Consider the following 120,084-nt stretch of genomic DNA (forward strand, 5'->3'; position numbering starts at 1 on the left):
TTGATTTCTTTGATGGATTTTGAATTCTTTGGAAAGTGCAATGAATTATTGTGAACGTGGAATCTCTAAATGGAATATCAATTAAAAAATGGCCCAATTCCATTCAATATACAACAACATCTAGTCGTTCTGGCAGGGAGAAAACGACGAGGTCCCGTGTCCCCGTCGGTAAGCGACATAAAAGAACGCCTGGCCGTTAATATTCCACAAAGAGTGTGCAGTCGCCCTGGTACAGGTACCAATTTTCCCCATAGCACACAGCATGCCATATGTCCGTCCCCATATGGTGGTTGAACGTCTGCTTCCACTGTAGGAAACCGCAATGGCTCAGTGATTAAGACGCTGGCTCACTAACAATTAGGTCTCGTGTTTGCTCCCGGGATTTTGCAAGACGCAGGGTTTGACAAGGACAGTGTCTAGTCGTTCAGAATGCGCGTAACACCAATATCCCGTGTACACATTAGCGTGCACGTAAAAGAACCCTTGACAATTAGAATTCAATATAAGAGTAGGCCGTAGATGTAGAGTCATTGCCAGGGCAAAATGTTTTCTCATAGCACATTGCATGGCGTATGCCCGTCTTCATTAGAAAAGTAGGACGTTAGACTCCTTTGAATTGCTTCCACAGACAACGTTTCCCTAAGAGAATGTTCCTTTAAATTATATTGAGCAAACGATCGATGAAAATATATCCTTATTATACGATAAACCACTTACCTATAATTACTTACCTGTTTATACAGGTATATTTATATACCATGGTTCAATAGATAATCAACAGCGTTCCGAATTAATTTTAACATCTAAACAAACACACATAGATTGTCCGGTCATTACCTCATGTCCACTTAACTGTCCGAGTTGCTTATCATCTAAATAAACTTCATGCGCACTTTTTACCGTCTAGTTATACTACATACGCACTTAGACTGTCCGAGTTCCTTACCATCTAAATAGATGCACTTAGATTGTCCGAGTTCCTTACCATCTAAGATTGTCCGAGTTCCTTACCATCTAAATAGGTGCATTTAGACTGTCCGAGTTCCTTACCATTTAAATGGTCGTACTTAGACTGTTTGAGTTCCTTGCCATTTAAATAGATTAGACTGCCAGAGTTCCTTACCATTTAAATAGATGCATTAAGATTGTCAGAGTTCCTTACCATTTAAATAGATGCATTTAGACTGCCCAAGTTCCTTACCATTTAAATAGATGCATTTAGACTGTCCGAGTTCCTTACCATTTAAATAGATATATCTAGACTGTCAGAGTTCCCTACCATCTAAATAGATGCATTTAGACCGCCCGCATTTATTACCATTTAAATAGATGCATTTGGACTGTCCGAGTCCCTTGCCATCTAAATAGACGCACTTAGACTGTCCGAGATACTTAACATCTAAATCGACACGCTTACCATCTAAATATTCGCACTTATACTGTCCGCGTTCCTTATCATCTAAATAGTCGCATTTTGACTGTCCAAGTCCCTTACCATCTAAATAGACGCACTTAGACTGCTCGAGTTCCTTACCATTTAAATGGCCGTACTTAGACTGCCCGAGTTCCTTACCATCCGTACTACGTTTAAAATTTTAGGTCAGGATATAGATTTAATGTTGAGATTTTTGTTCAACAGTCGACAGTACAGGCCAAAATTAGTAAACAAACTGACTTCCGCTTATTATTTCAACACAACAGTTATATTTGTGAACCTTATTGTCTTAAAAAAAATCAAAGCCTCGGGGAGAATGAGAGTAGGAAGGGGGAATGGGGGAGATCTCTTAACGAAATGGGTTGCGTTACGTGACGTGATCATTTGGGACAGCTAAGAGAATGGCGATGGATTTGGAGAGAGAGAGAGGGAGAGAGAGAATTGGCTGGGTAATCTTTGTGGTTTAAAATATTAAACAGACCAACTAATGATATTTTATACATCTGTCAACATAAAACAAGTGTAGCTGATAGTTTTATACTTATATATGTTATTTATATCATATAGCTGATAATCTTATCTGAACTTGGTATATATACTTGTTGATTCCCGTGGCTCAGGTGTTAACATATTCACACATAAAACATAATAAAATATATACCTGACTCAGAGAGAATATCACAGAGTGTACGTTTCTGTTTTTAGGATACCGTTACAGCGTTTTAAATATTATGTGCAATATAGCAATATAGGAGCTAAATCTGCATATTGCAAGCCTTTTTCTTTCTTTTCTTTTGGGGGGGGGGGGGCTTCAAATGTTGTAGGAGCCACGGTGGCTCAATGAGTAAGACGTTAGCTCGTTATAATCATGAGGTCCCATGTTCAATTCCAGTGTTGACCGAGAAGGTTTATAACGATTTTCTGGCGTGACTCCCCGTTGTCAGTTGTGCCAGGCGGTGAGCCTGGCGAGATACATCTTATAGTCGTTCGAATGGGACGAAAAACACATTGATGTGCACGTAAAAGAACTCCTGACAGTGAGAATTCTTAATTAGCCCAGTCGGTGCAGAATAGTAGGACGTTGAGCTTCCTTTTATTTAATTTTGATTTTAAATGTTAGATAAATTATGAAATAGGAATTTAATCCCATGACAAATTCATGATCAATCATCTTATCCATCGCATGGCCATGATTTTGAATGGATTAAACACAATCGCCATTTAATAATTTACTGCAAATTGGACAATCGAGACTTTCTTTATTATCGTAACAATGGTACTTGGCAATCGAGATTAAATTGTTACAACTGACATTTTCTATTTTTGAACAATTATATAGCAAAAATGACCATCAAAATTTTACATAATGCATCTTTTATTGACTTGTGATCGTGTTTCCATCTAAGCTGTGTGATTCGGTTAAACGGAATGTGAAGCATCCATTGCATTTAACTGTTCGAAATCAATCTTTTCCGGTTTCTTGACTCTATGGATTCAGACCACCATCCTATTCCCCTTATCTCGGTGCTCACGAATGTAGTTCCTTCTAATTATAATCTTAGTCTCGCTAAATCTTTTCCGCTTTTGCAAGTTTTTAGATTTTTTTGTAGACTCGAAGAAGATGGTTTGAATTTCCACTTTCTTTCAGTATTGATTTAATATTCATGATGTTGAGGCGGACGGATGAGATAGTTACATGTTTGGCAGTATGCTACATTCAATTTGTGTATCTTAATTTCCATGCAATCTTAGTTTGGAGCAAGGAATTGTCAAATCGGTGGTAGAACGCGTTCGTCCAGTCAAAGAAAAAGCTAGGGAAAAGTTAGAGCGGAAATGATTTTGCGGCGTGGCATGCCTCTTAATCTGGCTAGCGAGGATGGAAACCCTGTGAAATACGTACTTTGATATTACACTGATTAAAATATGAGATCGCCTACAATGAAATATAAGTATAGCCGTATTAACCCATTATTTTCTCAATTATATAGGCGCCAAAACCGTAGTTAGCGGGATTTATGAGCTCGTGCGAAATGGCGCCAAAACAGCAGCAGGAATACTGGATAAGTCTGACAGCAGACGACAGGCTATTGAGTTACCGGTGGGAGTTTTTGATATACATGTTTGTACCGGTTTTACTGTTTTTAATCTTCTATATGCCATAATATAGAATTGGAAAAATATATTTAGGATTTTTTTTTTGGGGGGGGGGGGGGGGGTTGTTTACAGACAGTTCGGTCCGGTTTCAGATCAGACTTAAAGGTATACGAGACTTTAAATATTTTAAAATTTTAAAAAATTGTAGTATATAATTAAATAAAACCAAATAAATTTTGCCTAGACACCGGCTTTTCCGCGTCTTTTCGATTTTGTCAATTGTTCTTTTACAAGTACGCCAAGGCGTTGGATTTCCCGTCCAATTTAGACAGAATGGAGCTCAAGAGTTCGATGGAGCTCAAGAGTTCGTCAACACAAACTTAAGAAAATAAGTCGATGGTGTTGGAAAGACAATAGTCAGTGAACTGTGAATTATTTCAAAACAATGACCGGTGAATTTGTTCAAGACAAATTAAAAATATCCCAGAATTTATAATTTTATCGTATTTCCCACTAACGAATATAACAAAAAATATTACGCATATACACGTACATGCGTCAAATCCGATCCCAGTTACATGTTGTAAAGTCTGTTGTTTGTCGTCTAATCTGATGATTTTAAAAACTTTTTAATCTCCGGCAATTTTCTTATCAAACACGCTATAAGACGATGATTAAAACTGACGGAGATTAGAGACGGATTACTGATAACCGTCATCGCTCGCGGTAATTCCCGCCATTTGTCTCTGCCACGCGCAACAAACATCTGCTTTTCAAAACGAGGATTAGCCAAGACTGCAATTACCTCTCGCTTAGCCACAAGAATAAAGAGATTTTGCGAGAAAAGCAATACGTTTCGTGAGAAGAACAAGATCTTTTGTGAGAAGGCAGCAAATGAAGGATTTTAGAGAGAAAAAAACAATATGGCGCTTACGTTTTAAAAATATGGTTTCTGAAGGAATAAGTAGGCGCTTACCTGGTTAATAACAGTTATTAGCGAGACAGGTGACTTTTCGGAAAACGCCGAAGGCAAAAATCGTATGTTCCGATTGATATAAAATGGTAACTGTAACATTAGCTGAAATTTTAACATTGGTTGCTTCAACTCGGAACAGGTGAGACCGTTTTTAAAAGGCATCCTGATTGATAGGTCAGTAATTTTGAAACAAAATCTGTTTAATTTATGAAATCCAAAATGAAAAGTTCAGATGAGCAGAATTTGCACAGGGGACGCGAAAGAAAGGCTACAACATTTGTGTTTTTATTAAATAAAATGGATTTGAGCTTCTCGTTTACAACACTGCGAGTTATTTTGGGACTAAACTATGGCCATTTTATTTTGATTATTTAGGATCATTCTGCCTTTATCCCAGTCTGATTAAAATACAGATCAATATTTCGTTTCATTTTTTTAATACTTTCGATGGCCTACTCTACATGAAGATCTGACCAGTTGTACTGGGAGGTCGTGTCAGTGGTCATACCGCGGCTTTTGACCCTATGACGTCAGAAATTTATTAATCAATCAGCGTTGACATTTCTATGGGGTCATACCAGCGGCGTTTGACCTTATGACGTCAGAAATTGATTAATCAACCAGCGTTGACTTTTCTAGTGGTTTACCCACAGTTCCGTGCATCGCACGGCAAGAAATCGCCGTAACAAATGGTTTCATTGGCTAATCCCTCACGCCATCAAGAACGCAGGTTATATAACAACTCTTCCAAATCCTAGTGTAGCACAGACAAATAAAACGAAATTTTGAACTATAAAAAAATGAAACGAAACAGGATCTGTGTTCTAATCAGATTGCTTTTATCCCAAAGGTTGTGTTGCACCCAAGATACACACCTTCCTTCCAGCCAGAAGGCTATTTCATCTCTTTATATGGCTAACACATTAGGGATAATTTTGGGAAATACTAAGATATGGAGATTTAGCTACAAATTGTGGTCGATTTCCTTGGAGAACACTAGATCTAGCACATTTACGCGATCTATGCATTTGGAGTTCTTTGCTTGACCGATTGTTAAAAATATAAAGACATTGACCGCGGTTTCGCCTTATAAAAACACCTTCGGCTAATTAATAAAACAATAGTTACCATTTGAAGAGTTCATACGATATATTTGCTTACTCTTTTTCTAGAACGCCTGACACCACTTCTCATTTAAGCTGATCACATAGAAACAAGCAATTAATTGTATGGGTAGATAGCAACCAACTGTTTAGGCTTCTATTCAGAGTATGGGACAAGGCATCGAGCATCGCGTCATGGCAGTCATATCTTGTCCCATTGAATGTAAGACGTTTCTGGGGGTAGATAGCAACTAACTGCTTAGGTTTATATTTAGGGTATGGGACCAGAAACCGAGCATGACGTCATGGCAGTCATGTAAAAACTTGAAGTGCGGTCAATCGATGCGCAATAATTATCGAAACAAAAACAATCATGCCAAGTTTCATGATCGAACTCGAATTGGCGGAACCTTGGCCTCTCTTTGAAAAGCGCCGCCCCAAAAGTAGAAGATTACCAAAGGTATGCCACTAGTTCCTGTTTCAAAAATCCTCTGTATCCGAAAAGCGGTGGCGGCCAAAATGTCGTTCTACCGTCCCAGCTCTCCACTCGTTACTAATTCTATACCTTTTTGTTTCGCGTGTGATTTCTCTTTTTCACGCCCGTTTACCGCCTAATTATTCTGCCTCAAAATCATGAATATTCATGATACATGGCAGATAATATAAAATCAGACACTCTTCTTTGATTCTAGAAGAAATAGTCATCTATAATTTCCACGCTTATTGGGGAGTGGAGGGGAAATGGAGACAGTTGCAGAAATATGCGTAATAATTATCTGTTCCAATCCACCCGTAATATATTTAGAGTTATCCGTCCATGATCTAATCGCGGTGACTGATTCAGATGAGTATATCCGATTTTCATTAGCTTTTAACGACGTTATCAATCTTTAATAATCAGAAGTAATCTATTTCAACACGAACAGGGGAGATTTATATCAGCATGATAAAAAAAGCTAAAATAAAACAAAACGAAACGAAATGCCATTCGACTCCTAAAGAGACCTTAATATGATTTGAACCCCAGAGCTGTAAAGACGTCTTGGTTGAAAGAACACAATTAGATGGAGATAGCGAGCTTGTTTCCATGCAACGAGACCCTTGACAACCGACAACAAAATGTCAGATAGATGTTATCGTCACTTTAACGAGTTAATGAAAAACTGGAATCGGAATTAATTTCCGGAAATCACGGATTAATATGAGAATTTCTCTCTAAGTTTGCTAAAAATGGCGCGATGAGAATAAGTTTGGTTATAATCTGATGCAATCTAGATGATAGCAGACGACTTCATCACCAGTCTATATCAGCTCATCGTAATCCCAACCAATTAATTATTCATATATATACACGTGATTAGCACGCGCTTAAATGTCAAGTAATCTGTTGAGTTTAGCACGTGAAACCAGGAATGGTGTTAAGATTAATTTCAGATTAAAGATAGCTTTTAAACAATACATCGGGGAAATATACTGACTGAGAACAAAGGCACCGGATAAATTCCAAACTTGATGATAATGATGAAAATATGTTTAGAAGGAGCTTGCAGAATAGGAAGGTTATAGTGGGGATGGAACTACGTATAATATGACGCCATTACAAATCAGGAATTACAATCCGTAATTACAATTCAAGCATATACAGACCCTGTTGAGCTGAATATTGAAATGAAATATAAATGGGGGTTTTATCGAACAACACCGGGTTAGATTCCGGAACTGCTGGTTAGTGAATCAATTGCATATCAACTGAGCCACCGTGGGACATCGAGCGATATTTTTTAAGTCATGGGGTTTGTTTTTAGTAATTCATCGGGATTTCCCGGGGTGGTTTCCCCCTGTCAGTTGTGCAGGAAGGAGTGTTTGACAGCTGTCTAGTTGTTCGAATGGGACGAAAAACGAGGTCCCGTGTATACATTGGCGTACACGTAAAAGATCCCTCGCAGTTGGAATTCTATATAAGAGTAGGCCGTAGTGCAGCTGTCCGCTCAAAATTTCCCTCATAGCGCACTGTATGCTGTATGCCGGTCTTCATTAGCCCAGTATAGGAGCAGAACAGTAGGACGTTAAACCCCATTTCATTTGTTTTTATTATGCAATACATGTACAATAAGTTCTATTGAGGTAGATTTGCACTCGAGAGTTCCCTGCAACCCATTTTTGACGTTTGGCTTTATTCTTTAAAAAGAATCGTAATGGTCCCATTATAAGCTATTAATCATAACGAGATGAAATCGTCAGCTCAATTTTACAAGTCAATTCGTCCAGAAATTTTTTTTTTCTGTTATATGAAGTATATTGAAGTTTATAACGATATGTCAGAAGAGTGGCGAAGCGCAGAAATTTCGTTGATATAATCATGATCTAAATCATTTCTGCATTGGTCTTTGTCCTGAACTTTCTGAGTGAATATCCTATGGAATGCTAATTGCTAAATTAAATACTCAATTCAACCCGAAAAAATATAGTTTGGTACAATAAATGTGTTTTTTTGTATTTTGTTTTTTGTTTATTTAAAACCCTGTGATCGAATTAATTTGTATTCCAGTCAATATGGTGTACATTCCATAATGGGATTTAAAATGTTGATAGAACGAATTTAAATGGTTACGTGTGCAACCCCAACTCCACATCTCGGGTCACGCAGTATTCCAACCCTGACCTTCTAGTCGATGGTCTTCCGTGGTCCGCTTCCACCTAGCGTTATATCGTAAGTGAGAGAGAGAGAGAGATGGGGGCAGAGAGAGGGGGGGGGGAGGTAACGTGCACTCGATACAAACTAGGTCATTTCGGAACTAACATGTGGTTCAAATTTATTTCAATAATTCGCTTGTGCATATTGGTCTTTAGCAGTGGGAGAAAACCGGGGGACCCGGTAAAAACCCACGAGTTGGACAGGCGACCCTACTCCTTGTCACGTACAACCGGGAAATCGAAACCACGCCAGTTGACTCAATGTTCGATCCGGGTGTTTCAGCGCGCTTCTGCCTTGTTCAGTGGTGCAGAGTGTGGTACCTGCCAAAACACAACGTCAAGTTGTTTGGATTAGAAACTACCACTTTCGTATGCATAATATATTACAACAATCTTTAGCGTGGTTAGTGCGAAAAAGTAGAAAATTTTATTATTTTAAAGATAAAACGAAACGAAATAAATATGTACTTTCAATTAGATTTCAACCATATCTATTTTCCTTTTATTATTTTAAAGACAAAACGAAACGAAATAAATATGCAATTTTAATTAGATTTCAACCATATATTTATCTATTTTCCTTTTATTATTTTAAAGACAAAATGAAACGAAATAAATATGTAATTTTAATTAGATTTTAGCCATATATTTATCTATTTTCCTTTCATTATTTTAAAGACAAATCGAAACGAAATAAATATGTAATTTTAATTAGATTTTAGCCATATATTTATCTATTTTCCTTTCATTATTTTAAAGACAAAACGAAACGAAATAAATATGCAATTTGAATTAGATTTCAACCATATATTTATCTATTTTCCTTTTATTATTTTAAAGACAAAACGAAACGAAATAAATATATAATTTCAATTAGATTCAACCATATACATGTATTTATCTATTTTCGTTTTATGAAATCAAAGAGAGAATTGGTGGAAATTAAATTACAACTCGGGATTACAAGATGCACGAATCGTGTCCAACCATATCAGTAATGTAATAGTGTAGTGTTTAAAAAACATTTAATATCAACTGGCAGTCATCTTCTAAACTTTCTGATCTCATTTTACCAAATCACATCAATTCGACTTCAGTTCAGACCTTCACTTTCGTTTGACAACACAAACACGGGATCTCGGATGTCGAATAATCGATTCAAATTATTAATTGTGTTGTGTTTCAGGATGGTTATCGATAATTTCCTCTACCGTTTGATTAAAACCAAGACGGGATTAACCTTGTGGAGACCCGAGACTAGCCAATGGGGAGAGGGAAGAGCTGCATTGAGAAAACAACTTAGGGTCCAGTTTTATGGTACAATTTTATTTCATTAATTTGATTGCGCGTAGGATCTTTAGCAGTGGGAAGAATTCGGAGAACCAAGAGACAATCCACGCGGTTGGACAGGTGACCCTACTCCATCACGTACAGCCGGGGGATCAAAACCATGCATCGACTCAGCCGATTGGGCTTATGGTGTTTAACGTAAATTCGGAACAACCTAGGTCATTTCGGGACTAACATTATTATTGTTCAGCTGTAATTGGTGGTCTGCTTCCATACGCATACCTGTGTTTAACTATGTTATCGTTCGTGTTTCAACTCATTAGAAGAGGAGGTAGAAATATCTCAGATATCGCGTTATTCGTTACAAGAGTAAATTACTTAAGTTTATATTTCAAACAAACGATAAATGAAGCCGATATAAAATTCACTGAACGGGTTAAAAATTCGCCATTTAATTAATCTCTGAGATATTTGTTTTCTGGTCGTTATCTTGGTTTTTAGATCTTTTTTTGTGGACACGAATCGCAAATGTCGGTTTATTATTTGAAGAGGTTTTTTATGTCTGAATTCCAATTAATGATTAGTTTATCTTTCTTTTGGTGTGAAAGAGATATCTGAAATGAAATGAAATGAAATGGAGTTTAACGTCCTACTGTTCTGCTCCTAACCTGGGCTAATGAAGACGGGCATACGCCATACAGTGTGCTATGAGGGAAATTTTGCCCGGACAGCGGCACTACGGCCTACTCTTATATCGAATTCCAACTACCAAGGGATCTTTTACGTGCACGCCAATGTGTACACGGGACCTCGGGTTTTCGTCCCATCTGAACGACTAGACAGGTTTCCTTGTCGGCCCCCCCCCCTCCTGCATCACTGACAAGGGAGAACCACGCCGGAGAAAGATATCTGGATTTCTCATTCCTTCATAGAGGTAAACCTAGTAGTATATGTTTTCGAGGTCCATTTAGTCAATTAATCCGATCCATTGCCAACGTGACTCCAGAATCGAACCAGTAACAGCTTTAGTTAACTCCAGCAAATGAAATGATAAATGAAATACGGTTTAACGTCCTATTTTTCTACACCAGTTGGATTAATCTGGGGAATATTGCTCAGACAGCGGCGCTGGGGCAGTCTAATCTTATATCTAATTCCAACTGTCAAGGGTTCTTTTACTTAGTCCATGCCAATGTATACACTGTACCTCGGGTTTTCGTCCCATCTGAATGACTAGACACTGTCTTTGCCACGCCTTCCCCCCTGCACCACTGACAAGGAGAAACCGCGGGACCAACCATAAGTGATTTAAGATTATAACCACTTGCCTTCCGCTCAAATTCACCAATTGATACTAATCTAGATACTAAAATTTGCACAAATTGCTGAAGTTATCATTTCTAGAACATCGGATATCACTAGACTGCATAGCCTACTCAAATACGTCATACTAGCGCCCTGGTGTCATTTAGAGCAAGTAATCCAGTCGATAATCGTTCCACCCCTCATGTAGCCAGCCTAATTTACAATTTAATAAAAAAAAAATATCACCGAATCTTTGATTTGTGTATCTTTCGTATCTCTCCAGCCTCATTGAAATATAAATTTTTATTTCGTTTCCGTTTTATAGATTTTACTTTATAAATATATTGCTAAAAATGGATATAAAACGAAAAACGAATTAAAATTATCGACTCTATACTATATTTTTTTATTTAAAGAAAATCCTTCTTCCGGAACTGTGAACCCGCCATGTGATAATACCAACAACGATAAAATTCACACCACACTCGAAATAAAGCCGTTGTGAATCCAAATCACGGCACAATAATAATAATAGGTTCCCTCACAAAACACGAAGATCACACTTGAGCGATATTTCTCATGATATAAATTTACCATGGATACAAAACTACGGAATAACTAACTATATATAATTGGTTCTCTCTCACAAAAACCATGGTATGATCGTCACATATGAATGATATTTCCCATGTTTTTTGGTTGGTGGCGTCAGGTTATCTCTAGTTATTGGTGGTCGAGGGTAGATGTTAATAATCCAATCGAGATCGTATCTCTTTTTTTTATCAACTAGTTGGTCTGTCTGTCTGTCTAGAGACCGTGATAATACAAACCTTATACATTTAAACTATTTATTTTTTGTTTGACTTTTAAACTGGTGTGAACGAGAATGAGGTAGGAATTCGGGTCATTTATACGCATTGTGTTTGGGGTTTTTTTTTTAAAATTAAACTAGTGTGAATGAAGAAGAAGCAGGAATTCGCGTCATTTTTATATTTTAAATTAGTGTAAACGAGGAAGAAGAAGAATTTTGGGTCCATTGATCGCCATTTTCAATATTTTGTTTCGGGCAAAATATCATTTTTCAACGCTACAATGTTTCCAAATTCATTCTAATAATAGTTATCATACTAATATTTACGACTGCCGTTTGTTTGTCTGTCTGTCTGTCTGTCTGTTCAGGGTTGGTAACATAGTCTTAGGGGCGTTGGACTACCGCTTCCGGTTTCGGAGTTATACTACTTCCCCCCCGTGCAGCGCCAGGTCATCCGCTATTTACATTTGGACTAAGACTAGTAATTATTTCCTACTATTTCATGATGGGACGAATGTAGTGCGTGTTATAAATAGACGGGGATCATGTGGCTAAGTGGGTAAGACGCTGGCTCGCTAGCCTGGAGGTCGGGTGTTCGATCCTTGCATTGGCCGAGAAAGTTCATCCAGATTTTCCGGCGTGGTTCCCCCTTGTCAGTGATGCAGGACCGAGGGCCTGACAAGGATAGCTGTCTAGTCCTTCGGATGAGACGAAAAACCGAGGTCCCGTGTATACATTGGAATGCACGTAAAAGATCCCTTGGCAGTTGGAATTCGATATAAGAGTAGGCGATAGTGCCGCTGCCCGGGCAAAATTTCCCTCATAGCACACTGTATGGCGTATGCCCGTCTCCATTAGCCCAGCATAGGAGCAGAACAGTAGGACGTTAAACCTTATTTCATTTTATAAACAGACAATTTTTCCCTAATTTTTTTCTCCCCTTTTTCTGCATTTTTCTGTTTGACATTTCGGTCTAGAATTGGAGAAAGGGGGTCAGATTTGCAATTTCATAGCAGTTTGTGGTAATACTGATGATATTACAGCGGATGAATATCGGGTGTAAAGTGTCTTTCTGCAGAGCAATCATTGTGTCGGAAGTGACATTTTGACCCCAGAACACGGGATCTTCTCCGCAGCTCGCCAGGGTTGAATGAGTAAACTTAGCTGCTGATCGTCATTTGCATTTTTGGGACAATATATATATATTATGTCATGACTTAATCAACGCTAAAATTTACCTGCATTGATTATTTTCATTTGATCAAACGATTCCTTGTGATTAATTAATCATTATTAGGTAAGTGGTAGTCGGAATTTGATCAAAATTGGATTGATAATTCCACTTTTAGGAAAAATTGCACCAAAAAGAAAACAAAATTGTCCAGAATGCCTAGTTACGAGCAATCTGATTAAAACACAGATCCTATTTCGTTTCGTTTTTATAGTTCAAAATTTCGATTTACTTATCTCCACAACACTAGTATCTGGAAGAGTTGTTATATAACACGCCTTCTTGTTGAAGTGAGGGATTAGCCAATGAAACGGTCTGTTACGGCGAGTTCTGGGTTTGCGATGTACGGAACTGTGGGGAAACCACTAGAAACGTCAACACTGATTGATTAATCAATGTCTGACGTCATAGGTCAAAAGTAACTGGTACGACCCCTGACGCGACTTCCACTAGAACCGGTCAGATCTTCATGTAATGTAGTGTAGGCCATCGAAAGTATAAAAAAAACGAAATGAAACATAGATCTGTAATTTAATCAGATTGAGTCATGGGTAATTTAGGATACCTGAAAATGGTTTTAACCAATTTATGGCATATGTTCTACTATTTTGTCTATTGCAGGCGGATATAAAATGAAGTTTGAAATGGTGTGATGGTCATTTAAGCAAAATCGTTTGATGATATTTGTGAATAAAGACTTGAGATGAGGAAGACCATTGAGCACGAAAATGAAAAAAAGTGCACTGCAATATTTATACGGGTTTATTCGCCTTGCTAGAACAAAGGTAGTTTATTGTCCATCCGGCCATACTTTAAGACAATCAGAATGGAGGAAATTTGAGTTCTTTTACGTACACATCGGATTTTCGTCCCATCCGTTGTCCTTTGCCAGGCCCTCCGTCCTCCACCACTGAAAAGGGGGACCACGCCGGGAAATCCCGATGAACTCTTTCGACCAATGCTGGGATCGGACACGGGGCCTCCTTTTAGACTCCAATATAGCTAAACAACGTTTTATTCACTTTGCCACCGCATCTCTGTCAAGGTAACAATACATCGGTGAGTCAGGTATAGATTATAAATACCTGTATATTTTTATGACTCGTTATAAACTTTATACTTATATTTGTGGGAGACTAAACCACGTGGGGTGTGATATTTAATGTGTGGGTTATGACAAAGGGGAGATAATTAACAATTTTTCTCTATACATCGAACCAATAAACAAATACCTCATACATCCTAGATAAGTTGTTAAGTGGATATTATAATTTTGTAAAAGAAATTAATAAGGTGTTCGCCTAAATGTATCGTATTACAGCCGTTCAAAGGTGGCATACTTTACACTCGGCCTGGTTAATGCTGCACATCACAGACTTTGTTCATGGTGTGTTTATGAACAAATTTCTAAAAGACTGGAAGACGGTGACTATTAACAAAGTGTCCCTGTGGTACTTCAAAACGTGATATAAGTTTATTAATAGGCAATAAACTTCTCACTGGTCTCCTACTTGATAAATACTTATGTGTATCTATATTCTAGTATATAGGTATACCACCCACGTGTCCACCGCGACCTGTACATATTTAAATACACTTTTATCACTTTATATCTGGCATCAGATGTTGGATACAATTCATTGCAGCAGATAACTGCATAATTTTAATATAAGAGAAATCGGTCAAATGTTGATTCAAGTATCAAAAACAAAAGAATACATATCAAAATCCTCTCCATCGGTCTAGTGCAGTGGTTCTCAACCTTTTTTTGCCAACGGCACCCATTCGAACACATGAAAAAAATAGCGGCACATCTGGCTAATTGCAGCACACCTGAATTTTGCAAAATAAAAACATGGTAAGTCAGACGGAATTCAACCGTACACAGAGACTAGTCATAGAAACAAAGAATGACTCAAACTAAATAAAGAAAAACACAGCTATGAACTTATCAGTAGACACCAGTGAATACTCAATTGGGATCACGTGGTTTTGCACATTTTCTTGGTGTGCCGTTCGAAATTTCGCGGCACACTTAGGAAGATCTCGCGGCACAACTGTGGTTGAGAATCACTGGTCTAGTGGGTGAAATACCGGGAAAGAAAATGGCAGACATCTTGGAAAATGACGGCCATATTGGAAATGCAAATGGCTAACAGGATTATCTTAAGGATGCATTATGTAAGAGCTAAATCTTCCTATTTTGGCTTCAAATGTTATATAAACTATTATTTACACACTTATTCATTTGGCAAGCCTGTGATCAACTCTCAGACCATCAGATGGCGGACATTTAAACGGAATAATTTAATTCAATTGAACAATGGCGGAGCGAGGCTATGTCTCGAATAACAAGTACCGTTAAAGCTACAAACAGTGATAAATTCGATCAGAATAAAGCAATTTGAATGAAATTTTCAGTATATTCATTTTGGATTTAACATTTTTTTTAACTATTATAGCATGAAAGTCCAGGTCTTTGTCTAAATCTTACGTATTACATCTTAAACAGACACCGATAGGGCCTACAAACAATTTAGTGCTTGTATCCAGATTTGAAAGGTTGTTACAATTATATTCCTCACAAATTATTCATATTTTTGTAAATACCGAGAGAGAGAGAGAGAGAGAGAGAGAGAGAGAGAGTGTGTGTTTAACGTCCTCTCGACGCAAACTAGGACATTTTGGGACTAACATATGGTTCAATTTTATTTCCATAATTTTCTAGCGCGTGTCTTTAGTAGTGGGTGGAAACCGGAGAAAACCCCCGAGGTTGTATAGGCGACCCTACTCCTGGTCACGTACAATCGGGGATTATAACACAGAATAACTAGAAAATATGTGTATCACAGGATTTTATTAAATTTGAATAATAATAATTAAACAACCGTTTTTATTTCAAATATAATATCAAAAGGCAGGCTTAGATCTACCGTACAAGAAAAATTATCCTAAAAAAGCAAGATCATGTTGGTTATTATTCCGACGAAATACTGGTCCGATTATTGCCTATTCCAATACCGCGCACTGTTCCGACAGGTTTCAAATGTAACTGGACATCCTATGAATGCCACGGTCACCATAATCATCGCCGTCTTCATCACACATAGGCATCATAATAATAAAAGTGTCATTTTACCGTAACGAGGTGTCGGTCGTTCTGCGGGGTATAACGGGGCAGGTCATTACAGTACATATAGCAACACGCATCAAACGGGGCAGGTCATTGCAGTACATATACCAACACGCATTAAACGAGACAGGTCATATACATATACTAACACGCACCCAATAGAGCAGGTTATTGTCATAGATATACCAACACGCACTGAACAAGACATTTACACTACAGTGCATGCGCCAACACGCACCGTGTATGGAGTACAGTACATTTACCAATATTTCGAATCTTGAAGCTAGAAACAACATTTCGAATCTTGAAGCTCGAAACTTAGTTTCAATTTTGAAGCTCTAAAGTTATTTTGAAACTCGAGTTTTCGAGTAGTAAATATAACGGGTAACGTTATTTCCAAGATAGTCGATACCAAAAGATTTGATAGTGTGTCTTGTATGACCATGGACCTTATAATGTCCACGGTATGATACCGTTGTGCGTATAAAGTCATCTATGTTCAGCCTACACTTTTTATGAAAACACAATTACGCAATTTCTTACTATGCAACGTTTCGACATGGATACCCCGTCTTTAGCAAGCAATTTCGAAGAGGATACTCTCGTCTTTATCAAGCAAATGGTTGATAAGGATGATAGCATCCTCGGCCAAACGTTGCATGTAATAAATCCAGTAATTTGTGTTAAATAATTTAAATGTTGTATTAAAACACAAAATGGAAGCGCATTTCAAACATAAAATACATTTTAAAACTGTGTGCGAACTCCATTCATTAAACGGCCTACAACAATATCTCTGTGCAGCATTTGTATTTTCGGAAAATAGGAAATATATACTACGCCTACGCTAAAATATACTCATATTCGTTATTTAAACAGGCATTATGTAACCGCTAAATCTGCCTACTGCAGGAATCAACTCTCGATGCCATCGGACGGCTCCGATTTTAAGTTGATTAGAACGGGACGGCCATTTAATGATTTAATTTAAAAATGGAGAAACGAGGCTAGACTCGAATGACCAGTACGGCCAAAATACACACAGCTTGTCAAAACTACGACCACTGATTACTTTGCTCAAAATAACGTAATTTGAATGAAATATTATAGCGAGAATGGCCAGGGCCCTTATTCACGAAAACTTAAACTAAGATACAATCGAACAATCGAAATTTTAAGAAATACTGCTCTTTATCTAAATCTTACATAATGCCTGTTTAACATTTAATTTGACAATCACCCGTTTATATCGTCTACAGTGGACGTCGAATGTTGACAGAATTTAAATTCATTACATCTTTCTAAATAATGAATGGAATTGAGCCACATTTGGACTGGCATTTCCTTACGAGATTCAGCTTTCACAAAATCCCTCAAATGACTTTATAACATAAATAAGAAAAATTAGACAAAAGAATCAGCTTATTATTTCATTGAAATTTAATTTACAAAAAAAATATTTTTGGTTTGGTTTTGTCTGTTCTTTTTAGTCTGGGTGTGCCATTTTGAAAATACCCCATGAGATGAGACTAAGAAATAGGCAGTTTGAAAAACAGACAGAGAAATGACATTATAACAAGAAAATAGAATATAGGTTGCCAGGCAATGTAATGACATAATAAAACATTATACATATTTATATACATTTTAAGAATATAAGTAAAATTGAAAAACAAATTGAAATCTATATACAATCAAAATAATAGGTAAGTTTATGTTTGTTCAACTTCTTAATAAATAAATTCAATATAGAATAATGACCATGACCTTTCTGTTGGTCTAAGTCTATTTTCTGGCTGGATGGTAAGTTCATAAAATTCCTACCACAATTAGACACAATAAGAATTAGGGTAGATGAATTTTTCATATGGAAATGGTATTCACAATTAGCCTAATGTCCTCCGGAATTGGCCATAACATATTTAACATAGTAGTTAGCGCTCCATATATTATGGGAAGCATGCTGGGTAACTATTGAATTAAACACTGAAGTTGGAAGTCGCCTAAATGTTTCCATAGATTTACATCACCAACTTTATCCAGATTAACTTTTTGATAAACAAGGACATGGAACGGACCATGACGTCATAGCAGCAAATATTGGAAATGTTATGTTATATCAAAAATACATAAATATGTTTCTATGATATCAAATTGCGAAGTGTGTCAACCGAGGCGCAATTGTCTAAAGTTTCATATGGATTGTAACTTGAATTGGCCACTCATAGATTTCTAATTTTATTGAATTGGCTGAGCCTAAGAATTTCTTTTTAAAGCATCTTCCTAAGAATATGAACATTACCTAGTTTCTGGTTAAATTTGACAATGGAAACCCAACATTGCAGATTATCAGTATAAAATTCAATGTTATAGTTACAATCAACTAATAAACAATGAAATAAATTTTTGTTGTATTTATTTAAACATACATTATGCAAGAGCTAAATCTGCCTATTGTAGGTCTTTCTTTAGGCCTGAAATGTTATCTAAATTATTAATTAGACATTCATTAACATATCCAGACCATAATCAACTCTCGATGTCAACGCTAGTCTGCGATAATTGTTGGATTATGATCTGATTTGCTGCATAACTTTCCTTCTCGATTTAACGATTAAATGGATAATCGAGACTATGATTTTTGTCGTACCGACTTTAGTAATGATGACCGAGGCTATGCAGAACTTTCGTTCGCTTATTTCTTGGTTCATAATGAATCAATTTGACTGAAATTTTCAGCAAATTGCCTTTACATTATCTAGTTTTAACTATTATAGTGAGAACTGCCAACTCGTTATATAATCTCCCATAATGTATCTTTAAGAAAGAACACATACCAGATTTATTTCTTGCAAATATTTTGTCATTTTTACATATTTTGTTGTCATTACGTTCAAGACAAATACCTAACCCTATTAATATTTTTTTTCACATATTATTATGTACAAGACACATAACTTTGTTAATAATGTGAACTCTTTGAAAGAGTAAGCAATACTATGTGAACTCTTCGAAAGAGAAGTAGCATCAGGTGTTCTAAGGGTAACCATGCTTTAAGAACTCTCAAATGAGAAGTGGTATGAGGTGTTCTATTAAGGGTAATCCTGCTATATGAAGTGGTACCAAGTGTTCAAGAAAGAGTAAGCATACTATGTGAACTATTCAAATGGTAAACATACTATGTGACCTATTCAAATGTTAAAAATACTATGTGAACTATTCAAATGGTAAACATACAGTGTGAACTATTCAAACGGTAAGCAAACTATGTGAACTATTCAAATGGTAAACATACTATGTGAATTATTCAAATGGTAAACATACTATATGAATTATTCAAATGGTAAACATACTTTGGAACTATTCAAAGAGAAGTGGTATCAGGTTTTCTAGAATAGTAAACATACTATGTGAACTATTCAAATGCAAAGTGGTATCAAGTATGGTGGACTATGGTATGCATATTTCAACCTTTTTCTCATATATAAATCTGAACTTCTATAGGCAATATAAAATATCAATGGCTAATAATTATGTAATGAATGTCATGAATTAAAATAGTTTAAAATAGTAAAATTGTGCATAACATATATTCTAATTGATTCAATCTTGTAATTATTGGTCTGTGACCCAAATTATTACTGCAATACATTCATTCTGATAAAATAGATTTTTAAAATTTTAGTATTTGAATTAAATAAAATATTTTTCTACAAAGAGTGGGCCAAACACTGGATTTTGTAAAAAGCCCACTAGTTTGAGAAGTGACTAAAACAAAGATGGCATCTAGACATGACTGAATCTCATGTCAGTCATGTCACCCAACTTGAGGTTGATTTTGTTAGGAATTGATGATGTGGTTATTACAATTCAACCAAGCTCGGATTTATGTGGAGACTGTCATTTCCACCTTTGATCCTCATCCGACGAGATCGGATCCTCCAACCGCACTGGAGAAGACGGAGTCATCGTTACCACGTGACGGTAGATTACTGCCACTAGATCCAGAACTGGTACTCAATGTTTCGTTACTACCATGGTGGAAAACATCTGAAAAATACAACAAATTATTTTATTTTGAACATTTTCATCTCTCTTCAAGACATGTTGGCAGGCAACGAGTCACCGGATCTATCCAGAAAGGTTCCCACAATATTAAATGTTTAACATCCTGTTCTGCTCCGGTTGGGATACAGTGCGTTATGAGGGAAATTTTGTCCGGAAAGCAGTGTTGAGACCTACTCTTATATTGAATTCCAACTGCCAATGGTTCGTTTCAATGGACGTCAATGTGTACATGGGATCTCAGATTTTTGTCCCATCCTAACGACTATACGTTGTCCCTTTCCAGGCCCCCTGTGCTGCACCAGTGACAAGGGGGAACCACTACAGAAAATCCTGATGAACTTTCTTGACCAACACCGGGATCGAACACGAGACCTTAAGATTAGCGAGGCCATATCTTACTCACCGAGTCATCACAGATCCCAATGTTAAATAAAAGGCAGTGGCTATTGTTACGACAAGTCGTAAAAATAGTCCTCAGGCTATTGTTACGACAATGTTTTCAGAGCCCTCCATTGGCGAAGTTAAAAACTGAATAGTCGTAAAAATAGTCCTAACCCTAACCCTTCCCATCTCTAAATTGCTGCCTTCAGTTCTGAAAACGTTGAAAATACTGCTCCTTTTTCAAAGCTGGTGTTGGGGAGATTGGCAGCCATTTTGGAATTTGTTCTAAACTTTGCCAATGCAGGGCTCTGAAAGCATTGTCGTAACAATAGCCTGAGGACTATTATTATGACTCGTCGTAACAATAGCCACTACCTAAATAAAATGTGGTTTAACAGCCTACATAGTAATAATCAACAACATCAAAAATTGTTCTAATTCACCATTGACTAATTTATTCCATTGTTTAATATTTCGTTTTTAAAAATGAGGACCTGAAGCACAATAAGATCCACCTCCATTTGAATCTGTACTGTTTATAAACTACAAACATCCTACGGTCTTTAAAAATGTGAAAGTTGTCAGCTTATCACTGGAGCAGAACAGAAATACAATGTAAATTATGTGAGCTAATATTTGTAGAATAGGGCAATAATTAAGAGAGTATAATCTGTACTAATTATGATATTTGTGATATTCTGTCACAGCATGTTTAACTCAGGTATCACCTGGGATCTCATTAATTGTGTATTTTGTTTTATAATCCCTGCATGGACATGCGTTATTACTAATAACATCAACTCGTCATAATAGCAGATTAATGAAAGGTTCAAGCGAATGGTTTCTCGCTCGATCAACATTTTATTTCATTTCATGAACTGAGGACGTCTTGATGTTTTTCTGCTCCATCTGGGCTACGAAAGAGCCACTACACCAGGCAGTATGAGTGAAATGTTGCCCCGGACAGTGGCGCTACAGTCTACTCTTATTTCTATAAATACTTTATAACCGAATGGAACGTTTTTTTAATTTATCCGAACACTTTATTTCTCAGTTAGAGGGGGGGAGTGTTTAATAAGTCCAATAATCTAATAACGTTCCAGGACTTAAAACAACACAATTTCGGTTTTTCCTTTCAAACTTGAGTCAATTAATAACGTTTCAGAATTTTAAAATGTACATTTGATTTTTAAAATATTTGTTCTTAAAGGTGGGTCAACCTATAACATTTCATGACCTCGTACAAATATTTGATTTTTATAATATTCGTTTCCAAACTTGACTCCACCCAAAACATTTTCAAGTCTTTAAGAAAAGGTAATATGAAAAGGTTAAAAAGGTCAAGAAATTAAAGATTCTTCTCACAGTTTAGAAGTATCAACAAATGAACTGAGAAAAACGGGGGGAGTGTAACTCGACTATACAACCAGCGATTACTATTCAATAAGTCGGATAATTTCTGACATCTTAATAAATCTTCAGAGACCTGGTGAATAATATCAAACTTCTAGATCTAACTTTATTTAAACTCTAATCACAGATAAATAACTTCCTGATTGTATAACAATGAAACTCTCGACTATAGAGTAGGCAGGGGGTAAAAGTCAGTGGGTTTTATGAAAGTTTTTGACACTTCGTTATTAGTGCCAGCGACAGAGAGAGAGAATATGACAGGATAATTCAGTATGGTGTTTGTAGAGATGATAAAATCTTCAACATATTTTCTATGTTTTGTCGATAAAAGGTAAAAGGTTATTCTAGTTGGATACGTTAGTACAACTGGTTGTTGACCTGCCCATTCTCTTCCACTAGGTGGAATATATTTACCGTAAAGTACTCGATATATCGACACACCATGGATAGAAAAGGAAATTAGAGAGAATAATAGGGTTTAATGTCCACTCGACACACACTTGGTCATTTTGGGACTAACATGGTTCAATTTTATTTTCATTATTAGCTTGCACGAAGGGGTCTTTAGCAGTGGGAGGAAACCAGAGGACCCGGAGAAAACCCATGAGGTTGGACAGGCGACCCTACTCCTTGTCACGTACAAACGGGGAATTAAAACCACACCAGTTGACTCAATGACAGATTTTATGATACAGTGCGCACATGCTAACCATTCAGCCATCCACCCCCACACACCCTCATGGATAGAAAAGTAAAGGAAATGAGAGAAAAATATGGTTTAATGTCCACTCGACACAAACTGCGTCAGGGTCTTTAGCAGTAGGAGGAAACCGGAGTGCCGGAGAAAACCCACGAGGTTGGACAAGCGACCCTACAACCGAAGTATTGTTTTGACAAAATATTAAACCCCATTAATTAATAACTCATAATTTAACATAAAAAAGGAGAGTTTGTTACTTTGTAGTAAAATATAATTTCCCTGGGTCTACTGTTTTCACAAAATATTAAGCCCCATTCAATTATTAACTCATATTTTAACATCAAAATAAAGAAATATTTCACTAAATAATTATGAAAGGGGCAAGTTTAGTCAAATATAATTTATTGGTGTGTGTTTATTAGAGTAACTACCACATTTAATAATAGTCTTTCTATTCCTAGAAATACAAAAAAACCTTTTCTATAGGGGTTAATCCCGTCCTTCTATCTAAACTAGACATGACTAGGTCAACCCATGTCCACAATCAAACATATTCTGTCCAAAAAATTATCACAGCAGGTGATCAGTTTTACTTTTTCTATATTATCAATAAAATCATTACTATTGACAATCCGACACCAAACTCGTCAACACTAATTACCTTACAAATCACTTCAAAATGTCCTCGCTTTTTACATGCTTCACTGAGTTGACTTCTATTTACATTGTATACATTAATAAAAGTAAATCAAATGGAATTTAAAGAAGCTAAATCTTTGGCAAAATGAAATGAAATGGGGTTTAACGTCCTACTGTTCTGCTCCAACTGGGCTAAGGAAGACGGGCATATGCCAGACAGTTTGCTATGAGGGAAATTTTGTCCGGACAGCAGCACTATGGCCTACTCTTATCTCGAATTTCAACTGCCAAGGGAACTTTACGTGCATGCCAATGTATACGAAGAACCTCGGTTTTTCGTCAAATCCGAACGACTAGACATATAATAATGTAATATGAATGTATATAAACTGATTTACATTCAATCATTTCTGTTTCTACTGTAATTTCTAATCAGTCCAAATTGAATGGCAGTCTTTGGTGTCTGGTTATTCCAGTCTACACCGGTAGTATTCTTTGGTGTTCATCAGGTGGTTTCATTACAAATGGTGCTTGAAAGGGGTATGCCAATTTTAAAATTTTCATTTTGTCTTAAATATTGGATATCAGAAGCCCATCTTTTCACGGTAAGGTAATAACATCAATGGCGAAGACTGTGGATGATATTGAGTTAGAGACTTGCCTCCTTTAATGTCCTACATTTCTATACAAACCCGGTTAATTTAGACGGACATATGCTACAAGTGAACTTTTTTTTACTGTAGACCGATATTGTCCGTGTAGTATTCACAAAAAAAATATTCATTTGCAGGGAGTCACACAAGGAAATTTAGAGAACGCTACTTTTCAAACAACTCTACCACTGACAATTTCTCACCATCTTAATTAACTGTTTCTATGTAGGGAAACTTGTTACCTTTTAAAATGAATAAAGTCACCTACACAAATCACCTGTAATTATCATTACATTCAACAGGTAAATTGTCGACAGGTAAACAATCAGATGACCACACCCACTCAGGTGTGACAGTCATACATAGATGGTTATTTCTATATAACATCTAAGACTTGACATTGTAAATGGTCAGAAATAAGATAATTTCACTTTTATGAATGGTATTTATTATGAATAGTATTATTATGGATGGTTTTATCTCTCAGACCATCTTGACTTTTTGTTGAAATAATTCTTAAAGTCGTTGTAAAGACATTTCAAACATCATTTTACACCTGACAGCCGTTCAGCTTGTCAACATCTATAGATGTCACAAGAAGCCATCAGTTAATAATAAAATTAATATCGCATAATTATTAAAATTCCCAACTACATGTTTGTATGGTGAAAGAGCTGGGGAGGGGAGGGGAGGGGAGGAGAGAGAGAGAGAGAGAGAGAGAGAGAGAGAGAGAGAGAGAGAGAGAGAGAGAGAGAGAGAGATTAATACCACTAAACTCTAACTAGGTCATTTCAAGACTAATACATATCTCAATATATTAGTTAGTATATGTGCAAGGGTTTTTAGCAGTGGGAGGAAACAGGACAAGCTACTTTTAGTTAGGCAACCCTCTGTTAGACCATATTGCCACCTTAACCCTCTGTAAGACTACTCTGCCACCCAAACTCTGTTAAACCAACCTGCCACCTAAACCCTTCTGTTAGACAACTCTGCCACTTAACCCTTCTGTTAGACAACTCTGCCACTTAAACCCAATGATAGACAACTTTGCCACCTAAACCAACTGTTAGACGGCCACAGATCACTAATAATTTCTCCATCTTGTCTCTTAGACCGGCTCTAACTTTTTCCAAAATTTTCGTTGGGTAGAATGCTTTCTACCACAGATGGAGCAACATGTGGCAAACTCTTGTCAAATAGCATGTATGAGGTTCACCCTGAAAAACTTGAGACACACAAGCTGGAAGTAGAGACAATTAAACATGCAATTTTCCACCCTACATTTCAACCTAACCAACCTCTCAACCCTTGTATCCTTCCGCCTCAAAATCATGAATATTCACCAAAACCTGGCAGAAAATGTATTTTCAAACCCTTTTCTTCGATTCTACATCAAAAAGTCAACAAAAATCGCCATGCAAAAGGGGGAAAAAGGGAACGGGACAGAAACTAAAAATAACTTTCGCCCTACGTTCGTGGGCGACGGCGTAGAAATATTTGGTCAGCTGTATCCTATATCAACTCTAACACCTAAACAGACTCAGTGGTTTTACTAGTATCTAACAAAATAACGGGTATTATTTAACTGCTACCTGCCATTTTGAATTTTGCTTCAGACATGTAAGAAAATAATCAATAAAAACGCTCAAAAAAAAAAAGAGAAACTACTGCCTGACAAAACCTGAATTTGTGCATGGAGTGTCTGTTATAGGTGGTCTGTTTTCAAGGCTTGGTTTTAAGATTTATTGGTCAGTATATGTGTTTAAATATTCTCTAACCACAATTAAACAAGTGATATTTTACCTTCTCTCATGATAATACTAGTTGGTCCACAATCTTTTAACGGAGATTCCACCATCGCATCAGCTAAAGTTTCTCTCAGTCGATCTTCTTCTTCTTCACTACTACGGGGCTGTCTTGACATACTAGACTCCGCCCAATCACATAACACATCATTCAGATTAGGTGACTGGTCGAAACTGCCTACAATATCAAGATAAGTAGCATTAAAGATACATTATCGAGGAGAAGATACAGAGCTGGCAGTTCTCACTATAATAGTTCAAAACTAGATAATGTAAAGGGTATTTGCAGAAAATTTCAGTAAAATTGATCCACACTGAACTGAGAATTTAGTGATTGAATTTTCGGCCTAGCCTCGATCATCATTACTAAAGTCGGTACATAAAAAACATAGTCTCGATTATCCATTTCATGATTTAATCATGAATGAAAGTTGAGCAGCAAATCAGATCCTAATCCAGTAAGGGAGAGAGGCTTGTGATAACATTGCGAGTTGATTATGGTCTGGATAAGTTAATTAATGTCCAATTAATCATTTATATAACATTTAAGGCCTAAAGAAAGACCTGCAGTAGGCCGATTTACCTCTTGCATAATGTATGTTTAATTTCATGGTGATCTGTAGGATTAAATCGTATTTGGGTTGTAGATCAAAAATCTAGTTATGGTCACAAAAATGTGTTTCTTGTCAAAATTTTTTATTATTTTCACACTGGTAAGGATTATATTATTTTAAATTTTGCAGATTATATTTTTTCGATTCACATTTACCTGTCGATATTTTACGATTAGAGTTACCTGTTAATATTCTACGACTTACCTGTCAAAATTTTATCAATTACCTGTTGATATTTTATGATTTACCTGGCAATATTTTATAATTTAAGATTTACCTGTCGATATTTTATAATTTTGATTTCCTTCCTCTTAATAGTTTACGATGAGATTTAAAGGTCAATATCATACAACTTCGATTTATCCGTTTATATTTTCTAAATTAGATTTACGCGTCGATATTTTAAGATTGATGATTTACCTGCTTCAATAAGTAGTGGAGAAACATGAGGATTAGGTGAATGAGCATATTCTGTAGCAGATGCTCTTCTATAGGCAGGACGAGCTGTTGGCATAGCAACAGGACTAGATCGTGTTGGTTGAAGCCTAAAATAGAAAGGAACATATTAGTCGAGTGAAATCTCGCTCAGAATGTCTCATGTTTCAAATCCTAGTGTGGGCTGAGTATAGTAGAACCCTCAGATTTTTTCAAGTGTTACTCTCATTCTGCACACAGAGAGCTATCTACTTTGAGAATAGATCTCTGCCCTAAATGGCCCCCATATCCAACAATTAATATACTGTTTTATAATGTGGTCCTACTCCTGTTTTATAATGTGGTCCTACTCCTGTTCACATCTGTCATATACACAAAGTCTACATAAACTGAGAGATGGAGAAATTGGGTTTAACATCTACTTGATACAAACTAGGTCATTTCAATTTTATTTCAATAATTTGATTATGCAGAGTGTTTTTTTGCAGTGGGAGGATACCAGATGAGCCAGAGAAAATCCACGAGGTTGGACAGACAACCCTACTCCTAGTTGAAATGAAATGAAATGAAATGAAATGGAGTTTAACGTCCTACTGTTCTGCTCCTATACTGGGCTAATGAAGACGGGCATACGCCATACAGTGTGCTATGAGGGAAATTTTGCCCGAGCAGCGGCACTATCGCCTACTCTTATATCGAATTCCAACTGCCAAGGGATCTTTTACGTGCATTCCAATGTATACACGGGACCTCGGTTTTTCGTCTCATCCGAAGGACTAGACAGCTGTCCTTGTCAGGCCCTCCGTCCTGCATCACTGACAAGGGGGAACCACGCCGGAAAATCTGGATGAACTTTCTCGGCCAATGCAGGGATCGAACACCCGACCTCCAGGCTAGTGAGCCAGCGTCTTAACCACCTAGCCACCGTGGCTCCCTACTCCTAGTTGAAACCACGCCACTTGATTTAAAAGGCCAACCCCTCCATGAGGAGATAGAGATGGGGTAAGAGAGTTGGAGAGAGAGAGAGAGAGAGAGAGAGAGAGAGAGAGAGAGTTTAAGTCCACTAGACAGGTCATTTCGGGACTAACATATGGTTCAATTTTATTTCAATAATTCGCTTGCAGTGGGAGGAAACATGAGGACTCGGAGAAAACCAACAAGGTTGGACAGGCAAATCGAAACCACGCCAGCTGACTCAATGACAGACCTTATGATACAGAGCGCACAGGCTAACCATTCGGCTATCCACCCACCCCACAGAGATCAAGGGGAGAGAGAGAGAGAAATGGGGTTTAACGTCCACTCGACACAAACTAGGTCATTTCGGGACTAACATATGGTTTAATTTTATTTACATAATTCGCTTGCGCGTAGGGGTCTTTAGCAGTGGGAGGAAACCGGAGGACCCGGAGAAAACCCACGAGGTTGGACAGGCGACCCTACTTCTTGCCACGTACAACCGGGGATTCGAAACCACGCCAGTCGACTCAATGACAGACTTTATGATACAGCGCGCGCACGCTAACCATTCAGCCATCCAACCCCCCCAGAGATCAAGGAACAAGATACATATTTATATATCACATACAGGTGTGTTAAACAGTCGGAGGAAAGTAAAGTGTATCAAAAAAAACGTTCATTTCGTACTTGAGACTCTCAAGATCACAATCATCAACAAACATATCCATTGGTGAGCTGTGGAGATCAGGACTGCCAGAAAATAAAGACGATGATGTCGATGACACAACAGTCGTATTCTGAGCATTTTGGATAGTTTTGAACGAGAATTGTGGACCCATCCACAACCTCCGATGAGGTCCCACATGTGTGATTATCTCAACCTGTAAAATAAAGAAGTCAACAATTGTGCATTTAAATAGTATGGAACCTATATGCATTATTATTGATTCCTTCTATGGTAATATAGTAAGGCCTCCAGCACAAAACTAATACAGTAAGACCTACAGCCCCCAACTAATACAGTAACACTTACAGCCCCAAAACTAATATGCTAAGGCCTACAGTTGGGTTCAATAAAATTAATACCAAGACCTATAGCCCCCAAACTAATATAGCAAGGCCTATAGCCCCCAAACTAATACAGTAAGACCTACAGGCCCCAAACTAAAACAATAAGACCTACAGCCCCCAAACTAATACAGTAAGACCTACAGCTCCCAAACTAATACAGCAAGACCTATAGAACCCAAACATATATAGTAAGACCTACAGTTGTGTTCAATAATAGACCTAGAGGCCCCAAACTAATAATAGTAAGACCTACAGTTGGGTTCAATAAAGGACCTACAGACCAAACTATTAGAGTTGTGTTGAATAAAATGAACGATTTACCTGTGATAACCATTGGGTATCGAGATCATCTTTACTCGTACTACTATGATCTGATGATAAACTATCTTTAGATCCATGACGAGATACTGGGGCTAATTCATCTATAAAATACAAACGTAATTCATTTATAAGATACAAACGTAATTCATCTATAAAATACAAATATAATTCATCTATAAGATACAAACGTAATTCATCTATAAGATACAAACGTAATTCATCTATAAAATACAAACATAATTCATCTATAAGATATAAACATAATTCACTAGAAATTAACTCAATTCATTGTTAACTCACTGAGCCACCGCAGCTCCTGCATGACCATTAACTATTCGAGTTAACCATTCGGCCACGCACCCCCCCCCATCATAGCATGCTATATGCCTGTCTCCATCAGCCTCGTTGGTGCAGAAAAGTAGGACATTAAATGCCATTTCATTCCATCATTGCATCGAAAATAAACAAAGGATGTTATTTTAAAAGGATAAAAATATTGGACTAACCTGGTGAAAGTGTTGGTTGCTGTGTCATCACAGCATCAGTTGCTAATAGTAACGGACTGTTGCTAGGTAATGGTGTTTTAACTTCCTGGGAATTTTTGGCTCTGAAAGGAAAAGTAGAGTTGTATATCTATTCTTTGAATGGCATTTAGTTTTTGGAATATAATCGAATAACACACAATTTATGGATAACAATTAGTATGATTTATTTCACTGCTAGATAACAACTTGTGAAATCTTGTTGAAACGTCGCCATGAAATAAACCATAGTAATTGTTATCCATAAATAGTGTGTTATTCCAGTTGTGTATCTAATGCTGAAATTAACCAATATAGCTCACTAAGCTTATTTCAAATTCAAAAGTAAATTTTTGCCTCGTACCTTTGTAACTGCCACTGTATAACTCCTGTACATGTGAGATCAAGGGGAGAGTCATCTGTCGGTTTCTCTGTCGTTAATTTAGGATGAGGTTCCAGGGAATATTCTATCAATGTTCCATTCTGACCAATCACAAACAATGAATCTACAACCTTTTTACCTTCTGCAATGAAGAATAATATAACGGGATTTATAAATATTCAAATAATATTTCAATGCTATTCAAATTAATTATTTGATAATTGTTATTTGATTTCTGTTAAATCAAATAAGTAATATTTAATATGAAATCAACGAATGTTCAGAAATAAACAGAAAATGAAAAAAGTTGATTTTAAAAGATTCAGAATATCTAGAAATCTGAAAATGCTGCAAAAATTTAACATAATGTGTAATCCAACACTTGAAAAACATTAAAAATATTGATTTCAAACATCAAAACAAGCATTTGGTGTGAAGAATAAAGGAAATATAATATAACACATTTGCCATTACTTTTTTTTTCTAGCTGGACTAATAACATATCACAAACATGGTATAGGGGAAGTAACTCCATTTTACAGCCCACTTATTTTGACTGACTTTTACAGACCTATATTTTTTTTTTATGGATGGCTGACTTATTTTTATACAGGATTTTTTAATGTTTCCCCAGGTACAATTTTTCACTGACAAATTTTATAATTCATATTTGTACTCACCTCTACGATCAACAGGTAAATTTGATGAGGCAACATAATGTCTTGATGGAGCAAAATATGCTGATACATTGAAGATATTCTCTGTACCCCCTGCTGAATGAGATGGACTCTGCTGTCTACTAGTTGTGCTCATACCACTTGTTAAAGCGGGGAGGGCCAGGTGCTGTTTAAGCTGGGCGAGAGGATATACGTTACTAGGATGTGGATAGGGTGGAAGTCGGGGATTACCCATGTTGTTATTTAGAGCGTTCTGCCGAATCAAACTGGGATAATGTTCGTGACCTGTACAAAATAAATATTACAAAATCACTTGCATTGAAAAAATTTACACATAACATACGAATGTCTACCCACAGTTCAGTGCACCGCACGCCAAGAACTCGCGACAACAGAAAATTTCATTGGCTTATCCCTCACATAAACCAGAATGCGAATTATATAACAAGTCTTCCAAATCCTAGTGTAGTGAAGTAAACAAAATTTTGATCTATAAAAAACGAAACGAAATAGGATCCGTGTTTTAATCAGATTGCATTGTGTTCAGCCTTGGTTTAGGTTGAGTGGATGCTAAACCCCATTTCTTTCTTCATACTCATTGTACAATCAACCCACTACTCACCTGATGAGCCTGGACTACCAGATAATACAGGGCTACGTCGACCAGCAGCACCATCTATGTCACCTAAACCAGCACTCTTCTGAAATCTACTCACACGATTTACTACACGGGGATGACAGTGAGTTCTTACACTTACTTGACCTGTTTACAAACAATTAAACAGTCATTTAAAAAAAAAAATTTATAAAGTATATATTAATCAAATAAGCAGGGTACAATGTGATTTTTATTGTTTTATTGACGTGTTTATAAATAGTTATCTAATAAATAAAACAAAATATGATAATGTCTATTAAAGGGGCATTATGGAAGATTACACAAAGAGTTGACTGTTCTCACTATAATAGTTACAAAATAGATAACGCAAATAGTGTATGTTGAAAATTTCATCATTACTGAAGTTGGTACGATAAAAAACAAAGTTTTCATTATCCATTTTTAATTTTAATTATTTTTCAATAAATGTATTCCAATCTGCTGAATATCGCAGGCTAGCAATGGCATCGATAGTTGATTTTGGTCTGGATAAGTTAATTAATGTCTAATTAATAATTTAGATAACATTTCAGGCCTAAAGAAAGACCTGCAATAGGCGGATATAGCTCTTGCATAAAATATGTTTATTTACATGAACTTCAAATTCAGTGTGATTTTCTTTGTTAGACTCAAGAGTTATGTTCCTTTAATAACATAAAACTGGTTTCAAGAAGCAGTGTGGCAGACAACTAAACATTTTCATGACTTAACTGATTTACCAAATTAAGAGTCTAAGACTTTGTTCATTATTATAACCAAACTTATATACCACCTTGGCCTCAAAGTTCCTGGACAGAAATATGTTTTCCTTCAATAGTAAACATATTGTTATAAGATAATTGTGAAACGGCAATTCGATTCCTACTCATAATTCCTGATTTTTAGTAATTTTTCTGTAAACACACTCACTTGAATTTAAATGATATTATAATAAGATGTACAAGTTTAATCGGTATATGTGTTTTAAATGATATTGTAAGGTTTATATGATATTGTAATACATGTTTTAAATGATATGTAGTATGTATAGAGAGAGAGAAATGGGGTTAAACATCCACTCGACACAAACTAGGTCTTTTTGGGACTAACATATGGTTAACTTTTATTTCCATAATTCGCTTGTGAGTAGGGGTCTTTAGTAGTGGGAGGAAACCGGAGGGCCCTATTCCTTGTCATGTACAACCGGGGAATCGAAACCCCGCCAGCGTGCATGTGCTAACCATTCAGCCATCCAACCCCCCATAGTATGTATAGGGTTTATGCGTTTCAAAATGATATTGTAGTATAAGATATATATGTTTTAAATGATATTGTAAATACATGTTTAAAATGATATTGTAAATACATGTTTAAAATGATATTGTAAATACATGTTTAAAATGATATTGTAAATACATGTTTAAAATGATATTGTAAATACATGTTTAAAATGATATTGTAAATACATGTTTAAAATGATATTGTAAATACATGTTTAAAATGATATTGTAAATACATGTTTAAAATGATATTGTAAATACATGTTTAAAATGATATTGTAAATACATGTTTAAAATGATATTGTAAATACATGTTTAAAATGATATTGTAAATACATGTTTAAAATGATATTGTAAATACATGTTTAAAATGATATTGTAAATACATGTTTAAAATGATATTGTAAATACATGTTTAAAATGATATTGTAAATACATGTTTAAAATGATATTGTAAATACATGTTTAAAATGATATTGTAAATACATGTTTAAAATGATATTGTAAATACATGTTTAAAATGATATTGTAAATACATGTTTAAAATGATATTGTAAATACATGTTTAAAATGATATTGTAAATACATGTTTAAAATGATATTGTAAATACATGTTTAAAATGATATTGTAAATACATGTTTAAAATGATATTGTAGGGTGTATAAGATATTTATATTTTAAATGATATCTGAGATATATTGAGATATACTAACCTCCGTAGGGTGTAATAGGGAACACATGAGTTGTACCTCTATGTGTACTAACAGCTAACCATCGACTATCTGTAGTAAACGTCATATCAACAACCTATAAAAATAATTACAACTAACCATGATACAGAAACAATGTTCCAAAAACATAAAATACTAATAGATAGCTTATTATCATTTACAGCCTCCGAGAGACTACCTGCCATTATCTGTGTTGACGATCGGTTACAAACCACTTTAATAACCAATCAATTACCACCTAACAAATAAAACAGAGCTATTTTTATTTTAAGAAAAAGTGTGTTTAACGTCTGCTTCCGCTGATGGTGATATCGCAGAAAATTCTTTTTTGTATTACCTTAGCGCACTCGCTGGGGGATTTCTGTGGGAGGAAACTGGTGTACCCGGAGTAAACCCACCAGATTGGGAAGCTGCCCATATTTCCAAGCCACATACATGTACGCTCACACCAGACATTGAAAAGAAGCGCGGCATTCTAGACCACTAGGCCATCCCAATCCCCCTTGAAATGGTTCTTGAACATCCTACTTTTATGCACTAAACACAATCTGTTTCACAGACCTATTGCAAAAACCTTCTTATATTTGCCTTATATATGTGACGTCATATCAAACGGTGTTGTAGTGTAAACTGGTGTGGGTAGAATGGTGCCTTTAAGTCATTTACATTAAATAGGAAATATTTTTTATCCAGGTATACCTCTATTTTTTTTCTAATACTTCAAAAAAATGTTCTAGAATTTAATTTGGAGATGGAAAAAAGTTAATATCGCAAGCTAATTCACTAGGGACCGGGTATCATTCAGATTTGATGAAAAAAGGAAAGAAACTGAGCTTACCATCTATAATCTAATACACATATTCAGTTAATAGATTGCTATGCAGAAAATATCAAATACCATCAAGATTCATCAAATAACGCCCAGTTGTGCTACCGTTTAGTTTAAGAAACACCATTTAGTTTTGACATCGGTCATCTAGTTTATGACCATTTAGTTTAGTTTTGATATTGGTCACCAGTTTATGACCATTTAGTTTCATAAACTAGACAACCGATGTCAAACTAAACGGTAGCACAAACTGGGCAGTTTTTGATGCATCTTGATGGTATTTAACACTTTCTGCATGGCAATCTATTAACTTAATATGTGTATTAGATTATAGATGGTAAGCTCAGTTTCTTTCCTTTTTTCATCAAATCTGAATGATACCCAGTCCCTAGTGCTTAACCCGCACTGATGTCATCCCTCTCAGTTATTGTTGCGGACTAGCAATTATTCACTGTTGATCAGTGTGCACCAAACGCTCTATTGAAATCATGTTGTGTGCTATGAGGAACATTTTGGCCAGATAAGGCTTTTCTTTCTACTCTTCGACAAAATTAGGACCTTGGTTTTCTGTATCAACCAAACAACACATGCTGTTCCTGCAGTGTTGAGAGAGAGAGAGAGAGAGAGAGAGAGGGTGTGGTTTAACGTCCACTCGACACAAACTAGGTCATTTCCGGACTAACGCATGGTTCAATTTTATTTCAATAATTCACTTGGGAAACCGGAGGATCTGGAGAAAACACACAAAGTTGGACAAGCGACCCTACTCCTTGTCACGTACAACCGGGGAATCGAAATCCTGCCAGTTGACTCAATGACAGACCGTATGATACAGTGCTCATGTGCCAACCATTCGGCCGTCCACACCCCCTGCAGTGAGGATTTATTAAGAAAAACACTATGAGAAATAGACTGTGACTTACTTTAGCCGTTGTCTCACCACGGTGTAGAGTGTACAGATGATGAACAGCTCCGAGAGATGAACTACAAGGATGAGCCATCAAACGGAACAGGTGAAAATTATGTCCCAATTTACAGGCAGTAATCAACAACGTTCCACTAGCATCAAATGCCATGGCTGCCAACGGCTCGTTAGCATGGGCGTGGAAATGAGCAATTAATCCATCACATTCTTGATCTTCAGTCACAGAAAACTGAAATAAAAAGTTTGAGTTATTGAGTGACATGTGTAATTAAGCCCTGTCATAGTTTTCCCACTCCAGAAAACAGACATGGTGTGAGCAGTTCGGTCATGCTTTATCACCTGTAATCGTTATGAGAATTCAGTTCCACAACGCTCAATTGAAGATCCTCAAATAAAGATCTAATTTTAACTTGATTGAGAGGTAATAATATACATGTACCGTATGGCTGTTACTTTAGCTAATTAATAAGTTATACATTAGCCAATTAATAAGTTATACATTTGCCAATAAGTTCATTTTATGCCATAGCTAACAAATCATAATTTAGCTAATTAGCTATACTATAGCTTATTAGCTATACTATAGCTTATTAGCTATACTTTAGCTTATTAGTTATATTTAAGAATATAAATCATATTTTAGCTTTTTAGTTATGCCATAGCTAACAAATTATACTTTAGCTTATACAGGGTTCCCGCGGCTTCGTCAAACATTTTTTCAAGGATATTCAAAGATAAATATACGTCAAATTCAAGGATTTTCAAGGACATTTTTTAGCCTAAAGTTACAATTTTTCATCTTAAAAATAACCAAAACATTACCAACTATCGTTATAATCTCATATTTAAAAGGAATTGAAGACATTTGAAACAAAATTAAGGATCTCAACTGAAATTCAAGGATATTTTCCTATTTCCGCGAAATTCAAGGATATTCAAGACCTTGAAAATGAAATTTTAAATTTAAGGATATTCAAGGATTTTCAAGGACTGCGGGAACCCTGTTATAAGTTTATAAAATTATAATTTGGCAATTTCATTTTTCAAATTTTAATGCATTATAGAGAAAATTATACTTTAGCTTATAAGTTATACTTACTTAGCAAATTATACTTTAGCTTATTATTTATTCTTTAGATTATAAATTGTACTTAGCTAGCAAATTATACTTAGCTAGCAAAGTTTTGCTTATAAGTTACACTTTCAATTATAAATCATATTATACTTAAACTTTAGCTTATAAATTATACTTTCAATTATAAATCTTATTATACTTTAGTTTATATTTAACTTATAATTTGACATATTTTTTTTGTATTCAATTAATGCATTATATAGAAATTAGCTGTTGGTAGTGAAATTCATCAAAATCTTCGATGAAAATTAATTTCCATTATTTTGATTTCATTTCCTTTTTAAGGTATTTTGGGGACAGTCTGACAAGCATAAGACACGATGTACCTGTTTATCTTTAATATTCGGTATATCTACAACCGACACGATACCAGGATGATTGCCGTTATCTAAGGGTTGGGTCATTTCCATACGTTTCGTTGGAGGAGATGGTTTGTTTCCTGTTACACTGCTAACCATAGCTTCACCAAACATCGTTAAACCTTTTATAGCTCCCTGAAATTAAAAAAATAACATAAAATTTTTAGAGAAATTATATTTTATTTCTATACTGACAGGTAAATCTGTCTGTCAGTCAATCAATTTTAGTGTCAATTAGTCAGGACTGACAAATACGATTGTAACAAGTGCCCTGAAAAATTCTGAGATAAGGGTTGAAAATTGTTCTGATGATTAAAGAGAGTGAGATAGAGATGGATTTAACATCTACTCGACCCAGCCTATGTCATTTTGGGACTAACAAATGTTAAATTTTATGGCAATAATTAGCTTGTGCATGGGAGGTAACTGGAGGACCCACAGAAAACCCACGAGGTTGAGCAGGGTAAACTGTTTAATGATTAAGTTCTTGAAGACTTTAAATCTTTGTTCCAGAATACGACACATGGCACAAAATAAGACAAATTGAACGCTGCACAATTAGAGCATTCTATATTCTAGCTAAGACCCTCCTCAGTTATAGTAACCAATCATGCATGTTACCATGTGTATATTGCATGTTACTGATTCAAAGTATATTATGATTAACACACAAAACAATGATTATGATTAATGATTACTTTTATCACTTAAACATACATTATGCAAGAGCTAAATCTGCCTATTGCAGGTCTTTCTTTAGGCCTGAAATGTTATATAAACTATTAATTAGACATTTATTAACATGACAAGTCCATAATAAACTCTCGATGGCATCGGATGCTTCCCATTTTCATTAGATTTGAATCCAATCTACCTGGATAATCAAGTCTTTTTTTATTTTTGTCACAACAGCAACAGGGACAATCAAGGCTACAAGGTTTTTAAAATGAGTATTCCTCGGCTTAGACTGGAGTAATTTTCAGAGTATTCCTGTTACATTATCTATCTTTCTAACTATTATAGCGAGAACTGTCAGCTCTTTATCTAATCTTCCATAATGTATCTTTAAGTTTAAGATGTATGCAGTCTATCTTCCAACTGTACAAGACAGTGACGGACTACACTTGCCTATCATTTGAGCAAATATTGAAAAATAAACATGGTTTTAGATAGTGTTATTTAATTACTACACATTTCTAGTTGATCACTGCAAACTTATTTTATACAAGGGTTGGAAAGGCAGAAATTATTGAGCAAGACATCTTAAAGTAGCAATGGGTCTTTGTATGCCAAAATTATTTGTGAGTTTGAAAAGTTTAAGCTTAGGTTGTTGGCTATAGTACATACACGAATAATACCCTGGTTTTGTTTATCATTTGATAACGTCACTTGACATAGGCAAAACTTTGTTTGTTAACTAATTTAAGACCAGGAGTTTTTAAATGTTGTATTTGAGAAATATTGAGGTATATAAGATTCACTATGTATTTAGATGACTATAAGATAAATTGTTTTAATTGAACTGTAATATACAAGTCACAATTCTATGGAATACAATTACTGCTTTCTAACTGAGTAACGTTTCAAATAGCCTTCTCGAGTCATTATCAAGCAATGATAAAATATGAAAATATAACAAGACAATATATACAGAACTCGAGATTTGATAAGTAGGTCCTCAGTTCTTTAATTATGTTAGGTTAAAATTGCAATTGCTACTTTAAATGTAGGAACTAAAACCTCCTTGATTTGGGTCAAACAAATAGAATTGTTAATAAAATATTGTGAAAGTTGAATCTCTTATGCTAGGTTCCGACTGTCCTGTGATGCGTTACGATAGGATTGTCCCAATTCGTCGCGTTTCTGGTGAACCAACGAGTCTGATATATTTAAGTATTGAGAATTATGTGTTTGAAATTTGTGTTCTGTTGTTATCTCTGTAGCCATCAAATAATAACATGTATGTAAATGGCATTCGGTGTCCTGATGTATATGTATGAAATATTAAATCACAAATAAATGTTATTATTTGATGGCTACAGATATAAAAACAGAACACAAATTTCAAACACATAATTCTCAATACTTAAATATATCAGATTCGTCGGTTCGCCAGAAGAGCGACTTATTGAGTCCCATTATAATTATGGTATGTGCAGATATGTTCAGGTATGTTTCGAAAGGATCAACACAATTGCTATGACTGACTATTACTGGGATATACTATATACCGGAAAACACTGGAAAAGACCAAAAAACACCGGAAAACACCCGGAAAACTACCAGAAAACACCATGTTATACTGAATACCGGAAAACACAGGAAAAACACTAAATACCGGAAAACACTAAATACCGGAAACCACCCTAAATAGGTAACCCGGAGAAGGGCTGTACTATAAACCGGAAACTAACCCTAACCCTAACCCAGGCTCCCGGTTACCTATTTAGGGTGCCAGTCTCCAGGTTACTAGTTAGGGTATTTTCCGGTATTTAGTGTGTTTTCCGGTATTTAGTGTTTTTCGGGTATTCAGTATAAAATGGTGTTTTCCGGTGTATTCAGGTAGTTTTCCGGTATATAGTATTGCCGCTATTATTCCACGATTAAAACCATGATTTCAATTGTAGCGCAAATTGTGATAGTGGAAACCTAGCATTAAATACCAGACAGAATAAACAAGACAAATGAGATCAACATTGTCACCCCACAAATTAAATTTAAAGACATTGATAATTTAATTTTTTGACCCATATCAAAAAAGGACTAGCCATTTTAATTTCAATGTCAAACCATAACACAACACAACAAAACAAAATCTCAAGAAGTTAAACAAAACAAACTAAATAATAGAAGATGTAGAAACACAAGTAAATGAGTGAAGTTTTAGCAACATGCTGAATGTTGTTTTTTAAAGGCAGAGACCATCATGTACCACTACTTGTAAATAAAAGATAGGTTGTCAGGCAATGAAACATACACCCACAGCAGCTTAGTCATCTCAACAGTCCACAAGGATTGTTACATATTTGTTATTTTATAGATGAGAAAAGTGATTAAGAAAGAGAGAGAGAGAAATGGGGTTTAACGTCCACTCAACACATACATGGTCATTTTAGGACTAATATGGTTCAATTCTATTTCAATAATTCGCTTGCACGTAGGCATTGTTAGCAGTGGAGAACCCCGAGTAAACCTACAAGGTTGGACGGGCGACCCTACTCCTTGTCACGTACAACCGGGGAATCGAAACCACGCCAGTTGACTCAATGACAGACTTTATGATTCAACGCACACATGCTAATCATTCGGCCACCCCCCACCCCCCGACAACTGATGAAGTAATCAGATATAATTAATGTTTGATTGGCTTCTACTCCTTCCTGTGCATAAATTTCAAATCAATCCGATGACAACTTTAACCTCTAGAGTGTCCACAAGTGATAAGACTGACCAATGGGGGGGGTTGACGACAATATATGATTTCATATTTATCCACGCCTAATGTTTCAAAATGACTAAGAAAATAGAAATGTAATTGAAATATTTAACAATTACGTTTCTATTTTCTTGACGTAAAAAACTTTTGGAAAATGGAAAACCTTTGTCTAAAATAACTTTAAGCTGGTCCTAGGTTATTTATATTTTATGTTATAAGGGAGACAATCAAATTCAGGGGCAAAGAACTCATTCAAAACCAGTTCTGACTCAGATTGTAAATAGTAATTACAATTAACACAAGTTCTATACATGTGCCTTGCCTATTTCTCTTTAATTTTCTCTAATATCAACACTGTTTAGCCATGTAACTTTGTTCCGAACGAATTTGATTACCTTCCTTAAACATACATTATGCAAGAGCTAAATCTGTCTATTTCAGGTCTTTCTTTAGGCCTGAAATGTTATCTAAATTATTAATTAGACATTGATTAACCTATCCAGGCCATAATCAACTCTAGATGGCAGCGCTAGCCTGCGATCTTTAGTGAATTGTAAGCCGATTTACTGCATAACTTTCCTTCTCTAGTAAACGATTAAATGGATAATCGAGACTATGCTGTTTATCGTACTGACTTTAGTAATGATGACCGAGGCTTATGGGAATTTCAGTCGCTTAGTTCTCGGTTCATAGTGGTTCAATCTGAATGAAATTTTCACCAAATTGCCTTTACATTATCTAGTTTTTAACTGTTATAGTGAGAACTGCCAACTCGTTACCGAATCTCCCATAATGTATCTTTAAGTTCCTTATATTGTTATGAACAGGTATAACACTCAGGCTCAGTTTAAAGTTACAATTTCATATTTTTAAGTTATATTTTTAAAATTTATTAAAATAAAGCCCTAAAATAGATGGTATCTATAAACAGTCCTACCTTGTTAAAGAATAATCCTATTAATCCTATAATTCACTATTGCCAGTTGAGAAATTGGCAAAAATATCATTTTCAACTTCAAATTCAAACGTTTGAAGATAGCTTTTTCCATGGGGGGAATAGGAAAACAAGGGAGGTAATTGTGTTATTGTTTCCTGTGTCAATGATTTTTAAGTGTGGGAAATAATGCCTATGATCGTATAATAGTGAGTTGATAACCTATTGAGCAAAAGACATAGAAATAATTATGTTTTGACTTTCTTAGAAAATATGAAATTCTCGCTTTAATGTTAGTTTTGAAAGATTTTCCATTTTCCAATACCTGTTGTTGAAAGCAATTCAGACATAACAATTTATTAGTCCAGTCAGAGCAGAACAGGACTTTAAACCCCTTTTCATTTACTGGTAAGACCAAATTTATTACTTTTTAGCAAGAGACCAATGGGCCTTAATTACCATTAGTAATGTTATAAGGTTATTCATCACAAAGCAAGTTAAGAATATCAATGGCTACTTTGTCCCCAATTTATGGAAATTTTTCATTTAGAACAAATCTAAATGGCAAACAGCTGCTACTGCCAACATATAGTTCCCAAATTTGGTTTAAACCACACTGTGTTTTTTAAGAGAGTGTCGAAAATATAGATTGTTTACGCCGAATGCTGACAAAAAACCCTTTGATTGGTTAAAAACAAAATAAGATCTCCACCTTTAAACGGATAACAAAATACTCACTCTATTCAAAACACCAAATTTCTAATAACACAAAAAAAAGGACAATCAAGATTGATAAAACTACAGGTGACATGCATGCTTTTAGGGCCAGTGGCAGCCATAGTGGCTCATCAAAAATGGAGGTCCCAGGTTCGATCCTGGTGCTGGCTGTCATTGTTGGGAGTTGCTAATTGTAGGCCAGTTGGGAAAGTTCCAGTGTTTCCGGAGTCCACTTTAGGGAATGATTTTCCTAATCCTAACCCTTTTTAGAACACTGAATTTGGATCCAATTTACCATTTACCCCTCTTAAAAGGGTTAGGGTTAGGATTCAGGTTAGTATTCCCCAAAATACTCATTTATATAAAGTGGCCATTTTGGATTCCAGAAATAGCTGAACCTCCCCAACTGACCTACAATTAGCATCTCCAAACTAGGATTTACCAGTCTGGTTCCCCCTTGACAGATCTCATGGCAAGCAACAAAGTCTAGTTATTCAGATGTATAAAATGGCATGGACATAAAACAACAAATGACAGTTAGATTTTGATGATGAGCAGGTCGAAACACGCTCGCTAGCCTGGAGGTCGGGTGTTCGATCCCTGCATTGGCTGAGAAAGTTCAACCCGATTTTCCGGCGTGGTTTCCCCTTGTCAGTGATGCAGGACGGAGGGCCTGACAAGGACAGCTGTCTAGTCGTTCGGATGGGACGAAAAACCGAGGTCCTGTGTACAGATTGGCGTGCACGTAAAAGATCCCTTGGCAGTTGGAATTCGATATATGCGTAGGCCGTAGCGCCGCTGCCCGGGTAAAATTTCCCTCATACCACACTGTATGGCGCATGCCCATCTTCATTAGCCCAGGTTATGAGCAGAACAGTAGGACGTTAAACCCCATTTCATTTCATTTCAGGTCGAAACACCACTGTCTGGGCAGAATTTCTCTAATAGCACATTGCAACATGTATGTCCATTTTCATTAGTCTGACTGGTGCAGAAAAGTAGGCTGTTAAAAGCAAGGTTCTGTGTACACCATTGGCAGAAACTTCATGATCAGCTGGCCGATGTATATCGAATTAACAGTAGTTGAAAATCCTGCTGTCTGAGAAAAATAAACCTAATAGCACACTACATGATTTATGCCCGTCATCATTAGCCCAGTTGGTCTAGAGTTACATAACGTTAAACTCCATTTCATGACATTAATATAAATAGGTGGACCTCGTTTTTTCAACCCATTCCAACAACTAGTCAGGTATTGCCCCTGACAATAGGGAACCAGACCTGAATCTGGAGAGAATCTTGATTCAAACCTGTGGCACGCAAACAATCCTTAAATGATATTTTATTGTGATTGCTAGCCTATTTTTGGTATATATTCTATACGGATAAAAAGAAAACACAAATGCAGCTGGTCGTCATTTGAGTGATTTTGAATACCTTGCCATCTACAATATTGAGAAAATCTGAATTACATTCAGTATTTACAAAGATATGAACAATTGAAAATTTCACAATACTCAGCATATTTTGTATACGATCTAAACAAACCAGCGCCACCTTATGATTTTTGCTGAAATCTTTTGATGATTCTCTTTTCAAGCTAAGAGATTATCTATCTTTGATGTTTTAATTTTTATTTAATTAAACATACATTATGCAAGAGCTAAATCTGCCTATTGTAGGTCTTTCTTCAGGTCTGAAATGTTATCTAAATTAATAATTAGACATGAATTAACTTATCCAGACCATAATCAACTCTCGATGGCATCAGATTTCTCCGATTTTAAATAGATTAGAACAGTTCAGCCATATTTTGATTTAAGGTAAAAATGGAGGAGCAAGACTTAGCTTCGAACAGTCAGTAATATCTTCACTCGCAATAGAGTAATTTGAATGAAATTTTCAAATTATTCATTTTACATTATCTATTTTTCGAACTATTATAGCAAGAATGACTCGCTCTTTAACTAAATCTTACATAAGGTATCTTTAAATGTTAGATAACCAATTTGGGTACATTTTAGAATGAATCAAGCAATGTAGAGCTAGATATTGTCCCAAAAAACTCAAAAGACGATCAGCAAGCTTATACAAATATAAAAAGGATGCAAGCTTCTAAGCTAATTTAAAACTATCAAGAAAGAAAAAAAATTTTGTGAAAGAAGCTATGTAAGTAAGAAATATGTTTTGACCTTGGTTGCACTGATCACTGTAGATGTGTACAATTAATATAATATGAAGGAATTTTATTTTTGTGAAAGAGGTTATATAAGTGCTATGTTTTATATGAGAAGTATGTTTATTTTTACCTTGGCAGCACTGATGACTGTAGCTGCGTAGGACTGTGATCCATCTCCTGACATACCCCCACATGACTGATGATATGCTACTAACTACAATATAAATATCAAAACAAAATAAATATTAAAGATATAGGCTAGGATAAACACAATTATAGCTGTCTGATAGCATTACAAGTTCCGTAAGCAAAAGACTTCCATTTCCTGCTTAGTTTTAACTTCGATAATTCAGAATTAGGCATGCATAGATAGCTTCTGATAAGAATTACCATTGTTGATAGCTTAATTCTCTTATGTTATTTATTTGTTAGACAAACAAACATCTGCTTTCCCAACCATAAGGCCATACAAAAATATATTCTACATAAAGTGAAACAAGGACCATAACTCTAAAAGTTATTAACAGAAATTGCTGTTTTACTAATGCATATAAATTTAATACAGATCGGACAATAAGATAACGTTTGTCATTAGAGCGTTAACAGGGTTCAACAAAGTGAAACAAGGGCCATAACTCTATAAGTCTTTAACGGAAATTGCTGAAATTCAATACACCTCTTCTTTTTACTAATTCAAATAATTTATCTAAATTTAATACAGATCGGATGATAACTTTAGTCGTTAGAGCGTTCACAAGGTTCTACAAAGTGAAACAAGGACCATAACTCTGGAAGTTATCATTGGAAATTGTTGAAATTCAATAGGCTTCTTTGATTTAAAATGGTCTCATTAAATATTTTGTATGGCCTAATTTGTCTGGGCTTTCAAATTCGGGACATTCTAATCTCACCACTCGGCACATAAAAAGTGCTGGATGACCAGTTTTTATTTTAAAAAATAAAAACAGTCACATTAATTCTTTTGTATGGTCTAAGGATGTCTGGGCTTTTAAACTTAGAACATTCTAATCTTCCCACTCGACTACCATGTCAAGGACCAACAACAACAAAATTTAAACACCATCCGGGTAAGATATTAGAATACAATCACCAAGTGTTCTAGTATTTTATCATAAGTCAATTACTAAACGCCTTTCAAGGATTATACCATCCTTGTCGAGATTGCACTTGTGATATCCGTATTAGCCTTCACAATTCAATACATCCATATATAACAAATGGCAGAATACTGTATTTGTACTCACCCGCCTATCAGCATAAGCCAGCCATCTTGTACCGAGAGCTATGGGATTGATCTTTAAACCAGAATCAGGGTAACAACCTACAGAAACCATACAAAAATAAAACAAGTGTTTCTCAAAACAAACTAGAGTTTAAACATCTCGTCAAAATGCCAGTTGAGCCATTTTGAGACAGACATATCGACAGTTCTTATATCTTTTTGAGAGAGAGAGAGAGAGAGAGAGAGAGATGGGGTTTAACGTCCACTCGACACAAACTAGGTCATTTCGGGGCTAACATATGGTTTAATTTTATTTCAATAATTTGCTTGTGCGTAGAGGTCTTTAGCAGTGGGAGAAAACCAGAGGACCCGGAGAAAACCCACGAGGTTGGACAGGCAACCCTACTCCTTGTCACGTACAACCGGGGATTCAAAACCACGCCAGTTGACTCAATGACAGGCCTTATGATACAGCACACACGTGCTAACTATTCGGCCATCCAACCACCCCCCCCCTTTTAAAATACAGATGTGACATCAACCGTTGATGTTGGCATACCATTATTTCCAATAATGCACGGGCAACTTGCCAATCGTACATTATCTATACTAGATGAAATATTGGACTCGCGTGACATTTTTCATTGAAAAGCACATGCGGGATAGTGTCTGTATTTTAATTTGTTTAATGGTCTTGAGCTAACGCCTCATGCAGTATCAATATATTACTTAATGTCTCGCTCTCGACCAGTAAACCATACATAGTGCAGGAGAACGGTACTACAGACAAAACCAAACCAACAAGACAAACCTGCGGACATGACAAACTACACAAACATTGCAAGAAATAAACAACACATATCAAATCAAGTGAATGGATCCGGGAGCCAGCCGTAAGTATCCACTTGTTTGGAACACAGAGAGGGGGAGAGAGAGTTTAATGTCCACTCAACACAAACTAGGTCATTTCGGAACTAGCATATCGTACAATTCTATTTCAATAATCGCTTCTATGTAGCGGAATCGAAACCATTTTGTTTTGACTCATCAATGACAGACCGTATGATCTAAAGCACATGTTTTAAGCCATTCAACTGACAAAATAATTATGTAGTAAAATTAACAGCTAAATTGCCATCAATAGTGTCTGGTTGCAAGGATGAACAGAAAACTCGAGTTGTCTCCCTTCCATAAATCTTGCAATTGCAGAAATAACAGCCAGGGGTCTTTGCTTACATGGATTTTCACACTATGGTCAAACTATCGGCATTATGATGGCATTGAGTACAGAATATGGTTGCAACTAGAATGGTCTATCTAGCTCCAAAATCACTGATAAGTGATAGAAAAATACAAACTTTCTACTAATTAATCATTTCTTCTTCACTATCATCGAAAAAACAGTTCCAAGAGTGAGAGAAATAGCAGAAAATATAGCATAGGTACTGCCATATTGAATAGACAATGATCTGGATCATTTGCTGTTCTAGTTCTGGTCCCGATCAAAATCAATTCATTCATGGGGTTTAAACCGACGGTGGTATCACATATGATACCATAATGGAGACCCTTATCGGCATCTTAAGATCGACCTTGATGACACATAAAAAAAATATGGTGAAAATAAAAATATGCTTTTACCAGAAACTCTAAATAATTCCTGTAAATTCCAGGCATCAAAAACAGCAATCTTCTCTTGAAAGACAACAGCAATATACCTAAAATAGTTTTAAAGAACAAAACAATTATAAAGTTTATGACCCATGGCCTTCAGCAATACTGACTGCATATCAAGATGGTGCCATCGACAGATCTAGGATTTCCAGCAGGGGTGGAGAGGGCAAGAAATTTTGAATCTCTATATTATAATGTTATGGTGACAATTTGTGAGTGCGGAGCCCACAACGGGGCGTCTGAAAAAATAGAATGCTGATCATTTTGGACCTTGGTGTATATATCCACACTATTCCATGGCTTAATTAACACATGATGTATGACAAACATTTATATACAACAGGCTTCCACATCCATATTTTGACTGTAAGTTATTTTTGACAAAGCAAGTTAAACTGAGTCCAATTTGTATTCAAGGGAACACATTAAATCTGAGAAATTTCTAATTAGGAAAGGGCCCAAGACTGTAATAGGTTGCGTGCAGTGACAGGATTTCGCCCATATATTCCGGACATGTCTGACACTATTTACCAAAAGTCCTAAATTGTCTGACCATTGTGTGTACAAAGTTTATAATGGATCTTAAATTTTTTATGAGATATGCACCAGAAACAAAACCCCTTTGAATATCCTATAAATTCAATTGGTATGGGACAAATCAGAGAACACCGTACTCGTCAATCGAGATCCTTGTCCTCCTCTAAATGGTTGTATATTTACCTTTTAGTTGCCTCTATATTATGTACAGGTAGGGTTTTAAAGGGAACACTGTGAACTTCATCACCACTCCGTAAAGATACAAACTTAACAGAACAAAATGGCTGTCCAGCACTGAAACACAGATTTTATCAACTTTATAGAAATAAGGAAATATTTGATATGTGTTGTTAATTTGAGACTAACATGCAATTCGTTTATTTACTGTGGTTATAATCATATTGTCATCACAATAACTAGTTAATAGGAGAGAGAGAGAGAAAGAGAGAGAGAAGATTTAAGTTCGCTCGACACAAACTAGGTCATTTCGGAACTAACATATGGTTGAATTTTATTTCAATAATTCGCTTGTGCGTAGGGGTCTTTAGAGAGAGAGAGAGAGGATATAAGTCTGCTCGACAAAAACTAGGTATTTCGGGACTAACATATGGTTGAATTTTATTTCAAAAACCCATGAGGTTCGACAGGCCACCCTACTCCTTGTCACGTACAACCAGGGAATCGAAACCACGCCAGTTGACTCAATGACAGACCGTATGATACAGCGCACACATGCTAACCATTCGGCTATCCAACCCCACTATGAGTTAATAAACAAACAATCCTACCTTGACGAATCACAAACTGCTATCAGGGGCCTTTTCGATGCAAATTTTTCATTATCACAATTTCCTAAAACCACAAACAAGTAATATTAATTTCATCTCATATGGTACATCTAACATTAGATTGTATTGGAGAAGGAATATGATACAACTAACATTAGACTTTATTAGAGACGGAATATGGTACAACTAACTTTAGACTTTATTAGAGACGGAATATGGTACAACTAACATTAGACTGTATTAGAGACGGAATATGGTACATCTAACATATTGTATTGGAGAGGGAATATGGTACATCTAACATTAGATTGTATTGGAGAGGGAATATGGTACATCTAACATTAGATTGTATTGGAGAGGGAATATGGTACAACTAACATTAGATTGTATTGGAGGGGGAATATGGTACATCTAACATTAGATTGTAATAGAGAGGGAATATGGTACATCTAACATTAGATTGTAATAGAGACGGAATATGGTACAACTAACATTAGACTGTATTAGAGAGGGAATATGGTACATCTAACATATTGTATTGGAGGGGGAATATGGTACATCTAACATTAGATTGTATTGGAAGGGGAATATGGTACAACTAACATTAGATTGTATTAGAGAGGGAATATGGTACAACTAACATTAGACTGTATTAGAGAGGGAATATGGTACAACTAACATTAGACTGTATTAGAGAGGAAATATGGTATATCTAACATATTGTATTGGAGGGGGAATATGGTACATCTAACATTAGATTGTAATAGAGAGGGAATATGGTACATCTAACATTAGATTGTATTGGAGAGGGAATATGGTACATCTAACATTAGATTGTATTGGAGAGGGAATATGGTACAACTAACATCAGATTGTATTGGAGGGGGAATATGGTACATCTAACATTAGATTGTATTGGAGGGGGAATATGGTACATCTAACATTAGATTGTATTGGAGGGGGAATATGGTACATCTAACATTAGATTGTAATAGAGAGGGAATACGGTACATCTAACAAATTAGATCTAATTGTGTTAAGGGCTGTCATACCTATATCTGGGGTAGGTAAAACTTTCAATATTCTAACTGGACCTTGTCGTAATGATAATATCTCTTGGCCATCTCCATTACTCTAAAATATACACACATAATAATATATCACGATAATTACTAAGTTGTCATTGTTTTTAATATATAACATCCGATCATTGCTTGATAATGATTAGAGATGTTGAAATGTTGATCAGTAATAAATGAAATGAAATGGGGTTTAACGTCCTAGTGTTCTGCTCCGAACTGGGCTAATTAAGAAGTGCATATGCCATACAGTGTGATATGAGGGAAATTTCGCCTCATGGTCTACTCTTGTATCTATTTCCAACTGCCAAGGGATCTTTCACATGCACACCAATGTGTACACGGGACCTTGGTTTTACATCCCACCCCTACGACTATACAGCTGTCCTTTTCAGGTCCTCTGTCCTACATCACTGACAAGGAAGAACCACGCCGAAAAATCTGGATGAACTTTCTCGGCCAATGCAGGGATCGAACATCCGACCTCCAGACTAGCGAGCCAGAGTCTTATCCACTTAGTCACCATGATCCCTCACTCAGTAATAAGCAGTAATTGATTAATAATGACTAGAGAAGCCATGTCAAAACATCACTCAGTAATAAACAGTAATAGCTTGATAAATACTAGAGAAGCCTAGTTTAAAGAGAGAGAGAGAGAAACTAGGTCATTTCGTGACTAACATATGGTTCAATTTTATTTCAAAACAATTCGCTTGCGCGTAGGGGTCTTTAGCAGTGGGAGGAAACCGGAGGACCCGGAGAAAACCCACAAGGTTGGACAGGCAACCCTACTCCTTGTCACGTACAACCGGGGATTCGAAACCACACCAGTTGACTCAATGACAGGCTTTATGATACTGCGCGCACATGCTAACCGTTCGGCCATCCACCCCTCAAGCCAAGTCGAAAGTTCGCTGAAGAGTAAACAGTAATCATATTCTGCAGAATGATTCTGGAAAAATTAACTTAATCATAACAACCCTACACGTAATCACCAAAAATAATTTGACTAGCTTATTCAATCTGATTAAAATACGGATCTATATTTTGTTTTGTTTTTTATACTTTCGATGGCCTCCACTAACAGAAATTCAATAGACTTCTTCGATAATCGGATGATAACTTTACAGTAGCTCTTGAAGTTAATGGAAATCAATATACTTCCTCCTCTATCGGATGAGAAATTTAGACTCTAGAGCATTCACATCTATTGTAGAAAACAAACAGGTTGGACAAGTGGGGAATCAAACCACGCCACTTGATTCACAGGTTAAACCATTCAGCCACCCACCTTGCTAAGACAATAATTAGATTGATACTAACCGTAATGTTCCAGATTTGTACACCATTATTATAACCTAGGATTAGAAGCAAGGGTAAGATTTTCTGTTCACCACCATATAAATTAGGGTTACAAGTTATATCTGAAACAAACAAACAACCACATAAATGACTTGATGTTGGCAGAGAGAGAGAGAGAGAGAGAGAGAGAGATGGGGTTTAACGTCCACTCAAAACAAACTAAGAGAGAGAGAGAGAGAAATGGAGTTTAACGTGACCTGTCCACTCGACACAAACTCAGTCATTTCAGGACTAACATATGATTCAATTTTATTATAATAACTCGCTTGCGCATAGGTGTCTTTAGCAGTGGGAGGAAACCAGAGGACCTTATTATACAGAGCGCACGCACTAACCATTCGGCCATCCAGACCCCCTAATAATGGTATGGACACTTACCAAGATGACGATCACAGAATGATTGCCTATAAATGCCCTAGTGCAGAAACAATGGCGCACTCTTGAACTATCAAACCACACATCATGTAGGCCTACATATATCTGCTTAAAATAGACATTAACTTGACTCTTATAACAAGCCCTGCCTAGGAAAGTCTGCGAATTCAAAAAACATTTTATTTCGACCTGTACCAGGATTGCTGTGTGTGGTACATGTATCCACCCTAAATAGTCATTAACTGGGCTCTTATAATTAGTATTTCCTGGTGAATCCATGGATTTATGAAAGGTATTCTCAACCTACAGATATCATCTTGGTCAGAAATGAAATAAAATTGGGCTTAACATCCTACTGTTCTGCTCTGACTGGGCTAAGGAAGACAGGTATACGCCATACATTGTGCTATGAGGGAAATTTTGCCCTGACAGCGGCACTATGGTCTACTCTTATATCGAATTCCAACTGCCAAGGTGTCCACTCGACACAAACTAGGTCATTTCGGGACTAACATATGGTTTAATTTTATTTACATAATTCGCTTGTGCGTAGGGGTCTTTAGCAGTGGGAGGAAACAGGAGGACCTGGAGAAAACCCACGAGGTTGGACAGGCGACCCTACTCCTTGCCATGTACAACTGGGGATTCAAAACCACGCCAGTCGACTCAATGACAGACTTTATGATACAGCGCGCGCACGCTAACCATTCCGCCATCCACACCCCCCCCCCCATCTTGGTCAGAAAGATGGTGTCAATTCTCACCATTTATATCACATCTTTCAAATTTAACCCAAGTTATCTTCTCTTTGTCATCGTTTCTCTGGTTTCCGCTGTATGCCTAAAAATAACAATAAAATATAAAAAATTTCAATGCACAATCCACGCTTTAATTAAGAAAACATAATCAAAATACCAATGCTAGATAATGTCTCAGTTTGCATGAATTAAATCAGATTCAAATCAGGCCTACAACTAAATTTTCGTGGATAATATAATGGTAGCAGGTATATTACTTGGCAAACTTCATAGATTGATGGAATTTCAATTCCACATATCTTTGTAAATACTCAACGGAATGACCATTCTGGACTGATATTCCTATAAGAGCAGGCCTGGAAATAACGGTTTTAGATGTACCTGACAAAAACGTCAGGTACTAATGAAATAGTAACTGACATTTTTAACTTAGTGCCGGACATGCATTTATAATATGAATAAAAAAGACAAATCAGTGCCGGACAAAATGACAGGCACCAGAGGTTTTGTGCCTGACAAAGCCTGAATCTGTGCCTGACATTGTCTGTGACAGGTGCCTTATTTCCAGGCTTGTATAAGAGATACATCTTTCACACTACTGTAGTATTAAAATAATACACTGAGACTTTAAGAAAGATTTCATAATAAATAAAAGCTATAAAACCTCGGTTTCAAAAGTCGATTGTGAAATGAAATGAAATGAAATGGGGTTTAACGACTTACTGTTCTGCTCCTAACCTGGGCTAATGAAGACAGGCTTACGCTATACAGTGTGATATGAGGGAAATTTTGCCCGGGCAGCGGCGCTAAAGCCTACTCTTATATCGAATTCCAACCGCCAAGGGATCTTTTATATGCATGCCAATGTGTACACGGGACCTCGGTTTTTCATGCTATCCGAACGACTAGACAGCTGTCCTTGTCAGGCCCTCCATCCTGCATCACTGACAAGGGGAAACCACACCGGAAAATCTGGGTGAACTTTCTCGGCCAATGCAAGGATTGAGCACCGGACCTCCAGGCTAGCGAGCCAGCGTCTTACCCACTTAGCCACATGATCCCCCAAAAAGTTGATTGTATAAGAGTATTAGTTACAATACATGAAATACAAACCTGTACTTGAGGTACGACATCGGATATAAAATCAACCACACTTTCAACAACAGATTTATCACTGTACAAAATATAAACAAAAGTTACAGATAAGAAAACATGTAGCAATAAGGTGTTTATGGATAACTTTGAAATGTTGGAGAACTGTGCTAGACAATAAATGCTATTTTGGAGACCACTTGCCATTGCTGATAGTATTCGCAGATTGTCCGTGAATAGTAAATTTGAGATATTACTTGTATTATGGTGCCGTATCTAAATGAATGGAGTTGTTGAAGAATAATGGAAAGAATAATCGTTCTTTAAAATATTGTGTAAGATCGACTTTCTAAAATTAATGCTATTTTGGAGACCATGTGCATTTGCCATCGCTGATAGCATTAGCAGGTCGTCCGCGAATAGTAAATTTGAGATATTACGTGTATTGCGCGTGCAGTGCCGTAACTCATGAATGAATCATGAATGCAGTTGCTGAACATTAATTGACAAATAAAGGAAAGAATAATCATTCTTTAAAATATTGTGTTAGTTCGACTTTCTGGAATCTTATCACAATGGCATCACAATTCCATTTTATAACAGTCAAAGTCAAAAGATTAACAATTTGTAAAATGTGTTGTCTCAGTTCTGTGACCGACTCACATGCACACTCACAGTCCGACAATTTAGGCTTATTGCAACTCTACAAATCAGACCCTGAGTTGGCATTAGGTAAACATTACAATTCAACTGTCATAATAACATAGTTGGAAAACACGAAATAACATAGTACGACTTGCCTACCTATAAATACGACATAAAAAATATTTTGACCCAGTTTTGATGGATCAGCTGAAAAAATGTAAACAAACCTGTAGGGTTGTGGTCTAACGACTGTGCAATTATATTTAGAACTTCGTCTTGGGGATTCAGCCGCCATGCTTCAACCCAAGGTGTCTATTTTCAATAATAACTCGTTAAATTTTACAAACCATTTCTTTTATACCAGAAATTATCAAGTTTTTCTCGGAGAAATGGACTGTCAATAACCAAAGATGACGTCAGATTGTTTTGGTTCAGGAGTTAAAGGGAAGCCACTCTAGCTGATATATTTTCAATCGGAACTCGTCGTCTTTTTAAACATCAAAGAAGCGGCTTGTCAAGTTTTCCATTGATCTGTTTAATGTCCTATTATGGTTTCTTTCTCTAAAGGTTTCAACAAAGTAAACATAAATATAGAGAAAAATCAAATATCTCGGAGTGGTTTCAATTGCGACAATCTTCATCCAATCTATATTGTTATATGTTTATTAGGAATTTAAGGCCTAAGACTAAATAGAAAATCACACACCGGAAAACTTTACGTTTGGCAGACAACTTTTCATTGATAGATGAACTGTGGCACCATTATCACCGAAGAAGATTTTTGTCTTATTTTCAGTTCCGAGTTCGTGCTGGATCGTATGAACCTAGGGGATTTTTTGTTCTGAAATGGGTGTTTTAAAAAAGAATCAAAGTTGTCCGTCAGATGTGAAATTAACCTTCAAACCCGGAAGTCTAGAGAGGGGTGGGACGTTTTTCAAGTTCAGAAACGAGGTGGGTTTTTTTTTTTGAAAAGACAGATATTGCGAAGATTAACTTTATACGCGAAAATTTTAATTCAACCGATTTATATCGCGATTTCTGTAGCGTACGACTCATAAACCCAGTCCCAGGGGATCCGCAATTCAATTTTCCATTCTGTTCATCGACCACAACGTGGTGCCTCCATCGGGCAGAATGTCACGCTGATAGGCAGGGAATAATCGCTAGGCCGCTACAATAAGAAGGCTCTGGCCACTAGCCCCGCGATTAAAATATCTTCGATTCGATCGGGGTTCTCGTATACGTAGCTGACAAGAAAAGTATGCCCAGTCCTTCGTATGGTACAAAAACGTTTTCATGCACACTCTTGGAAGTGGGTATTGTAGACGGAAACGCCGCTGCCCGGAAAAAAATCTTCCTCATGTATCCATAAATATTTAATTTACAATATTAATCTTAAAGTAGCTAAGTCTCTAACTCAATATCATCCAAAGGTTCAAACTTGCTACTTTGTTGATATATTTGGACTAAAAACATATTCAACCTAAGTTTTATCAAATGTTTGCACCAAAACGCTCGCAAATGATTCGGAAGTAACTATCCCAAGCAATGAAAGTCTATTTTAAGCAACAGTTCTCGTCAAGTGCTTTGATTAAGGGGAGGGTCAATTTTCAGCTTGTACAATTTGTCGTTATTCGCTATGCATATACCATAAATATCGAAGCCTAAGTACAATCTTGGATTATCATATTGCAATCTCTTTTTCCGCAACCTACATTGTGGTTATGTCTCCGTGTTCTCACAACCGCTACGTCATTCAAGCAGACAGCAAGCAGCTAGAGACTGCTTATTTTCAACTAGTGGCAAACGTGAAGACCGTGCCTCAAACATGCTATAGTATAAATTGATTTTGTATGTCTAACACCGCTCCAAAGATTAGCCATCCGTGTCTGTTAATCGTGCGAAAACTCAACTAGGAAAGCCGGAAGTGGGTCGTCCAGCGCTCGTTTAAAAAGACGCGATTTTGCCCAGGTTAAACTATTGAGCTGATTGCATTGATGTAGAGCATGTACATGATAGAGAGAGAGAAATGGGGTTTAACGTCCACTCGACACAAACTAGAGCATTTCGGGACTAACATATAGTTTTAATTTTATTTACATAATTCGCTTGCGCGTAAGGGTCTTTAGCAGTGGGAGGAAACCGGTGGACCCGGCGACCCTACTCCTTGTCACATACAACCGGGGAATCATAGTACATGATGGCACATGGTCTAGTCCCAATATAACGTGTTTGTCTGCAATATGATCGTGTGTGGAAGCTGATATTAAGCCAGTCAATACCACTATAATATTTACACAAGAAAGGTATTTCACAATATTAACGCAATCCCCACACCACCTATAATATTGAGTAATACTGTGAAACTTAGCTGTGAAACTATAGCTAAGTAATTGTTATTCAATATAGTTATTTTATTTATTTGTCTCCATTAAGTATTGTTTAATGGTCGAGAGCGAGACATTAAGTAATATATTGTAACAACATGAGGGCCGTGAGGCCCGAATGTTTTTACAATATATTACGCAATGTCTTAAGCTCGAGACCATTAAACAACTTAAAATACAGACACTTGCACGTGCTTTGCAATGAAATACGCCACTCGAGTTCAATATTTTACCAAGTTACGCTTGGCACATTGCCCGTACGATTATTTGAAATAATGGTACTCCAACATCAAAGGATGACGTCACATCTGTATTTTAAACATACTTAACGCCTGGGAGTTTGGCTCAGGATTGGTTTGTCGGGCGAGAGGTGTAGCCTAGGTGGGGACTGCCTTGTGGCGCTAGTGAAAGACTGTGACGGGAGATGACCTGTGACGGCAGAGGAATCTGACGTCGGCCAGTGACAGAGAAGAAAGTATCGGAGACCGACTGGCGATCGAATGATGGCCTGTGACACAGCGGCATCTGCCGTCGGCCAATAACGGGCACGACAGATTGTCGATGGTCTATCCGCGGGCTTGCGAGGAAACGAGACATCGGCCAGTGGCACGGAGTGCATCTTCTCGTTAGGTCGGCTACGACCAGGCGTCGCCTAGAGGTGGTCGGCGAGGCACAAGTTGCTTCCTTATGCCCGCTACCGCCACTGTCGTTAACAGGTGACGGGACTCTAACTAGGTTTAGAATTAGCGCTAGCTCTGTTTACATCTGCAGCGCTAACTCTTACCTACAATTCACATATTATGATGGCATAACTACTAGACCGTGTCTGATCTAGTGTTCTCTGGGTTAATTACTTTCATTACCTACATCTTCACTCCTACAGAAGTATAGTCCGCCGTGACATCAACAAATTCTGTGTACAATAAAAAGAATAGGCCTACTGGGGCACAACTTTATGGGTAAAACATGTTTTTCAGGGATCGCACACCTTTTTATAAGGGCCATGATAGTTTATAGGGGCGATATGGGGTGGGGTATGCAAAATGGTATCTGATACTAGCGGGTAACCCGGTGTTGTACGGGTATCCCCATGAACCGGAAGTAGCATAACTCCGAAACCGGAAGTGGTAGTCCATCGCCACAGTCATATGTCACTCCTCGGTCTGAGCAACGCCTTTTCACCAAATGTCAACCTCGGGAGACCTATTTCAAACAAAATCGTATTTTATATCCAGACGGACTCTCCATAATAATCTATCTGCGTAATACGTTTATTAAAATCCACATTTAAACAACATTAAAATATCGTGAATTAACCTGTAAGCTAAAAAAAAAAGCACGTGTATAGGCATCATGGGGGTGGGGGTACCACCAGCTTTGTTAGGTGACAAATTTAAAATATCTAATTTAAAAATTAATTACGAAGTTTTAATGAGCTTTTCATAGTTTTTCTCCTTCCTTACTGTTGCTCTGTCTCAATTAATTCTCTGTCTCAATCAATCAATTTTTGAAAAAATGCAAATTTTTTTTTTATGATTTATTATTGTTTACTTGTTAGGTGCTTAGAGTCTCTATTGGTCTTAATTCGGCGCTGCCTGTCGCATTTTTCCCTAGAACTAAAAAAACAATTGTTTATTAGAATATTAAACGGAAACTTTCATGTGGCTGTAAAATACTCGATCAATATACCAGTTGTTAATTTATATGATAATTTTAGGTCTACCATGTAATACGGAAATTTGTAATAACACGTTTCAACACCATATCATTCTAGGGGAACTAACAATAAATTGTTTATTGGACAAAACGGAAACAATTTCGTTTGTAGACGTAAAATAATATACCATATCTTTCTGCGCAAACTAACAATAAATTGTTTATTGGACATTTTCGCTTGTAGCTGTGTAATAATATACGATTTATCAGTTTACATGACGTACTTTTACTGATAATTTGGACATTTGCAACACGTTTTCACATCCTATCGTTTCCCTCCATTTTCAGGAATGGGCATTAGTCATTAATTTACGTCGTTTTTGATGAATTGCTTTATATTGCCGCAGCATAAAAGATATATTATGTAAGATTTAGCCATTCTTGCTATAATAGTTGGATAAAAGATAATGTAAAATGGAAATATTGAAAATTTCATTCAAATTACTTTATTTTGGGCCAAGTTATGACTGTTTGTAGTTTTGACCAATCTGATTAAAATACAGATCTATATTTCGTTTCGTTTTTTTATACTTTCGATGGCCTACACTACATGAAGATCTGACAAGTTATAGCGATAGGTCACGTCAGGGGTCAAAAGACCGACTTATGACCCTATGACGTCAGGCATTTGATTAACCAATCAGCATTGATATTACTATTGGATTACCCACAGTTCCGTGAAAAACACGCCTAGGGGGGCGTAACATACCGTTTCATTGGCTTATCCCTGACACCATTCAGAACACGAGTTAAATAACAACTCTTCCAGATCCAAGTGTAGTAAAGACAAGTAAAACGAAATTTTGAACTATAAAAACGAAACGAAATAGGATCTGTGTTTTAATCAGATTGAGTTTTGACAAGATGTGTGCATTGTGGTAACCAGGGCACTGGTATATTCCAATTTTTAAATTAGATGTTAAATGGCGACTCATTCTAATCTAGTTAAAATCTCGAGTATCCAATGGCATCGAGAGTTGATTATGGTCTTGTTTTGTTAATAAATGTCTTATTAATAGTTTATACAACATTTCAGGCCTAAATAAAGACCTGCAATATGCAGATTTATCTCTTGTATAATGTATGTTTAAATATGTGCATAAACTAGAAACAACCCAATCGGATGAAAATAAAGATCTATATTTCGTTTCGTTTTATTTTTATTCTTTCGGTGGCCTCTACTACACGAAGATCTTACTAGCCCGGATTGATCCCGAACCACAGCGGCTGTCTCTCCTAGCTGACTCCCAACTGTATTGTTAGTGTTTTTCTTCAAAAATAATAAACAATATTATTATATCACGTAAACTGAAAGTAAATACAATTATACCAGGAATTTGTAACCGTTTAAACAACCGAAGACGAGGGTAAAATGGTGACAAGATTGTAGTAAGACCATATATGGTAATCATGTTCCAGCTGACCACAAGGACCACAAAATCTGCAATTTAGACGCCATTGATCAAGAAGTCCGAACAGAATTAATAACTTTAACTCAAAAATTGCAAGATGAAGTTGATCAATTTAAAACAATGTCGAAGTCTTTAAACGCGTGCCGATGTAGCCTGGCTGCTGCATCTCGGACCAGTGAAGAAGTTGATACGCGAGAGGCAATTATTTGCAGATAAGTGAAAAACTAGGAGAGAGTGTGAAAAACGAAATTATAAAAATGCGGGAACAACACAGCCGGTGCGTTACGGAAACCAAAATGGATAATGACTCGGATATACAAATATTGGAATCCACTGTACGAAGTGCAAACGATATTATAAAAGATAATTCCACACTTTCTGTTCTAGATATTTTACCGGTTGTTCGAGAAAGTGTCGACCGGTGTTTCGACGAGTATCATTCGCTTCTATAGTCAGATTATTTAAATTTACGTTTTGGGGACATTGATTTAGAAAGTTTGAAAGAGGCCATCGGTGAGTTAGAAGCCAAGAAGAGTTCGACCATTGTGACAAGCTTCCACGTAAATGAATGTATGTCGAATACGCTTTACTACAGCAACGATTACAACTCTATAGACAATTAATATTGGTGTGTCGGAGTTCGGCATAATGAATCAATGTCTTCATTATGTGTCAATCTGAAATTAAAGAACAAAGACGAGAAAGATACGCGGTACTGCAAGGCGAGCTATACCTTAACACTGCTAAACACAATCGAGGATGCCAAGTGTTTTGTGAAGCAGAGAGAGGGTATATCATTTCGACCGGGTGATGATTATTCTTTATGTTGTTTGAATATAGACTGGAACCAGTTATCTAACGGGTTCCTACTCGATGACGAGTTTGAAGTCATGGCTACTATTGCAATCGACCAAATTGTGGAATAAAGGGGAGATAATCCATTATTAAATGGATTCAGACCACCACATATTCTCCAAATGATTTTAAAGTTTAATTCTTGTCTCTTCGCTCGGCTTTAACCGTTTCTTAATTTCCACTACAATCAAGGCAACATATTACTTATGACAATGCAAAATGGAAGAGAGAAAAGACGGGGAGAGTAGTTGATGCCGTGCCTCCATATCGGTATTGCCCCTTCAATGAATATGGGAGTGATTTTAAATGAAAAACCTCAAACACACCTGACGAAATATTAATGCATAGTGCTGTTACAACGAGATAATTAGTGACGTCAGACGCTTAATTTGCATAGTGTAGCATAGAGCCGATTTTCACTTGCATTATTAAATTCATAAGAAATTGAGAATAATCCGAGGCATCGAAGATAGTTTGTCGCTTAAAAGCCATGCTACGCGTCCTAATGATTAGGATTTCAACTTTGTACCATGCAAAATTATTGGAAGATGAGAGCGACCGGTGTTGGCGAATATTGCTTCAATATTGCAAGTATTCCATAATTAAACGTGAAAAAAAATGAAATGAAATGGAGTTTAACGTCCTACTGTTCTGCTCCTAACCTGGGCTAATGAAGACGGGCATACGCCATACAGTGTGCTATGAGGGAAATTTTGCCCGGACAGCGGCACTACGGCCTACTCTTATATCGAATTCCAACTGCCAAGGGATCTTTTACGTGCACGCCAATGTGTACACGGGACCTCGGTTTTTCGTCCCATCCGAACGACTAGACAGCTTTCTTTGTCAGCCCCTCCGTCCTGCATCACTGACAAGGGAGAACCACGCCGGAAAATCTGGATGAACTTTCTCGGCCAATGCAGGGATCGAACACCCGACCTCCAGGCTAGCGAGCTAGCGTCTTACCCACTTAGCCACGTGATCCCCATAATTAAACGTGATTCTGGCATGAATGTAAGGTATATCAATAATTATTATCAAGTAAGAAGGTTTTTCATATTAGTAATAATAATTAGATGGTCAGATTAATCACAGACTGTCACCGAGTTTTCAGCAAGATTTATTGTAAACGCAGATTCTTAGATAGCTCGTTGCTATGTAAGTAGTACGAATGGTGTGAATTTTTATTCATCATTAATAAAAACGGATGTCCGCCTTCTGTAATCAACGTGGACAGTATATCTGTTAAAGTCCTAACCGTGGTGTAAATAAAGCGAACAAATAAAACGAAACAGTATTAAAAGGATTGTAGTAAAGTATTAACATTTTAGTCCGAAATGACCTTGTTTGTATCGAGTGGTCGTTAATCCCCCTTTCTGTCTTCTACCATTTTGTTCTGATAAGACCAAAAGAGGGGCACAATCGGGTATATATTGACGTACACGTAAAAGTGCCATTGACAGTTTGAAATTCAATAAGAGTAGGCTTAAACGCTAAACCCCGGATGCCCCCAACCCCACCCCTTTACTGCTAGTCTCAACATAACCGAAGTATTCTGTATCCGGGAATAGACACCCGATTCCATTCTATCCCCTTACTTCCTTAAAGATATGTTATGTTAGATTTAGATAAAAAAAAATGCTGGCGGTTCTCGTTTTAATAGTTGAAAACTAGATAATGAAAAGAGCATATCTGAACGATTAATGATTAATTAAATCATTAATAGCCAAATCGTATTTAAATCCGTTGAAAATGTCGAGCATCCGATGGCATCGAGGGTTGAGTATGATCTTTGAAATTTCGATTTCCATTTCTTAATTAAATTATTAATCGCCAAATCGTATTTAAATCCGTTGAAAATGTCGAGCATCCGATGGTTTCGGGAGTTGATTATGGTCTTGGCAAGTTAATAAATTTGTTATTAACAAAATTTAAGACCTAAAGAAAGACCTGCACTAGGCAGATTTAGCTTTTACATAATGTATCTTTAATGATACCATGTCATAAAGAGCCCTGTCACTCCCTTTAGCTTGTTCGTCTGTCTGTAATGTGTACTGTTGTCTAGTACGGGCAATTACGGGTTTGATCTCTGCTTTTGGTCGAGAAAAATTCCTCGTGTATTTTAGGCTGGAGCAGGGAAGGGAGACGGGGCAAGGAAAGGCTTCTAGTCGCTCCGATGGGACTAAAAACCGAGGTCACATGTATACTATTGACAGTGCGTTAAAGATCCCCCGACAGTCGGAAATCGACATGATTCACGGGTTGGTGCATTTAACTAAAACGTTAAGCTCTATTTTATAAGATCTCTAGAAAGTGAACATCCGTCTACCCTGTTAAATGAACTGAAACTTTGGATTGACAACCAAGCAACACATGTTACGTTAGGGTCAATTGTCACAAGATAGGTGATTGTAATTGCCTATGAAAGCTCAATTTCAGCCCGGTGGTCTAACGCGTGTCAGGTGGGATTTTCATCCCAAATTTTCACAATGTGTAGGGCCGCTTGCATGACCTGGTTTTCTGGCAACCCTTAGACCCCCCCCCCCCCCACACACACACACAACTGATAAGGACTTCGACGCCCAAGCAATATGTGCCACATATTAGACCCGAAAAACTTAATTTATGTCGAGGTCACGTTAATCTTCTTCTCTCCTTCTTTTTTTTATAAAAATATAAGACACAAAACAATATTTTATAAAACGTGATTTATTTCTATAATAATATGTAACCAGTCCACACATCTTTCTAGATTTAGTTTAACAATAAAATTCAAATTTATTCCATAACAAAAATAGGTTCTAAATTACAAATTGTCAATCAAAACACATTCAGTACAATCTATTTCAAAATACCACACATTTATAAATTGGTCTTTATTTTTTAAAATTAGTCAAAGACTGAAGTTACATGCTTGATCAAGATACAACCCCATTGACAGACCCATGAAAGTTTACGTCCACTTCCAAAAAGGAGGTAATCGCATATCATTGAATATGACTTACGCCAGCTTCCATAAAGGATGTTACCGCGAACCAATTTTTCATTGAATATGGATTAAGTCCACTTCTATGCCAGGAGTTATCGTAAACAACACTCTCACTAAATAAGGTTTAGATTTTGTATCTAGTTTCCGAATACATACAACCATTCATTCGAACACATTCATTACAATTATTTTTCAAACTTGATTTTTGAATTGCAAATTTTAAAATGTCAATGATGAAATTTCAACTGGCATCCGTTTACTAGTATGGTCAAAGCACCTTATTTTCGCAGCACAAATTAACAACTCATTTAAAAAATATAATTACCATATTGCGTGTAATAAATGTTCTGGGCTATGTTTCTATCAAGTATAACGCATTTATTTACAACTTAACAAATTCTATATACACGACTACGTCATAAGGTTCTATACACACGTTTATATATATTATATACAATCTAAGATATAAAAAATTTCATTTTAAATTTGATCCTTGATACTATTTACATTCTAAACACACTTCTGGAGTGAATTTGTTCATATACAACGTCATATTGTAACGTGAACTTGTTTACATACAACGTCATATTGTTACGTGAATTTGTTTACATACAACGTCGTATTGTAGCGTGAATTTGTTCACATACAACGTCGTATTGTAACGTGAATTTGTTCATATACAACGTCGTATTGTAACGTGAATTTGTTTACATACAACGTCGTATTTTAACGTGAATTTGTTTACATACAACGTCGTATTGTAACGTGAATTTGTTCATATACAATGTCATATTGTAACGTGAATTTGTTTACATACAACGTCGTATTGTAACGTGAATTTGTTGACATACGTCATATTGTAACGTTAATTTGTTTACATACAACGTCGTATTGTAACGTGAATTTGTTCACATACAACGTCGTATTTTAACGTGAATTTGTTTACATACAACGCCGTGTTCTAAACACTATGACGTGAATTTGTTTACATACAACGTTGTGTTCTAAACACTGTGACGTGAACTTATGTTTATATACAGTGCTACGAACCAGATGCCTAATAAATATCTTGGTATTGTCTATTTTGAGGCCGGTTGGGGAGGAGATTAGACAGGTTCGAGACGTCATTTCCGAATGGAAAATGCATGCATCAGGAAAAGGTCTCATGAAAAGTCCTCCCCAACTACTCTGGTAACAGATTCGACCATATGTCTTTTACAAATTACATACTGTCATGTGCAATATAAATATATCATAAAAAGTAATATAAATATTTCACACAAACTGTCATGTGTAATATTTCATACAAACTGTGTAATATGAATAGATCACAAACAGACATATGATCCACATTACCCAGACACTGCCGGAGTTGTTTGATCTGTAGTCATGATCATCTGGACAGATATATTACATCATGTGCATAAATTCATTTTACACAACCCACAAGTACCGTTTATTTTACAATTTATACACAGTAAAAATTACTGGAGGTTTTTTAAACAAAAAAACGAAACGAATTTGCTAACATTTAACAATACTTCTGAACCAATTGGAAATATGTAATGAAGGTATGTACAATTTAATATGTTTAGAACATAACATTCACATCAAATTTATTTTAAATAAAACTCATTGTATGTAATATACACTATCTAATAGCCAGTTTAAAGTATTGTGTGATAAATTTGTTGCCATTTTTCAATTTATTTTTGTGATTCTTATGATGACAATTTTGGGCGTCCATCTTGGACATGTAGAATTACTTGAAATAAATGAATTTTTTTACAATGAAATGTACATAATATCACAATTACATATTGCATTGATATTGTCTATAACATATATATATATATATACATTTACATGTCTTATAGGGGAACTATAACATACATACATATACATATGTATGTACATACATATACTGAAGTCCAAAAGAAAGTATACACTGTTCATTTCGTCCTGTTTCTAACAAAGTCGTTTTTCCATTGTATGCGGTATTTGGGTACAATGTCCATTTGTTTTGCCGTTTATTTGCTTAGAAATATTGAGTTTGGACGCACGAGACGTGTTCAGTGTAGTTTTATCACATTTTTTTGATTTAACAAAACTTAGTCATATTTTTAGTGTGTATACTTTCTTTTGGACTTCAGTATATATTTACAGTTCTTAAAGAGGAACTATCACTTTCTTTGCTAACCGAAAAAAAAAACAAGTACATGTACGAATGTCCTATGGACCAGGAACCGAGAATGAAGTCATCACAGCCATCTTGGAATCAATGCGCAATTGTCCAAGGAACAAGCATCATGTCGATCGTACTTGAATTAATTGGGAGTCGCCCCCAAGACGAACATCATGATGAACAAGGCAGGTAGGCTTGGGATCCAGTCCCCGGTACAAATATCACAAACAAATATTTAGACTGATCTGTTAATCTCTTGCTGCCATATAGACATTTTATGGTCGAATGTAAATCATTGTTTGAACAATTCATAACAATGACACATTATTGGAAATTAATTTTAACAAGATTTTATACAAATTTATTTTGTAGGTGAAAGTGATAATGCCTATTTAAATGTGAAAGAAAAATAGCATATTTAGTATGTTGTATCCTTATTCAAATTAAATCACTTGTTAATCGAGTCCACGTAAATCAAAGTAAGTAATACGATAAATGATGTTATTTGCATTTTGATTGGTCGAGTACAATATAATCACCCTATCACAGTTACTTTTGAATGTAAACAATATAATAATATTTAAATATGTTTTAAATAGCTTCATTAATCGTATTCTTCATTTTTCCTGAGAACTCAAATTTTGGAAACACAAGATAACCAGTAAATGCCCCTTGTAAAACTTTCGGCAGTGATAATGTGACGTGTATATGTCGTCACTGGCTAGACTAGATATGTCCATATATGGGCAGATAGTTTTGATCGATATTTGCATGAGGTTCATTAATGAAGCATGGGGATCGGACATCAAATTAACTTCTATTTCTGGTCTTGTGGAAAACACAACCTTAATTCTAGAAGATAGTTGCCAATATGCATCTTCGGCTAAAGTTAACAGATATGAACAAACGCATTTAGGGCTGGATTGACAACCGAGTATTTAACCGTTTGATGATACTAATGGCGACAGGATTGTGTATTCTTCGGCATTTTCCAACCCACGTGATATCCAGCTAATAACAACAGTTAAATAACAACGTGAAAATGTCACCACCGGAGACATGAAATGACATTTAGTTTAAAGTCACCGGGGAGGGTCTTCCATTTCCGTTCATGGACATTGCTCGAAAACATAAAACAACTCCTCAATAGGGATGATCGTTGGGAGGCCATATCAAAATCCAAGATTCCCGGAATTCTCATTAACAAATAGTACGTTTAAATGGATTTCTGTATTAAACTTTGTTACCGGGGGCGTCTTTGTAAAGATTTAACATGTTGGTTGATTTCGGATTATTTAAGACAGCTACGGACATGGTTGAACCGAGTGGTGTGTCGACTGTGTTAACTGTCGAGGTACTGCTGATCAGATGTGAGAACCCTGCATGCGAGACTTCCGGTTTCTTATTGTAAACCGGAAGTTCTATATTTACGTTATTACGTTGAGACATTGGTCCCCAATCATCAGTAGGTCGCATTCTTACTTTCAATAACTGAAATGAAAAAATAAATAATATAAATAAATTATAAGAATTTTGAAAAATAAACCGGAAAACTGTTTTTGTTCCTTCACTGGGCCAAATTCTTAATAAAACGTTTAAAAGGGGGTCTTTTACATCCACTGGTCTGTGTTTTGGTTTTCTGTGCCATAAGAAAAGATGGACATTTTTGGTTGTTGCTTTGTTTGGAGGGGTGGGGCTATTTTTGTTGTTGTCGGGTTGTGGCGAGTGGTGTATTGAAGAGAATATGTCGTTTATTAATATTGCAATTCATTTTGGAGGAGTTGAGTCAGTTGACATACAATGTAACCACGGTAAGCTTACCTGTAATCCGCCATCTGAACAGTATTTATACAGAGCCCAAGCTGGTATAACTACAATAGGGAATGAAGAGATCAACCAACCGAGAACAATACCCCAGGCTGGATAGGGTGCATCATCAAATGTGGGTTCTTTGTACAAGATGATATTACACAAAATGGTTACCTGTAAAAAGAATACAATACATGTACCTAAAGCAAACCGTCAAATTTATACAACCCCAGAATATGGCTTATTACCACGTGAATGTAGTTCGACTATTAACGATACATTATGGGAGATTAGATAAAAAGCTGGTAGTTCTCACTATAATAGTTAAAAACTAGATAATGTAAAGGGAATTTGTTGAAAATTTCAGTCAAATAGATCCACCCTGAACTGAGTATGTAGCTATTGAATTTTGGGCCTAGCCTCGATCATCATTACTAAAGTCTTACGATAATTTCATGATTAATTCATGAATGAAAGTTGAGCAGCAAATCGGATGTAATCCAGTAAATATCGCAGGCTAGCGATGACACCGAGAGTTAATTATGGTCTGGATAAGTTAATTAATTAACAATTTCAGGCCTAAAGACTTAGCTCTTGCATAATTCATGTTTAATATCGGTTTTATAATTAAAATAGGGGCGGGGGGCTAGTTAATTAATGTCTAATTAATAATTTAGATAAAATTTCAGGCCTAAAGAAAGACCTGAAATAGACAGATTTAGCTCTTGCATAATGTAGTTTAATTACAGTAATTCTGCTTTCCCCCCTATCGTGTGGCAATTTTTCCTAACTTGTCGGCCTAGATTTAAAGATATCGTTTTGTATTTACATACATTTATTTCTATGTTTTGGTGAATAGTCACAATGTTGTGGCAGAAAGATGCGGATAAATAGAGGGGGGGGGCACCTACGTCACGGTCTGTAGACCAGTTTTATCAGATGGTGGATTCTTTATCGCTTATAATGATTAAGATCGTCGGAAAGTTCAAACAAAATACTAGAGTACAGTATTGCTGGTCGAAGTCCTAGTAACATTGTCCGAGTTACCTCCCTTTAATCGACACGCGTAATAAAAAAAATATAATCTGTATATTATACTTACAAAGACAGTGATGGGTGAGACGTATTTCCAACATATATGCCAATAAATCGATGGTTTAGACCCAATCATCATTTCTATGTTTTCTGAGAATTTATCGTAACCATAGATCCAATTTAAAACGACGAGTTCCAGGAAGCCGACAACGAGTAGTGGAAAACCTCCAACACTATAATCTACCAAATTTAACAAATATATTCCACCCTAGAATAAAATAAAATATAATTATTAATTCATTTTCAATATAGTGACGATACACGGGTACAGAACATGATCAAAACAATGAAAATAACGTCTTGCCTCTCCCCACCGACCTGGCAAATGGCATGCAGTTGATGGATATTTTGTTCTGACAGCGTGCTACGGCTTAATTCGGGGATCTTTAGCGTGCTTAGAAATGGCAATCAATGTGCTACGAAAGACATTTGGTTCTGACAGCGTGCTACGTCTGAATTTGGGGATCTTTAGCGTGCTTACAAATGGAAACAAGACTGGGAAATCAAGAACAGAAACGAAACTTTTAGCTGTCTAAAATGTAGAAGTCGACTTGGAAAATAGGTATTTTATCAAGATTGTTTAATAAACCCATTAAGCAGAAGGGTCCGAATGAAAATATTAATTTATAACAAGGTTTGTTAAAAGGTATTAGTAAACTAATGACTGTTCTGGTTCAACACGGAACATATAGTAAAATAAGTACTCACCTTACAGACCATAGGGAGACCCAATAAAAACGAGGAGGCCATGATAGCAATACGGAATGTGTATGATCCCTTTCTGGTTCTCAGATATCTGGGGAACTCGTCAGTCAAAGCACTTAATACACATTCAACTATAGAAAACTGAAATAAATAATCAAATAAAATTATATAGAATGACGAATTGATTTATTTTTAACTTGATTATCTTCTACGGATTATTGGAACACTCTCATCCACATTCAGGGGCGGATCTACAATAAAACCACAAAAGATCCGGGACCTCTTAATCCCGGAAGGACTGTAGTTTATCATCACGTAAGATTCTTGGGTCCACTACAAAGACTAGAGCTGTCTAGGGCCAACAACTAATGTGCTGGTAATATCCCAGGTAGAATCATAACTTAAGAATTAAGTTCCTATTGAATTGGGGGAACGTGGGGGGGGGGGGGGGTCCATAATTTCTTCCGTTATGGAACAGCTCCACTGAAGACGATAACAACATAGTTGGTTTTGACACTCACTCCCCACAATACAGTTGAGTAAGCTTTGGGGGTCAAATAATGTAGCCACACCCTTGGGAACCACACCCTTGGGGAACCTTTTGATAAAAATGATCGTTAAAGAACAAATGAAATCGACAGAGTTTGAATCAGTTTAAAATAACATGAAATAGGACAACTCCCCCTGCCCCAGTTGCCCCCTCCTCACACTCCTAAACTCCCCATCTACTAACGTTCGTTTGACTGTCGTTCATGATCCACGATTTTATTTTTTGTTTATTAGTTGGTCTATATTTAAAACAAGATGTGACCTACCTGCGATCCAAATCCTAACGTGGCCATCATTAAAAAGAAGAAAACGGCCCATAACGGCGAAACAGGCATCCTTGCTATAGCTTCTGGGTAGACAATAAAGGCCAAACCAGGTCCTGTGGAAAGAAAATGAAAGTAAGACAAGCACAACACTAGTCAATAATTAAAGGCTAAACCAAGTCCTATAGGAAGAAAATGAAAGTAGGATAAACACAATACAAATAGTTTTGTTTGTGTGTAGTGCGGTCCTCCTGCACTGCTATTAATAGACATATACAATGCATCAAATTGATAATATATTATAGAGAAAACAAACCACAAATATCAACTGTATTTAATCTCGTGGCTTTGATTCAATTAAATGTTAAATAGTCAATCTGAGTACATTTTAGCTTGGAATAAAAAGTGAGAAATTTGATATTTTAGCGGAAAATGCAAATGACAGATCGGGACTTTAATGTTATAGTTACTTACCACCTGCAGCAACTTTAGAAACTTCAACACCTTTCTCGTGTGCCATAAAACCAAGGATAGAGAAGATGACAAAACCAGCGAAGATGCTGGTAGCACAATTGATGACGGCGACGATGAGTGAGTCCTTGAGACAGTTATTGTTGAACTTGTTATAAGATGACATCGCTATTAAACCACCACTACAGGCACTCAAGGAGTAAAATATCTGGGTAGCTGCATCACTCCATACCTACAAAATAAACAAGTTCTACTGATTTGAAGAAATAGGAGGTTGGGATGGGCAGCTGGTCTAGAGTGTCGCGTTTCAAGCCCTAATTGGTCGGTCACCTCTGACTTGCGAGCGTTATTTCGATCCCTGGTGTGAGCGTATGTGGCTTGGAGATAGGGACGCCTTCTAAGCCTCGTGGGTTTACTCCAGGTACTCTGGTTTCCTCCCACAGGAAAGACCCCTACGCGTGCGCTAAGCATAATACAATTAGACAACGTGTCTGCGATATCACCATCGGTGGAAGCGGGCGTTAAGATGACTTGGCGCCAACGCCTCATACTGCATAACACCCGTCGTCATTCCGGTTGATACAGGAATTTCGGACGTAAAACCCCATTTGATTTCATATCGGAATTCAACATATCATTTTGGATATAAAATCAAAGACGTTTAGGTCCAATAAGAATCATAATTTAAAGAATTACGGAAACTTACTCGTGGATCACTGAGTCGACTGAAGTCTGGTTTCAGATAATAGATAATACCATCTACAGCACCGTCCAAAGTTACACCACGGATCATTAAAATAGTTAACATGACATAGGGGAAAATAGCAGTAAAATACACAACCTGGAAAAAAAATAACGTGAATAAATTATTTTTTTTTAAAAAAATTGCTGTCGTTTGGTAACCATGTTAGTGTGTTTGACCAAATAGAAACCCACCGAAACCTCATTCCGGTTCCTTATGAATCAGTTTCTGAGGAATCTGCTCAAATCCCCTGTGGCTCTATTCGTCACAATCTGAATATTCTCAACAAAGGTATACTATTCAAAAAAAGTAGGGGATATTTGATTTTGGGGGCATAATACTAAAATATGCAAATGACTACGAAAAAAGTCACTACAGAACCTAACAGAAGAAACATTTCCAGTTACATGTGACGCCCAAACGCACCAATAGCTACCGCATGGAATGCAGGTGATGCTTGGGATCATCATGGGGGTCCAACCCAAGATTTGCACGACTCTGACTTTGAATGTTACAGTCATTGTGGCATTGAATTCCAGGGTGGAAACATCAGTTTAATTGTTTTAGTGACCAGAAAACAAATTTTGATATGCGTCGGCTTACCCAAAATGAAAGGTTACGTGCCCTTGGCATGCTACAGATCGGCACAACACAGGCGGTTGTGGCGCGGACGATGAATGTTTCTCAGTCTGTCATAAGCAGGCTATGGTCCAGATACCGTGATACACAATCTGTACAGGACAGACCACGCTCAGGTCGACCAAGGGCGACAACTCAAGCCCAGGATCGATTTATCCGTACCTTGGCCTTGAGAAATCGTGTCATCACAGCAAATCAGATCAGCGCTCGTCTTCAAACAGACACTGGTGTGAGAGTGAGTTGCCAGACGATTCGGAATCGACTGCATAGGGGTCACCTTCGCGCCCGACGTCCTCGCGTGATCCCTTGTTTGAGAGATCATCACATTCAGGCAAGACGTCGTGGGTGTAGGGATCGTCAACACTGGGATAATCGACGCTGGAGCAATGTGATGTTTTCAGATGAGTCAAGGTTCACTGTTGATTTTTTGGACAGACGTAGGAGGGTGTGGCGTCGTCGAAACGAGCGCTTCCAAGACGTTAACGTCATCAGACATGATCGATTTGGGGGTGGTTCTGTTATGGTGTGGGGAGGCATCACTGTTGCTGGAAGAACGGCTTTACATGTTGTTGCAGGGCGTGTTACAGGCCAGTACTACCGGGACAACATCTTGGCAGTCCATGTTGTGCCGTTCGCACGACGTCATGGCCGCCGTTTCATCTTCCAGGATGACAACGCAAGATGTCACAGGGCCAGGATCGTTACAGGTTACCTCCAACAACAGAACATCACCACATTACCTTGGCCAGCACTGAGTCCCGACCTCTCCCCCATCGAGCATGTCTGGGACATGCTTGGACAGAGGTTACGTCAACGTCAACAACGTCCTGCCAATGTCCAAGAACTTGCTGCTGCGTTGCAACAGGAATGGGACAATCTGGACCAAAATTACCTTAGACGTCTCATTAGGAGTATGCCACGTCGGATCAATGCTTGTTTGGCAAACAGAGGAGGATTTACCCGTTACTGACTTGGTTGTGATGCTGTGGTAACTTTGCTGTTTGACCCCGGGTATCATTTTACCCTTATAATGGTCAGTCTGTCCTTACTTAGTCTAACGATCATTTGGAATAAATCGATGAATGTGAACTTCATTTCATTTTGTCATTTGTTTCTTCGTCAGTTTCATTAGGTGACTTTAATAACACTTAAAAATCAAATATCCCCTCCTTTTTTTGAATAGTATATCATGTAATCAATTAGGTTGCCGCCAAGAGCGCAGACCTCCCCGGCGTACATTAGCCTATGGACCTATGGTGGCAACAGCTTCGTATAATAGATTTAAGATAGTCTACATTATATTCCCTACTCTATCCTGGACTTGTTCAGGGAGCAAAATAACTGGGCACCGGCAACATGTATCCGTGCAATCCATGTGCTTGCCATGATGGTTTTCCATACTCACGAGTTCTGATTGTTTGTTAACTTGATATATTAATAAACGTTTGTCATATTGAAGTAGATATGTCATAACAGGCAATAGTTACTTACCTTTCCAAGAGACTGGATACCTCGTAACAAACATATACCCACGATTACCCAGGACGCTAATAGACACAGTGCTAATTTCCAACTCACTGAACCAAATTCATTGATATGCTCACTTTGTTCTAGTACATAGTACCTATAATAATAATGATAATAATAATAATAATAATGAAACATTTTTCGTTATGCTATGTTTTTCGTTCCTTCCAAACGATTAGTCTTTTTTCGCTTTCAGTATTGCAGGTACCAGTCAACTTCTGCGGCAAACAACACAAAAGCACAACGAAAATTTCTAGGTAAGCCATGCAAAGTGTCTTTTAAACGCAAGGTGGTATCAGGTGTTCTAGAAAGAGTAAGCATGCTGTGTTTAACTGTTTAGAATACTTACTTGTAATATTCCTCACTGGGCGTGTTCATGGTACCGTTGTGAGCATGTGCAGCAGTGTAGTTCACACCTACAAATAGAATAGATCGTGAATTAATTATTACAACTAGTTTCATACAGGTTTAGCAAATTACACTGCATTGATCTGAAAATGTTTCTAATAAAATAGTATTAAATCATTGAATTTGTTCCATTAAATTAAAATTCAATCAGTGACAAAATATAGTTAAAGATGCATTATTTAAGATTTAGAGAAAAAGCTGACAGTTCTCGCTATAATAGTTAAAATCCAGATATTGAAAAGGGAATATCATGAAACCTGAAGTGGTATAACTCCGAAACCGGAAGTGCTAATACAACCCGAGTCCGGAAGTGGAAGTGCAACGACACCAGGCCTATGTCACACTCTGGCTCGAGCCGCCAACCTTGAACGACAGGCACAAATATATCTATTTATATAGAGAGATTGAAATATGTTCTTACGTTCTTCATCAGTTAATGTAAATTCATACGGTAAACAATTATCTGTGTTCCATGTATTGTTACAGGTGATCCAAGGGAGCTCACTCGTGAAGGAGGATGCGAGATAGAATAGCGTGTGAGCAATGATGACGTTATAATATAAACTAATCAACCATGAAGCTATAACCATTCCATACCCCAAACCTGCAATAAATAAATAAATAAACTATTGATTCAACTTTTTATAATTTATCCAGTTTCTAGAATTTTGCATTGACTATTCGAATATATATATTTCTTATGTTTGCACATATATTACTAATAAAACATATAATAATATTTCAATCGAAACTTCGAGTATCGGCACCATCATAAACTCTGAGATCTTGAATACGGCATGGCTCATTTAATCTTATTATAAAAACTATATTACCCATAAAAGTTCTTAAGCTATGGCAACCGATCACGATGTAAATTCTATATAGTGTTATTGCGCCTGTTCTGAATGGTTTACGCTGTGACCAGAATGGTAAACTTGGTACGTACCTTTAAACATAGGGTTGATGGACCATATAGCAATTGGTCCTAAACTAGCATATTGGCCGAAAGCTAGTTCCATGAAAAACAAGGGTAATCCAACAACAGCTAACATGATGATATATGGTATCAAAAAGGCACCTGCAAATAAACATAGGAATACTATAATAATGATGTTATACGCAAGTTTTAACACTGATGTTATGGTGGGGGGGGGGGCTTTAACATTGACGCAATGGGGGGGGGGGGGTAACGTCGTTGTTATAGGGGGGCGTTAACGTTGTTGTTATAGGGGAACTTTAACATTGGCGTAATAGAGGGGCTTTCAACGTTGTTGTTAAAGGGGAACTTTAACATTGATGTTATAGGATTTTCTTGAAACGTTGATTCGGTTCATTAGTACTGGTAAGTGCATTTGAATTTGACATAACATTTTGTTATTCGACTCATTTTCAGTGTTGACCTCCCCCATTTTCATAATCCCGGTTGGTGCAGAACAGTAGGACGCTAATCCCCATTTTTTTCATTTATATACGTAACTGAAGATAATTTTATAGGAAATCAGTAAATCCTAAAAACACGATGAAATCATTTTTTAATCAATTCGGATTAATGTCAGAACTCTATGAATCCTGTTTTAATTTACGCAATACCCTAGTATTAATGGAGATAAAGATAATCATTTCTTTATGTCGACTTATTCATAAAATTAATATATAAGATTAATTCAACATCTGCTAACTTAAAAAGCTTTAAATCCGGATTAATGTCAGAATATAATGTATATATGTCTATATTCTAAATGAAACGAATAATAACAGTTTAATTTACTATCGGAGTTCTTTTTTTGTTATGTAACGGGGTGGCGCGTAGGGGTCTTTAGCCGTGAGAGGAAACTGGAGGACCCGGAGAAAACCCACGAGGTTAGACAGGCGACCCTACTCCTTGCCACGTACAACCGGTGGATCGAAACCATGCCAATTGACTCAATGAATATAGAAGTAAGCACAACATGTTAATTGCATGATACCCACCATTTAATACAGTTAATGATATACTAGGATAAATTATGCGGAAACCTGATTAATGTCTTAAATATTCGTTCCACGCACTGCTTGATATTGTAATATTAAAATAAGTAATTAAAGACCTGCAGATGTTACAGTTATTAACCTAAATATGGTATTATCTGATGCAGTTAGTAACATAAATACGGTATTATCTAAAATTAATGATCTTCACATTAAAGATAAGGTCCTATAATTTACAGGGTGTCTGTTTTAAGAAGCGGTTCTGTAGTTCACAGCAGGTCTGTTGTTTCAAGGAGTGGCCTCACAGTTTAAAGGAGAGGTCCCACTTCACGGGGTATCTATCTGTTGGTTTAGAGAAGGAGCCCCATCCGTTGTTTAAAATGGGTGAAACAATAGAAATTAAGCGTCAAAATAACCCAAATATCTGGTCTGAGTCGTTCGTAAAGGATCGCTAAATTCATTTTACGCTGTTATGGAAATCATGTAGAGATCTCTAGCAATGGGAGGAAACCGGAGGACCCGGAGAAAACCCACGAGTTCGACAGGCGACCCTACTCCTGGTCACGTACAACCGGGGATTTGAAACCACGCCAGTTGACTCAATGACAGGCCTTATGATACAGCGCGCACGTGCTAACCATTCGGCCATCCAACCCCTACGAGGAAAGCAAAGATTTCCCAAATCATAAATTTTGAGATGTACTTTTAACTTTATACAATAACTGAAAACGGAACAAGCGAATAACACAAAAATAAGGATGATTTTTTTAAAAGGAATATCACGGGGAATTCTCTTTACGTAGAATGAATGGAAGAGGAAACAATTATTGTTTTGTTTTGTTGTGTTTTTGAGAGAAAAAATCCAATAGGGAAATAATTATTCGTCAATTATGGTAGTTAGTTACTGATATCGATGTGTTTAACTTACAAGTATGGGGAAAGTAATCATTTATTACATGCTATCATTGGTGGAAGTCAGACCAGGATGTCCGCCATTAATCACGATTTGTCAGGCCTAGACCGTTACTTAAGGGGACAAAATGGGGGGTTGGCGTCTAACTTTACTACATCAACAATGGTCCAGTATATCATTTGCAGCGACAAATATACCCTGAAACTCCCTTCTTTGCCACTTAATTAACCCGGTTGGTGCAGAAAAGTAGGACCTTAAAATCCATTTCATTTCGTTTCATTTTCCTTCATTGTCCCTTTAAAAATATGTAATCGTAAATACGAGATAAAACACCGACTCTTGATCATGGCACACTCAATAACCAAGATAAGCCTAACTTCCGTCTAAATACTGCAGTACCAGGACGTTCGTCCGTCATCCAATCAAACTAAATCGACCTAATTCTGTGCATTTTGTCGTATCACCGATATTTAATAACGATTACTAGATAATAACAATAACAACCAACAAGGATATATGTACAAATACATCATGTCTAATAATAAAAAAGCAAATCATCCCGAGGGAGTGGTAGCAATATACACAAAGTCATGTGGGAAAATCAGGAGCTGTGACCGAATAACCAAAGCCTTTATCTACTGTATATTATTATTCATAATATGCCTTTGATTTTTGAATGAGATTATTATCTATATATAGCCTACATTACAAAGAAGGGCTTCACTACCCTATATCAATATTCAGTTTCAGTACTCTTTATCAATATGCATTTTCTTTATTTAAATCATTCCTCGTGTCTAACGTCTGGTTTTTGAATGGGGGCTAACAGTCATTGTCCTTATGTTAATATCCAATCGCTTTATTTCAAATCTGTTGATTCATGTCTTTTGACATTTTGATTTGAATGACGTTGTGGAATTTGCGAGATACGTAGTCATTGTGACGAAGTGCATGTATTGTTTTGATTTTTGAATGAGGTTATTGTTTATTATTCTTATGTTGAAATCCAACACGTTCTATACTACAGACGTGTTGATTCATGTTTTGAGCAGTTTATTTGAATGAATTCTGGGAATTTGTGAGAAACGTATATGGTCGTCATGACCACCATATATGGTAGTATGGTGTCCCAAAGAAGTTTACCCGTATATAGACAAATAGTAAAATAACCTCGTCTTCGTTTGAAAATTCTATCTAGGTCATTTCGGGACTAATATATGGTTCAATTTTATTTCAATAATTCGCTCGCGCGTAGGGGTCTTTAGCAGTGGGAAGAAACCCACGAAGTTGGACAAGCGTACTCATTTAAGAATTAGAGTTTTTAAACGTTGTTTTTGAGAAATTGGGGGCTTTGTAGAGTGCCACAGTATAGAATGCTTGAACTCCAAGCAAAGGCTGGACTTGGTTTAATTTTTGTAAATTACTAATACTAAGAATACAACGCACCTCCGCCATTTTTATAACACAGGTAGGGAAACCGCCAGACGTTGCCCAGGCCAACAGCATATCCAATACAGGTGAGAAGGAACTCCATCTTGCCTCCCCAGTTGGCCCGCTCCTCTTCTTGGCTAAGAGTAGAATCATTACTATTATATTCATCAGTATCTTCTACTTGTATCTACAGATATAGAAAAAATATACAAAATTAAAATGGCGGATTTCAACAGAGGTCTCTGAATTGGCGATGTTATAATTCTGTTTCTAAATATATGATGAGACCAGGCCCGTAACTAGGGGGGCGCAGGGGTCCCCCTCGTTGCTTTGAGCTAGTTATGGTCCTGGGAGAGATAGACAAGCAATCCCATTTTAATAGCCCCCCCCCCCCCCCTGAGGTTTTTTTTAAAGGTCGGAGTGTAGGTGCAAAATTGATAGTCCTAACATCGAATAAAACAGATTTGCATGGGCCAATAGACAGAAAATTTGCATTGGCCCGACACAGAAGGGTTAGTCTGGGCCCTGTGAGAGACGGTTTATTGCATGGGCCCTGAAACAGATGGGTTTGCATGGGCTCTTCAAGTCCTTAGTTAGATTTAGCCGTATTTCTAATGACTGGCTTCAGGATGACTGGTCTACTGTTTAAACAAGCCCACACATAAATTCAAGATTAGTCCCAAATAAAGGTATTCTATTTCGTTCAGTGTATTACTATGGTTCATAATAATAGAACTTGCTGTCAATTGACTTTTCTTTATTTCATTATGACGTCATCGCTTTTTGTTGTTAAACAATGCCTTATTTAGTAATAGGATATTCATTTTAATAGAATGTCTGCTCGTGGAGAGCTTTGGAAACATTCCAGCATTCTTTTCGTGATCGATACCAATGACGTCATTAGTGCCGTGGAAGCTCGAGGTAATCCGATTGATTAGATGATGAACTGATCGGTTAAAAGAGGAAACGTGAGCTTGAATTGTTTCAGCTCTCGACGTCTGACTAATCATTTATTCCCCCATTTTAAACCAACATAAAATTAACCGGCTAAATCTTCAAAAAGCACACTGATGTCTCCCGTGGATTTTCATTTAGCCTTGGATAGTTGATTGAAAGTGTGAAATAGCTTTATTTAACTTGATATCCCTGACAATTACAAGATATATAAATTATGTGCGTTTAAAAGATATAAAAGAATGGTGGAATTATAGATAAGGACAGCGTATTATATATTGTTGACTGATCAAATGCATTTTTCTAAATACTGAGACGCAAGTGAGTTTAGTAATCGAACTGAAATGGGGTTTAACATCCTACTTTTGTGCACCGACTGGCTGAGCTAATGAAGGCGTGGTTTTGTTATCAAATAAAAGCGGAGGCATTGTTTGTCACTAATAACAAGTGCGGGAGAACCGCACCACAGACAAATAGCAACTAATAAGACAAACCCGCGGACAAGACAAACAACACACGGACATTGCAAGCAATAATGTAGTAGTGTATATTTTTATATATAATTTGCATACGCAATTTAGATCTTATTAATTAAATTTTAATACGTATGCAAATTATATGACAATATACACTACTACAATAAGATGTAGATTAAAATCTCTCATTTATGTATCTGAACTGAACTGAAATGAAAGGATTTAACGTCCTACTTTTCGGCACCGACTGGGCTAATGAAGGCGCCATACAGTGTGTTATTGGGTAACTTTGGCCGGACAGCGGCACTATATAACCTACTCTTATATCGAATTCCAACTGTCAAGGGTTGTTTAACGTGCACGCCAATGTTTACATGGTGCCTTGGAATATATTTTTTTCATATCCAAGGAGGAAATCTAACCTTTATTCATCTAATAGAATGAAACATGGCCGTGCTTAAATTCCTTTGACGGCTGCTAAGTAAATCTCAAGTAATCACATCAAAATAATAGATTCTATTTTAGCTTCGTGAGTTATTTTAGAACTTCGCTTAAATCAATCGCTTTATTCGTATCGATTAGTATCCTGAAAGGCCAATGGCGATGTTAGTGTCTGCTTGAACAACTTGATATCACAAAAAAACTAGTTTTACACAAATTCTGTGTGGGAGGCCATATTAACTTTTTAAAGACAACTAAATCGATGACGTCAGAATGTAATCCATTTGTCGTGATCGTCTGTGGTGTTTCAAAATACAACGTGACCCTCTTACATAATTCAAAATATTTGTTAAAGGTTGAAAACGGTAGAGTTGACATTTTCTAACATTTTGATTTCTAGATAGGTGTATGTAGGCCCAGATATGCACTTAAGACTTGGCCGGTAATTTTAGAGATTGTCTTCATCACTTCAATTAATTTGAGCAAAAAAATTAAGAGATAACCTATTAATAAATCACGGCCTACTATTCGCTGTTTATTCTAAGAAATATCTCGAAGTTAACTACTGAATCAATATAAAAAAAGGTTTTCGATCGGTCAAAGGCAAGTAGGCTGTTAGTAGGCTTCACATGTACCACCGGAAGTCTTGGTGACCTAGATTGGAAATAGTCTCGCACAGATTTGGTTCTCTCTTTCATTTTTTAATCAACGTGTGTGGTGTAAAGATCTAGTTTAAAGAACTGAAAGTTTTCAACTCCTAGTGGAATGTTTCATCATGGAAACTGATTTAAAATCTTAGACAGAAGTCTTTGGGACTGAGGAAATAGTGCCAAGGATATTATCATCGTATTTAATCCCACCGTCGTTAAGTTCTAGTTGTAAATATCACGTGACCTATCAGAGAGAAGCGAGAGTTATTGATAATACGCGATCGATAATAGCTAAACTGGTTGGAACTGAATCTTTCCAGCCTAGTTTAACCCTAGTAACGATATATAGTGCATCACCCATGACAACAAGACTTGCGTCATCAAGCGCGAGGTCTGGAACGTAATAACCTTAAGTAGAAATAGATGAGCAGAAGGTGATTAGTTTATTTTTGGAGTCTTGGTTTTCAATTTATTTAGCTTCGATCATTGTTACAGAAAATCCTAATGTTTATCAGATCTGCATGTAAACAAAAAGCCAACCTGTTTTATTGACAGCTAGCTAGATTGTTTGTCAATAGGGTTGGTCGGTAAAATTAGCCTGTTTTGTATCGCGTGGTATACAAAAAAAAAAAAAACAAATACTCAGGTAAATACCGGCACAAACCGGACTGATTTCTCCCACCGGTTCGTGGTAAAAACAATCTGGTGAAAATAAGATTTCTTATCGGATTCTACACGCAAGATCGAACAGATCAACAGGGAATTAAATTTCGCCTATAAGACCACACCTCTGAAACTGGAACTCATTAGATTTGTAGATATGCACCTGTTGTGACCAAATTGTTATTCCATCATGTAGGCTACTCGATCAATAGAACGGACAATATAATAGGCCTATATTCGATGACAACAATATCTTTGTTATAGCGAGACATATCGTTATTCCAACATAGATTCCTGTGATGAAAAAGTATTGAGTTTTATATGTCCATTGCGTGTTCTGAATACAGATGGAATCGTGAAATAAAAGTGGCGGGAAACCAGGCTCTAGCAGACGATATAATTATTGACTGAGACCAATTATTTACGTCTGGCGGTTGAACTGTTTGAAGGTGACCTTAGACTCGGGTCGCCCACTCAATCGATTGGTTGAGTTTGTTTACGTTTTTTGATTTACAGTCACTTTACTCCCACTGTATGGTTATTAAGTTTGTTTATGTTGCTGGTCGCCGTTTGTATTTTTCTTTACCGATTATACTCCGATTGATTGTTTAATATTCAATCAAGAACGAAAAATCAAAATATGAAAGGTGTATAATCTCTCGAATTGGTTTAGATCCGATTAAAAAGAGGCCCGTCAAAAAATGTATGGCTACCCATATCTTATAGGTGACGCTGCAGGTTATGTGAGAATGTCAATAAGCCTTCGGTTGCAATTCACATAGTAAACAGCACACGATCCAATATTTATTACTGCCTAGATTGTAATAATAATAACGAAATAAATTGGTCTATTATAAGGGGGTAAACTGCAGCCTCCATCATGGGGACTTAAAAGGCTCACACGGGGCTATTGTTATATAGTCAGTTTACAATACCCTAATCCTAACCCTAGCGAAACACAGGTCCTCCAAGCACACGGAAGCTTTAAATCCAGGGACAGTTGATTCATTGATAGGACACAATTGATCTATGATATGGCCTATATAGTCACTGTTTAACACAGCGATTCTCAACCAGTAAAATTTTAAAAGGCACACTTAAGATAATATCTCTCTTAAGAAGCCAGCTATTTGACTGACGAAATTCAAAACACTGCAATAAAGTAAGTTCATGGCTGTGTTTTTCTTCATTTAGTTTGAGTCATTCTATGTGTCTATGTGTATATTTTTCATATATATTTAGCTAGGTGTGCCGCCAATTTTTCATGTGTTCCAAGGTGTGCAATTAGGTTACTGCCGTACCAAAATGGTGCTGAGTTTTCAATTTGCAGATGTTCCAAGTTTCATATTGGCAGTATTTTAAATATATCTTTCAGTTTATATCGACGATTACGTAATGTCAATCTGTAAACATTTCCTCAAAAGAAAAACGCGCCAAAACCTGTTAAACAAATTTCAACGAGCTGTTTGTGTAAATATTCAACTTCCGTGGATTTATTCGGTCTAATCCGGTTGTTGTGTGAAAATAGAAAACAAAATGTCACCGCAACCAATAAATGTGCGAGTATATTCAAAAATGAAATGACGTTTCGCCAAAAATTAAAGATAAATTTCCGTTAATTTGTTTAAATTTAGCCTTTCAATAATACCACACATCTGGTAACCATATTGCCATTAATGAAATGTAAAAATTAAATGCCCGACCGTTAAGATTGGAGACTGTCCACGCATCGGCTGTATTACCTCTGACTGAAGATCAATTCAGAAAATAGCCTCGAGGCCGTAGTAGTAGTTTTATCTATTTTACAATGGGCGCTTGAAGCAGTATAGTAGTAATTACAGAGCCTTCAAAAATAGATTTAGATTTTTAAGAGGAGAAAAAATAGACAATTCATCAATGGCAATCCTCTAAGTATAACGACGTATATAGACCTATTGTATATTTAATTTGTATAACGTACACACTTCTATATTTCCCCTTTCCGCGATTTTTCTAACATGCGGTTGTTAATTGCCTAGCGAACGAATAAATGTGTTTTGTACCCCCGACCCCAACCCAACCCACTCCTCACTCATGATTTTCCGCTCCATTGGCTGCATTTCTATTCAAGTTAATTACATGTAAAACAAAAATTAAAACATTTGTATTTTTAGTTATAAAATAAGTAAACCAGGTTTCAGCGAATGACGGACGGTGGGTTAGGAAACAAACATATATTTTGATCTAACTAAAAATACAATGTAACAAATCATATCATTATCGTATCATAGGTCGCCCACTTTCATTCCATTCCTGGAAAATTAATTTATGGTCGTTTAGTGTCGCCCACTTTCATTTCATTCCTGGAAAATTAAAAATTCATTAGAACTGAACACAAACCACGTGATAATAGTGATGATGAAATTGAAGCTCGCGCACTAAAAATTATCGGCGCACTGCTGTCCATGAAGCACATATTATTTAAATGAGTCACTTTGTTTGTAAACAGTCAAAAATAAATAAATAAAGAAAAAGATAAACAATCTTACCATCGGGTTTAATTTATGATTGTAGCTGATTTCTCTTCCGTATTTTTCCACATAGTCCGTTAACATTGGTTCAGTGACCTGTTCAACGCTCACCACTTCATAGTTATTCAGAACATCAATCGGTATCTTGGGTTCTCCCATTTTCGGTCTATTTGATTAAAACTTAATTTGTTTCCAAATAAAATGTGATTTAGGTTTTAACTTATTAATTGTAAAAATGTAAATAAGTATTTGTCGCTGTTAGATGTGTTCTATACAGCGCGGGTCTTGTATTCTGAAATACACGGAACGTGTACACCACTAATATAGTCATGTCTACGTCATTGATATTTGGTGATTTATGATTGGATGATAAAATATAAACAAGCCTTGTTTATCCAGGTTAACCCAGATAAATTTTCTATGAAAATTCAACCGGATTCATATGAGCTTTATTTGATGTTGAACAATATGTTGTTTTTAAAGATACTAATTTCATCTACATAATTATTTTCAAGGGCCTCGTTGCCTTTGAACAAATTTTATTTGTTTGGAGTGACGAATGGTGAATGAATTTATAAATGTTAGGCATGACATTCGAGACTATATGTGAATGACTTTCATTGATAAAAAACGAGCTTGATGTTCGAGAATATTCGATAGTATTTTCTAGTAATATTCCATGACGAATCACTTGTTTATTTACTAATAATGCCTGGAAGTTTTCCAACTGGCTTTGGTGCTGTAGCTTAACGTGATTGTACATCGATCGAGATTGATTTGGTTTCCTACGTTTACGTATTATTGAGGGCAGACGGCTTTAGACTGATTTATCTGATATCTAAGTAAATTATTTTAAATTAATCACATATAAAGCGAAAAGTTAATTATTTTAAATTAATTACACATGAAGCGAAACATAGCTTTATCATACAGATCCGACCAGTGACTTTACAATGTGTTATTTAAGTTAATTATTTCAAAATAATTACATTATAAAGCGAACAGTCAATTATTCTAAATAAAGCGAAATATAGCTTTGTCATACAGGCCGACAAAGGGGCTTTAGATTGGTTTATAAAAGTAAATTATTTCAAATTCATTACGTATAATGCGAAACATAACTTTGTCATTGACTATAGAATACTTCACAAAAAATAATTGATTTAAATTAATTACCTTTGTCATATACAGACCTGGCGTCACTGATTACCGAAACAGTTTAAAATGAAAGGGTATGACATTACGCTACATATTTTTTCAAAGGTCTATGAAAATTTAAAAAAAAAAATAGTATTGTGCATTGTCATTAATAAATGTAAACAATGTCAGCAAAAGGGAGTGTCTTTTTAAAAAAAAAAACTGTCAATCAAAGGGAAGTCAAATAATATGATAAATGAAGGGCTGTTATAATTAGTCGTTCATACAAGTTATTTTAAGGAAAATACTTTGGTTTATTAACAATCAAAAATAGTACAAAGAACTAATAATACATTTATTGACAAAGAAAAAGAAAATGAAATGGGTTTAACGTCCTACTGTTCTGCTCTATTGGGCTAATGAAGACGGGCATACGCCATACAGTGTGCTATGGGGTACATTTTGTCCGGGCAGTGGCACTATGGCCTACTCTTATATCGAATTCCAACTGACAAGGGATCTTTTATGTGCACGTCAATGTATATACGGGTCCTCGGTTTTTCATCCCATCCGAACGACTAGACAGCTGTCCTTGTCAGGCCCTCCGTCCCGATGAACTTTCTCGGCCGATGCAGAGATTGAACACACGATCTCCAGGTTAGCGAGCCAGCGTCTTACTCACTTAGCCACCGTGACCCCACTGTAAATATAGGGCTGGGGGTTATCATCCTGGTTTCTTCACATGATGTAAATAACGGACGATGAGTTGATGTTTATACACAAACCCACATGTGGTCAGGTACAGTAATTTCGTATTATAATACTTGAAATTAATTATTAATTGTAAGACTATAACGTATACTGTGACAGCTTGCAAATAGTTTATTAAATTAGGTCAATAATACTGATCGATTAGATCTGCGTAGCAGCTATGACGGGTTTCACTAGACCTGCTATGCAGCTATGACGGGTTTCATTAGACCGGGGATGCAGTTATGAAGGGTGTCACTAGACCGGCGAAGCAGCTAAGACGTGGTCATTAGATGTGCGATGCATCTATCACGGGTTTCACTAACCTGCTATACAATTATATCGGGTTTCACTAGACTTGCGTTCCACCTTTTCTACCGGCTCTCAAAGACTCTAACAACAATGGCGTACTAATGGGGAGGCGTTCAGTGCAATTGCTCAAGAAGAAGCAACAAAGTGGTTTGAGGGCAGATTTATACGTTTCTAAAATACAATTCTTCCAGACTGGCTGTATTTCAGTTTGCTGTTCTTCCTTTCAAAGCAAGTTATCCATAACAGAAAAGCAAACTTACCTTATTCTAACGCCATCAACCAAGTGAATTTATGGTCGTTTAGTGTCGTTAAGTGTCGCCCATTTTCATTTCATTCCTGGAAAATTAAAAATTCATTAGAACTGAACACAAACCACATGATTATAGTGATGATGAAATTGAAGCTCGCGCACTAAAAATTATCGGCGCACTGCTGTCCATGAAGCACATATTATTTAAATGAGTCACTTTGTTTGTAAACAGTCAAAAATAAATAAATAAAGAAAAAGATAAACAATCTTACCATCGGGTTTAATTTATGATTGTAGCTGATTTCTCTTCCGTATTTTTCCACATAGTCCGTTAACATTGGTTCAGTGACCTGTTCAACGCTCACCACTTCATAGTTATTCAGAACATCAATCGGTATCTTGGGTTCTCCCATTTTCGGTCTATTTGATTAAAACTTAATTTGTTTCCAAATAAAATGTGATTTAGGTTTTAACTTATTAATTGTAAAAATGTAAATAAGTATTTGTCGCTGTTAGATGTGTTCTATACAGCGCGGGTCTTGTATTCTGAAATACACGGAATGTATGCACCACTAATATAGTCATGTCTACGTCATTGATATTTGGTGATTTATGATTGGATGATAAAATATAAACAAGCCTTGTTTATCCAGGTTAACCCAGATAAATTTTCTATGAAAATTCAAGCCTTGTTTATCCAGGTTAACCCAGATAAATTTTCTATGAAAATTCAAGCGGATTCATATGAGCTTTATTTGATGTTGAACAATATGTTGTTTTTAAAGATACTAATTTCATTTACATAATTATTTTCAAGGGCCTCGTTGCCTTTGAACAAATTTTATTTGTTTGGAGTGACGAATGGTGAATGAATTTATAAATGTTAGGCATGACATTCGAGACTATATGTGAATGACTTTCATTGATAAAAAACGAGCTTGATGTTCGAGAATATTCGATAGTATTTTCTAGTAATATTCCATGACGAATTAGAATTATTTACTAATAATGCCTGGAAGTTTTCCAACTGGCTTTTGTGCTGCAGCTTAACGTGATTGTACATCGATCGAGATTGATTTGGTTTCCTACGTTTACGTATTATTGAGGGCAGACGGCTTTAGACTGATTTATCTGATATCTAAGTAAATTATTTTAAATTAATCACATATAAAGCGAAAAGTTAATTATTTTAAATTAATTACACATGAAGCGAAACATAGCTTTATCATACAGATCCGACCAGTGACTTTACAATGTGTTATTTAAGTTAATTATTTCAAAATAATTACATTATAAAGCGAATAGTCAATTATTCTAAATAAAGCGAAATATAGCTTTGTCATACAGCCCGACAAAGGGGCTTTAGATTGGTTTATAAAAGTAAATTATTTCAAATTCATTACGTATAATGCGAAACATAACTTTGTCATTGACTATAGAATACTTCACAAAAAATAATTGATTTAAATTAATTACCTTTGTCATATACAGACCTGGCGTCACTGATTACCGAAACAGTTTAAAATGAAAGGGTATGACATTACGCTACATATTTTTTCAAAGGTCTATGAAAATTTTAAAAAACAAAATAGGATTGTGCAATGTCATTAATAAATGTAAACAGTGTCAGCAAAAGGGAGTGTCTTTTTTAAAAAAAAAACTGTCAATCAAAGGGAAGTCAAATAATATGATAAATGAAGGGCTGTAAAAATTAGTCGTTCATACAAGTTATTTTAAGGAAAATACTTTGGTTTATTAACAATCAAAAATAGTACAAAGAACTAATAATACATTTATTGACAAAGAAAAAGAAAATGAAATGGGTTTAACGTCCTACTGTTCTGCTCTATTGGGCTAATGAAGACGGGCATACGCCATACAGTGTGCTATGGGGTACATTTTGTCCGGGCAGTGGCACTATGGCCTACTCTTATATCGAATTCCAACTGCCAAGGGATCTTTTATGTGCACGTCAATGTATATACGGGTCCTCGGTTTTTCATCCCATCTGAACGACTAGACAGCTGTCCTTGCCAGGCCCTCCATTCACAAAGAAAAAGAGGTAATAATATAATATTAAACAATAAACCAGTACAAATACAATATAGAAAATATTAATAAACAAGCCAACAGTGAGGCTGATGTCCCCCGCCGAAATCCCCAAATAAATAGATGACACATTAATTAATCGCACATCTATTTTTTTTTCCAAAGTATCCAGCAATCAAACTGATTATCAACTATACACTAAGTTTCATCACTCTCTTTCAGATAGAATCAAAGTTATCTTGTCCCAAAGCAGGAAATTGCTTATCTCTGCTTAGCTTTAGCTCGATATGTTAATCATTGAACTCAGTCAAGTCAACATCTACATCAAGTTTAAACATTCTACCTCAATTAGAAGAAGAGTTGTTATGTTCCAAAGTCTTGACCAATCAAAATGTTTATTGCTCGTTAGTCTAAGCAGAAAATTCTCATCATCGAACTTAGTCAAGGTATTGATGTAATGAAACTATACACCAAGTTTCATCACTCTCACTTAATTAGAACTAAAGTTATCGTGTTCCAAAGCATCAACCAATCAAATTGCTTATCTCTGCTTACCCACAGCAGAAAATGCTGATCTTCGCACTCCATCAAGGCATTGACCTCATAAACCCCTACACCAAGTCTGAACATCCAAGCTTAATTAGAAGGAGGGTTATTGTGTTCCAAAGTCTCGGCCAATCAAATTGCTTATCGCTCTGCTTACCCTGAGCAGAAAATGCTCATCATCGAACTTAGTCAAGGTATTGATGTAATGAAACTATACACCGAGTTTCATCACTCTTACTTAATTGGAACTAAAGTTATCGTGTCCCAAAGCATTAACCAATCAAATTGCTTATCTTTGCTTACCCTAAGCAGAAAATGCTTATCTTCACACTCCATCAAGGCATTGACCTAATAAACACCTTCACCAAGTTTGAACATTCTAGGTCAATAAGAAAGAGAGTTATTGTGTCCCAAAAAGTGTGACGGACAGAAGGACGGACGGACAGACAGACAGACGGACGAACCCATTTTAATAGTCCCCTGCTTTCTTCGAAAGGCGGGGGACAAATATTTAAGAATGGTTGTCACTGAGAAAATGACAGTTGCGTAATAGGCAAGTTTTACATTGTTAGTTTAGTAAAAGATGATCTTACATGACTTCCGGAAGTGTAAATTGACTTACAAAACATGTTATATTTCATAATCACTTTTACTTGGTCACGGCTAAAAGCAGATTTCCTCATAGGTCACGAGATGTAAATAGGGTTAGGGCATGTGATTGTTGACGAGATTGTGGGTTAGGTTTAATAATTTGGAGGAGAAGATACGTCTCCATCCACATAAGCACTGACCGAGGATGACGGAAATTTAGTTCGTGGTATTTTCTGTTTTTATAAAAATACATAATAAACATTAAATTTATACACAAAGTTGATTTGTGATACTGGTCGCTGTTTTTTGTGTTGGTGGCGCTGGTGGTTTTCCTTAGGTGGCGGTGGTGGCTTTCCTTAGGTGGGGCTTGTGCTCTCTTGGTGTTGGTGTTGGCAGAGAAAGTTCCTCGGGATTTTCGTTGGTGCCGAACGGAAGGCCTGGCAAGGACGGGTTGAATTCGAAATAAGAGTAGGTCGTAGCACACTGTATATGGGGTATCCTCGACTTCATTATCCTAGTTCCCTAACGCTTCATCTAACCCTAACCCCCAATCTCGCCAACAATCACGTGCCCTATTTACATCTTAGCGACCTTGCCGGAAATTAAGTTGGCCTGAACAAATAAATCTAGCCGAGTATGCTCGGGGATGCTCGATTCACAGTCCGGAACGTCCCGAATTAACAGAATTGCAATCGAGTGACGCGGAATTCAGTCCTGTCACAGTTCTGTCAGTCCCGACGACGTAGGTGGTGTGAGTAGAATTGTGACGTAATTAAACACAACGAACAGGTTTTGGCTGCAGGTTGGATGAGATATTTATATATCCAGTCGACGCATGCGTTGTAGCCCGAAGTACCCATTTTCACTCGATTGTCGCTATTTTTGGGATTGAGAGAATTCAATTCCGGAACGTTCAATCGAGTACGCCCGTCTTCATCACCCCAGTCCCTGCAGAAAATATGACGTTAAACCTCATTTCACATAATATAATTATTGACAAATTAACGATAATCAATCAAATCAATCAATGATTGATCTCCACTAGAGCCGATATATAGACCGCAACGTTTCTAACTAGTAGTAATGATAGATGATACCACTATTTAATTTATGGTGTTACGGAAAAAGCGGACGAATTGTGTAAGAATATGCGCATGTTAAATTACTTAATTAAGATACCTGTATGAGTAATGTAATGTTACGTGAAATAAACTAAGTACAATGTAAATCCATACTCAGATATGTCTGAAGGTCATGTTTACAAAACAGAAGCCTACGCACGCTGGTACAAGGTGAGATGTTTTCGCGCTATAAACATAAAAGCCGTTTCCTTTTGAGATATAGTTGTAAACAATTCTTGGAATTTAACGCATAATGGCCACCAACCGACTTACAATAAACCCTATTAACTCACATTGTTACTGCATGTGAGAGAATTTGCCAAGCACCATTGCTACGATAATATAATAATATGCGCTCCGAATGAAGTAGTTTGAATGAAATTTTCAACATAATCAATTATCCATATTTTACCTACTGTATCTTTAATATGCCATATTCGGCTGTTAGTATTTGTACAGACTGGCGTAGAGCGCGTGCTGTAATTTACACTAATGAAGGGGTGAACCGGTTTAAATTATTTTCCTTAACACTGTAAGGGCGTATCGTCAACTGGCTAATACGCCGATTCAGTGATATAGAGTACCTATATAAACTAACCATGTCATACCATTTACGGCCTTTACACCCCCGTCATCACTAGGTGCATATCTCCAACAATAAACCCTGAAAATGTAGGGAATGAAATGAAATGGGGTTTAACATCCTACTGTTCTGCTCCGAACTGGGCTAATGAAGACGGGCATACGCTATACAGTGTGCTATGAGGGACATTTTCCCCGGACAGCGGCACTACGGCCTACTCTTATATCAAATTCCAACTGTCAAGGGATCTTTTACGTGCACACCAATGTGTACACGGGAGCTCGGTTTTTCGTACCACATCCGAACGACTAGACAGCTGTCCTTGTCAGGCCCTCCGTCCCGATGAACTTTCTCGGCCGATGCAGAGATTGAACACACGATCTCCAGGTTAGCGAGCCAGCGTCTTACTCACTTAGCCACCGTGACCCCACTGTAAATATAGGGCTGGGGGTTATCATCCTGGTTTCTTCACATGATGTAAATAACGGACGATGAGTTGATGTTTATACACAAACCCACATGTGGTCAGGTACAGTAATTTCGTATTATAATACTTGAAATTAATTATTAATTGTAAGACTATAACGTATACTGTGACAGCTTGCAAATAGTTTATTAAATTAGGTCAATAATACTGATCGATTAGATCTGCGTAGCGGCTATGACGGGTTTCACTAGACCTGCTATGCAGCTATGACGGGTTTCATTAGACCGGGGATGCAGTTATGAAGGGTGTCACTAGACCGGCGAAGCAGCTAAGACGTGGTCATTAGATGTGCGATGCATCTATCACGGGTTTCACTAACCTGCTATACAATTATATTGGGTTTTACTAGACTTGCGTCCCAGTTATGGTGGATCTATGCGTGCATCTATAAATATTATTCAATGTTACTTGGAACCCTAAGATATTTTGTGATACTTGGAGGAACCCTAAAATATGATATAAAATGTGATATATATAACTCTCTTACTAAGTATATAACAATAACCCATAATACAAAGGTTTCTTTATTGCAATGCAAAGTTCGTGACTTAAATCCCATGAAATCTAATCCATAGGGCTGCACACCTTCTTATTTGATTAACACTTGTGGTAATATAAATTACATATATACCTTCTAATCAAATGAAATCGGGTTTAACGTCATACCCTTCTGCGCCAAATGCTTTAACGATTTACGCCTAAGTAATTTTCATGCCATAAAGGAAATAAGCACCAGTTTTCGAGTTTAAATTGTATCCGGTATTTTTTTTTTAGATGTGTGTGATGCTTTTTTACTGGAGTGAAAGAAAACATCAGGTTATGTTGTCCCTTATTTTATGTCATATGATACCATCCTTGTCAGTTTATATTCTTCTTCAAAAAAGAAATGTATATCTATACATATCTTCGTTTAATATTCAGCTCATACATAAAGATTGTATAATAATCTACTGAATTGAATTCACACCTAATACATATAGACTGTATCACAATCTAATATTTTTAAAAAGTACAGTATCGGTAGTAGGCAAAATTACCCAAAGGATGGGTCATTCTTTTCTACCGGTTCTCAAAGACTCTAACAACAATGGCGTACTAATGGGGAGGCGTTCAGTGCAATTGCTCAAGAAGAAGTAACAAAGTGGTTTGAGGGCAGATTTATACGTTTCTAAAATACAATTCTTCTAGACTGGCTGTATTCAGTTTGCTGTTCTTCCTTTCAAAGCAAGTTATCCATAACAGAAAAGCAAACTTACTTTATTCTAACGCCATCAACCAAGTGAATTTATGGTCATTTAGTGTCCGTTGCGCTGGCTCAATACCCAGGTGGTCCGATACCGGTGGTGGTCGAGAAATTACTGCGGTATCTGTTGGAGTTTCTTTCTCCTTGTCAGTGACACAGTCGTTCGGATGGAACGATAAGTTGATGTCCCATTAGCACGTTGGAATTGGAAATAAACATATGGTTTTGAATTTTGGAATACATGAAGCGTTCACTACTTTATCAATCGGTATCTGTGGTTCTTTCATCTTTCGTTTATTTAACTAGAACTTAATTTGTTTCCAAATAAAATGTGATTTAATTCTTGACTGATTAATTGTTAAAATGTAAATAATTATTTATCGCTGTTAGTTGTGCTCTGTACATCGCGGGTCTTGTATTCTGAAATACACGGAACGTAAACGCCGCTAATATAGTCCTATCTACGTCATAAAGATGGTGATTTACGCTTGGATGATAAAAATATAAACAAGCCTTGAATATCCAGTTTAACCCAGACAACCCAGTTTCAAACAATGCTTTACGACAGTATTGTCCTCATTGAATCCACTATCTGGTACGTACAGATACGTTCGGATACGTTTCGATACGATTAACACGATTCCTACTACTGACCTCACAATATATAAGACCTGATAGGATCACCACTTACTGCTCGATTTCAATCGTAGCGCGAATCGTGATAGTGGGAACCTAGAACTGAATATACAACGCGGGTCTTTTAAAGCCAATGTTTCACAGCGACCTCACATTAGTAGTTTCTGAGAAATAAGCAAAACAGAAAAAGACGAAATAACAATAATCCGAACAAAAACAATATTATTTTCAGTGTGAAACCCTAATTAGTTATTTATCTGCCTGGATTTGAAACTGTTGGTGCCTCTGATTGTTTTATTGCCAGAGCAAGACCATTCCACAAGAATTCGGTTTTTGAACATAGAGATGAATCGCCCCTGATTTCAAATAGACGCATTTTTAGTAATTCTTGGACATATACTGTTTGGAAAACAGTCCTTGCATTGGAGAAAAAGATGACACGAATGCTGGGATTTCAATGCGACAGATTGCACGACTGTTTGGTCAACATCATTCGACCATTAATCGATTATTGCCAAAAAATCAAGAGACTCAAGACAAGAATGACTGTCAACGTTCTGGTAGATCTCGTAGAACGTCTGCAAGAGACGAGGTCCTCCGTTTGCCTCAAGCACTATGTGAAACGGGAAAGGTTACCTAACAGGTCCCTATCCTACTTGTCTTTGCTACACTAGGATCTGGAAGAGTTGTTATATTATAGCCCACGTTCTGGATGATGTGCGGGATTAGCCAATGAAACAGTCTATTACAGCAAGTTTTTGGCGTGCGATGCACGCTGATTGATTAACCAATGTCTGACGTTATAGGGTCGAAAGCCGTTCGTACGACCCCTGACGCGACCTTCCAGTACAACCGGTCAGATCTTCATATAGTGTAGGCCATCGAAAGTATAAAAAAAAACGAAACGAAATATAGAACTGTATTTTAATCAGATTGCCCATTTTCCACCTTAATTTTTGAAATCGACAAAGAATCACATTAAATATTCTACTTAAACTTCATTTTTATCTGTGCTGGTTCCCCGTCTTCATTAGCCCAGTCGGAGCAGAACAGTAGGACGTTAAACCCCATTTCATTTCATTTCATTTTTGAGCTGGTTCAGTATTTCCAAAGACAGTACAGGAATATTGAATACCTTCCAGAACGTATAACGTCCACTCGGCACAAACTAGGTCCTTTCGGGACCAACGCATGGTTCGATCTTATTTCGATAATTTGTTTGCGCGCGTAGGGGTCTTTAGCTGTGTGAAGAAACTTGGGGACTTGGAGGGGGGTGGATGGCCGAATGGTTAGCACGTGCGCGCTGCGCTGTATCATACGGTCTGTCATTGAGTCAACTGGCGGGGTTTCGAATCCCCGGTTGTACATGACAAGGAGTAGGGTCGCATGTCCAACCTCGTGGGTTTTCTCCGGGTCCTCCGGTTTCCTCCTACTGCTATAGACCCCGACGCGCAGGCGAATTATTGAAATAGAATTGAACCATGTGTTGATCCCGAAATGAACTAGTTTGTGTCGAGTGAACGTTAAAACCCATTTAATTCTCTCTCTCTGTCTCTCTCTCTGTCTCTCTCTCTCTGGGGACTCGGAGTAAACCTACGAAGTAGGACAGGCGACAGACCTAGGACAAGTAGAAACTTATTTGTGTTCATTAGAACATGATTTTGTATTCTTTCTATTTGTGTCCATGAGATGATTTAGCATTAAATTTTTCTGCTTTTTTAGAAAACAAAATTGCTTTCTTTATATTTGTTCTCCTTATTTAGACTACATAATTACCGAGTTATTTTAAACTTTAATTCGGGTGATTAATTACATGCGTGTCAACCCCCGCACCCCTCTTAGTCAAGTTCACCTTTTGACCTATACAAATTTGGCTTTAAGAACTAAACATACATTGCATTATCATACATTTACACACGGCTAGCCACATAGTTGTGAATAAGTGTGTATATATTGATAGGTATACTTGAAAAGAGATTGCTGACGTCATATATAGCGTTGGGAGTGTTCATTCATAAATTATAGGTCTCTAAGTCGTATGAAGGTCATGTTTACAAAACAATAGTCTACGCGCATTGGCACATTTCTTAGAATTACAAGAAATGAATGCCCATCAACCCATTTATAACAACTAACCCTATTAACTCACACTGTTTTTTGTTTAATTTTATTGTCTGCTACTTAAGTTGTGACATGTTTGGTTTGGGTATCTTTTTTTTCTGGGAATCGACATGTCAAAAACATCCGTGCAATTACCACGTTTTCCTATTTTCGGCACGCAGCGTCAATAAGTTAACTGTGAACAGGGGCGCCGCTCTTAAAGAGAGAGAGAAGTGGGTACGGAGAGAGAGAAAAGGGGTTAAACGTTCACTGGACACAAACTATGTCATTTTGGAACTAACACGTGATTCAGTGTTATTTCAATAATTCACTTGCGCGTAGGAGTCTTTAGCAGTGGGAAGAAACCGGAGGACCGGTGAAAACCCACGAGGTTGGACAAGCGACCCAACTCCTTGTCACGTACAAGCGAGTGTCGAAACCATGCTTAGATACTGTCCTTGCCAGATCCCCTGTTCTGCATCAATGACGAGGGTGAACCACAGCGAGGAACTGTTTCGGCAAACACAGAGCTAGAGCGAGATATCCTGCCAGTGTCTTACACATTGAGCCACTGCGGTCCCCACTTTAACAAAAACACGAGAACATATGGCCTGACAAGGACAGCTGTCTAGTCCTTCGGATGAGACAAAAACCGAGGTCCCGTGTAAACATTTGAATGTACGTAAAAGATCCCTTGGCAGTTGGAATTCGATATAAGAGTAGGGGATAGTGCCACTGCCCGGGCAAAATTTCCCTCATAGCACACTGTATGGCGTATGCCCGTCTTCATTAGCCAAGTATAGGAGCAGAACAGTAGGACGTTAAACCCCAATTCATTTTATTTCTTACTCATTGAGCCACTGCGGTCCCCACTTAAACAAAAACACGAGAACACAAGTTTTTATCTATTTTTATGTTTGATGTGGGAGGAATATTGACATAGCTCTTCATCAGACTTGGTATTATTTACAAACACTCGGTAAGTGTAAAAGCCAAATACCAAGATGTCGCAATGATAATTTTTATTTTTATTTTACAACACAAAGTTTTTAACCACACATGGTGAAATTAGAAATTAAGACATTTTGAAATTCCCCCAAAAAAATTCCTACTTCAGCAGGCGGGGGCATCTGGTTCGTACTTGTCAGTCATAGAACATGCGAGGTCCAGTCGCGTATACTTTGAAAGGCACGTAAAAGACTCCTTCATAAGTTGGAATTCGACGAAGACCAGACGGAAACGCCCTTCTCTCGCCGAGGAAAGCCATCGGGATTTTTCAAACCCATTTCTTATTTATCAGGGGTGGTGTCTGCTTAGTGTCTAGTTAGTTGGGTGGGACGAAAAACCGAGGTTAAGCCGTCCATACATTGGTGTGCACGTAAAAGAACCCTTGATAATTGCACGCGGGACCATGGAAACAACATTAACAATATGTTAGTCTCAAAATGTCTCGAGTATTGTGTTGACGAGACGTTAAACTCCTTCCCTTTCCTGGTTGGACTAAACTAATTGGTAAAGATCATAAAATATCCCTTGCTAATTGAGTGGCAAGGAACAGCATATAGTCGTTCGGATGGGACGAAAAACATCGGTCCGGTAAATACGTTTCTCGTATATCAGGGTTTTTTTATTCCTTTTACAATTCTAGATGACAGAGAGATCCACCAAACATGGCGATGTGTAATTTTCTTATATCAGTTAATACAACAACAAAAATTTTAAAAAAATGAGCCACTGTGGCTAAGTGGGTAAGACGCTGGCTCGTTAGCCTGGAAGTTGCGTGTTCGATTCCTGCATTGGCCGAGAAAGTTTATCGGGAGTTCCCGACGTGGTTTCCACTTGTCAGTGATGCAGGACGGAGGGCCTGACAAGCACAGTTGTCTATTTATTCGGGTGAGACGTAAAACCGAGATCCCGTGTATACATTGACGTGCACGTAAAAGATCCCTTGGACCCATTTCATTTCATTTTATTAAAAAAAAACTCCATTGCCCTGCACAAACATTCCACAGGCCGTCACTGGCCCTTGATAAAGAATTTCATTAATCTAAATTGATAGCTAAGGAATTTGTAATAAAGGAGACCTTCCCTGATCTTAGTGGAGGTCTTATTCATTCATTCATAATAATATGGGATTGCCTGTGAAATCTCCCACTAAGATAAATTAGCTTTGATATTAAAATTCGAAAAATAAAAAAGTTTACTGAGACGCATATTGAGATAATATCATTTTGAGTAAATATTTGTACATGAACCTGGATTGACTATTAAGCAAAATAAGCACATACTTTACGACATCACGAGACGGGGGACGCCATAGAATTTCTGCTTGGTTAGATGACATATTTAAAGGAGCTAAGTCGCTAAAATTTGGGACCTAGAAATTGACACAAATGGGTCTCAACGCATTCAATAATATAATATGAATGTATATAAATTGATTTACATTCAATCGTTTCTTTTTTTACTGTAATTTTTAATCAGTTAGGTTCGGCGAAATACGCCAGTATTCTCAATCGAATTTCAATCTCTAACGTCTGGTTATTCTAGTCTCCAGACAAGAATATAGCGTCACCGTTTGACATGACTTGTGGAATATGCCTAGCCTCGTTTTTCGAGTCCCTTATTACAAATAGCGCTGAAACGCATTATGGTACACGATTCGTGTACCAATTGTAAAATGTTTATTTTGTCTTAGATATTGGATATCAGAAGGCCATCTTTTCCCGGTAAGATCACAACATCAATGTTGATTTAAACCGACAAATAAATCGTGTTTTCAATGTCGAAGATTTTGGATGATATTGAGTTAGAGACTTAGCTACTTTAATATATCTTATTTAAAAATAAATCAAGAATTAGTTTTTCATTGATTTTCCTTTTCTTACCGTTACCCGCTTTAAGTTTGTCTCAATTAATAATGACGTATATAAACCTCATTTTGACAAAGGTAAATTTATTGTCTAGTGATTTGTATGTGGAGTCCACATGTGGACCCCCTGCTGAACCATCTGCTTTTCAAATATGAGATTTTAGTTTACTTGAATACTAAGCGATAAACAATTGCCTAAAGATAAATTATGGGAGATTAGATAAAGAGCTGTCAGTTCTCACTATAATAGTTAAAAACCTAAATAATGTAAAGGCAATTTGCTGAAAATTTCAGTCAAATTGATCCACTATAAACCGAGAATTAATCGATTGAAATTTCGGCCTAGCCTTGATCATCATTACTAAAGTCGGTATGATAAAAAAAAACATAGCCTCGATTATCCATTTTATGATTAAATTATGAATTAAAAATTGAGCAGGAAATCGGATCATAGTCCAATAAATATAGCAGGCTAGCGTTGACATCGAGAGTTGATTATGGTCTGGCTAAGTTAATTAATTAATAATTTAGGTAACATTTTAGGCCTAAAGAAAGACCTGCAATAGGCAGACTTAACTCTTGCATAATGCATGTTTAATATCGGTTTTATAATAAAATAGGGGGCGGGGGCTAGATCTATTTGTTAAGGTCATCTCGATTTTCGTCAAGGTCCGTGAGATGTAAATAACCTTAGGGCACGTGATTGTTTGCGATATTGTAGGTTAGGATAAGCGTTAGGGCTAGGTCCAGGGTTAGGGTTGAGATTAGAGCTAGCTCTGTTTACATCTCGTGACCTTTGACCAAACTTGAAGTTGGCCTTATCAAATAGATCTAAACGGGGATTGGGTGGTCGAATGGTTAAAGTTTGCGCGTTGCATAATATTCTGTCATTGATTCAAATTGCGTTGTTTCGATTCCCCGTTTGCACGTGACAAGAAGTAGGGTTAGTCCCGAAATGACCTAGTTTGTATCTCTCTCTCTCTCTCTCCTGAAGCAATGGCCCGAGAAATCGTGGGATTAGGTATAATCAAACGAAACACTTCAAGGAGTATGTTTACGTATTTTGTTCCGTCAGATGGACTGGATGATGTACCTTGCCAGACTCCCACCCCGATCTGCACCTGAGTGGGGGGCGGGGACAACGCAGAAAACACCGAGGGTCTTTCTTGGCAAGACTGGGAGCAAATCGAGATTTCCTGGTTAGCGAGCTAGCTTCTTACTCTACAAAGAGGGGGGGGGGGTGGATGGCTGAATGGTTAGCGTGCGCGCGCTGTGTCATAAAGTCTGTCATTGAGTCGACTGGCGTGGTTTCGAACCCCCGGTTGTACGTGACAAGGAGTAGGGTCGCCTGTCCAACCTCGTAGGTTTTATCCGGGTCCTCCGGTTTCCTCCCACTGCTAAAGAACCCTACGCACAAGTGAATTATTGAAATAAAATTAAACCATATGTTAGTCCCGAAATGACCTAGTTTGTGTCGAGTGGACGTTAAACCCCATTTCTCCCTCTCTCTCTCTCTACAAAGGGTTTAAGGTGTGGTTTAAATGTCGAGAGCGAAACATTTATTAATACATGTATAATGCACGAGGGTGTCAGCCAAGTGTGTATATTACATTAAGTCTCGCTATCAACCTTTTAAATAACTTATAGAAAGTGGTGTTATCAAGAAGAGAGAGTGTGTAAGAGGGAGAGAGAGAGAGAGGGAGAGAAAGAGAGAGAGAGAGAGAGGGAGAGAGAGAGATGGGGGTCCACTAGATAAAAACTAGATCATCTCGGGACTGTCATTTGATACAATTTTATTTCAGTAATGAGTCTGAGTCTGTGGAGGAAAACCAGAGGGTCCGGAAGTTGGTCAGTCAACTCTACTCGCGGCAAATCGGAACCACGCTACTTACCTCAATTACAGACCTTACGATCTAACGCGCAACCAACCACCAAATTTGGAAATTCGTGTTGAAATAAATCAGGTAAAGAAATCTGATATGTAGGTTAATACTGTTTTTGAATTTTATTTCTACTATAAATACATTCATAAATCAACACATATATCGCCATAGGGTATCGATTATCTCCACGTGAGCTCGTGTTGTTGTGGCAACAGCTGGGTATAATGATGTAACCGACAATGATTGACAAGTGTAAACGCCTGTTGATTTCATTAAGGTGACATTGTTATGATTTCCGTTCCAGGAAATGTAGAAAAAAAGTTTTTGTTTTTTTGTAATAAAATTTTCCACTTACAAGAAAACCCGACCCTCATGTAGTACCGGAAAATGACTGTACCCCATTTTATACTTCGTGTCGCTGACCTGACGAAATTTGTTACTTATCCAAACTATTTGCTGTCATAGTTGTCTGTAAAATATTTTCAAATAATTCTATATTTATTTATACGCCAACATTTCGTGTGGATAGGAAGTGAAATGGGGGTTAGCATCCTATTCATGTATTGTAGCTTCTCCAAACGAGCTAATAAGACGGGCATACGTCATACAATTTGCTATGGGGGCATTTTGCCAACTTGTTCACCATCTTAAACTTAGACTGCCTGTCTATAAGCTAGCAGACCGACATGTTAGATCCTAAATCAACGATTTTAGTTGAAAACACTAAGTATGCTTCGAGAATTTTTAGAAATATTTATTCTGCTTCCATTCAAATTAAAAGGGTTTAAGTAGTCTTTGTGTGTATGGCAGGTGAGAAACGGAGTGGAGCCGTATTATATATGAAATGAAATGGGGTTTAACGTCCTACTGTTCTGCTCCTATACTGGGCTAATGAAGACGGGCATACGCCATACAGTGTGCTATGAGGGAAATTTTGCCCGGGCAGCGGCACTATCGCCTACTCTTATATCGAATTCCAACTGCCAGGGGATCTTTTTCGTTCATTCCAATATATACACGGGACTTCGGTTTTTCGTCTCATCCGAAGGACTATACAGCTGTCCTTGTCAGGCACGCCGTTCTGTACCACAGACAAGGGGAAACCACGTCGGAAATTCCTGATGAACGTTCTCGGCCAATGCAGGGATCGAACACCCGACCTCCAGGCTAGCGAGCCAGCATCTTAACCAACTAGCCACCGTGGCTCCCGCCCGTATTATAAAACAATATACTAATTTTTGGTTATGGCGGTAATTCAGGGCAGAGGTCTATTCTCGAAGTATGAAATAGATGGATCTTTCGAATGCTTGTTCAGAGTACCTCGGACTTCTGAACGACTGGATACTGTACCTTGCCACAATCTGATTAAAACACAGATCCTATTTCGTTTCGTTTTTTTATAATTTAAAATTTCGTTTTACTTGTCTTTACTACACTACGATCTGGAAGAGTTGTTGTATAACCCGTTTTCTGGATGATGTGAGCGATTAGCCAATGAACGATTTGTTACGGCGACTGTTTGGCGTTAGGTGCACGGAACTGTGTGTAACCCACTAGAAAATCAGCGCTGATCGGTTAATCAAATGTCTGACGTCATAGGGCCAAAAGCCGCTCGTATGACCTCTGATGCGACCTTCTACTACAATCGGTCAGATATTCATGTAGTGTCGGCCATCGAAGGTATAAAAATACGAAACGAAATATAGATCTGTATTTTAATCAGATTGACCTTGCCAGATCCTCCTTTCTGCATCACTGACAAGTGGAGCCACACCGGAATATCCCGCAGTACTTTCTTAGCCAATATAAGGATAGAACAAGAGACCTCAGGGTTAGCGCGCCAGCACCTTACTCGCTACATGTCAATACTTGAATTATAATTTACTCTATCACATACTTGTAAACACAATTTGATTTACCACCACATCGCCGTGTTAAAGGTACTTTGTCACAAAAGTATTTATAGGGTGGTTATTTCCAATAACCGCATGGTAATTTTTGTATAAATGGAAAGAAGAAACACCCAATCTTACTAGAAAAATACTTGAAAAACACCCATGGAGCGCGCTCAGGACGAAAATCAGAGGGTGTCACTAATTGATTAAACATACATTATGCAAGAACTAAATCTATCTATTGCAGGTCTTTCTTTAGGCCTGAAATGTTTTCTAAATTATTAATTAGACATTAATTAACTTATCCAGGCCATAATCAACTCTCGATGGCGTCGGATTTCCCCGATATTAAATAGATTAGAACAGTTCAGCCATATTTTGATTTAAGCTAAAAATGGAGGAGCGAGACTTAGCTTGAAATTATTGCATACGTCTTGTCAAACCTTCAAAGGCTAATATCTTCGCTCGCAATATAGTTAATTTGAATGAAATTTTCAAATTATTCATTTTACATTATCTATTTTCGAACTATTATGACAAGAATGGCCAGCTCTTTATCTAAATCTTACATAATGTATCTTTAAGGACTGTCTGCTCGTGTGACGTTAAAAGTTGCACGCGTAGACTGCCCGAATTCTTTGCGTTAGGGAGCGCTTGGTGTATATGTTGATAAGAAACTTAAACTTACAAGTTTCTGAGATAAAAACCGCGCAAACAGACGTGACCAGATGATAATCCCGGAATTTACCTTGGCTTCGATATTTATGATAAATGGATAGCAATTAAAGACAACACCATCTTTCATTTGCAATGGATTCTCCCCCAGCTTCGCACCCGTTGCTAGGTACAGCTACCGCCAAGTCTTTTAGAGATTTGGTATAGCTTGGGGTATTTCCTCCCGAATACAATGTTTTGATAGAGATTTGAAGCAAACTTTTGACAGATTAGTTAGTTTGAACATGTTTTTTGTCTAAATATATCATCAAATCACCCCGTTTGTACATGGGAATGTATCTTTAATTAAATTCGCAATATGTCACAATAAAGGAAGGCGGGGTGGGGGCGAATGGTCTAATCGTTTCGATTCCCCGCTTGTACGTGACAAGGAGTAGCGTCGATTGGGATTTCACGGGGTCCCCTGGTATCATCCCATAGCTATCGACCCCTACGTGCTAGCGAATTATTGAATTAAAATTGAGCCATATGTTAGTCCCGAAATGACCTAGTTTGTGTCGAGGGGACGTTAAACCCTCTCTCTCGTGCTTTCAATGTGGCAGAAACGCGACAATCAATCACAAAAATAAAACAATCTTTTACAAACATATACTTTTCCGGATGTTATGAGATTGGCAGATAGAGTTACCCACAAGATTGAATTCTAGGGTAAATAGGGAGCCACCGTGGCTAAGTGGGTAAGACGCTGACTCGCTAGCCTGGAAGTCGCGTGTTCGATCCCTGCATTGGCCGAGAAAGTTCATCGGGATTTTCCGACGTGGGTTCCCCTTGTCAGTGGTGCAGAACAGAGGGCCTGACAAGAACAGCTGTCTAGTCATTCGGATGGTACGAAAAACCAAGGTCCCGTATCCACATTGGCGTGCACGTAAAAGATCCATTGGCAGTTGGAATTTGTTATAAGAGTAGGCCATAGTGCCGAAGTCCGGGCAGAATCCCCCCCCCCCCCCCATAACACACTGTATTGCGTATGTCCGTCTTCATTAGCCCAGTCGGAACAGAACAGTAAGACATTAAACTCCATTTCATTTCTAGGGTAAATATGTGGTGACCAATGTAAGTGACTCTCACTGTAATATTGTCTATATTAGAAGCTGGAGTCCGGTTTCATATTTAGTTCGAATATCCTGGTTCTTCGGTGCGTTTGATTCCTAAAAGGACAAGTCCGGGTATGGCGAAACTAGTCAGTGGTCAAATATCAGACACGCACAATAAAGTATCTGTTGTTTTGGTTATAAGTGTTAACATCGTGGCTGTGTGGTCGTACCGGTGCCGGATTTAGATGTACGAGGCCCTTTCCTATCTCCCACCCCACCCTCGCGACTAGAGGAAGCTGGGCCCGGTTCCTAGAAAATTCTTAAAAGTAAGCACAAAGTCATGCTTCACTTTTGCTTACGTAAGAAACTTAATTAGGACTGGTAAACTGAGACTACGATGCTCTCTAACGTCATAAAAACAATTTTGGTATGCGAATTACGTGATAAATTGGTCGGCTGCTTTCCGGCAAGTGGTCGATTTAGATGCATTTGACATGTCCCTCATACACATATAAAATGTGCCACAAGCTTAAAAAGATAGGTTGCCAGGCAACGAACCATACGCCTACAGCAGCTAAGTCGTCCGAATAGTTAACAAGAGTTGTCGCATATTTTTTCTATTCTGACTAAGAGTAACAACCCATTAAGTAATTATCCGAAAATCATTAGAAACTGTTTGGCTTTTATTTCTGCCCCATGCCAACGTTTAGTATACGAAACATTTAATATCAGGGATTTAGCTGTTCAAGTTATCAAAATTCATTGAAAATCAATTTCCTTGTTCGTCTCAAGACCTAAAATCTGTTTATCAATCTAAAGTCAACTGGATAATAACTTTGGCCTCTAGAGCATCCATAAGATTTTTCAAAGTGATCAAGTGCCATAACTCCGGTAGTAATTATCGGAAATCACAGGACTTCTTCATCTCACGACCTTAAACACTGTGTATAAATTTAAAGTCAATCGGTGAATCGGATATTAACTTTAGCGTCCACAAGATATTTCAAAGTGATCAAGGGTCATAACTCTGGCAGTAATTATCGGATATCTCTGAAAGTCAATAAGATTCTTCGTCTCATGTCCTTAAACACTGTGTATAAATTTAAAGTCAATCGGATATTAACTTTAGCCTCTAGAGCGTCCACAAGATATTTCAAAGTGCTCAAGGGTCATAACTGGCAGTAATTATCGGATATCGTTTAAAATCGATAGGATTCTCCGTCTCATGACCTTTAACACTAAGTATAAATTTAAAGTCAATCGGATATTAACTGTATCCTCTAGAGCGTTCACAAGCAATTGTGGACGCCGGACGGACGGACGGGGACGACGACAATATACGACCACATTTCAATGTGGGCGTATAAAAACCCAAGCACATGCAAACAAACGGAATAGCTGTGAGAGCGTCTGATCTTAAAGTAGCCCGTCTTTGTGTTGTTTATTTATTTGTAAATAAATAAAATGGTTTCAGGGTAGAATCTAAATTTTCTATAGCATTCTTCTCGAGAATATGTTTCTAAAGGATTTTCTCTTTCTTTCAATTGTCTCTTTGGTATCAGTCATCTTGTTTGAAGCAGAAACGGGCTTAAGGTTGGTAAGCAAGCAGTATTCTTTGCTTGAGACTTGTGCTTAGATTGACAATGTTTAAGAACGAAGCTGTCCTTAAGTTTTTTCTTGGAACACATAATAACGTCCTTGTGCTTACACTGAAGTCTACTTAAAATCTAAGCACAAGAACGTTCTTAAGAATTTTCTGGGAAAACAAAATACGATAAGTTTACTTAAATGCAAAGTCTACTTAAAATCTAACCACAAGCACGTGCTTAAGAATTTTCTAGGGATCGGGCCCTGGTTTTAAACACAATTAGTCCATGTGGCAGACCTCGGATTATGGAGCATCCTTACCGATTTGATGAATAAATTTAACCATGATTTTCAGTTAGCCTGGTGGGTCACTTTGTTAAATTCCGTTATTTCATTTAAATTGAGCGCGTCAGGGAAACCTTCATAACTCCTGAACAGATTGACCTGTAGATATGGAATGTGGCTCACAAAGTTCGCACGAAAATGCTACACCTGCTGCTATATGATACTTGTTGTTAAATGAATAATATATTCTCCAAATCAACAGATTATTCTGGAAAAGGCAAAGTTTTGGCCTTTTTTCCCCCAAGTTTTCATGATTTATTTTATAAGTTTACTACCAAATCATGTTCAGAGTAATTTTAGCCAAGTTATGCGTGTCGTCTTCTTAAGTTATTCATTTGGCATAAATAAATACACCAAGTGGTCCTCCCTGTACAGCTGCGGTGGCCGCAAACTCAACAAAAGTTTTAAGAGGATTGTCAAATTTAAAATGTTGAACGTCAGCAAGGCAGGGCACCAACTTTGTGAACGTTTAGCTAGTGGGTCACAATCGAAACGATATTTGGGGACGGGTTGTTTCTGTGTCAAAATTTGTCACTGATGAGAATTTGAGATTATATCACTTCTGAGACGTCATTTTCGGTTGGGGTTATATCCGGTTTCCAAAACGGCCGCCAAAATTTAACGATAAACGAATTTCGTAGCCAATAAATTTAAAATTGATCTCTAAAAATGAATTATTTATTGGAATTTTCGATGAAACGTAAAACTTCCGTGTAGATGTAAAATACTCGACTAATCTACCGGTTGTTAATTTGTGACATGTTTAACATCATATCTTTCTACGCGAATTAACAATAAAATTGTTCATTCGATAAAACAGAAACATGTTTTATACGTGTAAAATAAATACCATTTGTTTATTTGATAAGTTGAAGTCTACCATGTAATACGGAAATTTGCAACACGTTTAAGCACCATATCTTTCTACATGACCTAACAATAAATTGTTCATTGGCTAAAAAGGAAACATTTTTTTTATATAACTGTAAAATAATATACGATAAACTGTAAAATAATATGTGTAGTCATGAATTTACGTCGTTTTTGATGAATTGTTAATATATGCATAAGCTAAAACCACCAGGATATACTCTAGTCAGGGTTTTTTTTCAAACCCTGTCGTTCACCTCACGGAGCAAAGATAAGCCTGTCCTATCCTAGGTATCATATGTGTACGTTTAAAGGAGCTAAATTGCTAATATTTTGGATCTAGAAATTGACACAAATGGGTCGCAACGTATACAATAATGTATTGTGAATGTATATAAACTGATTTACTTTCAATCGTTTCTGTTTTTACTGCAATTTCTAATCAGTTATGTTCGGCGAAATACGCCAGAAGTCTCAATCCATTGGCAATCTCTAGCGTCTGGTTATTCCACTCTATACCGATAGTATTTATTGCGCATGCTCTCCAGATAAGAATATGACGTCACCGTTTGACATGAATTGTAGAATATATCTAGCCTCTTTCTACGAGTCCCTTGTTAAAAATGGCGCTAAAATGCACCATGGTACTCGATTCGTGTACCAACGGTAAAATTTTTATTTTGTCTTAATTATTGGATATCAGAAGCCCATCTTTTCCACGTAAGATCACAACATCAATGTTGATTTAAATTGACAAATAATTCGTGTTTTCAATGTCGAAGATTTTGGATGATATTGAGTTAGAGACCTGGCTACTTCTGTTCTTGGTCCGATTTTATTTACCCTCTATACGTCACCATTAGGTGATATTGTCAGAAAACATGGTCTCGGCTTTCATTTGTATGCCGATGATACTCAATTATATATTTCATTTACACATAATTGTCTTTCAATTTATCAAAATTGAAACTTGAGAACTGTTTTAGTGAAATTAGAAAATGGATGTCAAAGAACTTTCTTAAATTGAATGATGATAAAACCGAATATTATTTGTTATTAGGCTCAAGGCATCAATTAAGTAAATTTGCACATGATAACCCCTCTGTTGTAATTGGTAATTGTGATATATTTTCATCTTATTCTGCTCGTAATATTGGCGCAATCTTTGATAGTTTTATGCTTATGGGAGCTCAAGTAAATAATATTTGTAAATTGTGCTGTGCTATTTTAATATCAGAAATATAGGTAAAATACGTAAATGTGTAACTGTAGAGGTCACTAAGTCACTTGTTAATTCTCTGGTCACTTCTCGATTAGATAACTTTAATTCACTTTTAGTTGGTTTACCTTTAAAGCTTCTAGATAAATTACAACAAATACAGAATACTGCAGCTAGACTTGTTACTTTAACTAAGAAATGTGACCACGTAACTGTTTTATATAATTTACACTGGTTACCTGTTAAATATCGAATTGATTTTAAGATTTTATTACTTACTTTTAAATGTTTAAATAATTTAGCTCCTGTTTACCTCTCAGATCTTTTAGAACTTTATACACCTGGCCGAACATTACGTACATCAGATAAACTACTTTTAAAGCCCAAAACTGTTCAACTAGTCTCTTATGGTCAGCGCTCTTTTAGTTATCAAGCACCTGTTTTATGGAATAATCTACCGTTTAGTTTAAGATGTTGTACATCTCTATATTCTTTTAAAAAACAACTTAAAACACATTTATTTAATCAGGCTTTTAACTGACTCTGTATACAATCGTTAACATGTCCATAATTTTGTTGTTTATTTATGATTACATTGTCACTTTGTAAAGTGCCCCTGAACATGTTATATGAAAGGGCACACTATAAATATGCTGTAATAATAATAATAATAATAAAGTATAACGCATGATGGCCTGTTTTCGTTTTCAATTATTATAAACTTATTATAAAGAATAGTTTAAGTTTCTGTTGCTTCGGTGAATCTAGGTGCAGTAATGCCAAAAGGGTGTGGAATTCCTGTAAATCAGACTTTAATGTGATATCATTTTTCCGTGATGCCTCCAACATGAATCATTCACATATTTGTTTAATTATGGCCAATAAGCTTCTATATCCTTATCAAGATAAACTTTTATTTTTAACCGTACTAAATCCTGAAACACGGCAGAGCAAAATACCAGAAATCCGTGACCAACTTCAGGGGATTTTTGAAGGTTTTTATCTGTTTCAGAAAGATGTGCTTTGAGGACCGTCTTAAACATTTCAACCTTTCAGGCCAGGGGTTAATGTCTGAAATGGGGCTACATTTCTTAACAAATCTGTATAAATAATCGATTCTGTATAAATTATCGGTTGATTCTATTCAACGGTTGACACAGAATAGCAGTGTTTCTCAACCTCTTTTTGCCAACGGCACACCTTGGAACACATGAAAAAAATAGCGTCACACCTGGCTAAATATGTATGAAAAATATCTGAATTTTGCAAAATAAAAACATTTTAAGTCAGAGGGAATACAACCTTACACAGAGACTATAGTCATAGACACATAGAATGACTCAAACTAAATAAAGAAAAACACAGCTATGAACTTATCAGTTGACACCAGTGAATATTCAATTGGGATCACGTGGTTTTTCACTGGTTGAGAATCACTGCAGAATATAGCCATGATCGACTGATTGGGTCATTATCTGCTGATTGAAGTCATGACTCACTGATTTCAGTCATGATCGATTGATTACAGTCATGATCGACCGAATATAACCATGATCAGCTGATTCCAATCATGGTCGGCTGATTCGAGTCATGAATAGTTCAATCTAGCCATGATTGACTGATTCTACTGATGATCGGTTCATTTTAGCCATGGTCGGCTCATTTAATAAATAAAGTTCCATATAAAAATTCCGCTATTACCATATGAAAATAAAGAAACCCCAAGCTGTAAACATTAAAAAGAACACTAGTTTTTATATAGTAATTCGAACCACATGTCAAGTATAGGAAATAACCAGCATCTGGCGAAGAGTTACATAAGGTCATAAATTATCCATTTGTTAACGTAGAACAATGACCGTTGACCTTGACAAAATGTTTAATACCTTAAGTGTGTTTTGAACAATTATGTTAGTTGATATATTGTTATAAAATAAAAACCAAGCACCCCCAATCTTTGGGTGTATCCTGCGACGGCGCCGTTACAGAGCGTGACCAAAATTAATCCTTCCCACGAAGGCGCAGATATGGACTTGTCGGCTTTCGTTTGAATGGAGGCATGATGTTATTAGGACCCAATTAACGGTGTTAAAGAAAGGATTTTATGAATTTATGTTCACTCTGAATTTTATTCACCAATTGGCAACTAATGATGAAAATCATCATATCATCCAAGTATTCAATATGAATCTTAATAAAAAATATGCCCAAATCAAAAGCCAGCTTCAGGAATTAAGAAGTAGACACAAAGAAGAGGAATTAACTTAAGCAAAGTATTTAGACAGAGTGTCTTATTTGGCGCAATTAAATTCATTTGTTTTTATTTCTTAAAGTCATATTCCAAACATGTTAAAATGTTAGTTAATTAGTCACATTAGGGATTATGAAAGTGTAAATTCTTATCATAACAATCTATAACTCCATTGTTACGAAGACGTCGAAAACGACCTCCTTTAATCCGTTAAGGTCAATAACTGCACCTTCGTGGGAATAAACTAATCTTTGTATGGATATAAAACATACTATATTATAGTCCCCTGCAAACTTATTAAAGGCTCAATACCACTCTTGTAACTGAATAATATGTCCTAATCTTTATTCTGGTCAACAAATTGTACTATTTTACAATATTCCAATTAATTGATGATACAAATTTCATCTCAACACACCTAATCTAAAAATTAGAAAAATTCAACTAAATGATTTGAACTAAAAGCTTTTCAAATGTTACTTGGATTTAAAAATATTTTTGAACGCTCTGGAGAAATAAAATAAGATTTAATGGATAATTTACACAACAGGTAGGACACTAACACATCTAGTACTTAGAATAAGGCTATTTGTTATTTTCTGGAGTGTTATTGTCCCTTTAATCTTACAAACCTCCACATTTCAAGAACAACAAAGTTTGAAAACTCTTATTATTAATCAGATAGGCTCCAAAAATAAAGATTGGTTATAAGGTAGCTACTATAGACGGCATTGGACGCCTGTTATGACAATTTTTATAATCTCGGCGCCTCAAGTCGAGGAGTCGGGAGTGAGAAGTCGATAGGCGAGAAGTCGAGGGGCGATAGTCGAGAAAGCAAGGATTTTCAAATGCAAGAAAGCAAGAAATCGAGAAACCGGGCTTGCAAAAACTATGGAAGCGTATTTGGGTCACTACTTATTGAGATAATATCGCAACACATCGAACTAAAATATGTCAACTTCATGAGTTATATTACAAAAAATCGACTTAATAAGTCGACTCGACACATTAAATTCACCTCTAAACGACAAAAACTATGTCGATATGTTTACAACATGCCAATAGTCGATTTGACTCTAAATCAACAAGTCATATTTTAATGCAATATATAGACTTAATAATGTCGCCGTTTTCAGTTATGTACCACGTGCTTAATTTCATTGCCCGAGATTGCTTATTCATGAAAGTGCAGCCAATGATGGGGTTTAACGTCCACTCGACACAAACTAGGTCATTTCGGGACTAACATATGGTTTAATTTTAGGGGTCTTTAGCAGTGGGAGGAAACCGGAGGACTCGGAAAACCCCACTAGGTTGGACAGGCAACCATACTCCTTGTCACGTACAACCGTTAATTCGAAACCACGCCAGTTGACTCAATGACAGGCCTTATGATACAGTGCGCATGTGCTAACCATTAGCGAGTATTGATGTTTGCTCCTGATGCATCAACACGTACAATTTTACTTGATATCAGTACTAACAAACATTGCGGTTTTATTAGGTGGTCATTCCCGTTAAGCCGTCAGTCATGCAAACCCCTAGCGCCTACTGTACCCATGTGAAATTTGATTGGACGATTACAATAGACACACTTCGTCAAAACCCCAAGATTGTGCTATCAGTACATTGCTTCAGGAATATGGTAAAACTCACAACATTGTTAACTCTATTGTTCGTTCAAATAGTATTTAGTCTTGACAGTTCACAAGGTTCAGACTAGTAGTATTGACAAGGACAAAGCCGATACTAAAAATAGCACAAACATGTCCATATTGAACTGCAATGTTCTATCCAAAAACATGATAATCCAAAATTTCTCCTAAAAATCTCCCCGCGTTTTCACACAGTAATCACGTAGTTCTTAGTTACACTATACACAAGTTTCAAATATCATATTTTAAGAAATCAGAGCAAAATAACCCAGTTGTAGTCACACATGGCAAAACAACTCTATTGGTGCTTAGAACAGTAATTTAAGTTCTGATAGTAAGTCTATTAGGATTATATACAAATTACCACCCTCAAAGAAAAAAAATAACAAACAATTTTTTTCACCGATGAATTTTCAGCTATGGTAGCTATAATTGACAAGAAAGGGGAGAATTCTACAATTATTGTCGGAGATTTTAATATCCATTATGGGGGGTGGTGGTGGTAGGGGGGTGGATGGCCGAAAGGTTAGCACGTACGCGCTGTATCATAAGGCCTGTCATTGAGTCAACTGGCGTGGTTTCGAATCCGAGGTTGTACGTGACAAGGAGTAGGGTTGCCTGTCAAACCTAGTGGGTTTTCCCCGGGTCCTCCGGTTTCCTCCTACTGCTAAAGACCCCTAAAATTAAACCATATGTTAGTCCCGAAATGACCTAGTTTGTGTCGAGTGGACGTTAAACCCCATCATTGGCTGCACTTTCATGAATAAGCAATCTCGGGCAATGAAATTAAGCACGTGGTACATAACTGAAAACGGCGACATTATCAAGTCAATATATTGCATTAAAATATGACTTGTTGATTTAGAGTCAAATCGACTATTGGCATGATGTAAACATATCGACATAGTTTTTGTCGTTTAGAGGTGAATTTAATGTGTCGAGTCGACTTATTAAGTCGATTTCTTGTAATATAACTCATGAAGTTGACATATTTTAGTTCGATGTGTTGCGATATTATCTCAATAAGTAGTGACCCAAATACGCTTCCATACAATAACGCTACATACACGCCCTGCATTCTGAAAAAGCAGGATTTAGAATGTAAGCGGAATGGCGTAGAAAGATATTAATGACCAAAAACTGTCATAGTACATGCTGTGTAATGTTGTTTTGATTAAAATAAGTGCAATCATTGTTAACACCATTTTGTTACACACCAACGTGTCCGTACCAGTACCGGATGTAGATGAAGTATTATGCCCTTCCCAATCCATAACCACCACGAAGAAAGAGAGAGGGGGGGGGGTAACGTCCACTCGACTCAAACAAGGTCATTTCAGGACCAACATATGGTTCAACTTAATTCAATTATTCGCTTGCGCGTAGGTGTCATTAGCAGTTGGAGGAATCCGGAGGACCCGGAGAAAACCCACAAGGTTGGACATGCGACCGTACTCCTTGTCACGTTCAAGCGGGGAATTGAAACCACTCCATTTGACTCTATGACAGATCTTGTGATTTCACGCACACGCGTTAACCACTACCCTCCCCCTCCCACTTCCATAACTACTTAATATGTTTGGATATAACTTATATAAACTTTTGCTTGTTGTCCAATCAAATTTCATTTATTGAATAAACTATTGTTTAAATTATACCACTTTTAAAACCAGGTACTGGTGCCAGTGGTGCCATACCCAGGTAGGTGGAGGTACAATGCGAAATATGAGGCCTCCTGTGGCGCCGCCGATCTGGATTTTGTTTTCAATCATACTGATATTTTCGACGATAAAATTAGTCAAAATGCTACTTGGGGCGGCGGTTGGCGTCGGTCAGAGATTTATCTTGAGCGTATGCCTGTCTTCATTAGCCCAGTTCGGAGCAAAACAGTAGGACGTTAAATCCCATTTCATTTCATTTCATTTAATGGGTCTGAACGCAATATAAGAAATCACTATTATTATTAATATTATCAGCACCGCTATGGAGTCCAGCGGCGCCGTTTTTATTTTTATTTTTAGTCCCTGGGCATACCCTTGGCAATCGGTGTCTTGAAACCGAGCTAGTATTCTATTATAAACGTATCATAAAGAATAGTTTCAGTTTCCGTTGTTTCGATGAATTTAGGTGCAGTGACGTCAAAAGAGCGCTGCATTCCGTAGATAAAACTTTAATATGATATATCATTATTCCGTGATCCCTTGCACGAGAATTATTATTCCGTGATGCCTCTAGCGTGAATTATTATTTCCGTGATGCGTTCCACGTAAACCATTCGTAGAAAGTGTTTAATTGTAGCCAACAGGCTTCTACATCCTTATCCAGATAAATTATAATCAGCTTTTATTTTTATTTCTAACCGATTTTCCTACTACAAAGAGTCAACTGTTATTTTTAACCGAAATGGGGTTTAGCGTCCTACTGTTCTGCTCCTAAACTGGGCTAATGAAGACGGGCATACGCCATACAGTGTGCTATGAGGGAAATTTTGCCCGGGCAGCGGCACTACGGCCTACTCTTATCGAATTCCAACTGCCAAGGGATCTTTTACGTGCAAGCCAATGTGTACACGGGACCTCGGTTTTACGTCCCATCCGAACGACTAGACAGCTGTCCTTGTCAGGACCTCCGTCCTGCATCACTGACAAGGGGAAACCACGCTGGAACATCTGGATGAACTTTCTCGGCAGTTGGAATTCGATATAAGAGTAGGCCGTAGCGCCGCTGCCCGGACAAAATTTCTCTCATAGCCCAGTTTAGGAGCAAAACAGTAGGACGTTAAACCCCATTTCATTTCACATCCCACAATTATAAAGTGTGCTTTTATAATATGCCCGTCTTCATTAGCCCAGTTTAGGAGCAAAACAGTAGGACGTTAAACCCCATTTCATTTCACATCCCACAATTATAAAGTGTGCTTTTATAATATGCAAATATTTATTGAATAAATAGTTTCAGAAAAAAAAATCTATTCATAAGAGGAGAGAAGATAAAGGGGGCTAGCAGCACGGGGTAAAAACAACTAAAGTTCTATATAAAAATAACAGACTACATGCTGGACACGTCAAAAAGCAAATATACATAATAATTCGAACCACGTGTCAAGTATAGGAATGGAGAAATAACCAACAAGGTCATAAATTATTCCAATGACCGTTGATCTTGACAAAATGTCTAAAGGTCCAACTGCTTCTATTATGACCCATATTTATTGTATTTGTATACAAACTAGTTTGCCCTTTCAATGAAATGAAATGGGGTTTAACGTCTGTTGTTTTACCTATATATGTATTTAATAACCTTTAAATACTAACGAAATGAAATGGGGTTTAACGTCCTACTGTTCTGCTCCGACTGGGCTAATGAAGACGGGCATACACCATACAGTGTGCTATGAGGGAAATGTTGCCCTGACAGCGGCGCTACAGCCTACTCTTATATCGAATTCCAACTGTTAAGGTTTTTTTATGTGCATGCCAATGTCTACGCGGGATCTCAGTTTTTCGTACCATCTAAGCGAATATACCTTGTCGGTTACCAGACCCTCCACTCGACACAAACTAGGTCATTTCGGGACTAACATATGGTTTTTAATTTTATTTACATAAGTCGCTTGCACGTAGGGGTCTTTAGCAGTGGGAGGGCCCGGAGAAAACCCACGTGGTTGAACAGGCGACCCTTCTCCTTGTCACGTACAACCTGGGATTCGAAACCACGCCAGTCGACTCAATTACAGACTTTATGATACAGCGCGCGCGCACGCTAACCATTCAGCAGAGATAAACAATGGAAATTATTGAAGAAGAATGCAAGACCCAGAGCGTAAACTGTTCAAATGTCTAAATCAATATACATATTTAACAATGATATGATTAAAAGCGGGGTTATCACGACAAGTTATACTGCATGACTTACATATAGACTTAATGCTGCTTTAAACACGTAATGTGAATGATTCACGTTGGGGTTATATGTGATTTAATGGTCGAGAGCGAGACATACAATATTGGTGCCAGTCATTATCACATATGTGATAGAACTGGTTAAACACGTTCCAAATATTATTTTATCACAGAGATAATTGCTACGATAGATGAGTAATCAATGTTTCAACAATTGTCGTCGTCCCCGTCCGTCCGGCGTTCCACAATTGCTTGTGAACGGTCGAGAGGCTCAAGTTAATATGAGAGAGAGTGAGAGAGAGAGAGAAAGCGAGAGAGAGAGTTTAACGTCCACTCGACACAAACCAGGTCATTTCGGGACTAACATATGGTTCAATTTTAGTTCCATAATTCGCTTGCGCGTAGGAGTCTTTAGCAGTGGGAGGAAACCGGAGGGCCCGAAGAAAACCCACGAGGTTGGACAGGCGACTCTACTCCTTGTCACGTACAACTGGGGAATCGAAACCATGCCAGTTGACTCAATGACAGACCTTATGGCAGGATTTCGAATTTGAGCGGTATTGCGTAGGAAAATATCAATGACCAAACAAAAAAAACAACCAGAAGTTTGGTATGCACCTGCTGATTTGTAGATGATTATCTGCTGTGTGAACAAGTGATTTATTATAAATTTCACCTGCTCCATTTGTTTACAACGTATTAACTTTAATAGTAAGTGCAGAAAAAAAAATGAAATCATGTTTAACGTCATATTGTTCTGTTCCACCTGGGCTAATGAAGACGGGCATACGCCATACAGTGTGTGCTATGAGGGACATATTGTCCGGCCAGCGTCACTACAGCTTACTCTTAAATCGAATTTCAACTGCCAAGGGATCCTTTACGTCTACGGCAATGTGTAGACGGGACCTCGGTTTTTCCTACCATCCGAACGACTATACGTTGCCCCTTGCCAGTCTCCCCGTCCTTCGCCTCTGACAAGGGGGGATCACGCCGGAAAATCCCGATGAAGTTTCTCGGACAACACAGGGATCGTACACGGGACGTTCAGGTTAGCGAGCCAACGTCTTACTCACTGAGCCATCATGGCTCCTACAGGAAAATAAACAGAAATTCAGACCCATCGTTGAAGAACAGTAGGACGTTAAACCCCACTTCATTTCAGAAAAAAGGAGAGAGAGATAAATGGGTTTTAACGTCCACTCGACACAGACAAGGTAACGTCTGGACTAACATATTTGAATAATTCGTGTGCGCGTAGGGGTCTAGAAGAGGGGCGCAACTGGAAGACAAAGAGAAAACCCACGAGGTTGGACAGGAGAGCCTTCTCCTTGTCACGTACAAGAGGGGAATCGAAACCACACCACAGTTGACTCAATGATGACAGACCTCATGATACACCGCGTACGCGTTTAACCCCTAGACCCCCGCCCATCCCCCACCACCACCATTTCATTTCAGACACATATCATGTAATAATAAGCAACAATATAAGAACTATCAGGTTAAGTGAATGGATCCATTGACAACTTTAAGTATCCACTGCGTTGCACAGATTCGACACTGCAAATTACACGTACTTCTCTAAAAATAAAAACAAACTCACTACAAGGGAGACAATCCACAGAAAGACGAGCCTGGGCGCATTTTCCATGAGCATTGAGAATATATTATTTTGATGTTTGAGCATTTCCCAATTAGCCTGTATTAGGGGGTTTTGGATGGCCTTTTGGTCTTGAATGCCAGGCTTCGAGCACTGGCTTGCTGTCGTGGTTTCCATCACTGTATTACTACAGTGTATAAACTGGAGAGTCTTAAAAAAGTAGACCTATTACCCCCCCCTTACACACACACACACACACACACACACACCCACACCCACACAATCCCATACACACACACACCCACACACACACACCCACACACACACATCCAATCTAAAACTATAAAGTAGTTTTTATTTTCCGAATTGTGGTTGTATATTGTTGCCCCCGTCCGGCAGTCGGTCGTCCACAATTTCTTGTTGACACTGTACAGACTATTAAATTTCAACAATTTCTGTGATTTACGTCTGGAGTTATGACCCTTGTTTCACTTTCTAGAACCTTACCACCAAATTTATCATCATCCAATCTGTACGAAATTGGTATCAGTTTCTTGCAAATGCTCCCATTACCTACAAAAGAATAAATATTCGGCAACCCTTGTCGACTGTACAGAGATTTAGCAACTGTGGGCGTATATTACATTGCCTGGCAACCAATGTTATATATATACGCAATACATTTTATCTTATCTTACCGTGTCCAATTTATTCAACATGACGGTCGACTATTTTTCTAGATTTTAATTATATGATTGCGTCAACTACTAGACGAGTACAAAATTAATAGCCACCAAATATTGATTTTAAAGTCATAGACCAGCAACTATTTCCCTATTGGAGACGGGTTAATATAAGCTTAATAGCTTGTTTCCCAATCCATATAATTGAATATGTGCGTCATAATATGTTAAATAATTACTGTTTAAAACCAACTATTCCCCTAAAGATTCACCTCAATTGATTAGGAATGTTGGGGGTTTATATTGCGGGGGTTGGATGGCCGAATGGTTTCGATTCCCCGGTTGTACGTGACAAGGAGTAGGGTCGACTGTCCAACAAAATTGAACCATATATGTTAGTCCCGAAATGACCTAGTTTGTGTTGAGTGGACGTCAAACCCTCGCCCTCTCTCTCTCTCTCTCTCTCTCTCTCTCTCTCTCTTCTCTCTCTCCGTGATATATTCTTTCCTCAGTTTCCACTTTCTCTTATTTCCTCAGTTTCCACTTTTCCCTCTATTGTTTACGTTTTGGCCTAGAATCAAAGAAAATGTTTTGAATTGTCTGTCAGGTTTTGGGAAATGTTCATGATTTTGAGACAGGTGGAGTACGGTACATGGTTAGGATGGAACATACGTCAGATAGTCACCTTATCCCATGTTCCTGGAGCAACGACTGTGAGTTTTACCACACCTGGATAATATGTACGGAGTTAAAGTTACATCAAGCCTTCTTATTGAAGATGACCATATCCATGCATTTTTGGGCGAGACGTTACCACGTTCTGTTTCATCTGTATAAGTTGCAAGCGTTCATTCCTACGAAAAATAACATTCATTTCAAAAGAATAATACAATTTCAAGCCAACTGTGGTTTTAATCCTGCTGGAACTAAACGAGTTGCCTCCCTTATACTACATATTTGAACATGTTTGCAGTTCAACCAATAGTACGTATTTAGCACCACCTCTCGAAAAAAGATTTATCGGAATTTTCGATAAAACCGGCATGTTTTCTTTTGTAGCGGTAAAATACCAAGGAATATTAATTTATATGAAGTATTTTAACGGATATTCTAATATCTACCAAGTAAGGCGGAAATTGGTAACACGTTTTCGTAGCTTATCTTTCCTCGCGAACTAGCAATCATAGGCGTAGGAGCCGAGGGGGGGGGGGGCCTTTTTTTTCTATTAACGTTTAGAGAAAAAATATAACTAACTTATTTCTATGAGACCCACACTGCCCGAAAAGTATTTTCTCGTCTTTTTCTTGTCCACTGCATGCCCGAAAATATACCCGAAGCTCTCTTATGATGTGTATGCCCGAAAAAACGGTATTGATTTCGGGCAATTTTCTCTTATGCCCCCCTAAATTACTTTGAGCTCCTACGCCTATGCTAGCAATTAATTGTTTCTCGCAATAAAATTAACATATTTTCTTTAGTAGCTGTAAAATACATTCCCCACAAATGTAATTTATCGATTAGTAATATATTCCCAACGAACTTTGTTTTTGGAATAATAATCATCGAAAGGATATTAACAAATATCTGACAAATTTGCGTGAAATGGCTTGTTAACGTATATGTACAAATTAAATGTAAGTAATGGTCTTTTCCATAAAAGCATGATCTGGTCATACAATAAAAAAATTTACATAAAAAAACAATTATTAACAAATGTTTGTGCTGCAGGACAGACGATCTAGCAAGGAAACGTGTCTACTTGTTCGGATGGGATCAAACACCGAGGCATGATATACGTTGGTGTGCACGTAAAAGATCCCCCTAGCACTTCACAATCGATGAAGAGAACGCGGCAACACAGTTGTCCAAACAAATGTGCCGCATAGCACACTGCATGGCATATGCCAACATGTAAAACCATAGACAAAGAGGTAAACAAGCGGCAAAATCCCGAGGAACTATCTCGAAAACAACTGAACCCCCCCCCCCCCGCCGCCCACCTTGTCAGTGAACCAAGATAAAAACCAAATTTTAGTAATTTGATTGGATAATATTAGATTGATTGTAGTGCTTAGCCAATCAAAATTGAAGTATCTACTAAAATTTGGATTTTATCTTTAGTTAAAATTTCGATAAACAGGCTATACAAATTTTATTAACGGCATGCAGAAAACAAACAGGACATAAAACCACCCTGTTGATATTATACAAGGGAGATAACATATAATATTATTATCAAGAGCGAGATATTTATAGATAAATCTTTATTTATCGTTCAGTACAACAGAATGTCAGCCAGTCCATATTCATTCAGCTATATATACATTCATTCACATCAAGACCACGTGCTATATGGGTTCAGTAAATAGAATGCTGTTTTGTAACATATCACCGTCTTCATTCGCCCATTTGGTACTGAAAACTACAAAATGAAATGAAATGAAGTTTAACGTCCTACAGTTCTGCTCCGGCTGGGCTAATGAGAACAGACTTACTCCATACTAGGTGCTATGAGGAAATTTTGCCTGGGCAGCGGCACTACGGCTTACTCTTATACCG

At 37.0% G+C, this 120,084-nt stretch overlaps 2 protein-coding genes and 1 long non-coding RNA gene across 4 annotated transcripts; 1 reads left to right on the plus strand and 2 right to left on the minus strand.

The window, feature by feature from the left end:
- Nucleotides 1–15,779: 15,779 nt before the first annotated feature.
- On the minus strand, nt 15,780–53,852 carry LOC126825659 (BCAS3 microtubule associated cell migration factor). Of its 2 annotated transcripts, XM_050555401.2 has the most exons (23): nt 53,656–53,852; nt 52,805–52,865; nt 51,698–51,773; nt 50,520–50,620; nt 49,170–49,251; nt 48,118–48,181; nt 47,513–47,623; nt 46,760–46,836; nt 45,141–45,217; nt 44,006–44,089; nt 41,718–41,738; nt 36,577–36,744; nt 35,114–35,344; nt 33,344–33,437; nt 31,335–31,475; nt 30,716–30,997; nt 30,018–30,177; nt 29,639–29,739; nt 29,133–29,233; nt 28,428–28,621; nt 26,766–26,890; nt 25,730–25,909; nt 15,780–20,122 (listed from the first exon to the last, which is right to left on the minus strand). In XM_050555401.2, the coding sequence occupies exons 1-23, from the start codon at nt 53,721–53,723 to the stop codon at nt 19,992–19,994; spliced, it is 2,730 nt and encodes a 909-aa protein (XP_050411358.1). In that variant the 5' UTR covers nt 53,724–53,852; the 3' UTR covers nt 15,780–19,991. The 2 variants fall into 2 exon arrangements, with proteins under 2 accessions (XP_050411358.1, XP_050411359.1); XM_050555402.2 differs by lacking the exon at nt 41,718–41,738.
- Nucleotides 53,853–62,491: 8,639 nt separating this feature from the next.
- On the minus strand, nt 62,492–83,484 carry LOC126825665 (sodium- and chloride-dependent glycine transporter 1). Its single transcript, XM_050555415.1, has 13 exons — nt 83,205–83,484; nt 77,508–77,679; nt 74,127–74,258; nt 73,602–73,784; nt 73,122–73,188; nt 72,737–72,869; nt 70,571–70,705; nt 69,868–70,096; nt 69,397–69,509; nt 68,585–68,722; nt 67,884–68,084; nt 66,794–66,955; nt 62,492–66,463 (listed from the first exon to the last, which is right to left on the minus strand). Exons 1-13 carry the CDS (start codon nt 83,343–83,345, stop codon nt 66,206–66,208), a joined length of 2,064 nt encoding a protein of 687 aa, XP_050411372.1. The 5' UTR covers nt 83,346–83,484; the 3' UTR covers nt 62,492–66,205.
- Nucleotides 65,369–73,785, plus strand: LOC126825700 (uncharacterized). Its single transcript, XR_007682132.1, has 3 exons — nt 65,369–65,451; nt 72,969–73,029; nt 73,667–73,785. It is a non-coding gene; the product is annotated as an uncharacterized LOC126825700 (long non-coding RNA).
- Nucleotides 83,485–120,084: the final 36,600 nt, after the last annotated feature.

This window comes from Patella vulgata, chromosome 6, assembly GCF_932274485.2.
Source record: "Patella vulgata chromosome 6, xgPatVulg1.2, whole genome shotgun sequence".
Lineage (NCBI taxonomy): Eukaryota > Metazoa > Mollusca > Gastropoda > Patellidae > Patella > Patella vulgata.

Excerpts from the sequence above, each read along its gene's own strand:
- LOC126825659 (XM_050555401.2), bottom strand. The coding sequence starts at position 53,723 with ATGGCGGCTGAATCCCCAAGACGAAGTTCTAAATATAATTGCACAGTC. Across the intron at positions 41,739-44,005 it reads CAGTCATCAGTGCTGCCAAG|AAATTTGGTGTTTTGAATAG; the intron begins GTAAAAATAAAC and ends TTGTGTTATTAG. Across the intron at positions 25,910-26,765 it reads TCCACTACTTATTGAAGCAG|GCAGTTTCGACCAGTCACCT; the intron begins GTAAATCATCAA and ends TTGATATTGTAG.
- LOC126825665 (XM_050555415.1), bottom strand. The coding sequence starts at position 83,345 with ATGGGAGAACCCAAGATACCGATTGATGTTCTGAATAACTATGAAGTG. Across the intron at positions 74,259-77,507 it reads GTGTTATAAAAATGGCGGAG|GTGCCTTTTTGATACCATAT; the intron begins GTGCGTTGTATT and ends GTTTATTTGCAG. Across the intron at positions 68,723-69,396 it reads CGTTAGGATTTGGATCGCAG|TTTTCTATAGTTGAATGTGT; the intron begins GTAGGTCACATC and ends TATTTATTTCAG.